At 37.9% G+C, this 144,179-nt stretch overlaps 1 protein-coding gene across 1 annotated transcript; it reads right to left on the reverse strand.

Moving 5' to 3' along the window:
- Positions 1-10,727: 10,727 nt before the first annotated feature.
- On the reverse strand, positions 10,728-105,037 carry lrrc4ca (leucine rich repeat containing 4C, genome duplicate a). Its single transcript, XM_038300077.1, has 3 exons — positions 103,560-105,037; positions 48,418-48,493; positions 10,728-16,738 (listed from the first exon to the last, which is right to left on the reverse strand). Exon 3 carries the CDS (start codon positions 16,685-16,687, stop codon positions 14,759-14,761), a length of 1,929 nt encoding a protein of 642 aa, XP_038156005.1. The 5' UTR covers positions 16,688-16,738; positions 48,418-48,493; positions 103,560-105,037; the 3' UTR covers positions 10,728-14,758.
- Between the last annotated feature and the right edge of the window lie 39,142 nt (positions 105,038-144,179).

Raw genomic sequence — 144,179 nt, forward strand, 5'->3', positions numbered from 1 at the left:
TCATGATTCCAGATATTATTCCAGGCAAAATCCCAAATCATTTTGTCTCTATTTTTTGTTTTTTTGTCTGTGTGTTCTGTTTTTTTCCCAATAAAGCTCTGGGAATCAATCTGCAAGAGCTAGATATTATAGCCCAATATAACTGTTTTGACAAGCAAACTATTATCATTGTTGCCATAAGGTTCCACTTGGTAATTGTAAATGAAACTTTATTAAAAGTTTTTTAGGGAATATAATCATGTGTAATGGGCACAGAGACAGAAAGGGATGTTGGAAAGGGAGAGGGGATAGTTTTATTGTTTTTTGTAACATAAAACTAGACTAAAACCTTTGTAAGTTTTAGTCGACTAAAACAATCACATAACGTAATGACTAAAATGTGACAAAGAATAATAATTGTTTTTGTCCTGAAGACTAAAGCCTAAGACTAAATCTAAGATGGCTGTCAAAAACAAAACTGAATGCAACGAGGAGATGCTCCTTCCCCCTGCTGTTCTACATAGGCCTGAACTCCCCCAGCCAAATCAACAAGAATGGCTATGGATACCAACTCAAAAACTGAGCCACTATCAGCCACCTCCTGTATATGGATTACATCATGTTGTTTGGGCTGGAGAAATGTAGCTGGATGGTAAAAATAAAAGGTTAAGTTAATCCACACAGAGGAGGTCACACTGCCAGAAAGGAGAATAGCAGGTATAAGATATAAGAGAGCTGCAAGTACCTTCAAATACCACAGGCAAATGGCAACCATAAAGAGGCCATAAGGAAAGCAGCAACAGCAAAATACCTGCAAAGAGTAGGGGAAGTTCTGAGAAGTCAGCTTAATGGTAATAACAGGGTCCAGGCATTTAACAGCTATGCCTTGCCAGTAATCAGATACCCTGCTGGGATAAGGAGTTGACCTTAGGAGGAAATTCAGGCAAATGATATTAAAACACAGCAGCTACTCACCATGCATGGTGGTTTACACTGCAAAACCAGTATCTACGATCTTTACACTTGTAAGCATTAGAGCCATCATTGATGAAGAAAAAAAACAAGCTCCAAGTATACATCAGGAAGACAGACGGCCTGAAGGGATGAAGCAATCAGTGAATGTCTCAGACAATGGAAGCTTCAAATTAAGGAACTAAAGGAACCATCATGGGAGGAAGAACCCTGTGGCGGCTGATTTTCTCAAAGGGGGGCTATAAATTCAAAATCGACAGATACCAAAACCCAGTCGAACGTGTACTAAGAAATCCCACCGGTATACTTATATGAATGCCAACAACAAAAAAACATTATAAAAACACTTTATAAAAACAAAACATAATTTCATGTACAAGTTTACCTTTTGTATGTTCGTCTTGCCCTTCTGAGGCTTTGTGAAAGAAAATCGATGTTTTGCATGGTCCAATATTATGTCCATCCATCCATTCATCCCTCCATCCATCCATTTTCCGTCACGCTTATCCCAAGTGGGGTAACGAGGGGTGCAGGTGCTGATCTCCAGCTGTCTACAGGCGAGAGGCAGGGTACACCCAGGATAGGTCGCCAGTCCAGCGCAGGCAATATTCTGTCACAAACCTAATAAAACTATGTACCACTTTAATAATGGAGAAGCTTTTAGACGGCTTTTATTTTTTTTAATATATATATAACTATTTATTTTCTGAGAATGTGTTTATTTAAGAGCAACAATGCTAATTAACAGAAATCTAGAAAAAGTACACTATATTATATTGTTTTTTAACACAGTGTTTTTAAGACACAGTGTACCGTCTCCATCTGTCTTTTGGACTGTTGATAAAATTTGATGTTCAGCTCAGCTCTTAACGGTTTCCCCTCCAGCTTCTCTTGGTAAGTTTGCTTCCCTCCCACTACCACAGCCTGTCAATCACTCACACAACAACTGTGACAAAAATTCTTTTAACCTCAGCATGCAGCTTTGGTGTGCCCAGAGCTCTCCTATACTACTGTGTTGTAGAGGAGCAACTGGTCATATATCATTTTTTATGAGAATCAGTGAGCAAACATTTTTTCGCTCTAGGGCGGAAAAACGTTTCTGATCCGATGAAAAATGAAATGAAACTTTAAGAATAAATATTTATCTTACACATCTAAAAATGTACATCAACATATTTCAAATTTATTTTTATAACTATAAATGTTACAATTTAATATTAATTTGTTTAATTTTATGTCTTGATCAAGGTCATTGGGCTGGTGGTGCGGCGCCCTAGCACCCTCCATTGGCTAGCCGCCACTGGACAAACCCCTGCATGGGATATTCCACCAACAGATTGCTGAAATGGATGATTTGAAAAAACTCCTAACAATGGTTAGAGAGGGCCAGGCTGAAGGACAGCATAGAAGCACTGATTCAATTTAGCTCAATTCAGTTTATTTATATAGTGCCTATTTGCAACACATGTAATCTCAAGGTAAATAACAGAGACGATTCAACCATTTCATACACTCAAAGTGATTCAAAGCACAGATACAGAAAGCAACTGTCAACCAGCTCCACAGGTGCCTCTTCAGCAAACACACAGCCACGTAGACGAGCTCCAAGCCAGCTCCCATGTCAGAGGATGTAAGAGAGCACATGCAGTTAGTAACAGTCAGAGAACCAGGACTACTCTGAAAAACAGGCCAAACTGCAACATCCACAAACAAAGGTGTTGATGGCAGCAGCACAGCCGGCACCCCTGTCCAGGATGGCGTCACAGCCAAACTGTAACAGACCAGGTGAGACTGTGCTGAGAAAAAAGAGAGAGCATGACGTGAGAGATTGAACTACCAAATTCAGCAGAATGGGAGAATACAGATATATGATATATTTTGTCCTCGAGCTGTCAAAGCCTGTAGCTGCATAGCTACAGAGAAAGGTCAGGATTACCTGAGCCACTCTAACTATAAGCCTTATCAAAACGTTAACTCAAAGTTTTTAGTCTACTCTTAAGAGTAGACAGGGTGTCTGCCTCTAAAAGATCTGGCTCTCATTCTACTTTTAGAAAGTTCTCTGTTAGAAACATAAGGAAGAATCTTTTCTCCGATATAAACTGGAGCTTGGCCATTAAAGGCTTTATATGTGATTAAACAATGATAATAGCAGCACAGGATCAGGCCTGGAGCAACAGATCAACAGATGCTCAAATAAAAAATACCAGCCCGCATCCCAGGCTCAGGCTTTGTAACTTGGCCCCAGAAACAATTCAATGTTTCACAACAAGGTGTAAGATACTGATAGAAAAGGAATAGGTATAACATCATAACTAAGCGACTGGTAAAGTATACAGACACATCTGAAGACCTCCTCGTCAAAATGGGAGCTACCTCCCAAAGTGATGGAGTGTGAGAAAGCTAAGATCCTGTCGGAATTCAAGATACAAGCATGCAGCCTGTTTATATAGAAATCTAGACAAGTCAGATGTAACAATATTACAGTAATGATGCTTACAAGCCCAAATAGATGAAAGATTATAGGTTTGTTTTAGTGTTCATGTACAACCCCAATGGTTATCTACAAATATGCTTGAGATGGTATTGCAGTGAAACAGACAAATCTGCTTGGAAAAGCACTTGAAACTTATCTTAAAAGATTCTCTGAGAAAAACATAATTTATGTCATTATTTTGACATTACAGTATATAATACAACTTGTATTCCTTACTGATTCAAAGTTGGAAAAACATTTAAGATTTCATAACTAAAGAATGTTTGTCTTTTTATGTAGTTCATGTAAACTTCTGATTCCAACTGCAAGTATTTCTGTAGTCAGTGCCACCTATTTGGTTTTAAGACTGTTTTTAACATATATTATGTAGTTGGTAATTTCTGATGAGCTTGTTGAGCTTCTTTCAGTCAATCTCTCTAAAACTGTTACCCCAGCAAATGATGGCAGAAGAGACCACACTCTCCACAAAAGACTGATAGATCTGCAGCATCTTGTTTAAAAAACTGAAGGACCTAAGCTTCCTTTAGAAGTACAGTCTTTTCTTTCCCTTCTCATTGATGACTTCAGGGTTGCATATCCTGTCCACTTTGTTTTCCTGGTGAACATCAAAATATTTATGCTCCACTACCTCCACTTCATCTAGGTTGCTAATACGACTCAATCTGTTTTTGTTTCTTCTGAAATCGACAATCATCTCCCTTTGTTTGTTTTTCACAAATAATTAATTGTTCCACACCATGTTACAAAGTGGTTCAATAGCTTTCTGTACTCACCTTGTTGTCCATTTCTGATGCACCCAACGACTGCAGAGTAATATGAGCATCATTATAGGAGCCAGAAGGTGTTAGAGAGCAAATATATACTGCAGTCCATGGAGTAAGATGTATTTTTATTACCAAACTCATATTTCTTTTGTGATGATTTTGCCTGATTCAATCATTTATCTCATATATACATTTGTTGTGATATTTTACCTGTGGATTATGAATATGTGATTAACTAGAACTGGAGTTGTAGTTAATTATTTAAAATATTCAAAATCAGGGGTAAAATTTAACTAACAACAATTTAATGTTGTTAGTTGGATAATTAGAACTATAATCTGCTTACTTACCAGGATCTTGGGCCTTTCACATCCGGGTGGTTTCTGGACCTGCTGTTAAAATCCAGTTATTCCCACCAATGTAGTCACTTAGGTTAGACTATCAGCAGAGCTATTAATTAGCAACCAAATAAATATTTATCCCTGTTTTTTCAAATGTCACCAAAAGGAAGATGAATCTGTCCCGTGTGATAAGCCATACAAATGACTGCAAGTTAAAACAAATAATGTCTTTATTCTAATAATCCAGGATTACAGAAATCTAGCACCTATGCAAACACTACCCGCTATTAGAAAATAAACATGAGGTAGAATAATTGACTAGTTTTGAAAGAAAAAAAAAAAAAGGAGTTCTAAGAGTCTGTTTAACTGGCTTCTGAAATTGTCCAAGGTAAGCCAAATGTTAATACATTCAAGAATGTTTGTTTGGAATAGCAGCAGATATAATGACAAAATTAGTGCAGTTTTAACATCATGAATACATTCAGCTTAAATAGCAGCAGAGCAACGCAACAACCTACGATCTGGTCGGATTCCAAGACTCCAATATGCGGCCTACAAATGCGTCCTTCTTTTTGTCCTTTGTTTGTAGGATGTTTGAATTGTCCGATGTATCCTCACTAACCTTTGATATCCCAGGATTCATTGTGAGACCGAGCAAGCCAGCTGCTGATTATAGGAAATGGTACTTGGCGCCGAACAGTGGTGAATGTTGGAAGTTCAGCTTAATATAATCCAGGTATGTGGCTAGTTCCGCCTCAAATTAATGAAAATAGTTGTTTTAATGGTTATTGTGTCAGATATGTGGCGGGTAATGTTTGATTTCTCTAAAGGTTTTTATCTGTTACTGTGTAAAAGGGTTTGGCTATCATTTAAGGACATATTCTTATATATCTGCAGTGTGGGGACTATAAATCTGATATTTTTATTTTTTAATTGCTATATTATGCATAATCTGCTTAAGTAAGTATTTTTTGTTGTTGAATATTGGAGATATATTTTTATATATAAATTGTTTAGATTTACTTATATCTTTCTACCCCTTTTATAGAATATACCAGAATAGTAAATATCTTTATTGGCCCACAATGGGGAAATTCTGGTGTTTGCAGCAGTAAAAAAAAAAAAGTATAGAAAAATGGTCTCACAAATGTGGACCTTGAAAACTGTATAAGAATAACATAAAAAGGAAGAGTTAAAAGAGAAACAATAAAATACTGTACGGTAAAGTGCTTTAACAATATAAAACTCTGAGTCTAGAGAATAAATAACCAATAATAAACGACACCTGCATCAGAGCAGGCAGGATGTAATCGAAAATGGTACTATGTTCAGTTCTCTCTGAGTAAAATAAGATATGTTTATGTTTCTTTTGTTGTTTTCAGCAGTAAAAAGCAAAAGACAGCATCAATATATTGACCAACCTATCCCGTGTAATGATTTGGTCTTCAGGTCCTCCCTTGGTGCAACAGGTCCCTGTCTGTCAGCAGCAGTTTGTTAGTACCAGGGCTTTAGTGTCACACACACTTCAATTAATATAGTGTCAATTTGCAACGAATAAAACTAATGAAAAAGAAAATTTATAAATAAGCAACAGTGTGAAAAAACAGGTCAGAAGCTGAAGAATGCAGCGGCCCAAGAAATCAAAGTCTGTTTTTCAAAAAGAGCAGAATAAGGATAAGTGATAAAGAGGAGAGACGGCAGAGGTATCCAATACGTGACTGGGTTTTCCAAAAAAGGTTTGTTACCCGAATAGTTCAAATTAACCATAGATTATTAAACTGTTCAGTAAAATAAGACAGACTGGTGATCTATAACTTTTGCTCACTAATTGCTGGATATCGGCAACAGCCCCACTGTGACCCTAACGGATAAGCAGATGGATGGAAGATATCAGCTTATATTTATCAGTAAAATAGCAATAACTACGTCTTTTAGGCCTTGTAATCATGAAAAATATAAGAACAACTTTAGAAATACAGCTTTTTAACACATTTATTGACATGGCAATTTTAATTTTAAATATCACAAAGATTTATAATTCTATTTTCTAAAATTCATCATGTAATAATTGAGCAATTTAAAACAATTCATTTTTATTTTTTTTCTGCTAAATTTAAGCAGTGTTGTGTTTTTTTTTATGTTGCTCTTTGTTGCCCCCTTGTGCCAGTCTCCTTTCCCCTACCTTCTAGTTGCTTCTATCCACACATGCTGCATTTATACGGAGCCCCTAAAGGGACATGGAGGGGGAAAAAATAACTTTTGCGAGATCCCACAATACTTTTGCGAGATTCCGCAATAGTTTTGCGAGATCTCGTAAAAGTATTGCAGGATCTCTGAAAAGTTTTTTTTCCTCCCTGTCCCTTTAGGGGCTCCGTACATTTAAGCTCCCTTGAAATGTATTTATTATAATTTTTTTGCACTAGTGGCTCACCTTCTCGACAGTAGGCTGACAGAGAAGGGGTAATGAGAAAAGTGGAGAGACATGCGGCAAAGGAACACAGGTCGGAATCAAACCCTGGTCGGGCGCGTCGAGGACTAACCTCTAACCCAGGGGTGGGCAATTCCAGTTCCTGGGGGCCGGTATCCTGCATCTTTTAGATGTGCCTTTGGTTCAACACACCTGAATCAAGTACTCAGATAATTGGGAGGACTCTGCAGGAACCGACTGCATACTGAGGAGGTAACTCAGCCATATGATTCAGGTGTGTTGGACCACGGATGGATCTAAAAGTTGCAGGATACCGGCCCCAAGGAACTGGAATTGCCCACCCCTGCTCTAACCTCTATAAGACGGACTCTAGTAAGAGATCCTTCCTGCATTCAGCCATAAACACATACATCAGTTTTGAAAAACCCCTAAAAGATGAATCAAAATTAAAATTTCTGTTTAGATTAAAAACATATATTGAACTGAATGTAATTTCCATAATTACTATTCCACCTGCAAAAGTTAAACAAAGATTCGACCTTCACAAACTGAACTGTCTATCTCAGTCTCAATGGGTAAACAAATTCAATTACTTTTTCACTTCTTCCTGGAACTTTCCTATCACTAAGAGTAAGAGTAAAACCTTTTAGCAATCTTCTAATGCTGCTTACCTCTCTACGTCAGTGTTCAACCAGCTCCATTCTTGAATTCCAGACATTGAACAAGACCCCTGTTGCATTTTTTTAATAAGCCACTCTAACTGTTCTTATGACAGAAAATTGATATTTGTTACCCTGCTCAGAGAAGATTGCTCTTACAATATTATGACCTGTTAATGCATCATCCTAGTGACATGTTAAAAAGATAAAATCTCTAAGATGCTTAAGGAACAAGGTGAAAAAGAGTGACTAAATAGAAATAACACACAGGATAGTAGGTGTTTGTTGAATATTTATATATAATCGCTGTTTGTAGGATGACAGTACTGTATAAGCTCTCAAATGAATTAAATAATTCAGACACTAGTGACTAATTTTTTAGGAAAAATAATTGCCTAAAATTGTTGTATTAAATCTTGCTGTGAAGAAGACCATTCAGTGGCTGCATAAGTAGCCATGAATGTGTGTAGCAGTGGTGCTGAAGTTAAAGACCCAGGAAAGGTAGAGGACCCAACACAGGTGGGGGTTTAAGTCCTGCACTCATTAACCTGTGTTGAACGTCTATATCTCTATATCAATATATATTTATTAAAATTTTAGTTGAGTTGTTAGAATTTCCATTCAGTCTACTCCTGCTGTTTGTTCTGACATAGCGCAAGGTTGATGTTGCCTATGATCACTAATACTATCATCTATCAATATGTCTTTTCAGATGCACTGCTACAATATTAACTCCCACATCTGCAAAACCTGGGCCACCTGTAGACACCACATTCTTGGGACTACAGTGGCTCAAAAACTACATTTCTGGGTTACTTCATGGTGCCTGGGCATACTCTACCTGCAATTTATCCTGTAGTTGTTTTACCACAGTCCCTTTCTGCACTTGGATCCTTCTGCATCTGCAGTCATTGTGGTTAGTTTTGATGAACTCCCCTCAAGAATAGTGTGGAATTTGTATTGTCATGAGGTATGTTCTGCAATGACATTTGCTTTGTACTGTAACTTCAAACCAACTGCAATGTCACAGTCCCCGATACACATATAAAGCCTTAAATGGCCAAGCTCCATCTGATATCAGAGATCTGATTGTTCCTTATGTTCCTAACAGAGCACCATATCAACTGACTAAACAACAATCAAATTTAAAAAATGTATATGAGGAAATGATAGGCTGTTTCTTCTTATTATATACATTTCTTTATTTCTGTTGTGGCCATTACCAAAAAGAGGCCTGTACAAATTCTCATTTATTTCGGTCAATCATAGGGAGGTTTCTTCACAAATACGAGTAATTTGTAAATTGAATATATACTGTATGAAATAGCATAATGTAGTCCTTAAACACCCCTCTGAATAAGTATCCTTGTCCTCACTTTTCCACCAAAACTAATGTATTAAAAGAGACAACCACTGGAATTTTAAGAGTTGTACTGACAGTAAAAACACATTCATTTAACTGAGCCTCAGGAGCAAAATAACTAAGAAAATTGATTTAATGGCAAATTAGTAAGGAGGAGGTGGAACACAGCTGTTTTCTGAACACAAAACCATTTTTGAAAACTGACTTGAGAGTAACACAAAATATTTAAAATTGTTTGAACAGGGTGTCATTATATTTAGCAGCAATAAATTAAGCCAAATCTATATAGGGGAAGGGAGGGATCTTTCAGTGTAAGATCTTATCATGAAAGATCCATGCTGTTTAACACATCCAATTGGAACACAAAGTAATTAAAATATGCTCTACATATGGATATAGGTAGTCTTTATTTAGGTCTAATTGTCTATCATAAGCTAAAAAAATGCACTACTACTTAGATTTTTATAAAATTATATAGAATTGTAGAAATATTATCTTGTAACACTAATACTGCAGTGCTATTTATTTTTTAACCACTTTTGCCTTAATTCTACACAGTATCCATCTGGAAACTGTCCTGTGGAGGAAATAACAAAAAGGAGGTAAATTCATTACAATTCCATGAGATGATTGGGTATAACTAGTGGAGTTCACTCTTTAATCAAACTCTTACCAAATAAAGTCAGAAGAAACAGGCAAACATCTTTCCCATCCACCAAGGTAGAATTCACATGCTTTTGCTCATTTTTCCAAAAAAGAATGTATTCCAACTTTAACTGGCACAAGCAGCTTTGTTTGGCTTCACCTTTCCACCTCTCGTTGACATGTTGATGTCATACACGTACATGCACCTGGTGGTTCCTGACCATATGTATTTTCGGTAATTTGTGAATTAAAAAATCTTGCGACAATTCATCTTGCTTGCAAGGTAACCTTTGCCTAGCTAAATGTAACAATTAGTAACTTTTTATTATTAACATTCCAAATATAATCAGTATCAGAAACATCTAGATCAAACAAAGATACAGTGAACTCCCTAATTGCATGTCTTTTGAAACCTACATACAAACCTACATACAAGGGGATCTTTAATTTTTTTGTTTATTCAAACCTCCAGCACTTTGATAAAATGGTAAAGATTAATAGGTTAGATTACATCCAATTTAATATGCTTTTTTAAGTCCAAAGTAAAAATGAGCTCAATCTGAAATAATTCCACATTTACTTAGTCTCATTACACAGTAACATTATTAGGATTTGTCTTAAAAGTAAATGATTAAGGCCAACCTCTCTGAGTAAATTTAATTTATAAAAATCATTGGTTTTCATTGGAACATAATGGATAGTATATAGTTTATTAACGTATCAATTTTTAAACTAGTATCGGGCTGCTCAGTCATACAGTGGGTAGCACTGCAGCCTTGAAGCAAGAAGGTTCTGGGTTTGATTCCCGGTATTTCTGCATGTTCTCCCTGTGCATGCATGGGTTCTCTCCGGGTACTCCTGTTTCCTCCCACAGTTCAAAAACATGACTGATATTCTCCTTAAGTGTGAGTGTCTCCATGAATGGCTGTTTGTCCTGTATGTCTCTGTGTTGCCCTGCAATGGAATGGCAACCTTTCCAGGCTGTACCCCGCCTCTTACGACCCCAGGTGGGATAAAGCGTGATGGAAAAAATGGATGGATGAAACTAATATATTTTAGTGCTTGAAAAAAGAATCATACAGTACAGAAAAAACAACAATAGTTTATTTTACCCATATTTTGTGTTTGAACTACAAACTCTGGTCTCTATAATCAATCTCCATATCTTTTAAAGGTCATGAAAGAATGCTTACATGAAAAACAATCTCTTATTCTGTTACAGCATATTTCTCTATATTCACTTTTTGAACAGGCTGTTGGCACAAGTAAAATCAAAATAATATTAATAATAATAAAAAAGCATTTTTTTATTTCAATTTTAAAAGTCATTTTATAGAAATCTACCACTAAAACAGCATTCCCTCTCATAATCAAAAAGAAAGTTGTTAAAAAAGCAATACTGACCAAAAATATTGAGAAATCTTACATACATGAGACAGCTTGACTAAGATGCAACAGGTTTACCATTTAAATTTTCTGACAGTTTTCCTCCAACTGAAAAAAAATATAAAAAATATATATATATAAAAGTCCCAAACATATAATTGTATTCCTAAACTCCACCTCTAAGAAGTAAAAAAAAAAAAACATTAAGTGAGACATTTGTCAGCTATGGCATACACGTGTACCAGAATCTACAAACATAAAGGGGTGATATAGCTGGTAAAAATTTGTAGAACTTTAGGTTTAACATTTTTTGGGGTAATATTAATGAAGCAATCATCATCACACAACTAATGTGCCCGGGATCCTCAATAACTTATTACCTCTCCCAAGGAGGTTATGTTTTTATAAGAGTTTGCGTGTGTTTGTCTGTCTCTCTGTCTGTCTCTGTTTACAGGATAACTTAAAAAGCTATAAACAGACTATAATGACATTTTTAACAGAGGTGCGACTTAAGCGGAGGAACAATCTATTAAATGTTGCTGATTTTCCAGATCATAATCTGAATACCGGATTTTTATAAAGGAATTTTAACATTGTGAGATAGTATTTTATAGAGGAAACAAGCAGCCCCCATGCCTAAACCAGAGGGTTTCAGCAGTGACTATTGGCAGCATTGGACTCCAAAAGTCATGATCCAGACATTTATATTTTAACTATTGGTGTAGGTCACGATATGGTAATCATAATAATTGAACTTTATTGATCTCACAGTGGAGAATTTACCTCTGTATTTAACCCATCCCCTCAGGGAGCAGTGGACTGCAATTGTGTGGCGCCCGGGGAGCAGTGTGGGGTTAAGGGTCTTGCTCAGGGACCCAGAGTGTAGGCTGTGGTGATTGAACCAGGTAATTGCACAAGCGCCCTGCTCTAACCACTAGGCCAACACTCCCCGAACATTAGGCAAAATTAGCTGCTTGGCTAAGGTCTGCGCTCTCTGAGTGTTTTTCTAGTCTGTTGTGGTTTTTAACAAATCAGAACTTGAATACAGTCTAAAAAAAACTATTTGTACCGCAGTGTGGGTCAACAAGTAAGAAAAATAGCCAGAGCATTTTAATAATAATATTAATAATTCAACTTTATTGATCTCACACTCGAGGAATTTACCTCTGCATTTCACCTATCCCCTTGGGGAGCAGTGGAGCAATTTTATAATTCAAAACTGTGGTGGATGAATGTTGAGCTGTGAGAGGATTACGAAATACAAGTATAGTAATTTCAGAATATTAAGATAAATAAAAGTTTTGAGAACATTTTATTTCTTATGCCATTAGTTCAGATGTTAGCTTTAGTTCAGCGTAAATTATTACCATTGTAACTCCCAGGCTGCACACTGTGCAGTTGGTAGAATTGTTGCTTTTCAAAAATAAGGTGGTGTGTGCATGGAGTTCAAGTGTTCACCCTGTGCATGCATGGATTCTTCCTAGTTTCTCTGGCTTCTTCCAACAGTTAAAAACAAAAAAGACTGTAAGGTTTAGTCTCTCTAAATTTGATATACATTTGAGTGCTTATGGTTTTTGTCCTGTGTGTCTGTGTACTGTCATTCGATAGACTGGGAACCTGTTCAGGATGTGTCACATATATCAGCCACTAAGTGCAGAACAATGGATGAAGGAAAGATTCTGCCTTATTGGTTATAAAGTATTTAACATTTTCAGTAAATATGGGACATAAGAAGCATTCTCTTAGATCTTTATGGTCTTCTTTTGTATTTTTGAGTCAAGCAAACCTCAGAGGAGATGTTTACGATTTGATAGAGCTTATGTAATATTTTTGTTCAACTTATACAGAGTAAGACCTTAAAATCCAAATCCCTTTAAAAATACAGATTTTAAGATGAATGTTACTTTTAATAGATTATCATGGTACAATAACATAAGACAGTAGAAATTACTTGAGGGGTCAATATTGCATTTCGTCACAACAATTGCTACTTCGTTCATCTGATTTATAGAGATCAGTACAGCTCAAAATGTTTTACATCCGAGGCTTTAGAATGGGGTTCCAACTTTAGGTTCAATGAAATGTTTTCTGAATGTTTAGATGTCCTACTCCTTTAATGTGATCAAAAGTGTGACAATGCCTTTAACCAAATATATCTTGTAGTTTAAAAAGAAGAACCCTGTTTACTTGCTAAAAGTAAACATAGGACCATCTGCCTAACGACAGCATTTATGAAGCTTGGCACCTTGTTCACAGCAGGGACTTTAAAATGGCTTCCTGGCTTTGAGTGCCTGCAGAACTGTGTCCATACAAAGCCCATGGGCACATCAATTAAAATGTAAATTCTGTTGTCACTAAGGGAAAGGAAGAGAGGCAGGTGGAACTCAAACATCTGGTTGATGCCTGATGCCACATATTCTGCATAAATGTAAAGCCTCTTGTCATATAAGCCTTGCATCACAGAGCCAAGTCTTTTGGCTTGCAGGAGCGGGATGTAAGCTAGGGCTACCAAGCATCTCAATGTGAAAATGTGGCGCATAAATGACAGGCAATGTGGTCAGATAGCTATATAAAGGGCTTTTTTTCTGCAGTTTGTTGCTCTGGTTCTGATAGCTCTCCTAGCAGTGCTCCAAAAGAAATAACAGATCTCAGTAAAATGACTCAAAACAAATAAAAAAAAAGAAGTCACCTTAATATGCACCAGTACATCACATTAAAAGATAAATGTGAGGTCAGAATACATCTGAGAGATTTCAAACAAGGGGAATTTTCCAGGATGTCTATTGTAAACACTCACACTATTCCCATCCTCTTAAATTACAGTAATGTGTCTAAAGTATTTATTAATGCTGATATGACTCCCAGAACCTCAGTAATTTTTTATGAAGTCAATAGTATATTATATTTCTAAATAGACATAGATTTGAGTCAAGGCAAGTTTGAGATTAGATGTATAATTGTATTTTGCTTACAGATTAGGGACAGAAAACATTTAGATCAATAAAATTTAATCTAAGAGAAAAATAAAATCATTAGTAATGAACTTCCTTTAAACAGCTTTCATAAGCAGAATCTAATTTCTTTTTTCCGGAATGTTTAGTCTCTTGATTACAGAGCAGAGAGTGCCTAATGTTTGTGACAGTTTTAATTAACCATTGAATTATGGTCAGATTCCATAACTTTCACTTTCCCTTTTTGGTGGGTTTTATATGATCATGTCTAAGATGGCCACAAATGATTCAATCATTTTATCCACTGATGGAAAAAAAACCTTAATTGTTCTAAATCGTTCTCATAGGTGTGGTGAATGGGGTTATTCACGTACAACTCTGTAATATCACTAAAATACCAGCTTAAAACAATGATTGTTAGTTTTTTCTCAACAGATGCCTTCTGACAGAGATAAACCATATCTGTAAACCAGTATTTTTTACATGACAGGAGGAAGAAAAAACATATTAATAGATGGAAAAGTTTCAGAATTCCTTTTTTTCTTGATTCAACCACAATATTTTTTCTTAAATAAATAATTTCTGTTTTGTAAAGACATTTTGAAACAGTAAACATATTCTAAATCCCAAAGTCAATAAAAGAAAATCACTGCCAAGTGATTTGCTAAACATTATTGTCTTCCTCCATGTTTAGTCCTCTAAACCAGTTGTAAGTAGTGTCCTGTCAGTACTGCCACTGTGTAATACCAACAGTTTTACAAGTCTGTCAAAAAGTGTTAGATTTGGGTCTCTTGTACATTGTCTTTTGAGGTGGCCCGGATTAACAAAGGTTCATGTGCTGAGCTGTGTATGGAATTCATAGTAGAAGCATGGTTGTAGGCAATCTTATAGGTATTGTAGTGGTTAAGTTGCTCATGCTCCAGAGACGGCAGAGTAAGGTGACCCTCCATTCCTGGGCCCCCTGTGACGCAGTCCTCATCCACATTGATGATCTCAATAGTGCGTGTGGGTGCATGATGATTCTGCTGGTGATGCTGCTTGCGCATCTTGTAGAAGATGATGAGCATGACTGCTGCCATAAGAGTGATTGCAACAAAGCAGCCAATGATGATTTTTGTTGTCTTCATAACCTCATCCAAACCGTTGAGCGAGCCTTCTGTCACAGGAATTGTGTTGGGCTTTTCCGTTGCACGTGTGGAGAGTGGGGTTCGAACTTTTGTGGTTGTTGAGGTGGTTGAATGAGTTTCCCATATACCTGCAGAGGGTGTGGGGCCCACTTTCTGTTGAACAGTGGTGGTAAAGCCTTCATTATGAGGTGTTTCTATTGTCTCTACTGTCACTGTGGTGAAGTAGCTAAAGCTGCTGTTCTCTGTAGAGGACACATTAAGTGTTGCTGAGGCTGTTGTGTTACCTGCAGAATTACTAACCATACATGTGTATGTCCCTGTGTCCTGCATGGTAACATTAGTAAAATTCAGTGTGCCATCATTTAGCACAGAGATTCTGACTTTGTATGCACCATGTGTCATTATTGAACCATTGGGTGTAATCCAGCTCACAGAGGTCAATGAGCTGGCTCTACATTTCAACTCTGCAGCACTTCCCTCTGTTACATTTAAGTCTGCGGGGGGCTCCACGATAACGGGAGCATAACAGTGAAAGTAATTCTGGTCCAGCTCACCAATGTATCGACCCTTATACTGAGTGGGTGAGCTGCAGCGAGCACAGCAGCTGGTGTTTGCTGGTACCATCTCCTTAAGCCACCAACTTAGCCAAAGGATATCACAGTTGCAATTCCATGGGTTGTGATGCAAGTGCACCCTCTCCAAGTGATGTAAAGGAGTGAAGAGATCATGGGGCAAAAGTGTAAGATTATTGTGGGCAAGGTTGAGCTCCACAAGTGACTGAAGGTCATCAAATGAGTTCCTTTCTATTGTCTGGATCTGAGCATGCATCATCCATAGCTTCTGCAAGTGGATAAGCCCTTTAAATGAACCAGGTCGGATAATAGATAGCTGGTTTCCAGACATTTCAAGTTCATCAAGCTTCACCAAGGGTGTGAGGTTGGGAATTTCCTTCAGATTGCACATTCCCAAATTTAAGTAGCGCAGATTGCTCAGTCCCTCAAAAGCCCCCTCTGATATGTATGAGAGCCGTTTGAGTTCGCCTAGGTCCAACCTTCGTAATGACGGAACTCTGTTAAAAGCATAGGATGGAATGCTTTCTATTGGGTTGTTTCTAAGCCAGAGCTCCTTCAGTTTGGACAGGTACTCAAATGCTCCATTTGGAATGGTGGTAAGTCTATTATCAAAAAGCTCCAAGGTATTGAGACTTGCCAGTCCATTGAAAGCCCCTAGCTCAATTTTACGAATGTGGTTTTTGCTCAGCTGCAAAATCTCCAAATGTCTTAGATGTTTGAAGCTATCCACCTTAATGACCTGAATGAGATTTTCTTGCAAGTTCAAATACCGTGTGTTGGTAGAGATTCCATCAGGAACTTCTCGCAAACTTCTGCGGGTGCAAATAACCTTGCTAAACTGGTTACTACAGGAGCAAACTGAAGGACAGGTTTGTGCACGCACCAGTCCTGCCACCACCAGCAGCTGGAGGGCTAAGAGCAGCACAAATAAAGGGTCGGACAAGGCCCGGTTCCACCTAGGACCTGGCATCATCTGCTGCTGAGAGGAGGTCATCTTGTTGAACATTCATAATTCACTGACTGGTCTTCCACTCTTTTTCAGGAGGATTCAGGCCAACTGTAAGGAAATGAAAAAAAAGACAAATCATTAATTAATTACAATATGATTGTTTTTTAGTATGTTGCATACCAAAGATGATTGGTCAGGTTTATTTGTATGTTTTAGATTGATCATGACAAATATATTTGCAAACAAAGAAATGGTTTTAATCTATGGGCTACTAAATTCTTGCAATGGAAAAGAAAAATAAACAAATTCATTTTAAAGTTATTTATCTGCAGGAAAAGGTAAAAGACTAGCAAAAAGCATAAAAAAATAAGGAAACAAAGACGGAAAAAAATACCATCGACAGCTTCAGCAACATAGATGCTTAGAAATGTTTCTTTTAAGACCCACACTTTTCTAAATATAACAAATGTCCATTGTAAATTATATTTTCATGCCCTTATAGATTGTGTCTATTTGCAATTTTTTCACATAAAATGTTTTAATTCAAACACTTTATCTTCACCAAGATTGGTAAATTAAAATATAGGCTTTATTTTTAATTTTAATCGTGTTCTTTAATTAATAAAATAAGAATAATGTCCAAAATAACTCTAATTTACCTTTGAAATCTTGAATCAAGTCTTACTTATCATATTTCTGGAAGGCTGTGGTTAACATCAAAAGCCTTAACCAGGTTTGATTACTATTAATCATGCAGAATTAAGAACCGATTGAGAAAGAAGTAGTACAGATTATATAGATTAAGAATTTACCAAAAGCAATATGCTGTCCCCTAATTTAAAGAGATTCACTTAAAAACAATAAAAAAAAAAAAGTGACTAAGTAAGGTCAGTGCAAAAATGGTTAAAATAATTTCCAAGGCTTTGGCAGAGCCGCCTCTTGGCATAGATGTTTCCTTTTGGCCCCAACCCCTAGGGGGAGCATTGCTGCAACATTAAACAAGTAAAAAAATATACAGTTAAAGAAAATAGAGTACATAATTCTTACTTTGACCCCAAGGCGCCACTGAACAGACAAGCGCTGCAATGCATCCTTTAGACCAGGGGTGTCAAACTGGTTCCAGAAAGGGCTGTGTGTCTGCAGGTTTTCTTTCCAACCAAGCAATAGCATCAGACTCCATTCATCTATTCAAGTCATCATGTTAAGATTGGACTCACTGGGACTTCCGGTGACGCCATGAAAGGAGAAGCAGCCTGATTGCCCTACTCCGAGGAAAATCCCTTAAAACTAGCTTATTTGACGATATAACATATAATTTATAACAATTCGACGAATTACAAAAATGACTACTCTCAGAAAAGAAGTTGATAAGAAAAGTAAAACGACCTCGCGGAAAGAAACCTGCCAACTTCCAGAAACTACTACGGTCGTGAGTGAACAGAAAGACAACATGGAGACCGTACTTGCAGAGCTAAAACAACTGAGAAGGGAACACACGGATGCTTCACACGATACTAAAACTACTCTGTCAAGGGTGGAATCATCATTGAAAGACGTGCTTGAACGAACGACGAAACTGGAGCAGCAAATTACTGACACCAACCAAAGAGTGAGCGACGCTGAGGACCAGCTGCTCCGCCATGACCGAGTGCTGCGCTACATGCTACAGAGAGAAGCTAATCTCTCAGCTAAATGTGAAGACCTCGAGTCAAGATCCAGGCGCAACAATCTACGCATCTACGGGATACCTGAAGGAGAAGAAAAGAACGACATGATTTCCTTCGTGACTGACTTGATGCGCACCTCACTCAAACTACCGCAGGACATGAATCTGAATATAGAGAGAGCCCACCGGTCGCTAAATGTGAAGCCCAAAGACTCCGCTCCCCCTCGGTCAATCATCGTCAGGTTTTCTAACTACAGAGTGAAAGAAAAAGTAATACAGACGGCATGGAGTAGACGTGATGTTACCCACCACGACCAAAGGATATACTTCGACCAAGATTACACGGCGAACGTACAGAAGAAACGCAAACAGGTCCGAGAAGTTATTAAGCAACTTAAAGACAAAAACGTGAAAGCAGTATCACCTTTCCCGGCTCAACTGAAAATCCACTTGGACTCTGGTGTGAAGACCTTTGCAACACTTGCAAGAGCAGCCCCAACACTGGAGAAGATGGGAATCCATGTCAAGATAGATGAGCGTGAGAGATACCGAGAGGAACTGCTGGGCGAATCCTGGACCACGGTGCCCAGAAAAGCAGGAGAAACTATGCTGAGCATAACGGACATGCGGGCGATTTTACAAGGTAATAATTAAACCAAGGATTTGGGAGTAATATATGGACAATTAAAAAATCGATCTCAAAATATCACATTTGGGTTAAAATGACTTGAAAGAAGGCTAGTTTAGTAAAATATGAAACAATTCTGTATACCAGGGAATTTCCTCACCACAGGAACGACTGCTATCACACGGCGTGTTCAGGCGAAGGGATTCTGTCACACCCCCTTCGTCGCCATGGAGACCAGTTTTAAGGTCGTATTGTTACTTAGTTCAGTGTTTGGAAGCCTGTTCACTTTAAAGTTCAAGTATGTTCTAATGTTTGTAAACTTTACCTTGACCAATTTAGCAAATGTGCAATCACATCGTGTAAAATACATATTTTACATTAATATTGATACTTACAGGATCAGTAATATAGAAAAGGTATTCATAATTAAAAGGTACATATGGAAAAACTAACAATCGTAACATATAATGTCCACGGATTAAATCACCCAATAAAGAGGAAAAAAATCTTTAATCAACTAAAAAAGATGCACTGCTCCATTGTCCTACTACAGGAAACACACCTAAACGAATTAGAACATAAAAAATTAAGACGGGACTGGGCAAATCAAGTATATAGTGCATCATATGGAAATAAGAGAGGAGTCACTATTTTATTTAACAAATCATTGGCCTTTTCCACAGAAAAAGTTATTCAGGATAAAATGGGGAGATATGTCTTTGTGCTTGGTCGGATATCTATTTTGAATCTTTACGCACCTAACGAATCCTTCTTTAAAAAAATAGCTAATATAATTGCAGAGAATGCTAAAGGCATAGTAATAATTGGAGGAGACTTTAACGCAGTACATGATGGCAAAATGGATAGGACACCAGTAGAGAGGGGGAGTCAGAGCAGAAAAACAAAAATACTTAATAATATGGTAACTGAACTGGGACTGGGGGATCCATGGAGATTTAAAAACCCGAGCAAAAAGGACTTTACTTTCTTTTCGAAAGTTCATAATAGCTATTCAAGGATAGACTTCTTTTGCATACCACAAAAATATTTTTATAAAGTAATTGACTGTAGTATTGAACCAATTACTCTGAGTGACCATGCTCCAGTTACCCTACAATTAAACTTAAGTAAGGACATTCCATTTAGATACTGGAGGTTAAATGTATCACTACTCACCAACACATCAGTGATTCAGGAACTGAGACAACATTTGCTTGAATATTTAGAGATAAACGATAATGGATCAGTAACACCACCTATGATGTGGAGTGGAGCCAAGGCAGTGTTAAGAGGAAAAATGATACAGATATCTTCTAGACTTAAGAAACAACGCATGGAAGAACAAACAAGACTTGAAAATAAAATAAAACAACTAGAAATTGAGCATAAGCATAGAGGAGGAGATGACACTCTAACAGAACTAAAAGAGACTAGAAAAAAGCTTGATGAAGTTCTTACATACAAAGCAGAGGGAGCACTGAGGTTCTCCAAACAAAGATTCTATGAGATGGGAAATAGAGCCAGTCGACTGTTATCTTTCCAGCTTCGAAAAACACAATCGGACAGAATAATACACAAAATAACAGATCCCTCACTTAAAACAACTCTATTTCGTCCGATAGAAATCGCCAACGCTTTTGCATCCTTTTATAAAAACTTATACCAGGAACCAAACCAAATCAATAACGAAGTAAAAAATCAAACTGCTATGTTTCTTGCTAAGTTAAGACTACCTACTCTGTCTGAGGAGGAGGCGGCTGAAATGATCTCAGATATAAGAGAAACAGAAGTACAGGAGGCAATTAACAATTTGAAAAATAATAAATCTCCAGGGACTGATGGACTCCCGGGGGAATTCTATAAGTGCTTCAAAAACATCTTATCGCCAACACTAACGAAAATTTTTAACTATGCACTTAAAAAGGGTGAAGTCTCGGACTCCTGGTCCGAGGCCATCATCTCAGTTATTCATAAGGAGGGGAAAGACGCAACAATTTGTGAGGGATACAGACCAATTAGCCTGTTATGCACAGATCTAAAACTACTAACCAGTATTCTGGGTAAAAGGATACAGAAATATATTAAAAAACTAATTCACCCAGACCAGACGGGTTTCATTCCAAATCGACAAAGTGTTAACAACATAAGGAGAACCCTGAATGTTATAACACAAGCCAAAGAAACCAACCAAGAATCCATGCTAATTAGTTTTGATGCACAAAAAGCATTTGATACAGTTAACTGGCAATTTTTATATAACACCTTGCTAACTATGGGCTTCCATCCACGTTTTGTGGAATGGATTAAAATAATATACACGAACCCTAAATCACGTGTTAGAGTTAATGGAGTTTGCTCTGACTTCTTTATGCTTGAAAGAGGGGTTCGCCAAGGAGATTGTCTTAGTCCCCTACTCTTTGCATTAAACATCGAACCTCTGGCAGCAGCAATTAGAATGAACAAGCATATTAAAGGTATTAGAGATAAAAATAATACGGAACACAAGATTTCACTTTTTGCCGACGATATTTTGACCTACATAAGTGATCCGGTGAAGTCTATTCCCTCACTTATGGAGACTATTGAAGATTATGGTAGACTTTCAGGTTACCAAATCAATCAATCCAAATCTGAAGTGATGGTGTTACACGGTCATTTACCCACAAAATTAACAGATAGATTCAAACCTAAAACATCAAAACAGGGATTCAGATACTTAGGAATTTTCATAACTCCTCAAACTTCACAACTTTTTAAAGCTAATTATGGAAAACTAATGGATGAGATCAAGACAGACCTTATGAGATGGAACATTCTACCCCTCTCACTAGTAGGGAGGATTGAAACCATTAGAATGAACATCCTTCCAAGACTCCTCTTCCTGTTTCAAACCTTACCTATAAAAGTACCCATGTCCATATTTAATATTCTGAATAAATGGCTTTCGAAATTTATCTGGCAAAATAAACGCCCCAGAATTAGATTGAAAACTCTTATGTGTCCTAAGGAACATGGAGGACTAAACGTACCAAACCTTAAAAAATACTACTGGGCCGCACAAATTAGATCAATAATAACATGGATACGCCAAGACGAAGATACAATTTGGTACAAGATGGAACAAGGCGACTCCCAAGATATACTTCTTGATACTGTCCCATTTGTTAACCAAAACACATGGACAAAGAATAAAATTAATAATGAATGGGTTAAGTTTACACTAGTAACATGGGCAAAGATCAAAAAGATACTAAATCTACCCAACTCCTTATGTAGAGTTATACGGCTCGACCATAACTCTGAATTTCTTCCTACATCTGGACTACATAACTGGGTTGAAAAAGGATTGATTCTAATAGATCAAATGTTTGAAAATGGAAACCTAATGTCCTTTCAACAACTTCAACAAAAATACAATCTCCCAACCCATGACCTTTTTAAATATTTGCAAATGAGACATTACCTGCAGAAACATAGGGAATGGGAAAACCTACAAATACCCCCCTCAAACATAGAGAATTTTTTTCTCTCTGTAATAAAAGGAAACATAACCACCAAATTCATATCCCATACCTACAAAATATTGCAAGAGGAAGGAATAACTGACACAAAAGATATTAAAGGGAAATGGGAGCTAGAAATGAATGTCATAATCAATGATGAAGACTGGGAGAAAATGTTCCGAGAGGGTCATAAAATATCAAATAGCCCAATGCTAAGAGAATTTGAATGGAAAATCAAAGTGAGATTTTTTAGGACTCCTCTTCTCACATCCAGATTTAACCGCACCTCGGACAAATGTTGGAGGGGTTGTGGACTAATTGGAGATTTCACCCATGTATTTTGGGACTGTCCAAAACTATTAACCTATTGGAAAGGAATACAAAGGGAAATTAATAAATGTCTGGGCATTACAATTCCTCTAGAGCCATCTTTAATAATACTGGGTATTTTCCAGAATAAAATCCAAGATCACAGTAAGATTTATATCTTAAGGATTTTACTTGTCCTCGCAAAGAAAATGATTACTGTCTCATGGCTGAAGCCTCAGCCCCCAACAGTTTCCCAGTGGAAGAATAGAGTGAGGGAGGTTTACCATATGGAACAAATTACGGCAAAACTTCAGATGAAAAGTGATATCTTCTTAGAAAAATGGTCCCTAATTCAAACATTCATTTCGAATTGCAATTGATGGAAACTATGATTAATAAATAGGAGATTCCTCCTCGAGTTCTTCACCCTGATTGTATAATTATTGTTTGCCTCTTTAAGAATCCAGACAAACAAAACATTTTATGAAACATAACATGTGAGTTTGTACATGTAACCTGTAAAATGTATTATCTGTAAGATGTATGTGATGTGACCTGCACTGGAAAATCTGAATAAAAAAGTTCAAAAAAAAAAAGATTGGACTCACTTGATGAGATGACTGGAGTCTGGTGTGCTATTGCTTGGTTGGAAAGAAAACCTGCAGCCACACAGCCCTTTCTGGAACCAGTTTGACACCCCTACTTTAGACCATACCCCCCTCACTTTCTGCCAAGCACCCTATTTACTAGGAATGTTTGAGGGTGGAGCGCCTCAGAGCGGTTGGGCACTGACCACGCTAGAATACCCTTACTACATGATATTAGTATACATGTAGGCTTTAAATAGAATAGTAAAGGGTGATTTGGTGATACAATCTGCATCAAGCTGAATTTAGAGAAGTGTTCAATGGTTGATGCTTCTGGGACGCTCCACGACACGCCAAGTGGAACCCCTCTGACTGACTACAGCGGTAGCAGAAAACCGAGATTCAGGGCACAGATGCTTCATGGCATGTATGCATTCAGTCAAACGTCTGGATTACCCTAGTCATTGTTCCTCTGTTGCTCTGTTTGCTTATTCACCATACCAGCTCTACTGCACTCTAATCAGTGCTTATTCTGCTCTGGTGTTTCCAGCCTTCTTAAGCAAACTAGTTGAAAGGGCCAGATTATAGAAAGTTAGTAGATGAATCTGGCATGTTGGCCAAACTATGTTTGTATTTTTATTCATATTTACAGCTGTGTAAAGTGCCAACTCTCAGCCAGTGTATATTAGACTTGTTAATCTCTGACACAGTTATTTAATTTTGGCCTGATTAGGCAAAAAAGCCAGGAAACCTTTGTCCTTCAGTTTTTACATGATTTAGGGGCCTACTTATGCCATACCCCAGCTCCACAGGTGTGCAGATGGTGTGGGAAAAGCAGCAGATGTTTTGTTTTGTTGTCCCATAGGTCTACCTGGAACATTTAGGACGACATATGGTTGCATTTCATAGCCCTCTTTGGACCCAATCTGCTCCCCTTTGGTTTGGATGAGGGGAAACCGGCCTGTTGTCTCTCTTCTCTCCATCCTGCCGGTGTGGGGCAAATCCTTCTGATTCGCGACGGCTAGACCTTGCTACTTGCAAAGATAAGACACCATCTGCTGTTATTGTTAAAGGGGTCATACAATGATTATATAGGGTATTTTGTGATGGTCCTTAAGGTCTCTGAATAGGGTGTGTAACATTGGTTGTGCTGAAAATGGCATATTTGCTTTTCTATGAGCCCTAATGCAAGCCTGGTTAAAAGCCCTATAATGAAACTTGTATGCTCATGAATATCTAGATGAGCTGTGCACTTTGTTTGTTTTCAATGAGCAAAGCTGCTGAGCAAAGACTCATCATAGCAACATGTACTCACTGACTGAAAGATCTAAATTGCTGATATGGTAGAGTGACCAGACGTCCTCCTTTTCCCGGACATGTCCTACTTGTAATACCTAAAAAAATGTCTGGGGGGTATTTCAAAATGTCTGGGATTTTGGTATTTTAGTATGTTCTGCTGTAAAATGAGTGTTATATTTTTGTTTTTTACTGGAGGATTCAACCTATTTCAGAGGATGCACAACTTTGAGTGGTATCTAGGCTACTTTCAGAGAGTAAACGGAAACTTATTGGCTTATTTTTTTGACTAATCCAATCATTGCGCTCTCTGACAACCAATCACCTGGAACGCTTGTTGAACAGAGGACTGCTTTGGACAGATATGCACAGGTTTCACAAGCAACCTCCTTCCCACACCCCACTCTCTGTTGTTGTCTGCGCAATCAAAGTAGTTCTAATCCACACATGGTGAATTAATTATTGTATTGCCTGCACGCTCTCACTTGCATTAAAAAAAACACCACCTTGCATTGTGTGAAATCCAGGATAATTTATCCGACTCAAGGACATCCGTGAACAACTATCTAAATTAAGAAGACACCCGAAACTTCCAGGAGACTTGGGATGTCTATTACCGGCCCCCAGCCCCCCTCCTCCGGCCCGGTCAGCGGCCCAGCAGTCAACAGTTCATACCCCCCCCCCCCCCCCCCTTTGGGCCAGTGGACCAGTGGACTGGCCTATATGTCAATTTTGGGGCGTGACTATAGTACAGGCCAGAACTAAATAAGGTAACATCCCCGAATTGACAATTCAGTGCTTCGTTTGAATTTGCCCGTTGTATGGTGGAAGTTTAGAGTTGTGAGATTTGCAGAGAAAGGAGGAGTCAATGGGGTTTGAACTTCTCTGTATGTCCATTTCACCGACTGAACTATCATTATTCATCTATCACAATGTAAACTCGGTTTTGCATTCTATGACGCCTTTAAAGTTGCTCGGATATACAGTACCCTAAATCCTCAGCATATATTCTTAAGGAATTTTGCGCTTCTCTTGGACTGGATTTTCTTTTTCTTTTCATAGCAGAGGTTTAGCTGCTGTTTACAGAGAGAACTATCTCTGTAAATGGGTTACATCTATATTTTCCTCTTCCAACTCCGAGGTGAACTAGTTTGAACTTTGGATGTTGTTTCACTTTTTGGTCTTAATGTCTCTAACCTGACTCCGAGGCTCTGTATTTTCAGACCATTTGACCATTGTGTTTGATATGTCACTCAAATGTAATTCAGTGTCATGCCGCTTTTAGGTTTTTAACTCCTCTGCCGCTTAGTTCCCAGATGCCTTTTCCACAATGATCTTTCCTAGTGACTCTAATGGCATTAATTTAAATATTGAGGCATTCTTATCTTACCTTAAGAGCAGTGGCGGCTGGTGAAAAATATTTTTGGTGGGGCTGATATAGCCTAGTGTATGTCTCCAACTAATCCGGAATAAGAATTCAAATAAACAATTGGACAATACATACAATTTAACAGTAATTATTTAATTTACTATATAATAACAGTAACAGTGATGATTTGGGTCACTGTGACGGGGTTCTTTGGCCTCCAAGAATCCAGGCTCAGTCGGGTTACCAGTGTTGGTGCTTTATTGTGCTCAAAAACTCAAAACAGGGTGCAAAAGAAACTAAACATATACAAGATACTCTGGGCCTCAGCCTCCCTCCAGTTACCAGCAATGTAACAAAGAAACAGAAAACAAAAATTGCCGCTTTTCTTCCCACAGCCCTCATGAAATAGTTAAAGCCCCTACCCTCAGGCTCTCTTATTTCTGATTTCTTCTCATTAATCAGTTTTGTCCATATATTACCTCCACAAACAATTGATGTACAAAAACAAATAATTTTTACAACTTAATTCTTTTACACAGATTCATTGACTTATTCAATTACACCAAACTGGGTTTGAACCCAGCAAAGACGCAGCCAGACTGAAGATGACAAGTCCCCGTAGCATAAACACGTACACACCCCCCCCCCCCCCCCCCCCCCCCCCCACACACACACACACGGCTAACCCCACTGAAATATTAAGTGTTCACTCTCAATACGCCAGCAGGTAACCAGGAACAGCTTGTGCGTTTTAAGTTCATGGAGCTACTGGGCTCAGCGCGAGTGTATTGGTCCTCACAAACACAGTATAACAGGAATGTGTGTGTGGCGCGCAAAGTTAGAGGTTGTTTTAAATGACAAGGTGGATTCGTCACAGTCACAATAACCATGACATGAAATGTTCATATCCTACAACAGGGATGTTCTTCTGGCAAACGGGTAGATAAATAAGGATCTCACCGAATTTGGTGGAAGCTGCATCTCGTTCGTTACATTCGCCATTGTCCCTCTAATTGTCTGCACCGGCACATGGGTGCAGAAGCCTGTTAAAGCGCAGTATTTTCAGCGCCCCAAGACCATAAAGTTCCGAGATGCTGATTGGCCATTAAATTCACCTAGCAATAGTACATGATTGACAGATTCTCTGCAAATGTGGGTCTGTCTGATCAGCGCCCCCAGAACAGAGACGGTAGGAGTCTGTCTGTGGAAATCCACAAATTAATGACAGTAGATAGGGAAATGTAGTTTATATAATTTGTTTTGCTTATAGGTACACAGTCTAGAGAGTAAAACTGACATTTATGAGTTAATTTCTAAAAATATATTTTACGTTTCTCTCTTCTTATCAGGGAGGGCGGTGCCCCTATGGGCCGGCCGCCACTGCTTAAGAGATTTAAATGAAGATCTGAGCCCTGCATAAATGTTGGCCTACATACTGCCAGTATTGATTACTGAAGAACTGAATGGAAATTGAAGGACAGGTTACAGGTGTGCTTTTAGATGTTGCTTATCAAATAATTGTAAAAACTGTGGAAGAAAAAGATTATTCAGATATTATAGTCTCTAATTGGAATAAAACCCTTAAATCTGTTCTTAATATTCAATCAGCTGGTCTGGCAAACTTAAATGGTCTGTATGAGAATATTTTAGCTTTTTTATTTCTAACAAGATAAAGCATTAGAGACCTCATCAGCCATCCTTCACTTGACCCTTCTCAAACCTTCTTCAACCATTTCAGTCAGCTCTGTTAAGGATTTCTCATGATATTTTCTTAGCCACTGATTCTGGTTAAGGTGTTATTTTAATGGTGTTGGATCTAACTGCTGCCTTTGATGATGGATTATGAAAACAACTCCCCAGAGAACTTAGTGGGAATTTATGTGTTAGTCTTGATTGGTTCAGGTCCTATTAAAATCAGAGTTTTTGTTAGTTTTTCCCGAATACTCAATGGTGTTTCTTACATGTGGAGTTCCCCAATACTCAATACTTGGCCTTCTTCTCCTTCTATGAACGTCCTCTTGATTCAGTCGTCCATAAATATGGTATTGCCTTTCATTTTGAAGCTGATGTAAAACTTAATTTTTTGTTTTCTTAAAAAAAAACTTTTTTCTCAAAGGTTTTTTTGGAATGTATTGATAAAATCAAAGCATGGATGTCATATATATATATATTTTTTTGCATTTCAACAAACACGACCGAGGCGTTATTTAAGCCCAGCACTGTTTTAAAAGACCATGCTAATCTGGTTCCTTTAACAGAGTTTCTGACTTTGACAGCCAACGTCCTGGTTGTGGACAATCATTTAAAACTTGATCTACATTAAAATCTTTAATCAAGACCAGATTTTATCTGAGGCAACTTGTCAAAGCAACAAATAATTTCTTTCATCCCGTCGTTTTTTTTTCTCCATCCATTATCTGACACGCTTGTCCCAAATCAGGTTGCGAGGGGTGCTGGTGCCTATCTCCAGCAGTCAATGGGCAAGAGGCGGGGTACACCCTGGACAGGTCGCCAGTCAATCGCAGGGCAACACAGAGACAAACAATGACATACAACCATTCATGCACACACTCACACCTAAGGAGAATCCTGAGAAGCCAGTTAACCTAACAGTCATGTTTTTGGACTGTGGGAGGAAGCCGGAGTACCCGGAGAGAACCCACGCATGCTCAGGGAGAACATGCAAACTCCATGCAGAATGACCCCTTCTTGCTGCAAGGCAGCAGTGCTACTCACTGCGCCACTGAGCAGCTTGTTTTTTTAATTTATTTTAATTCATACTTTTCATTATGACTAGATCAGATTATTGTAACGGTCTTAATATTAGGCGTCACCTGTATACAATTAATCAGTTTCAGCTGGTTAAAAACACTGCCGCTTCCCTTTAACTTATACAGGTAAACATGAACACTGTTTTGTTTCCTGATATTTGAGCAGCATTTTATGCCTGACTAAATATTTGGCTCTTGCGAACAGTACTAGTATGTACAGCAATAATTGTTGCTGCTTACATAAAGCCCTTGGTATTTCTCAAATACCTCAGCTTCTTTTTTTCCTGATGTTTCCATCATTTTGGATGGCCACATCATCACAACAACTGTCCTTTGTTGGTTATCAATCATAACAGTGTTGGTTGGCCATTTTGTCTGTTTGTACCTGTAAGCCCCACATGATGTAGATCGGTCATTCTCTATCACCTTGGGAGGTGGCTCCCATTTTGACCTTGGGGGTCCCCAGTTCGTATTTTTCACAGATTTTTCTGTAAACTATACCAGACACTTGGTAATAAAATGACAGCTGACTTTCAAGTTGGTTAGCCAATATATTGCTTTATCTTATGAATATGTTCATTTGTTTCTAAATCTATAACAGAAATCTCTCAACTTAAAAACTAACAAAATATTACTCAGATTCTTATCATTTCTTCAACTACAAAAAAGTACCTACATTTTGAAGAAAGAAGTTTTTTATTAAAACAGGTAGACAAAAGGAGAAGATTGTACACTTTAAATACTTTCCATGATAGTATTTTTTTTGGAAGGAAATAATAAGACTTTAGATTATATAAGAGAATATAGTTAATTTTGGTAGGTAACTTGCAGTTGGCTTGGGCTTTAACCCCTGGGTTCGTAGAGTATACAAGTTTAAAAATATATATCAATATGTAGATAGGTCAATAGAATCACTTATTGACAGCTTTAGTTTAAAGCAGAAATGTAGTTGCTAAAAAAATTTAAAATAACTTTTTTTATATATTTGAGCAACTAAACTCAGCCCAACTTATGTTTCTCTGTCTGCGTTTTCCTCATTGCCCTAATAGATAAAACCTGGAAAAGGAAGGAAAGCTGTAAATCAGCAAAATCCAAATAAGACCAACAAAAAACATGAAGCTGATTTACAAAGTCAAACAAAATGTCAGCATAACGACAATGAAAGCAGCAGACATGGATTCACATACTGCAGAAATTAAATAGGTTAAAAAACAGATAACAGGATGAGATTAGAAAAATAATGCGTCTTTAATTTTTTGAAAAAAAGATTATGAACTGCTCTGTGTATCTTTGTCTGCCAGAAAGAGCTTAAGATCGACCCAGATCAAAAAGGAATCAGATCAATTTGGTGCAAGGGTTTAAAAAATAAGAAACTGAAATATGCATGACATAAATATCTGGAGTTAACAAATATCTATTTTCTCTGTAATTATACCATCCATCTCTCACAACAAATGCTTTTCTATGCTGTCTTGTTACTGATTATTTCTAGCTGACCATATTAGTTGTGAGCTTTGAAACTCTTCTAGATCAGAGAATTTAAGCAAGCATGAATGGATGAATAAGGTATTTATGGGGTTATGATATGAGGTCTTGTATTACATAATAATAATTTTTTCAAGCATGATAACTGTTCATCACCCATTTTTAAAGCATGTTGCCTGCTGCTTAATTGCTGCTTAATTAGCCTTTCCTCTCTTTTCTTATACCTTTTATGTTTATTTTATGTCTCAAATTTCCTGTACTTTAGGAATTGTCTATTTCCTGTGTTATTTTTTTTATTATTTACAGGCATTCTGCAGTCTTTTTGTGATTCATGAAGTTCCAGAATTATTATTCTATTTTTGTATATTTTAATTCAACTGTACACCATGTTTATCAACTCTTCAGTTGACTTATGCTATTGGGAAAATCAACATGAAAGTCTTAACAAATGTAATATACCTTCTGATTTACATTAAAGAATGTCTCTGCATTCTACATCCTATGTTACATATTGGAACCTGGTCATCTGTAGATGTAGGTAACCTGAACATTTCTCCTCTTTTCCATACAGACTTCAATCATTATTCAGTCATCTATGACCTCAATCATCTTTGTCACCTTTATCAATTACTTTATATCTCAGGTTTCTTACCACATACACAGCCACTCATCCACTGTTCTTGTACACTCTATTTTTTAATAATTCAATTAATAGTACTTCAGCTTTAAGTCCATCTTTTTTTATGACCAACTCATGTTTTCAAAATTGTAGTAATGCTAAATAGTTGTGTAAATGGGCATAGACACTCTTTGATGTTGTTAAAGATCGCATGCCATCTTTGATTATTGAAATATATAAAAGATGATTTTTTTTTTTAAACTGCCCTGTTGTTTAGCTCTTCAGTATAGTAAACGCAATTATCAATATCACTGTAAAAATAATTTTCTAGGTCAATGACATCCTCCGTGTCCTGGCCTCCATATGCTATCCAATTAAAGTTTCTTAGCTATTGATATTTTTGATCCATCGTCTCAGCTACTGATGAAATGTGTGCACCTGTAACAGAGTATGTGCTGATTGTGTCATCCCACTTGTGAGTTGCCACTAATCTTATCCTTTGTCCCTGCACATTGCTAATGCTAATTTCTCTACGCCTCCTTTGGTGATCTGTTCGGCTTAAAGCTCTAGTGTGTAATTACAGAGATTCACTGACATAAATTTTATATATTATACAAAAGTATGCTATTCATGATCATTTATTAACTGAAAGTCTCAATCTTTATGTTTGCATTGCCTAGAAAATTATTATTTATAACTACAAACGAGCCAGTGTCACATTTATGGGGGCAGACATCTTTGTGCTTGGGCAGAGCCAAGCTGACAAACTAGTGACTGAAGAGATTGTCATTATGCTTCATCACTTGACAAGATAGTTGATGCGGACATTGCGAAAACCATTTGGTACCGTGACGGCCTCTGTGTTGTTTGAGGGTGAGAATCAGTGGGGGGAGCAGTTCATGTCGCTGCCGTCTGACAATTACATGTTGCTGAAAATTACACACTGTAGCTTTACTAAAAAACCTTGCAGTTTGCTGGACACGTTCTCTTGCTTTTTAAGGAACCTGGCTTTTTTTTTTATATCTTTTCCTATTTATTGTCCTTTTGTATGAAATTTATAAGAATTAACCCATTTTATAGCTAATGCAAATAAAAGCTGACCTTATATAACAAGAAATGTGTGGAAGAATTAGCTTGCTGGTGAAAATAAAGTGCTTTTGAAAAAAAAACACAGCCTCTTTTAATCACTTGTGTATTGTTGCAAAATAAATTGCATTGGGATAAAGATTACACTAAGAAGATATTGAATAGGATATTCAACAGAACTACTGGATTGAGCTATCAGCATGAGCCCGTGTATAAGCAGTGAGCTACCACAGGGGGACTTTTAAATGTGGAAATTAGAAATACCAATAACTACATTAAATGGTAGTGTAATGGCCTGTATTTACAATATATAGCCTGTTTCAAGTCAGTAGACTTGAACAAAGCGCTTTACAATAATTCAGTCATTCACCGATTCATGCACACACTAATGGTGGCAAGCCACATTGCAGCCACAGCTGCCCTTGGGCTTACTGACAGAACTGAGGCTGCCGTACACTGGGGCCACCGAGCCCTCTGAACATCATCAGTAGGCAATGCCTAAAACATAATGTGCTGGAGTTTTATCAGCGAACCAGCTTAGTAAATTTTTTTTGTTGTTGTTTCTTAACTCCATCCTCTATGTCATTGGACAACTTAAATTTAATTAGTAACAGAGCAACTAGGGTAGAGACACATTGATTAGAAACATGTATATTTAATTACATATAATATCTGCAAAGCTTGCATTATTCTATTAGCTATTTTTTTAGCTGGAGGGTTTGTGTGTTAGCCTATCTCAAGCAGTCATATGTAATAGTAAGTTGTTCATGTATTCTGTTTTCCAAGGCATAGATTCTGGCTTGGAACTCTAAAAGCTGAATGACTTATAACTCAAGGAGGTATACAATTAAAGGCCATAGCTGTAAAATTTTCATCAAAATAAATATATATTTTTTTAAACAACATTTTTACAGAATGTCTAGATTGGTGAGGTATAAATTAATTAATCTCACTCAAAAGAGTTTACTGTAAGTACTTTTTAGAATCATAAATATAAAAATAATTGCTTCTGGGTCCTCGTGTATAAATTGTTTGTGTGCACAAAAATGCTGCAGCACAATGTGTAACAAAGACCCAGGATGTATAAATATGAATGTCATTTGAAATCATCAGGCAATCCATGCAAACTTTCAACCTACAGTGAGAGTTATTGGCAGACATAAATATTTTATATTGCAACAAGCTTAACAGCATTTAATGTAACTAAATTAAAATTAAAAGTGAATCTATTCACTTCAACAGACCTAAAATCTGATTTAAACAGTCTTAGTTAGATGTGAACTGTAAATAATCCTCTGTGTATTTGTCTAAAAGTGTACAGGCGTGAAAAATCTATGTTTATCCTCAAGGGAATACTTTTATTTGAACTGAAATAAAGGTGTTAAATTAGCATATTAATCCCAAACAAGTCAGATAAAAGGCTGTATCAGGTGGCGATTTAATCTGACTGGTGTAGCCTATTTCAGTTTCTCATCAGAAAGCAAAATCAATATTTGATTGATTGATTTATAAATTTTGGAATCCTGGGAAAATGGCATGATGTCTTTCTAAGGAACAGAGCTATTTAGCCTAAAATTTATTTCTTGGTGGGTGCATCATTCTGAGTGCCTTTGTCTGAGTGTATATGTGTATCTTTTTTCCATTGTTCCATGGGTAAATGAGATAGGGCACACTTGAGTATGACATTTCCTAAATCAGTGCATCAATGCTAAGGGATTATGAAGTTTTAAACCAAAATTGAGTGACAGATCCTTTGTCTATCTCTATACAGAGCAAAGCAGGAAAAAAAGAAGATAGGATATTGTGAAGCATGAGACAGTTGAGACAGAGGAAGGTTAGCAAGTGTGGTGGAGAGAGCGCTGAAGAGAGAGGGAGATTAATGAGATATAAATCAAATCAGGTCACGTCTTGATAATGCCAGCAATCTTGCAACAGCTCCAAATATAAATCAGAATCTTTTCAGGACTGCAGTGTGGGAGGGAAACCCACCACATGCATTACAGACTCTCTCTTCCCTTTCTGCAGTCTTACTGCATAAACAGTAAATATAACAGAGTTGTATTATAAGGGTCACATGACCACTTTTTATATATATATATATATAGCCAGTGCTAATATTAGCCAGCATGGTTGATAGAATCGGCATCAGAGATTTGCACATATTCAACAGCTTTGAGACTATCCTTTCAGATTAAAACTTTGTGTTACTTTGCTGACCAAACTGTTTTGAAACAGTCCTTGAGGACTGGTATTCTACATGTTAGCTGTGTCCAGCACACTTGAATAAAATGTCTAATCTTGTCAAGATGCAGTCAAGGTCTAAGTCCCAAATGGTTTAACTGGTAAAGACTTTTCAGTTACAGTGGATGTGTGTGTCAGCGTTTGCCATAAGTTCTAAGGAAAAAGGTTGTAAAATGAGGCTGCATACTTTCTATCATAGGGAGCTTGAATGGCTTCTCACTAGTCACAACAAATTGTATATAAGTACCAAAAAAAAAAAAAAAAGACAGCACACTTGAAGTGGTGCAAAAGCCTATAAGGGAGAGGCATTTAGGCTTGACTGCTGTATTTTAAAAACCACACTTAAATGACCTATGACTATAAGTTAGAAAGCAAGTAAGAGTTTATTGATATAGCACCTTTCATAGACAAGGGAGAGGCTTTAAAGATAATATGCAAAAATACAATGAATATGCGTAAAATCCCAATCATAATAGTTGTGGCATTCATACTAGAATCATTTTGAAACATAACATCCTGTTAAATACTGCCACTGCTCAATACCATTGTTTATGTCAATAATTCACCTACGTTGATTTACCACCTAATGTTGGGATATGGAGAAGTACCACCTTTCTCCAGCAGAGTGCGCCGTGGGTCTCCTGGGCTGGAGACCTCCTGCACACCTGGATCTCGTCAGCCCATCAGGAGACCTGCTCTACTTAAGCAGCTGCCAGACCTTCCTTCAACGCCGCAGTGTTGACCAAGTTTGGTTAGCAACCTGAGCCTCTTTGATTACTAGAATCCTTGTCTCCCAAGAGAAACCCAATTCTAATCTGCCTCTGTCTTCTCACTCAAAGGAAACCTGTCTCTTGTCTGCAGCTCTGGATGAGCTTAGCCTGTTACCTGCCTGCCTGCCCTAGAGAGCCAAACCTGAAGATCTCACTTTGGAATCCATCTGCTGCTCTCAGGGAAAGAGGTGATCAGTTAAACCAAGGTCTGTCACTGGAAAGTCAGAAACTAGACGCTGCTGCTGCTGAGCACTCTGCTGAACCAACAGTCTCTGGACCCAACTGGTTCCCTCTCTCAAAGGAGAAAGCCTGAACCTCTTCAAGGTATTTCCAGAAACATCTGAAACTCAACTATTCACCTGTTTAACTGGCTAATCAAACTATCCGTCTCTGGAGACGCCAGAGAATCCTGCCCGGACCAGTTTCCTGAATCCAGTCCTTGTTAATATTGTGAAATCTTTCAATAAACTCTGAACTTTTTATCAGTCTCCAGTGGTGTTCTGCATGTGGGTTTAATCCCTAAACCAACGATGACACCTAATCCTTCACGGAAATCTTATGTAAGACCATAGGAAAAAAAAACCTCACGAAAAATTAGTAGAACATCCTGAACATTAGGTCAAAATTACGATGATTTATGCCATATACCTACATTCTGAAATTAAAGAATTTGTGAGGAATCAAAAACCATATTCTCATAGAAATAGACAACTTTCTAGATCTCCAAAACATGTAAAAAATATACCTAGATTAAGATGATTTAACATCTTTTAACTTAATTCTTTGTCATCACACCAGTAAAATATGTAACATTTCTGCTTTACTAGTGCAAATATAAAAAGGCACAATGAAATTATGTGTTCAGAGATAGTAAGAGTTAAACCTTGCCATGAAAAACACAATACTTAAGTCCTAGTATTATTTTACTTTTTTGTTTCATGCTGACAAAAATGACAGCTGCTTAAATAAAAATAAATCACCCTGACATACTTCCACTTCTATTCAAGACTACAAGATACATTGGATAAACCTAAAAAATGTTGTGATGCGGAGCTGCATGAGTGGTTTTTGTTTTTGACACTTTTAGCTCTGTTTGTAACTGTTGTAACTGATAATGGTCTCATCATTTTTGTCTGATGAGGAAAAATCTTCTGATTTAAAAATAAATTTTTCAAATAATTGCTAACTGTATTTGTCTGTCTGGTCAGTCTTTTATCGGTTTTAAACCCACAACTAGTTTAAGCTCCAGCAGCTTAAACTAAAGACACTTCTTCTCTAGTTATGAGTTTTTTTTTTTCAGAACAGTGTTTATCAAATGGTAAATAAAACAGATAGTACATTACACTACCCTACCCATCGCCCACCTTCCTTAAAACACCACCAATAAATGTATGCTGTAAATATTCTTCCAGAGCTAATTTTGCATGTTTGCATGAAAAAGTAGATTGCTCCCAGCCTTTTTAAAGTTTACTATGCCTGGTCACCATAAAACAAACTGTAACTACAACTTACTGCATGCCTTGCAGCTTTGATTTTGCTGAGGTTATATCTAAACAAAAACAACTACCATCTTTCTTAACCTGCTAAGGAAGAGGAAGCACCTCCCTTAAAGTTTGTGACGGGAAGAATGCTGGTCACCTCGTTGCACTGTGAATCACTGGTCAAAAGCCGAAGAAAGAAATTTACCTCTGTATTTAAACCCATCGCCTTGGGGAGCAGTGGGCTGTATCCTGAGCAGTGAGGGGTTAAGGGTCTTGCTCAGAGACCCAGAGTGGCAGTCTGTGGGAGTGGGGTTCAAACTCAGAATCTCAGGATTGCAAGCTCTATGCCGTAACCACTAGGCCGCAACTCCCTTTTTTACATTTTGATTATACTTAAAGTAAAAGTAACCAGATGACGGTGGTCCTATAGTCCCACCTTGGTAAAGAGCTCTACAACCTCTTTACCAGACTGTACGGCTGTGTATAATTCTTATCAGTCTGTCTGGCCAGGCTGGTAGGCAACCCCTTCATTCCTTTGTAGAAGAAGCTTGTAAGCTTGGAACCACAGCACTAAGTCTGATGAGTGCTCCACATTGCTATTCGGTTCACTTTTATTGATAAATAATTTGAGAAAGTTTTGTGGAAGTGAACTCGATTATAGTATAGGAATTGCTATGTCCAAGCAAAGCAACTAGACTGCCTGCTCAACCCTCTGTTGCAGAACCAAGCGAAGTAGATATGCTGGTGAAGATTCCCAGTCATCTAGGTCATAGTCATTCCAAAAAAAGTTGAAAAAACAAACCACTGGACTTTGTTTTCCAAGTTTGAAATTTTTTGAAAAAAGCGGAGTAGAGCTCAGGTCTCATCTAGCTGCTGAACTACAAATTAGAAAAGTGCAAGAAATGCTGCATGACTCCATGCTCGTTAGAGCCTTGGAAAAGCCATTCTGCTCTTTCCTCTTTTAGCTGCAAACCATGAGTATTAGCCCCTATTTGCTCCATTCCTGCTGCTTCAAGCACTGCATTCTAGTCCCCGCTGCAAACAGGCCAAAAGCTTGGCCACAACTAGAAAATACAAAGCCAGCGCTGTCCTCTTTTCCTCTGGAACCACCACCAAGGTTTGAAGAACACAACTCCACTGGTTGACCCCCACTGCTTCAGCGATAATACAAAATTGCATTCATATTTAGCAAGCTTGGGCAGTAGGTAGATTAACTTCGGTTTCATGTTTATTTTTTTATTTGCTCTAGAAAAAAAAAAATCTTTATCTCTAAAATAAATAATTTTCTAACTATTTTGTTCAATTCAAGTACAGTAATTCAGACACATCTTTTAAGCCACTTCTCAAATCTTGGTGTAAGTGGGTGCTATTTTTTAACTTGTAGTTTGGTTTGCTAATCCTCAGATCTTCAAACAGAGGCTTGGCTGTGCTGTCATACAGTATCATGTAAGACACCACACCAATTATGACTACAGCAAGCTTGAGGGCTCTGTACTATCACTACATGTTTGCTCAGTGTATCTCTGTGTAAACATACAGTCTACTGCTATTTAATGACGCATATGTCTCTGTTTTTGGATAAGGTCTCGTATTAGGGCCTTACTGAGTCAACATGATATCAGCTGGACAATGGTGGGTGGCCACAGTATGACAAGGCTATGATGTGATAACTTTAGGGCATGTATGCTTGTAATGCAGGTCTAAATCTACACTAAACACAGGAAAAGAAACTGACATCCACCATAAACAAAGTTTGATCTCTACAGTGATACGTTTACCCTATGAGTTGACTTTTTTCAACCTCTACTGACAGCAATGCCGATGAAATATCCACATTCCCATAAAAACTAAGATTATCAATTACACTGAACTGTAATAAATATTGCATTCTCTTTGATGCTATTTACTCTGATTTTATCTGTTCTTTTAGTAGAATGTTGATTTAATTGTGCCTAAAAATTAGCATCTAGTAGGAATGACTTTGATTTGCAAGACACCATATGGGCATGAAGTATTTAATTAAAAGTTATTAATAATTTTAATAAAAAAAAATAGGATAAAAATAATTTAATTATGTTGATGAATTTATTTAAAGTCACATTGATTTTTTTCCACCCTGGAATAGTCTTTTTAAGTCTTATTAATTAAATAAATTTTTTGCACTTTCAGCTTTTCACACCTACTGCAGTCGAATATAGAACTTTGCATGTGTGACAGGTTTAAATAGACTTGAGATAAAATTTTATGGTCAGAACCTTTATTGGAAGTTGTGATTCTACAGCAGGACCTTCTTTTTATTTGCTCAAATCCAGCCTGATACTGCAGGTGCAGTGATAGATGCACCTAAATGAGGTTGTTCATGGGCCCCTCTCCCTACTCGGGCCTTGATAGTTAGATCTTTTTTTTCCCTGCTACCATACATATACCTACACACATTTACACAATGTATCACACTATCCTTGTGGGGACTTTCTTTGACTTCCATTCATTTCCCACTCATTTCTATGGCTTTACCTTGACCCTCACCCAAAACATAACCATTACCAACACATACCTAAACCTAACCTAAACTCAATTCACACCTTAGTCCTAAATCTAACCCCCAACCCAAGAAGAGAACCTTTCTTCATGGAGACCAGTTGTTGGTACAAAGTAATATTTCCATAAAATGTAACATATTATTGGGAATTGTCCTCACCAGGCAAAAAAAAACATGGCCAAACACACACCTTGGTTTTAATGATTTATGGGAACATTTCATTGAATTACATTCATTTTATATAGCTTACCCAAGACCCATACCAACCAATACCAACGTACAGTGTACTTAATCCTTGTGTCAAGTGTATTCTTCAGATAATATATCTTCACAAAAGAAACTGAAAAAACAAGGGTGTTCTTATAATTGTTTGCATGACTAAATCAAAAATTAGGCAAAGATTTATGCAGCACCGTTAACATGTTTGCAAGTGTTTCTGAGTTGCAAAATCTAGACACTTTTGTTTTCGCCATATGAAGATTTTTCCAAGTTTTAAACATGACATTTGGCTCCTTTCACAGAGAGGCAGTACTAGCAGTGAGGACTAGAAGGTGTCAAGAGCTATTGATAAAATCCGTCTTCACCCTGTGAACATTTTAGAGAAGCTGTGGGCAGAAAATGGTTGCTAACTACTCTTCAAGGATGTCAGGGCAAGAGTCTGTCAGTAATGCTGCTGTCACTCTGGTGTCTATTTAAGGTCAAGGATGGCATGCATCACTTTTAACTCTTTCTGAGTCATGAAGAGGTCAAACGACAAATGAACTTGCACAGATAGAGGGAATGTGACCCTTTGAGAAACAACAGTGGAGTTAATAGAAAGAACAAGTGTGAAATGCATGAAAGTGATGAACAAAAATGTCTTTAAAGCATATTGAGTGTGGATTCTACAGAAGGCAGAGAAGATAATTATTCTTGAAAACTGCTAGTAAATTCCTTCAAACAGAAGACAATGTATGGACTCTGACTATAAGCTGCAGTATTTAAATATTGTCCATCTTTCTGTATGCAGGTACTATCTGTATGCTTTTGTCACTATGCTTTGAATTAAAAGTACATTGGTGATGTGATATTGTTTGTGATTTCATTTTGTTGCAATTAATTTATATAATATGATTCTACTTCTGAATGCTCAAATTTGTAATGATCATCAGTAAGGATATAAAAGGGAAATTCCCCTATGAATGTATTTATTGTGAGGTCCCTCCGAGTACTAAGTGGACTACATATAAAGTAGGAATTCTTATTTTGAGTAATCTTGATTTCTTACAGTCACAGTTTAAGCTCAACAACGCAGCTGCACATAAAGAGTTCTTACATAAAAAATACAAGAGCTAGACCATTTTTTTCTATAATCAATATTTTATGTAATCTCTTTTCCATGAAATCATAAATTGAATATTTAAACTTAACAAAGTCTGTTGTAACTTTGTACTTAGCCACTGTTGAACTAATTCCCCCCAGTGAACAGTCTTTTAGGAGTTTTGTCTCTTATCAGCAGTTTGTTCTCTGTACAGTCAGCTTTTTACGGATATCTGTTGATCTCACCAGACAAACGCGATGCCTATGTTTATGTATTAACTCCTTTTAACTGTCTTGCACTATACATTTTTAAAAGCTGAAAAGAATAATCAACAGTTGAATAAAGATCATAGATTTTAAAATACAACAATATGAAGGATTTTGGATTGAAAAAAGTGATGTACAAAATATAAAATGAGGACATACATATATATATATATATCAGTGATGGTGAGAAGTGTAAAATTTCTTAAAACAATCATTTAAGGTGAACCGTTTTTCTGCCATTTTAGTGAAATAAACTCAAGCAGACAGTGAAAGTGTTTGTGCAAATTGGGCAATGATGAACAAAATGAAAGGTGTTAGTCATTTTTATTCAAACATGATAGTTTTTCCATGTTTTTTGGTTTTAATCAGGTTGGAAGTTGTGTTCAACTAATCTTTTTACTAAACCGACCTAATTTTCCCAATCTATATTTTTACTCAGGCAAAACAATGCAAATAAGTCTCATCAGCCAAAATAATTAAGTTTAATCGCAACTTTCAAAAGTGAGAGACAGGTCTTGAACCATCAACCTCTAGCATATGAGTCAGTCCCTTACAGAGGACGCCACTCATGTAGATGGTCTGATCTGGGAGAAAATACTTCTTAACACTGACGTATTAACACTGGTTTTGTCTGGTGGTCTGCTCAGATTTTGATCATTACATTGTTTATTCAAACCAAATTAGCTTTAAGCAACTAGATTGGTTGGAAAAACAACCAATTTATTCTTAGAATCTATCCAAACTTTATCCAGCTGACAGCAACTCTCCTCCAATCTCCCACATCTTGACTGAACACTGAGGCTGTTTAGATGCCTGTCAAAATTCTTGCGCTTCCCGAACCACTTACAGAACCGGTCACGTGGTATCACGGTAGCGAGGCCTCGGACGTCATCAATTTTGGCCCCTCCTCTAAATGAATCACGCCTCGACACGCGCTCCGGGGAGACGCCCCCTCCATTACTCGACACACGCCACGAAGCCTCGGCTCATCTCATAACATCACTAATATATATATATATATATATATATATATATATATATATATTTATTAGGGGTGGAACGGTTCACAAAATCCACGGTTCGGTTCAATTCACGGTTTCGTGGTCACGGTTTTCGGTTCGGTTCGATTCGGTATATGTTGATTGTTACACCGAAATCCCATAAAAATTTATGAAATCCAAAAAATAATGGATTGTAATTATTTTAAATGATCCGTAATCGTAGGTCACTCTAAATGCAAAGTGGTCCCATACAGCAGACCTATAAAGTGCTGCTGGCGCGTCTTCCAAACCTTCTTCTTTCCCACTCGCCATTCCGACACAATAAGGCTCGGGCACATGACGTCACACGTTGCGCGGCAGCCATATTGAAAGCTGGTCAGCCCATTGTTTACACTTCGACTTCGCGCCTGTAAGGACTTGCTTTCTTCTGCTAGTAGTTTGCTTAGTTTTTTGCCGTTTCATTTTACCTCTGCTGTCGTTATGGTCACCCGTTGCTGTGTCGTAGGGTGTAGTAGCGCAAGCTGTGACTGGACGGGGAAAAAAAATCCCAAATGGATTGTCTTTTTACCGTTTTCCAACCTGGAGGCGTCTCAATGGAAAACAAATGTCCTCCATAACAAAGAGTCGCCGGCTAGCATGGGTCGCTGCTGTAAGACGGCCAAATATAACTTTCAACTCAATCCCAGTGTCCATGAGAGTGTGTTCCCGGCATTTTCATTCTGGTAAGTTACAGAACATACTTACCTTGGCTCTGATGACTGTGTTCTCATTCGGTTTGATTACTTCCATGTCGTGAACTTTTCCATCTGTCAGCTGTTTGTAAGCCTCTAGCGACTTGTAGCAGCGAAATTCTTCATGTGTGTAGGCACTGACGCCACACACTAGATAGGAAAATATGTCCTCCCTCGCAAACGGCGGTAGAAATTCTTCCCCAACGCACTAGTCCTTGCTTGCTACTTCGTAGGGATCAAGTCCGTTTATGAAGCCCATCTTTTGCAGATAACGGTCCCTGGCTTCCCTCTGCAGTGTGTCTCGGTATATTCCGCATCCTTTCTTCGCTTTTAACATCACTGTTTACTCGTCTTTGTGCTTTCTCTGTGCTGTTTTAGGTCTTTGTTTACCGTAGCAACTAGCTGCCAATATGGCGGCGTACCCAGAATGCAACGCGCTGTGCCCGAGCCTTATTCTCCACAACAACTGACTTTTTTCCCTGTTACACCTGGCTAAGCTGCTTCGCTTCTTCTTCTTCTTGTTTACTACTGGTGGTTGGCTTTGGTCGCAGTACCGCCACCTTCTGCTCTGGAGTGTAAACGCTTTGCCTATGAGAAAAAGGAGCAGCGCATGAACCGAATGAAACACACACGAACCGAACCGAGACAGTCGAACTGAACGGTTCGGACGGTTTTCATAAATCGTCCCATCCCTAATATATATATATATATATATATATATATATATATGTACTATTCATTACACTATGTACAGGTATTATTATTGTCATGTTTTTAGGAACAGAAAACAGATTTGATCCTTCTTTATTAGCTGATAAATCGAATATTTCAACTTAACAAAGTCTGTCATAACTTTGTACTTAGCCACTGTTGAACTAATGTATTTAATGTGTATATTATGTTTAACTGTTAAAGATTAATTTAAAAAGTATTTATCTTTAAATATATGCATATATTTATCAGCAAGTCCAAGAAAATGTAATCTGTCTTTAGTGAACCTTTTAAAAATGAGGATTTTGGTTATTACATCTTCATGTGGGCACAGTTTGGATATTTGGAAACTGAATTTGGATTGCATTCCTGATCATAATGGGTGCCCATTTTCTGCAGAGTTTGGACTTAAGCCGAGCTGAGTTGAATGCAATGTGAATTGGTGTTTGGGGATAGCGTGAGGAGCTTGGCCACCGAAGAGGATTACTGAGCAAAGTCGCTGCTCCTTCAAATCGAGAGGTCTAGGCTACAATAAGCTGGCTTGGGTATCTGTTTTTGATGCCTCCATCCAGAACCCCCCCCTTGGAAGGTGCCCCTGGCGTGTTCCATTGATAGGAGGCCGAGCGAACAATGTCTGTCGGCTACCCTTGTATTACCTAGGGCTACTCCCACAGGAGCTTGAGGAGAAGTGTTAAAAGAGGGGAGTCTAGGTTTCTTTGCCAAGACTTCAGCTACCCAGTTTAGGAGAAAATGATGGAAAAAAAATTTATTAATTTAAAGTGACGTGCCTTAAGCTTGTGCCCTATGTAAGAATTTTAAACCAGGTTTGCTTTATTTTTGTAGACACATTCTGTAGACGCCATTCTGTAGACTTGCGGTATTACAAATGTAGCCTCTGTTATTTTAAAGAGAAGTGGAAGCAGCGTAATAGCATTTCAAAATTCTCATAATATTTTATATTGCTGTCGTCTACTGTTAGGTTTTTTCTCCCTAAACGTTTACTGTCATTCCTGATGATTTGATGCCTTCAGTTGTTTGTAGTTGATCTGGTAAATGCTCTAGTTTTTAGATGCTTAGCAAGCAAAGCATCCCAGAAAAATCTGGTACTATTAACATTGTGTCTTTTCAAAATCTGTGAAGAATGAAAGTTGTCCAATGTGTCCCCAGCATAGAACTCTGTAGAGTCAGCAATTTTCCGTATACCCGTGGTCAAGAAGAACTGCAAAAGACTGCGAGAAAGACAAACAAACAACCTCTTCCACCCCTAAACCATGCTACCTCTGACATACTTAAACATTACCTGACCTTTGAAAATCACCCTTGCTCATCAAAACAATGCAAAAATAGAGGCACAGATTCTAAAACTAAAGGCGAAATTTATTTTCATCTAAACCACTTGCATATTGTCTTTCATTGTGTTTTACTCTGGTCAAACCTAAACTGAAATTGCTGATTGGTTAGAAACGGACTATAGCTTGCTAGAGTTTTTGAGCCAGATGCTAATATGTCTTGTGTGTTGTAAAATTATAAGATATTTTAATTTAATAAGGATTCAAACTCATATACATCATTAACTTTTATTTGTTTTCTGATTTAATCATTACAGTTTTTTTTACTAGAATAAGACCAAAATATCCTTTAAAACGAGTTATCTTTTGTCTGTTAGCCATGTGCCTTCTTGAGCTCTTATTATGGCCTCCATTCAGTCCGTAATCTTTAGATTACATGCTGCAAGTGATCTCATACACATTGATAGTAGTATTAACATAATTAATTTTACTTTTGTGAAGCTTTAAAGCTAAATAAGACACCCAAACATAAATAAGGATCAGCCCCTGTATAAAAAAAATAGACTAAAACCTTAACACCCTCCTAAATGTAAGTACTGTAATCCTCTCCTTTTTGCATACCCAAATAAAAAAAGCAAATGCCTAAGGAAATGTAAGCCCAATTACATGTGTGATACATTTTCTTCTCAAATATATATATATATATATATATATATATATATATATATATATATATATATATATATATATATATTAGGGCTGCAACAACGAATCGATAAAATCGATAAAAATCGACTTTTAAAAGCGTTGGCAACGAATTTAATCATCGATTAGTTGTGTCGCGCGATTAATGCGTCATCCGCCGCCGCCGTCAACCGGGGGAAGAAAAAAAAATATGGCGGAGCGAGTCAGCGCCGCAGTTGCAGTGTTGCCAACTCAGCGACTTTTCAGACCCCTCCAGCGACAATTTTTCAAAAAAGCGACTAGCGACAAATCTGGCGACTTTTTACGGTGTCACTGGCGGCTTTTGCCTGCCTTGGGGCGCCTCCCCCATCCCAACGCCTTTTTCCCTCTCCCACAGGAATCCCTCTCAGTCAGAGCCGCAGGATTTTAGTGAGGAGTTAACCCTCAGCGTCCAGACTGCAAATGAAGCGCGCATGCGCCGGGATTGACGGCGCAAATTGATCACAATAATTAAAATAGCCGGCGCTTTGTAAAGTGAAAAAAGTCGTAACATGCAACTTTTGTAAAAACAAATGAACATGGCACGGAAGCACCACTGTTATGACGCAGCACCTGAAAAGAAAACACGTTGGAGCCTTCAATGGCAGTGAAGAGAGCTGATCAGCAGGATGAGTAACCATGTTTGTTTCATTTTAAAGTGGGGAAACGTAACGTTAGTTTCTCAGGTAGCTCATCTGATGCTTTCCTTACCTTGTTAGTAGGTTACAGACAGTGATAAGGTTGGCTACTTATTTTACTTTTAATTTCATTTAAATTTGTTTAAGCAGCGTTTATATTTTCTTTATAAATAAATTAACTTGCAAATTATGAGGGCAAGGCTTTTAAAGTTTAAATCTTCTGGCAAAGATAAAGAAAAGAAGATCCTGCAATTTATGGAAGTAAAGCAGAACAAAATCCAGCAAGATCAGTAATATGTCAATTAATTATCTGCCACATTCCCATGTAAATATCTGTCTTTGGAGGATGTGTCATTTTTATTCCAAATACAATTTATAATTTGAATCACAGGGCTATTTTTATCTCTATGGTTCAGTATTTTCTCAAGCAGCAACTTTAACTGCTATACTTTCCTGTCTTAAAAGGCAGAACTCTTCTAGTCTAAAAAAACTCATTTGTTGAAATGGGGGGACCTATTGTTTGAACCCCTTAGGGGCTTTAAAAAACAAAAATGCCTGTCTCTTTTTGCGCTTTATGAAACAAAGTAGCCTATATTTTGTGGATGTACAGCTACATTTCTCATGTAAGTTTGCGTAGTTTTTACACAAACATTTATTTTTCATATTGCACCAGTACAGTTAATGAGCAACCTGTACTTGTGGGCTTGTTTGTTCTGTCTAAAATGTTTATTTTGGAATAAAGAGGTTAATATAAAAAAAATTTTTTGTCCGATTCATCGATTAATCGAAAAAATAATCGGCCGATTCATCGATTTTTAAAATAATCGTTAGTTGCAGCCCTAATATATATATATATATATATATATATATATATATATATATTAATAACAGTAACAACGACATGCTTGAAAATAGGAATTTTTCATTGTTTTACATTTATTCTGCATTATGCCAACAACAACTTCAGAATATATCAGACCTCTAGGTATAACAGTTCTAGAAATATGGGACTTTTAACTTCCGGAGTTATCAGCGTCTCCAAACCTCTCCAAATGTGCCAAATTATTTGAAATTTCGCTTATTGCTTTTACACAACAATTTCCGTGTTCTGAGTTGTTGGGCACATCCAGGTGAATGTACTTTTAATTTAATGTTAAATAATATAATTGATTATAATTCGACAAAAATACACTGAACTGATTTAAAAGATTGTTTAATGATTGGATATGGAGTCAAAGAAACCTCTTCAGGTTTTTAGATGTCCATCAAGGCAACAATGTCAGCATTAGCATCTTTTTAATATTCAATCACAAATATATTGGACTTTTTATATAAATGTATTGCATCAAAAAAGAAAAACTGAAAAGCTGAGCAACACTAAGTTGAATTGAAATTGGATTGATTTCCAAAATGTTGTAAAGTTTCACCAGGAGTTTTTACCTTTAAACATTAGATCTATCATTCCTTTGCTCTACTGATAAACACCCTGTCTGATCAGATGTTTATATTTCGGACACAACAAAAGAACAGACCGACAGACATGCTGTGATTTTAGAAAATATTTTCAAACAATTTTATCCATTATAAAATAAACTTTGCCAAAGCCAAATATATATTTGCCAAAGCCAAATATAGCACTAAAATAAGTCTATATTAGTTTGGCAATAAGAAAATGTTTGTTTCTTTCATGGTTTAGTACTTAGGAAGTAAACCTTGTTATTGAAATTATTATGTGCTGTGGTCACTTGGTATTAGTAAAAAAGCCCAAGAAATGGATGTTCTGTCAAAAGAACCTTTTCCATTTTGCAGTGCAAGAATTGTTCCAGGTTAGCAGAGGAGAGGAGCAGCTTCTCGGTGGCTGACTAAGAGCTGTGGTGCAGAATGGAGAGCCTCTACATGTCCTTCATCACCACAACTGTCAGATTGTTCAGCACTGTGTATACCGCAGTCTTTGCAAACATCTACAGTACTGTCGCTTTAGCACAATCCCCTCCGACCTCTGACAATACTGTGAATATCTATAATCTATTTACTTGTACTGGCATGTAAATGGGTTGTGTTTTTCTTTTTATATTATTGTTTTTAATTGGATCTTTTAGTTTCGATTATTTATTATACATTTCTACACAATCTGCACTTTACTTGCATTTCAGTAAGAATTGTAGTTAATTTCTCTGCTGTGAGAATGGAGTCTATCTTATTTTACCTTAGTGTCTCATAGCCAGAATGATTTTCTACACTGCACTATCAAGTAACTTTAAAATTGTTTAAAAAAGTTTCCAATTTATACAGATTAAACTACTAATATTAATAATTTTCAATCATGGCCAAGGTAAGACATTTTACCCCCGATATGCATATTTTTTTATTGTTACAATTGTACTTTTGACCTAACAGAAAATGTGTGCTCTTGTTTTGTGAAGTGTTCAGTGCTACAGTACAATAAAGAGCATCTTAAGAAAATAATAGAAGTAGCTTAGAAAAACTACCCTATGAATAAATCAAATTTTTAAGAAACATATTAAGGCTGTTTAGTTCAATAATGCTCTTTTTTTATTTGCTATATTTTCTTCAAAAACACAGGGGTTGGACCACATCTGTAGCACAAAAGACAGGAAAACAAAAATGTTTTTCTGCATTTTTTTAACATCCTTTTTAATTGACATTACTTTGTTGCTCTTTTTTTCCTGGTAGATTAAACCTCTATACTGTAAATGCTGTTTTTACCTAGGCTTAAAATGTAGGGGCTCACACTCCTATGTAGAGTTTGTTCCGTACCTGCCATCTCAATTATAGGTCCAAAAAGCTCTGGTCATTTTCATGTTAGCCTCCACCTCAACATACTTCCCTGTCCCTGTAAATACAAAAGACACAATACAAGAGAAAGGGTATAAGCATGGCATTCTTTACAAGGCAAATTACACTTAAAAAGTTTAGCTCTCTTCAGCCATGGCTAGAAATACACCACTCTTCCTTTCTATTTTCACCACAGATTTTTGCAATAAAATGTCTTGGAGCAACCAGATGGTTTGAATATAACAATACAATATAGTATGCACCCATATGGCTGAAAAAGTTTCTTAGATAGGAGTAATCAAATTAATTAGACATGAATAGCCCAGCATTAAAATACATAGAAAAAACAAGATGCATATTCTGGGTTTACAGGTACACAGTCAAAGTGAATTTAATTTGTTACAGAGATAATTGTGGACAAAAGCAAATGGAGTTAAGTTTCCATCTTTTATGTCAACCATTATTTTTTTGTGTAGAAACTAGATGTGCAAATGAGTGGGTGTTTGACTAACTGTGTACTTTTGTTGTGTTGGAATCAAAATAGATCGAATAAACTTTAACAAAAAAAAAAAAACAGTTCAGCATGCTCAAGAGCTATGTATTTGGAGGTGGGTAAATATTCTTCACTACTGACACACTATCTGTGTATTATAGCATTTAATTCATTTCTGCTTCTGTCAGGCCATTTTTATGTAATGAAATACAATTAAAATGCTCACATAATAGAAAAAAAAATCATAAAAATCCTTAATTAGTTAGATCAAAATATAAAGGCCTCAGGATCAAATGCATAGTTATTAGCACTGATGAAGCTATGTTTTCAAACAGCTATATATTTCCTTGTGATGTCAAAGTCCAACGCACATACAATTAAGTGTTATTTGAGCAAATTTACACATTTGGTCAGTATCACTGCAGTTGCTTTATAGATTTTAAAAGTATTTAAATTATTTGCTGGGCCGCTGACTGGACCGGACCAGGCATTCAAACTGTGCCATCAGACATAAGACGGAGCGACCGAACCCGACCCGGTGACGGTATGCTTCCCCCCGCCTGCCTTACCGTGCTTCCCCCTGCCAGGGCAGGTGGGGGGAAACACGGTAAGGCAAAAATATAAAAAGGTTTGAAATAGATTAAAAATGAGTGTGCCCCATCTTGCTTAAGTAGTAGAACTATTTGACATAGATTTGGAGTCAGTGGGTCACATGACCTGGAAGTTATTAAGTAATATCAATTATGTTTGTCATAAATTTTTTTTTAAAATAACATAGAAAGGCTCAAAATGGAATAACAATGAGTGTGCCTCATCAGGCTAAAGTAGTAAAACAATTTCACAAAAAATTTGAGTTGGTGGGTCACATGACATAGAAGCTATTGAAAAAATATCAAATTTTTTTATTATACAAAAACTTTAAAAATGATCAAAGGCTTAAAATTTAATGAAAATGAGTGTGCCTCATCAGGCTAATGTAGTAAAACAATTTCATAAAGAATTTGAGTTAGTGGGTCACATGACCTGGACGCTATTGAAGAAAAGTCCCAACTTTTGTATTTAAAAATGTCTTAAAAATATATCTAACAATATATATTATATATTATATATATCTATAATAATATCTTAAAAATGTAAGATTTTCGGTTCTGCTGTAGTTGACCAAAATCCCAGACGATTTCGAAAATTCCCCCCAGACATTTTTTTAGGCATGAAAAGTAGGACATGTCTGGGAAAAAGAGGATGTCTCGTCACCCTATTTATGCCCAAATTTGAAGCATGGCCTGTGCCAGGGGCGTCTCTAGGTTTAAGACACAAGGGTGGCTCAGCCCCTAGAAGATAATGCGCGCGCATAGCGCGCGCCGAATTTTTTCAGTGCACCTGCTAAGGCGTTGTCTAAGACAAGGGTGTAACTTTGTGTTGAAAGTTGGTGGGGACGGCTCATAAGGAAAGGGAGCTACCTGCGCGACGCCTTTTTTTTTTTGTTGGAAAGGATAAAGCCAAAAAAATGCGAATAACATTTATCAATTTAATGCTTACAGTTGAAAACATAACTGTTACAATATTCACTTATATATTTTGTGCAAAAAATATCACATAAATCTAAACAGACAGTACAAATCAAATAAATATATCAATTTTGTAGAACATTTATTGACAGGCAATTTTGGGTCACTTTTTAAAATTAATTTACTTTTAAACCAGGACTCGGACAAGATCTTATGGGACCTTAAGCAGAATATGATTAAGCAACTCCGTCTTTCTGTCAAGAACATCCACTAGCAGGGTATCCAGGGGGGGATTTACCATTAGGCAATACTAGGCAGTTGCCCAGGGCCCCAAGTTCTGGGGGCCCCATAAAACTCTGTTTCCATGTATGGTTAATACAACTAATCCTTATTTGTGCACATTAATTATGTTTTTGATAAAAATCCTTTGGCTAAAATGCCATCAGAACGCTGATAAATAGAGAGAAAAAAGGGACAAGAAGAGAGGGACAAAACCTAGAACAGATAATGGATGTCTATTCTATTAACATTTCTCTATCTGTAGAATGGGTCTGTTTTATGGGTTTTCTTCTCAGGGGGCCCCCTGCCTGTCTTTGCCTAGGGCCCCAAATTTCCTAAATCCGCCCCAGAGGGTATCAATACTGATTTGATAGAATCTGGGAGAGCGGACCATGTTCAACCATCCATTTTCTTTAACCTTATCCCTCAGTGGGATCAGGAGGTGCTGGTGCATATCTCCAGCCACGTTCTGGGTGAGAGGTGGGATCACCCTGGACAGGTCACCAGTCTGTCGCAGTATGTTCAACCAGCTTAAAAGTAATCGGTAATCAGATTTATTATTTGCACTTTTACTAAGTGAACTTTCTAACTCCCTTAAATCTGAAATTCCAATGCCAAAATTGTTTAAATCTTTTATCTTTGGACCCCCTGCAGAGTGACGTCACACCTGCAAGATCCTATCCTTACCTTCCTGCTAGATTGCAAAAAGCAGCTTGCTCATGAGTTGTCAACTTAACACGCTAAATCTTAAATGTACGTGTACATATAAAAGAAAAAGGGGCGCAGTGCTTGCAACTGAATGGCAACACTATCAAAGTCAGGAAAAAGTTTTAAGTAAAGCCGGGATTAAAACAGTAGCTACAAGAAGCTTCAAATAAAAGGTGTTCTTTATGTTCAACCTAAACACCAACTCCGATAGACCATCAGTAGAGCAGGTGTTTAAATTAATCAATCACTGCTGCGAAAGCTTATAGCAGTGAAAGCTAATATACCACAGCCATCACTTAATAAACGCAAAATAAACAACCCTCTAAAAACGGAAAACTGTAATGGACTGAAAGTCCTGTTTTTTATGTGGGAAATTATTTGCGTGTGTTTTAGTATAATTCTGATATATTGGCGCTGTTGTCTGTTTCTATGGCAACGATACTGATTGTAGTGTAGCTTAGAGACCTGCATGGGTCGAGTTTTACCAACCAGCACCCGCCCGAACCCGTTAGGATGACTACCGAACCCGACCCGTCACCCGCGGATATCTTCAATTCAAATGTTATGGGGAGAGGGCGGAGGGGGGTGATGGGGAGAAAGCGAGAGGCAACAGATTCTTTTTTCTGAGTTTTTTTGTCGGGGTTTGTGGACGGTGAGCAGCGGGGAGAACTTTTTTTATTTTCTTTCTGAGGAGCGGCATGAATGGGGTTTTAATCAGATATACACAGCACCGAAAGCAAAATACGTGTACAAAATATTGGTGGGGACATGTCCACACCAGTCCTTAAGGAAGTTACGCCTATGATTGTTCAGATTAACTTGTCTTCTTTATGGCTTTTATTCGGTGCTTTACTGCATTTGTTTTGGGAAAATATGAGGAAAAAATAAATACAGAAAAAAAATATATATTTTTTAAAATCGCAAAATAATTATAGGGTGGCTAATGCCAAAGAAAGGGTGGCTGAAGCCACCCTTAAATAGGTCTAACGACGCTTATGGCCTGTGCTATGTTATTCCATGCCACAACGCAACAATCACGAACTAGCAGTGGGTCTAGATACGGCCGAGGCAGTGAGGAAGTGGAAAATCGAAAGGGGCAAGTTTGTGCAATGATGGAAGGACATGAGGGTGAAAAAGATCCAGGTGGTAAAAGGGTCCCAGCATTCTCGCACACCTTGCTCTTCTAGCTGGTGTATCTTCACGAGTCGTTTTCCACAATGGCGGTCATCCAAAAGAAAAAAAAAAGCCAGTAAGGTACCAAACAGGAAATACGCATAGTGTAGAGCGGATGTAGATTTCACCAATCAGAGTCCTTTTGCCTGCGGCACAGTCTGCGGTCACCTACAATTTCAGAGAGGTGCACCAGAGTGTCCGTGAAAGGGGCGGGGGCATATCTGCTTTAACTGCGACACACAGACAATGCAGACAACCGGCTTTCTGAGCATAAACCAGCATTACTGTTATAGTGCAGCCTTAAATAATTAGAAGATCTGTTAATAGAACAATAAAATAGAGATCTTTTAAAAACAGCACGTGTTGCAGTGCAATAAATTCAGAAAAAAAACTACAATTTTTTACTGTCCAGATTGAACATTCCTAAAAAGATTAATTATAATTACTAAGTAGGTAATGTGTACTGAATTTTTAGGTATAATCATTACATTTCTGTTATTATCACAACATAAATAATGCAGCCCCTTATACCCTTCCATGTACATAGACATTTCTCTTAACACAGTCAGACACACACAGAGTAAAACATCCCCCAGCTCTTCTTTCCTTACTTCAAAGTGAAACATCATTATATTTTTCCATTTGGTTCCCAGGTGAGTCTTTAAGAATGTGTCTGTCAGATGAATGCAAACCTTAAAGTGTATATTACAAAAAAAGCTTTCAGTTTAGTGTGATGGTTCTTCCTTAGAGTTAGTTGTTTGATCAGATCTGAAGAGCAAACTGGTAGCTATGCATTTGCCCGAGATTTAGATCAAATTAAAACAAGTCTAACAGTGAGTTGGGAAAAAATATAAACTTACATAATTGCTCCACTCATACAGTTTTGTTTTACTAACATTGTATACTTAACGTGACTCCAAAGGTGTTGTCTTCTCCATATAAATCCAACATCATTCATCCACATAAAACAATTAATCCAGTGGCAGGTCAGTTATATTCTAAACCTCTCTGTTTTTGAGAAATAAAGGTCATTCCTGCAACAAATCTTGACTTATGTCAGTGTCTTTTGCTCTGGAACCTAGCATATTTTGCCCAGCAGGTCACACTACATCACCTCTGGAGCTGACCAGAAAAGCATGTCAGACTGAATCAAATGGGTGAACAGCCACTCTTTCAATTAGGATCTCTGGTGGAGCTGGGCAGTGCAGACTGCAGTGTGTTGTGAACAGGCTCCCAAAGGGGCAGTAAGTGCTGAAATCAGCTTAGTTGTGCCTGCCATTTGTCATTATCTAATGGTAAATCTATGTGTTTTCTGTGAAAGCCTCTCACCAAATCACTGGGGGCTGGAGAGAATTTAGACAGACAGACCAACAGACAGATAGCATCATTGCCCTAAACAAAGTGATTCCTTTGCACAGTGCCAATGGAAAGAGGGATTCAAAGCCAACATGATTCCAAAAGATAAAATAAATTAGTTGACTTAAAAAGTAGGCATTAAAATGGTGTAAAATTATGTGAAACAAGGGAGGCAGTTTTGCCATTTTCTAGATTACGATACGGATTTTGATTTAATTAAAATGCAGCTAAGTATGCACATTATGATGATATTAAATTACACATTTTTCAGCTTGTTTAGTGGACAACATCAGAGCTTTGCAGGATTTTCATATTGCCAGCATTTTAATGAGTGAGTGTGTCTGTGTGTGTATGGGGGAGGTGGGGTAATAACTTGTGGAGACAATATATGGACAGTTTCCTAGGCTACAGCATGGGGACTTACAGGTCCCTGTAAGTATGGGGTCCTTGTCAGGGCCAGATTCCTGACTGGGCACGTACTGGTAGTGGTTAGAATAATGGTCTGGGTAAGGCCTTAAAATTTAATTGGAAATGAATGGGAGACAATGCAATTTCCTATAGAGAAAGCAAAACACAGTAGTGTATGTGCGTGCGGTGTGTGTGTGCTTTCGTACTCCATAAATGCTGTCAAAGAAAAAGAGTAGACTTGCCTACATATACACAAACACCAAAGGTAATAAAATAGATGCAACCACTGTCAGATTCTGGTTTCTTTTTAGGAAAGACCTGCAGTGAGCTTTTTAAAGGCCTTTCAGTGACATGGATCAATGTTGCTTTTCAGAATGACACAAATATTTCAACAGTGCATTGCAAAAAAATGAATTTGCCAAGAACATTGTCGAGACTTGTACATTACAGCCACAACCTTCAGTGGCTTTATTGGGTGAATTTTATATAATATACCACATCAGTATAACAAAACCTGATATACTCATGTAATAAATCTCATTGAAGTCAATCCCTTCAATACAAAAGCAAGAAGAAAATATTGCCACAAATCCTTGAGTATATTTATGGCTTTAACAGAGTAATTATTTTCATTTAATTTCTGTCAACAGTCACTTGTTTTCTGCAAAAAAAAAAAAAAAAAAAAAAAAAAAAAAAAAAATATATATATATATATATATATATATATATATATATATATATATATATATATATATATATATATATATATATATATATATATACACGTCTTCCGTTGTGAAATTCCTGTTACTTTGTATATATATATTTGTAAGTGAATTTGCATGATGGCATTTTACCTTTCACTTTGCTGCTAGTACACCTTTGTTTTGCAATTGTGGGATAGCAATGGATATTTCAATTCTATTCTGTTAAATGTTTCATTTAAGAGAATGCACTCCTACTTCTGGTTCTATGTGGTCATTTTCCTGCTGAAAGGTCAACCTCCTTCTCAGGCTCCTCATCAGTAATGTCTTTTACCGCTTATAAATTTTTTTCCTTCAGAATGTACATGTCTATCCTTCCATGCAGCTTCCCATCAACCCTGATTGACATAAAGCTTTTAAACCTGCATATAATTTCTGCCATCCATTTGTTCTTAACATATTAAATAGATTTCCTAATTAAATGTTTTACATGTCTTTGTTAGAGCTCCAGTCCAAAGTCGTCTTGTTCCAGAAGAGATGAAGCAGAAGGGGGAAAAAAAAATCAAACCAGAGCGGAATTAGTGCAATCAGGGGAGATATGGAATTAATATGTCTGATTAAGTGCCTGGATGAATTAGCATTTGGTCCAAAGAGAATTCTAGCTGCAGGAAGAGATGCAATAAGTTCTGGAAGCAATAAAGGCTGACAGATTGGTCTAAAGAGTAACAAAAATAAAACAAAATAGGGTACATTTCCAAAGTATTATTATTTAGCTTTTGGTATCCAGTGTCGCTTTCTGTTTCCGGCCAATGTTGGATTATACCTTTGTTCTAATACATAAAATCTTGCTCAGTTATGACTTAGATAGGTAGCAATAAATCAATGATGTAAACAAAAAGACCTTTCAGGATTAGCATGGCCATTTTAAAGGAAAGTGTGGTTTATAATACACCATTACACCTCAGCAGAACCAAAGACTGACCATTTCCATGCTATGTACAAAACACCACAAAAGTGGAGCCTAAGCCCAGATGAACAGATGTGAAGAGTAAAAAAAGCATATTTAGACCAAATATTGGACCTGAAAAGTGTAAACCAGTGTTTGCAAGCTTCTGAATTATTTCACACCCTGTAAATAACAGGGAAATCTGGGAGAAAAAAGAAACAATCTCTCTTAAAACAAAGTAAGCACAGGATAAAGGTAAAAAGGCGGGCAAAGACAAAATGAAAAGTATAAAGCTCTGAGATTAAAACCGTGGAGAGAGAGAAAGTCAAATACAAATTAAGAAGAAAAGGAAAGGCAGGGCAGAGAAACCTTTTAGCAAATGAATGTGATATGTGAGCAAAGGGACAGGAAGAGAAAAGAGCAGGAGAGGGAATTTTATATTGTCATTATTCATTTCATTTCCTGGTGTGATGAACGTTATAGTGAGTCACCAAAAGCATCTTTTTCAAAAAACACATGGGTGCAGTAGCTGATGTAGCACACTTACAAATTAGATAAGTTTCCTGCCCCTCCTTTACTAAAATTCTATTAGATTTTTCACACAAAAAAAAACAATAAAAAAAAAACAGCACAGTATACATTTTCTCCCATTTGGTGTCAGAGTGTGACTTTTTTATAGGTTTTCTTTTGAACCCTATTAGGCTGTTGTTGTTTTTTAAAGTAATTTAGTTATATTTTGCTTTATGTCAATATTGAATAACATTCTTCCGGGTGATGTTAAAGGTCTCTTACTTTCAAATTATCAGATAAGTGTATTTAAGTTGGTTTCAAAACATATTTGGATAGAAGAAAAGCTTCCTTTCCCCATCATTTTCTGTCTTAATGTTTTAATTTTTGGAAATATCTTCTTTAGTCTGTAAATTCCCAGTAGCAAAGATAGAACAACTCTTTGATCTACTGACAAAAGTGTGTTTTGTAAAATATATATATTTGTAAGTGTATGATATTTTTATGTTGAATAAAATGTATGATTATGATAAAAAAATTCCAAAATAATTAGATTGATTTCAATGCAGAATAGGCAGTTTTCCGGGGTTTGTAGCATTCCTTTGATTTCTTAAAAGATAGATAAGATATAAACAATTAAAACAAAATAAAGGCAACCCAATACAATCTCTCTATTCTCCTATTCTGCAGAATCTGTTAGTTCAATCTCTAACGTTCTGCTCTCTCTGCTTTTCCTCAGAGTAGCTTTGCCTCGTCTGTTCCTGTTTGGCTGTTACGCCATCCTGGAAAGAAACATCAGCTGTGCTGCTTCCATCAACACCCTTGTTTATAGATGCTGGAGATCGGCCTGTTTTCCAGTGTGGTCCTATTTCTCTGACCGTGACTGAGTGGATGTGCTCTCTTCGTCCTCTGGCATGGGAGCTAGCTCGGAGCTCGTCTGCCTGGCTGTGTGTTTCCTGGATGGGGCCGCCTTTTACAGCTGCTTTTTGTGTCTCTGCTTCTGTCTCCTTGAACCCCAGTCTGCCTCGGCAGATGGCCGCTCACACTGTGCCTGGTTCTGCTTGAGGTTTCTTCCTGTTAAAAGGGAGTTTTTCCTCTCCACTGTCGCTACAAGCATGCTTAGTGTGAGGGATTGTATTTGAGTCAATGAGTCAATGCAATCAACTGGTTTTCCTTAGATAGAAAACTTTGTATCAGTTTGACTATATGATCTGGTTGAACTGTAAAGTGCCTTGAGATGACATGTGTTGTGAATTTGGCGCTATATAAATAAACTGAACTGAATTGAATTGAATAAAATAAGGGACTAAACAACACAGACGTCTGTCAGACGTTTCTGCTATCAAGCTGCAGCAAAAAGTAATATGGTGCTGTTCGAAGAGGAGAGATCTCTCCTTCATGAACATATGGAGAAGGACAAAAGGATAGTCTACCTCGAGAACAAAGTTTCTGACCTGGAACAATATACAAGCATGAATGACATTATCATCACAAAGCGACAGACGAAAACACGGTCACACACTCACATCATTAATAGAAAGCACAAACTGGCTCTGCCTATTCAAGAAAGGAGACATATATAAGCATCAGACGAAGAGAAAGGCTGGCACTGCCAGAAAGGCCAGAATCCCAAAGAAGTAAGGAACATATCCTGCAATGTGGACGGCAAACTGCTAAATATTGTGTATATATACTAGTATGTACTTCACTCCATGGATGTCCTTGTATTCAGAAGGCAGACCAAGGATTCATTTGTGGCTTCGGATGCAGGATTTTTTACCTGCAAATGAATGGTTGTTGGATCGAAGCCCAGCTTTTCCGACTTGCCTCGCCTATGATTGTGGTCAGAGGGCCTGGTGGTGCCTTTGTATGGCAGCATCATTTCTGTAAATAGCTTGCCACCATCAGTGTGTGTGTGTGAATGGGTAGATGACTGAAAGTAGTGTAAAGTGCTTTGGTCAAGTCTCTTGACTTGAAAAAGCGCTATGTAAGTACAGGCCATTTACCAAAGCTGCAAAGGACGACAAACAAAAGTACAAGAGAATAAGAAATCCAATTTGGAACTCAATACTCCAGTAGAAACACACAGATAAAGCTTATGTAACATTCCTAAACATTCTCAAAGCCACATATGATAAACACTGCCCCATCAGAAAACATATACCATAAAGGTAAATATATATTATGGATACAAAAGGATTTCAGAAGAAAATGACATGCTATGTAGGGACTTCCTAAAATATAAAATAGTAGAGACAGAAAATAGTTATTAAAGATTTAAGAATAAATTAACCAATATTTTTAGGACATCTAAAAAGGAATATTAACCTAAACTATTAGTAAAGAATAAAAGAAAAATTGAAAACATGGAATCTATCTTATTCAAAATGTATTTAGTGCATGTTGCCCCAAAACCCTGCAAAAAAACCCTGATCCAAAGGTAACAAAGAGCTGCAGTGACATACTCCCAAAAAAAAAAAATATCAAAATTTCATGTTTCTAACATCAGTGTAAGAAAGGACATATCACAATTGTTGGTAACACATGTCAAAATAAAATGTCCACTAACTGTGATGATACTGATATTAAAAACAGCCAAAAGAGATATTAAAGCAGTCCCTAAGCCACTGACTTAGATTTTAGACTTAGACATGTATAGTAATTTTGTATACACAGAGTGTATAAAAAAACGGAATTTCTTTTTGTACAGCTCTCATGACACTTGCATTATACTAAAGTGCAGCAGTGATCAAATGTAAACATTGTGGGATAAAAAAAACAAAACATGGTGCACAAAAACGCATTAATATGGTCAGTTTGATGCAGAGTCTGTGACATGATTTAGAGTTTTTTCAACATTCAGCTGTCTGATGGCAGTGGGGAAGAAGCTTTTTCAGAATCTGCTGGGCCTGCATTGAATGCTGCGAAACCTCTTCCCAGATCGCAGCATGGAGAACAGTCCATGGTGGGGTGTGAAAAGTCATTGATAATGTTACGGGCACGGGACATGCAGCGCTGGGATGAAATGACAAAATGAAACTTCTAAGAGGCTCTCTCTTGGGAAAAAAGTCTTCTTGCACAGTTTTCAACAAAAAATTTTTTTTAAGTCTCGAGATTCACTGCTTGGCAGCCAAGACCACAATATTCTGCCAGGGCTGCATGCTGTACATAAGTAAAAAGTGTATCAAAGTAGAAATAAACCATGTTGTACTAATTCCCTTGACACTGGCTATTATTGCTGGAAGTGTCAGACCTGAAAGGGAGAGTAAGATATTCAAAATCAGCGTAATTTTGGATGCATTGCAACTGTGACATCATGAGTCAAAGATCTGAGTTCTCACTGATAATTTGAACCTTACATGGGTATTATTTTAACCTATTAACCTTGTTTTGATCACCTAAAGATCCTTGTAATGACCATCTGATTAAATATTACATATTTTAACTTTATACTGTTTATAAAAGAATCCTATACATGCCTCAAATTAAAACACAAATTGCAGCATACCATGAATGCGTGGATTGATTACACCTACAATGCTGCTGATTGTAAATATCTTGACGGATCAAAAAGGAAAGCTGTGAAACACTTAACGAAACATAGCAGATGCTGCTCTGCTGCACTTACATGCTGCTACGCATCTGGTGTATTTTACACCTTGACTAGAGAAAGTAATTAACCAGTTATCCTTCATTAGTTACAAAGACAGTTCAATCAGACAATTCAGTGGTTAAAACGTTTTCTATCTAGGGAAAGCCAGCTGACTGCATCAAATCATTGCCTTTGCATGACACACTTCACCTAGATGAGCATGTGGTGACAGTAGACATTCACTTGCACTTTGTGTGATTCCTTCACACAGAGAGAACGCATGCAATGACATTTGAGAGGAAATCTCCCATTTAACAGGAATAAACCTGCAGAACCAGGGTCAGTATCAGGGGCCTTCAGATGAGGGCGACAAAGGATTCAAGGAGGGAGAAGCAGAAATACAGGAAGAGCATGGAAATACTGATCCTTACATACTGTCTATGTTAGAAAAGGTAATGGTAAAACCCTGTTAACAAAAGGTCAAACTTACTTATAATAGGCATGAATTCAATTCATCTTAGCTATGATCAACATTTAGGGATAAATCTTAACAAATCAGAATATCCTGAAAAGTTAAAATATGTTTTGGTAACTAATTTAATTAATTGAATCTCATATATTGATATATTACATATATATATTTTTATTATTAATTTTTGTAATTTTGATAATTATGGTTTAATTGTGGTTGAGATGATGAATGCACAAAATTTGGTCTGAGAGCATTCTAGTTATTCACTCGTTTCATAACATTACTCTCGACTTCACTTACAGGACCTGCAAATGGTTTCCATCTTAATGGTCACTTTTAACAAGCATATTGATATAAATTTAGTGAATGGAAAAAATGTTCCTAAATGGTATTTTAGAGAAAGGGAGGTTTTGTCAAGAGGAAGATAATACAGAAGTCCTAACAAGATAGAGGACCTGAAGACTGATATCAAAGCAATATTACACTTCAGCATTGCAAACGGCTAATCATGTCATTATCACGGCACATTATTTCAGTAATTCATAATTAGGCCCAACCAAGTATGCAGTCCTTAAAAAATTACCTTGCATCTTAATTTGAGATGTTTTGTTGTTACTTATTTATTAACTTTTTTTTTTATTCTCGATTTAGATTACCCATAATCATCAAGAGAAACAAAGGCTTGAAATATGTAATTAACTTAGTTTTAATTTCTAAAATGGGCGACAAAACATATTGAACTATTAACAGTATCCCAATTGTATTGTTAGATGGATGTGCAGTGGTCACAGTGGTTATTGTAAGCCAACTCATAATGTGGTGGATATAAGGCCTCTTAAAAGCCGCCTTCATTTACGGTAATTTAGAGCTCACGCGCCTGTGAAGAGCCCTTTTCTAAATCCATTCCAATATCTCAACTCTAATACCTCTCCATATAAGGTGACTCATCTGCAGCTCTTAGAAACACCTTTGGAGTGTAGTCCTCCACTTATCTCACTGAACACAAGAGATTGCTTGAGATACAACTCATTAATGCATGCATGTCTATTCAGAAGACCTTTTTTGATGTAGTATGTGATGAGTAAAGGAGCATATAGAAAATAAATCATTTTCTTACAGACTGCTTCATGATCTTGTCAAGTTTTCCAACCGAAATTAAATGAAAATGTGCAGCAATTGGGAACACAATTACAATTGTTTTATGAAAAACGGCACTCAAGGGAGTCAACGCATATTTTCTATTCACTAACTGATAATATATGTATATGCTTGATCTTTCTATTTGTACCCCAAACAAACAAAAAAAAATCCTTTTTATGGGTTGTTTCAAGTTGCTACTAATTAAAATTGGAAGATTGTTGGAGATCCATCCATCCATCCATTTTATGTCACGTTTATTCCAAGCGGGGTCGCTAGGGATGCTGGAGCCTATCTCCAGCTGTCTACGGGCGAGTGGCGGGGTACACCCCGTACAGGTCGCCAGTCCATCGCAGTGTTGCTGATCCCTTTAAGATATTTGTTTCATGCAATTTTTTATTTGTGTTGTACTTACCTCCTTTTTTCTACAAGTACTTCATGTAATGTTTGTGTGGGGCATTGGAAAGAAAAATCATGTGGTAAATTTAAAGTTAAGTGAGTAGCAAAACAATAGTTTAAGAGCATTTCTGTTTTGAGAGAATTTATTTATATCCAGGTTTCTGAAAATTCATGAGTATGTGCTTCACTTTAATATGCAAAACCATGCACAGTATTTTTATATTCAGCTTTATGCAGCCTTCCCTTTGGGTTCAGAGCAAGACAGATTCTAAGCTGATTTATATTATGATGACAGCGCTAAGCACAGCACTGATTACAGGTATTAGAGGTTGAAGTTGATAATGGACTTAAGAATCGGAATGCTGACATGATATCAGGAGGAAGACATAACTCAAAGACCAGATTAAAATGTCTAATATTAATGTGCTAAAAGGAATCAGCAGATGGGATGGAAGAAAAGTGTACATTAAAGTAAGTGTAAACCTGTGTTCTTCACAAAGCCGGGTTATGTTACCTTTGTTTTGACTCATGTTTTCATTTGATTGATACATTGATTTCTTTTACAAACCAAAAAATTGACATGATGAAATGTCTAAGAGGCACTCTCTTAGGAAAAAGTACAGTTTTCTACGATGTTTTTTTTTTTTTTAAGTCTAGAGTTTCACTGTTTGGCAGCCAAGACTACAATATTCTGCCAAGGCTACTTGCTGTACATAAGTAAAAAGTGTATCAAAGTAGAGGTAAACCATGTTGTACTAATCCCTTTGACACTGGCTATTATTTCTGGAGGAAGTTTCAGACCTAAAAGGAAGAGTAAGATTTTAGAAATCAGTGTGCCCATCATGAAGGTCAATCTGTCATGACTCTATAGTTTTTGGTTCTGTTTATGTTTTGTTTTGTAGTTTTCAGTTATGCTTTGATTCATGTCTTTCAGTGTTTTCTAATGGTTTAATTTCCATTTTGTATTATTCTAGTTGTTTTTTTTTAGTTCTTATGTATTTTCTGTTTACCCTCTGTTGCCCTCTTGTGTCAGTCTCCTTCTCCTAGATCCCTTCTTGATTTCTCTGTCTACACCTGCTCCCAATCTGCTGATTAGCCTGGTCTTGGTTCAGTCTCCCATTTATACACCTCCTGTTCAGTCCCTGTTTGCTAGTTCCTCGTCGTTTCTTGGCTCTCTGTGTGTTTTTTTCCCCTGATGTTACTCTGTATTTTGGTATTTCTGTATTTTGTAATATTTGGATTGTTGCTTCAGTTGCCAACTTTTGATTATTAAATCTGCTCGAAACCACCTTCCGCTTCAGTCTCTGCATTTGGGTCCTTTTCAAACCTCCACTCAACCTGACACACTCAGCGAAATGAGAAAGGACAACAGTACAAATATTTTTATGCTATCTCCAAGGGCATTCAAGTTGTCATAGTTCTAGCTTTGAAGGATTTTACCTACACTAATATCCATGTAAAACAAAGTTGCAGAAAAAAATGGAATAAAAGAAACACTTTTTAAAGCCACCATCAACATTTTGGTACAATTTTGGCTAGCTTTTAATTTGAACTGATTTGTTCTTAAACATTTATTTCTATTGTCTAACTTGGCTTTAGGCATAGTAAATCATATTCAACAGGGTTAAAGTAACTGCCACACCATTTTTAAAGTCTTTTGATCTAGGCTACTCAAACCCCCATTTTGATCATTATATTGATCAATGTGCCACCATAAAACAGAAATGTGTCAAATTTCAAATAACCTAGCTACTACTGAAGTAGTTGAAAATTATGAAGGTAATCCTCCTGCTTCAATATCAATGTCTTTCTATAAGGTAAGCTACCGTCACCATTATTGAGCATGGAAATATAGACTCCAGGGCAAAACTTAAGTACAGGTCATTTATATGGAATCCTTACTTGGACCCCTTTAAGCACCCCGTTGTTGCCAGATAGTATGTCAGTCTGTGCCATTGCTTAAAAATCTTTCAAAGAGAGGTAATTGTGTTGTCTTGTGCCCTACTGAAAATGTTTTACCAAGCTTAAAAGTGTTGACATTGTTCAGAAGCCTCTGTTGGAATCAGTACCATGTAAGTCTATGGTAAAATAAAATTTAATTCAATGTAATCATTAATCCTACAAGTAATTCTAGTAGGGTAATGATCACTGCTGGTGGTTACTGTAATAAATTGTGTTCAGCAGTAACGGATTAATATAATGCATTACAAATTAAAATTTCGTAATATTATTAGAGTTATCAAGGTGGGTCACGAAGCGGCTTTAAGAGAGTGGAGAAGAAGGCTATTTTGAAGTAGACGGTCTTAACACAACAGAAGAAAAAGATAGTTTTAAAAGCAACAGAGGTAAATTACTATGTTATGGAGCATGCGCTGCCTCTTTCTACAACTGAGCCTTCACAATCTATTACTTTTAAGCTCTTAAAAAAAAATAAATAAAATTTTCACAAAGTGACAGGGTAAAACAATCTCTACTGATGTAGTTCTGTAAAAAAAAAAAAACAGGTTTCCACAGATAGTTAATTTAACCCATTGAAACCCAAATTTATATATCAGCACCTACAATAAAAAAAATTAAGTAGTTGCCAAACAAAAGTGTCATGCTGTGTTAAGGTTTTTCTTGTTTGATGATTTTATATCATATTTTTGTGATTCATCTATTCATGACAAAATCCTGCACACCTTCAATGTTCCATGCCTTGTCCCTTTTTCCTAAAGAAACTTATAACTTTCTATCAAAGATATCTTGTAAGATGGAATATATTACATTTTGGAAGTAACTTTCTCAACTCGGGTTATGATATAATTTAGTCTTGGAGATTATTAGGCTGTCCCTGAACATCTTGACCTATTTTTCTTTTTAATTGAGAGTGACAGTGTGGGTCAGATAGTAGAAACCCTGACACTGTTAGGTATCCTACAGAGAAATGATACCAAAAACATATCTAACACTGTGTTTGATTCAAACTTCCTGTCTAAATAAAGCTAAAGGCTTGTTAATCATGTATGTGGTTCTTGGTCAGTTCAACACTGGTCAAACCGTTTACTGGAATTAATTGACTGGGGTTGATTGTGCTGAATGATATACCTCTGAGTAAACATACAACACTTATGCTAGCACATCAGATGTTTCCGCCACCATTGAGAAAAGATGGTAGGCCAATTCAGAATATTTGGAATAAGCCAGAAACTTTACTTAAAGGTCTTATATTATAAATTGAACATTTTTGTCAAAAGACTTGAGACTGTGTGAATATGTACTGTCATCTTAGAAGATACTATGGCAAGTCCAATGCAGAGGGCAGGCATAAACTGTATGGCCTTTTGCCCTTTTTGGGCCATTCTCCAGTCATGCGAGTGGTTTTTGGATTGGGCCTGCATTGAGTAGTATACGGGAGGTAACAAGGGGCAATTAACCTCTCACGACCACCTCCAGATAAGGAATCGCAAGGTCAGGACAAAATCCAACATGTTTAAAATTCAGTTGGTACATTTGCTCTATGTTCACTGATCTAAGCATGTAGCACATGGGTCTTGCAACAGGATAAGTATTCAACATACACAGCTAAAAGCACCCAAAAATGACTTACAGAAAATCATTAGACTATTCTGAAGGGGTCTTCTTTGAGCAGCCCGATCCGGCAGGGGATAATTTCAGTCCAGATAGACGTTTCTACTTGGCCTCACCTTGACCCTATTGTGGCTCTACATTTCTTGTACCTTATCCAAAATAGTTAGGTCATTCTGAGCTATTTTCTGTATTTGTGCTGCTATGCGGGTCACATAGGAATCATCTTTCCACTTTATGCTTCATTCTATCTCTATTCTCCCACCCTGCAGTATTGGTCAAAATCCAGTCATAACTTTATGTTCTCTCTGCTTTTTCTCATCATAAAATCTTAATCTGGTCTGTTACTGTTCGGCTGGGACTCCACCTTGGATTGAAAAATCAGCTGCTGTCATCAGCATGTCTGTTTATAGATATTGGAGCTTTGCTTGTATTTCAGTGTAGCCCTGTTTATTTTAGTGTGAATGGGTTTGGAGCTCATCTACCCGGCTGTGTCTCACTTCTTTCTTGGAAGGGGCCGCCTGTGGAGCTAGTTCACAGCTACCTTTTGTATCTCTACTCCTTTTTGTATGTCTGCTTCTGTATGCTTAAACACCAGTCAGTCTCGGCAGATGGCTGCTATCACTGAGCCTGGTTCTAGATGTTATTTTTTCTGTTAAAAGTGAGTTTTCCTTTCCACTCTCGCTACATGCAGGCTCTGTGTGAGGGATTGCTGAAGAGTCAGCAACAAAATGCAAGTGAAGGTCGTCGCTGCAGGATTTTCCAGGAGGAGTCTGTCCTGCAAGTCAATGAATGGAAGTAATCAACTGGATTTCCTAACCAATCTGGCAGTATTGTTTCTGTGAACTGCCCTGGGATGATATGTGTTGGGAATTAATACATATATAAACATAAACACAATTAAATTGATGGTATTATTTTGGGTGTTTCCCCAATTGTCCAAAACAAGAAACCCCCCAAACATGTGACAGAAGCAGGATACCAGCCTCATTTGTTTGTTTTCTTTTTGTTTTTTTAAGGTGGGAGAGATCGTTTTGTAACTTAAACCAGATTTAGGAAAAGCAACATGGGGCATGGTTGGGATTTTTTTTTTTTAGAAAAAGGAAGAAAAAAACATGTTCAGTTTTTGAGTAATGAAACCCTAACAAACATAAAGGCTTACATTTATGAATAGTTAAACATGCTAAGAAAGCATTCTTGTTTTACTGAAATAGAAGGCTGTGTGAAACCGTTATTTATTTTTCATTCAGGGTGGAAAATTCAAGATATGTTGAAGGAGCCCCAGTGGAATAACTGACTGGAGTCGTTACCTCCTGGGGCAACAGTTGCTCTCTTCTCGTTCTTTCTACCACTACTGCTTGTTTTCCATCTCTCACCTTTCTGATCTCCACAAGATAGCTGCCGCTGTCTCCCTGAGAGAAGGAGCAATAACACAAGAACTGTTCATTCTCAATACCATCTTTTCCTTTCTCCCAGTCAAACTCAATTCATTCCACACCTTTGTGGTCTACATCATTTTGGTATGCTTTGTTCAGCTTTAAATGCAGGGAAGCAAACTGATTTCCTACTGGTTTCTCTTGGGCTTAACTGTTTCTACATGGGAAGCAGCTTTTTTATCCCAACCTTCCTCATTAACTGCATTCCCCATTGCACCCTTGAGTCATTAAAAAAGTCATTTCTTTACCTTGTCCCCTTTGGTGCTTTCCTTTTATAATTCTGTTCCATTCCACACCTTTGTTCGGATGAACTTAAGGTGTGAATGTCTTGGCTGACACATATTCTCCATCCGGACCAGAGTGAATTATTGGATGCCAGAGAAGTGGGGCTGAGTGGGCTTCATAAAGCTGGCTCTGCATGCTCTTTTTTAGGCATTAAGGTGTTATCATAAGAGCCAACAAAAGACTTCCTTACTATTCCTTGTTCCTTCTAATGACCTAAGGTATTGTATGAATTATGTTATCAAGGTCATTGGGGAGGTCCATGGCTATAAAAAATCAAAATGAGAGAGTTGTGGGAGGTATGCAGGAGCTCTTTTAGACCAGCTTCAGTCTCTTTTATTATCAATGGGACGCTACAGAAATCTTACACGCCAACAGCATAAGACCCCAGGTGTTAGCAATTTAATCATTACTTTTCTAACCACAAAAAAACAAAAACAAAAATAACCACAGATAAAAGCAATGTTAGTAACAACTTCATCTAAATACGTGCCATCATATTTTTATTGAGGGGTAGAGAAAGAGTGTGTGGTATGGAGACTTATTAGCAAGTGGCTTGTAAAGAGGTGGAAAATGTATTATACCTCAAAAAGAACCAGGCGAAGAATGGGCTACTCTCCCTCACAACAGTGATAAGAAATTGACTTTGCTTTTACTTCCCTTTAAAGCCACAAACAATACTTTAAGTAAAATTGAATTTGCATTGCTTGTTCAATATCCTTCCCTATTTCAAATTTTCTTGTTCATTCCTCCTTTTGTCTTTCCCCTTAACCTTTATTTTACTCTGCGTTCCATCCCCCACCTAGTTAAGTTCATTGGCTGAAGAGGAGGAATGCTGAGGAGGCAGGATGGAGGAGAATCCAGCATCAATTAGACTCTAAACTGCACTTAATTTATTTATTTTTCTGCCCCATGCCAAATTAAATTAAGCTATAAAAATGCAGATGGAAAAGCAGTGAACTTTAATTATTGAGGCAGAACTTCTGCTTGGGTCATTGCTGAGTATTCTTCAGATCACAGTGCTCTTATAATGCAAATGGATTAGGTCCATTATTTCTGATCTTTTGGTAGAGTAATATACCTCTGTTTTATATTGAAGACCTCTGTGGGTATGTCTCTGTGTATTTAATTGTTCAGTCTGAACATTAAGGTTAACACTGTACTTCTCAAAGTCTGAATATTATTATGCTTTTACAATCTAGACCTACATATGTCCTTGCTACAGCAAGAAAAACTGGCCAATTTCCATCATCTTAGCTCTGTTATAGAATCATCCTCTGGCTTGACCGGACCCCTGACATTGTTCTAATAGAGATGGTGGCCCTTATATACGTCTGTCTAAAGCAAAACATGTTTCTCCTAATAAAAAATACTTAAAAACCTGTCTAATGACAATAGCAATGCACTATTCACCTAAGGCTGGCTGTAAATACACATTAAAAGAATAGAAAATGGAGTCATTAGGATAATAACTACAGTTTTAAAAGGTATAGTCTCATTAAATGACTCTTAAAATTTATGCATCAGTTGCTTACTCTGCTATTTTTGTCTTTGATGCATTTTTTTTTTTAGTTTTGTAGTTCAAAATGCTATTCTTTGCATATTTACCAAAACAACACCATTTAACAAGATGTGCAGCACTATGAATGTGCATCACTAAGGAAAAGAAACTGGCTTAACCCAAAAACTGGTATCAAATAATGTAATATTTCTTTAAAAACCTTTAAAAACTCATAAGCAAGAAAAACCAATAAAGGCTTTGAATCAAGAAAATGTATATGTTGAATAGCAGAAAAAAAGATTGTTAATTTCCTGTTTTATTGTATTTCCTTTTGATGCATTACTTGCAATACGAGATCTGTTAACCATTTTTGCCTTGGATTTGATCAGTTTTGTTTTGATATATTAAAATATTAAGCATTGAGCATTGAAAACATTGTCTGGAGGCCTTTAATGATCTAGATATTTATTCCAGATATTCTGATAAAAGTAATTTGTTTTCTGAAGGTTATCGAGGACATCAAGCAAAAATTATTGAAAAGGAATTAAGAATGAGTAAGATCAGAAGATTAAATGGATATTTGGTTTTAGAAGTGGGCAGATGAGCCTATAGAAAAATGTTTATTTAAATTCTTATTTGTATATTTATGTTCATTATACAACTACAACATTCAGCTATTCCCAGATGAGATTTGAATACCAGTTTTCACAACTGCACTTAAACAAGTGTTATATTGGGAATTGATCGAAATAATTGAAGCTGACCCCTTTGTAAAAGTGTATTCAGATTTGTTTTCTTAAAAATAGAAGTACAGTATTGCACTATCAACAGATTGAAATCAAGTAAAACTGTGTTGCAATAAACAGTTAAAAAATAAACACTTTCATTTAAAGTACTTTCCTTAACGTTTTTTTTCTTTTTTACTTTAAAATAGGTTACAATCCTTCAAACAATTTTTAAGTCCATATCAAAATACTGTGGTCAAAGGAAACATAAGACCATAAAAAAAGCCATGCAGTAGCAGAATTTAGGGGCCACTAAAAATGCACTGATTTCAAGACTGAATCTAGTGAGTCAGAAAGAGAGCTAGTCTCGAAACAGTCATAAAAACAAAAAAAGCTTAAACTAGAGTTTAAAATGGACTGGAAGTCAGTGTAAGAAAGCCAAAACAAAAATTTATTCCCATCTAGAGGACAGGCTGCTGTGCCTTGTGTAGCGTCCAAACCTCTCCAATTAGAACATAATAAAAGCTTGAATTACTGCCACAAAGTAACTGGTATGACGCTTAATGAAGAATCCCTTCTATATAAAGATTGTGTAGACTACTGAGCAATTCTATTTCTGAAATCCAACTGTAAAGTAAAATAAAATAAATTTAGTATAAAATGTGATGGTCCATTCTTATTCCAAGGTTATAGACTGAGGGATGTAACTAAGCAAATATTTATATCTAAACCTTTAGATCATAAATTGTTGCGAAGAAAAAAACTACAGGGTGACTTTATACACATATAAACATGGGTGTGTCCCCTACATGGTAACTACAGCCTCAGTATAACTCTGAACATATAAATCACTAATTAACTAAGGACTTATATTTTCAAAGTGTTATTAGTGCACAAAAGACCCGCATTTCAAATGTTTGGCAATGAAATACAAACATATAAAGATTACTATAAAAATCTAAGCAGTTCCTAATTAATTCCAAAATCTAACTAAAACATAAATCTATGCCTTTCTCTCCTGATTTTTTTTTTTTAGATTTCAGCAGCCTTGATTTCCAAATATTGATCTGAAAATCATATGTAAACACCAAAAATGAAGAAAACCCCAAAACTTCACAATGAAGATTAGCACTTATACAACGTTCACACTAAAAGTTGCAGAATTTTTGGCTTGGTTCTCCTGCACCTGATTGCTTGACATTTTACCTGTTTTACAAACAATCCTCACAGACAATTCTGCAAAATTAGTTTGCGTCAATTAGGAGGAGTGTCTATTAGATTTTACCAGGAGTTATGATGCTGTATGTTATTTGGGAAGCCTGAACAACGGCACTGGCACCAGTGTCCTTGGGTTCACCAGGCTTGCTCTCAGTTCAGCCAGTGCAACCAGCTGATCCAGAAGGTGCAGCTTGATGGTGATGCCTCCAGCAGTACCTCCAATTGTCCAGGTAGTTGGAGATTTTAAACAAAAACCCTTTGCTGCCACTGCGCACCTTCCCCTTACTTCACAACCAGATCAAGTCCCTTACTGGTTAAAACAACATATATTGACAGAAAAGTTCATATACTTCACTCTTTTTGCCCAATTCATGCAATTCACATCACTCAAAATGCATACTTCATATTGCTCGAATAGCGTCTTTTGCATTGGCAACTGTTATTTAATGCTGAAAGTGCTTTTACATAAGGATAACAGTCTCTTTTCTCCATTCACCCTGTTAACATTTATTGTAAAGCATCATTACAGTTAGAAAGGTGAGGCAACAGATAGCACAGTGTCTGTCTGGAACACACAGGATGCACAATTAAAAAAGCATACTGTGGAAATTACTTTGTTTTGCTCAAAACCTTTTGAGAATAGTAGAAGTAGTTTCTTTTTTTTTAAAACAAGATATACAGAAATCAACAGGCAATCAGAAAAGAGCAAATATGAACCAATTGAACAAACGTATTTGTATATTTGTGGTAAGAATTGCAAGATGTGCTCATTATCCCTGACAGCTTCTTTTTCTTTATTTGAAAACTGTTATGAATATCTTTTTAAAACTAAATTTTAAAATGGACTGGAAGCCAGTGCAAAAAGGCCAAAATGATAATTTCTTATTGGCTTCTATGCCTTGTGGGGCTTCCGAGCCGCTCCAATTAGAAAACAATAATTACAGTTACTAACAGTTGATGGTATGATGCATGCTGGAAATTCATATCTATCTGCTTTTATTTTGAAACAGTTAGGGATTTCATTTAATAAAATGCAGTTTATTTAAATAGTGCCAATTCACAACACATGTCATCTCAAGGCACTTTATGGTTAAGGTTTCTATGTAAGGAAAACCAGTTGATTGCATCGACTTATTGACTTGAAGGCAATCCCTCACACTAAGCATGCTTGTAGCGACAGTAGAGAGGAAGAGAGGATTGTGGGAGTTTAAAATACCAATAGGTGAAAATTAAATCCTAGTGCTTTGAACACCCCCAGAAACACCTATTAAAATTACAGCTTTAAGATTTAGATTCATGTATTTTGGGGTAGCAAAAAAAAAAAAAGCTTGTGACCCTCAAGTTAAATTAACAGTAAAGCATCAATTAAGGAAACACTGGAGTCCTACAAGTTAAATATTACTGAGGCTCTTTCTTACCTTTTTTGATTATTTTAGTTTGCAAAGCATATAACAATAAATGTCTCATGAGTAGATTTTTTTAGGTAAGTATTTGCTGCATCATTGGATGTGTATCTTATTATTATAGTATATGCTGGGTTTACCAAGCATGTGCAGTTTTGCATACTCTAAAATCTATTATCTATTTATCTAATATCAGAATACTTTCATACTTTATATAGCCTTTTTATTATAATCCATAGTTTTGCATTTGTCAGAATCATTATAATTTTCTTTTCCTCTGCTCATTCCAGGAGGGACGATCATCATTAAACCAGAAAGAATATTTTTAAACAAGTCACCATCCCACCTTGAAACCCAAAAGTAAACCAAAGTTTACCCAAACACTTCTGGTATCTATTGTGTATCCGACTTGTATTTCAATGCTGTATGAAGACATGTGGCTTTAAGCATACTATATAATTCCTGCATCTCCTTATTATGCCTCTAAAAATGTCACATTATTGGAGTAATCTTAATATGAAATAGACTGAAATGCTAAACTACTATACTACACTAATACTTTGCCTGCACCAATAAAAAAAGCCTTTATTCAAACCTATTTTAATATTCTGGCGCTGTGTCCTTAATTATTTCGGTTATAAATATTTGACCACTTGGTGGCTCTTGCAGACTGTGTACAGAGCACTGAAACTTCAGTATTCAATTTTAAAAAGTCAGCTTGTCTGTACAGAGAAAAGATTCCAAATTTAATTCTATTTGTTAAAATTATTTGACAACTTAAGGTTTGGTTTGACAAGAAATCCCTCTGTTGAACTTAATCTATTTATGTACAATCTGAATATAAATTTAGTAGTTCTTCATCTATTGTAAAAAATAAAAAATGTCCACAAGTTACTCATATTAAACAAATGTAAAATTAAAAATCTCATATACTGTCAACTGAGTTGTTTTTGAACGGCACACTAAATTCGTATGAATAAAAGCTTTTAAATTCAGTTTTAAAAAGTAGGTAAATTGTAAATAAAGCTTGTCATTTTAAATGTTATTATTGATTACATGTTATGAGTAAAATTAAAAAGCCATTATAAAGGTATTTTTCTGTAAAAATGTACAAAATGTTTATAAAAAGTGTCTAATTATGCAACAGCCATCTCAGTCATCATCTGTCAATTTTGTAAACACAATGCTGGACACAAAAGAAAACAATAATAACTTCCAACTGATTAGTAATCTCAATGTTTGTTTTCAATTATAAACAACAGGTCAATCAAGCCTCACTTTCCTAAATGTAAACAATAAAGCTATTGTTAGATTAACTTATATGGAATCTGAACTTACTTCTGGCAGCTTTTTTCTGCTTTTGATTTGTAAATGATTGCAGTAATTTGGAGTTTTATCTTTGCATTTTCTGGTTCTCTTATAGTATATAATGCATAATATAAGGAAAGGCACAACTAAAACACAGATAAAACCAGTGGAATAATTTTTTGACAGACTGCTCTCAGGATGTCCACTGTTAATGTCATTCATACAAGCAATATAACCAAGAGAATGTAAAACATATCCAATTCTCTTAAAATAGCTGTTAATAGTTTCTATAAGATGCAATTCTTTGGTTATTTAAGGATAGAAATAAGTACTTTCCATTCCACGATTATATAATTTATGATGACCTGGATTAAGATCTGCCTACACATGTGAAAATGTGCTGAAGGTGCAGATTTTGCTACCGGTACAGATCGGGTAGAGACAGTTACTAGCTGCAACTAGGAAGCAAACAGTAGTGTCTCTAGAGACAGGGTTTCCTGAAAAGATGCCGGTCACAAGCAGTTTACGCTTTTCAGGTTGGTTTTAGTCTCAAAGTGACAAAGGTTGATATGATCACAGAGAAACAAGTCCACCCGAGAATAGGAGTAGGCACTGATTCTTGTGATGTACTTGGGGCCTGGTATTGAATCTCTATGCATATTGCATCCATAACGTACGTTTAGAGTAACGTGCATTTTAAATGAAAATGCTTGTATGACTACATGTGTGCACCTAAAAAATTATTCAGATTATAAAGAGCATGTTTTGAGCTAGAAATGCTTTTTTTCCCCTGCTGTGTGCCAAATGAATTAACTCCTTAACTTTTACAACATTTAGGCCTCAGAAATATACTCTTGTATGTTACTTTTATTATAATACCAGAACAAATGCAATAAACTGTATCCTTTCTGAGATCTATTCAAATAATTCTGTGCTTGTCATTTTAAACAGGATCTCAATAGGAGCCATTTTAAGAGGTTAAAAAAGGTTAATTAAATTCCAAAACATTCACAAAAGAGACACATTTGATAAGTGACATTGTACAGAATGTAGTTTCTGAGTCATTCATTTAAAAAAAGAGTAATATGTTAGCCTCTGCTTTAAAGTTCAGCATGCAGGCCAAGGGTGGGATTAAGTGTGTATTTAAGGATGTTGTCCCATACATTTTAAGACATAATCTACTGATAACTTTAAAGTTATTTAAGTCAGAATTTCAAATAAGGTAACTCGGATAACCTTGTTAAAGTGGTCTTATCAGAATAACCTGCATTTATCCATTTGGGAGTTCAACAGCGACTGTTGTGCTCCAATTTTTTGCCAGCTTGGACAAAAATAATTAGGAATGGGAAAATCTGTCTCCTATAAAATGCCAAAGGATCAGTTCATGCCTGTTCTACTTATGACTGCCTTCAATTTGAAGCAGATGTCAGAGGACATGTATTGAAACTATCGATGAGAATTTATTACAATTAAGATACAAAACAAAATGTAAATGAATGCTCTGTGCAGAATAAAAAGTTATAACAAATCTATATCCTGTGTAGTACTTAAGAACACAGTCAAAATATATGAAAGTATGCCCTTTTAAATATACACTATAGATACAACTTTTTCATATTTCTGAAAAATGTCAATATTGCAGCTCTAATATTCTTATTGCTTATTTAATGGTGAGGAATGATATAAAATGTGTCACAGTGATATTTCTCAAGCAGATGTCAAAACTTAACAAATGTGGGTATGAGAACAACTTACCCATATCTTATAAACTAAAAATGTATTTGTTTAAAGTTACATAAACTTTAAACAAATGTCTGTAAAGGTTTCTTCTCAAACAGAAGGGTCCAGCAGTAAGTACAGCAGCACACCAAAGCAGAAAAACCTGCACCTGCTTAATTACCGACCTGCACAGAGCCGTGATATATTAGAGAAAAAAATAGACATATATAGATACATAGAAATAGAAAAGATAGAGAGATAGACAGATGATAGATAGATAGATAGATAGATAGATAGATAGATAGATAGATAGATAGATAGATAGATAGATAGATAGATAGATAGATAGATAGATAGATAGATAGATAGATAGATAGATAGATAGATAGATAGATAGATAGATAGATAGATAGATAGATAAATTCCAACAGAGGTGACAGATACTGAAAAGTGAAACAGGCCTACAAAAATCAGTCTTTGTCAATGAATTCCTTGATGACAAAATCTCGGGCAGTCTGTAGACATTTAGATCACTTAAGAAAATATAAAACTATAAGTAAAATCCATAGAAAGAAATGTGGTGTAATGCTAAGTAATGTCTGCCATATAGCAAAATCATGCACTTGTTGTATTTCCTGATGACTTTCAATAACAATGATTATATAAAAAAAGAAATTCAACGGTTTTGGTGTCCTTTCAAAGCTTATGTGGCCAGATGGATCTACTTTAAATAAGCCAGTTAGAAATACAGATCTACATAGAGAAAAAAAAAGGAACAATCGGAACTTTGCACATTTGTCCTGAACCAAAGAACTATATCAGCGCATCCTCGTGCATCTCATTCAGCCAGCAGATTTTTGGCAGATATGGTCACTGAGTTTTACAGATGATATGTATTTAACTTGGCACCACTATAAACACCCAGATCAAAACAAAATTTCAAGACAGCTGATGCCACAGGGCTCTGACTGGCAAAAGCTCCACCTAGAACTGTAAAAAGAATCAGGTGGTGGGCAGTGTGATAAAAGCAAGCGTTACATTCCTGCAAGGCGACTAAGCAAACACAACAGTATCCACTATAAAAATGTCTATGTGGGTAATTATCCAGCTGAGTACATAAAAAAAACTGTAGGTGTGTCTGATGTACAATATCATGAGATATAGTTGACGGACGGATTTTGTAGCTTGTTAATTATTGATTTGTTGGTTATAAACTGTATGAAATTTAATAAAAATTTTAGTGTTAACTTTCTTTATATAATTTTATATAATATCATGGTCTATATGTTAAAGTATCAAACATCAAGGCAGTGACAAACTATGTATCCTTGCCTACAGATGTTATAAAACAGTACTTATACAGTAGTTGGTAATGTTCTGATAACAGTCAAATATAAAGCACAAATTGAATGTAAAACAATCATCAATCATTTGTGATTTACATGTACATCAAGTAAAATACTTTTGGGAATTCTGCTGCATTACTGTAGCTATTTTCTTTCATTAAAACGATGATGATGTCAAACATAAAAGCCTGTTGCTTGTAATTAGCCTAGTATTAATTAATTTTGTAACAGTTGTGATATTTAACGAGAGCATGCTAATCAGCAAAATGGCAACATTCTGTCCATATTATGTCCTTTTCAAACAAGACTTAAAATGATAAATTATACTGCGTGTGTTCTCTGTATTGTTTAGATCAGGGGTCACCAACCTTTTTATGAATAGGGGCTACTTCATGGGTACTGAATTACAGGATGGGCTACTAATATTGACCTATGAACTGGAGGAGTCAGCATTCACCTAAACTTCATAGATAATAAACATATTTCTATTGTTTCTTTACATTTCTAATTTGCTCTAGATATTGTCATTTTGAAATCCCTGTAAATGCTTATGTTTTAAATCATTGACATGATGAAACACTCTATAAATGATAAAACATAACAGCAGCAGCAAAAAATAACATTCAAACTTAGTCCACTGGTAAGTTGTTCTGTTTTCATAAGATGCTGAGGTGACCCATGTGGTCCTTGAGGGCCCCTTGGTGCCCGCGGGCATCACGTTGGTGACCCCTGGTTTAGATGATCTGGGATACATATTATTAATCTGCCAACATATCTGGAAACTGGTGCTGGATTGTAAACCCTGGTAGTGGCAGATTGCCCATAAGACATGCATGGCTCGGCCAAAGTAAAAGCAGTAACAGCAGTATTATTTCGAGGCAACAACCAATTCAAGCTCACAAAGCAAGCACACCATGTTGCCTGTTTATATTTTTGGTATTTTAAATTTCACCAAGAAACTAAAGAAAAAAAAAACGAATCCCACCCAGATTATGTAAAAAATGAAAGAATGCAAATAAAGATTCATGTCATTTTCAAGCTTCCTGCTTGCTGATATTTGTATACCGTGGACCCACCTGTGGAAAATCGAGCATATATACAGGAGCTGGAGAAAAGTTCTTAGTTAAAAACATATTTCTCATGCTGTAAAAAAAAAACAAAAAAATAGCTTAATGCGCATTCAGGAGAAAAGATGAGGAAAAAATGCATTATCAGTGTCCTTATAGTAATTAAATCAAAACTCAATAAGAACTTCAGAGTTTAGTGTTTCAGTTTTATCATTTTAAGGTCATAATAAAAAAAACAATATTTTGTTCTTTGTGTGCTTTTTTATTAACCTGCACTCTGGAAGACATGCCTTAAACACAGGTTAGAATTATTTCACAGCATCTATTGTAAGTAAAAATGTAACTTATTTAATATTAGTAATGAGCAGATTAAAATTTTGTCTCCTCTTTCGCAGTAATGATGAACTTATAGAGGAGAATCAAAAAGCGAATAGAATAGAAAACTGTGATTCTCCAAGGTAATTTCTGCATATTAATAAACATACTGAAGGAGATGGAATTTTGAAGATGGTCGCGTTGTGAAAGCATGGTCAAGGGAATTGGTTGGAATAAACCCACGTGCTCCCTGCTGAAACAATCCGTCTAATGATGAACTTTACACTGAGGTGTATTTTTCCAAATCCTTTCTGCAATTGAATAATGTTTGATAGATCTTTAAGACCATGAGGTAATCTACTTCACATGCGGTAATATTACAATATTTTAAAAGCATCTACATTAAGAGGACTTAAAAGGTAGAAGAATTTGAAATATTTTATTATTAGCTTGCAAAATGCCCCAATGCTTAAGGGGTTAAATCTAAGCAATCAGAAATCTCAGTTTTATTAGCCTTAAGTGAAGTTCTGAAAAGACTACTGAAAGGTTGCACCTGCCACTGCATAGAGAATGTACAAAATTCGGTTTCTGCTTATTTGAAAATGTTTCTTATACAAACTTTCTAAAATAAAACCACTGCAAATATAATGTGAAAAAAATATATATTTCTGCTTTCTAGATGGAATGTTCCTACAAATTTGGCCTCCCTAAACCTTCAATGCTGACAAATTGCTGGCGGACAAATTACAGGGCTTCAGCTGGAGGCGAACAAAAGCCCAACTGAGGGCCATGCTCAGCTGGCAGACATTTAACTTTAGCTAGAGACCCTGCAAGTGTGTGTGTGTGTGTGTGAGTGCAAAGAGGAAAGGGTGACACAGAGAGACACCATGTTAGCAGTCACATCACATCCCAGTTTGCAGCCACATTGATTAAGAGAGTGACAACGCTAGCTAATCTGGACATGAGACAGATAAAATTATTAGTGGCAACCTCAATTTTATGCGAGGTTATCAGAAGATAAAAATAAAAAAGAACGTTTTTCATGCCTTCATTGTGTCCCCGCAACTCCCTTTTAGCTAAAGTTATTTCTTTTATGTTCTGCTTATGTATGCACTGGTGAATAATACATGCTTTATGCACATGGTCAATTATTTTGATGTAGAATCAATTATAATGTGTGTTTGAGTGCACATTTCTATTTGTAATATGGGAATAGCATATCAGTATATTGAATCCACATTGTTTACTTTGCATACATGTACTGTAGGCATTCAAGGATGTATTGTTCTGAGATTTTTCAAGGCTGGACTGCTGTAAAGCCAGAGCTACTGTGAAACTGCAAGAGCTGGAAAAATATATCACAGCTGTCCAAATCTCCCATGTGCAAACAGACATATATAACAAAAAAAAAAAATAAATTGCAGCCAGATCTATAAGCAGGAAATAATTCTGGAGAGGTGAGGCAATGCTGTATAGTAAGATCAAGATTAGAAAAGCCTCATGTGGGGCCAAAGTGAAAGGACAAGCAAACATAGGCATACAAGAAAGAAAAGGTCAAGTGATTTGGTTCAGTGGGGTTGAGACAAAGCCCAGATACTGCATTAACCGTATCACATAGACTTGGGTGTACAGTCCGCTTACTGTAAGATATGGATTTATCCCTTAAGGATATGTAATCATTGAAAGTGCTTGTACAAGAACCTTGCTCCACACAGCTGTGTGGCACTTTTTTGCATCACTATGGAGCTGTCGTCCTCTAGGAATGATTAACCCAGAAGAGCTTTATATAGAAAGAAAGGAAGCCATAGATGGGAGACAGAGATGAGGAGGAAGGAAATAGTGAGAGAAGGATCTAGGGATGGAGGGCATTACTGAATTCCATGGAGGGTTTACTCTTTACCTCTGCATATCAAACTGTGTTCAACATCGTTTAGCAGTGTGTCTGCTAATTAATCATGGACTATAATCAGTTAGAGGCAATGGAAAATTATGTGTTTGTGTGTCAAGGGATGTGGGTACATTGTCTGTGGTTCAGAAATAGTTACACAGGGAAAATGAAAGGCACACACAATGTGTAATTTACAGCTTGCCTGCTACAGTTTTCATGCAACTTCCTCTATAAGCTAGTATATTGATGCTCTTTTTTGCTGTGGAAAACACAAGAGGGTATTTTAATTGATTTACTCTTTATTACCTATTTGTCCTTTTCACATTGTGTAAGTAAATTTCAGCTTATGACTAAACTCTGGCTTGATATATCTGCTATGAGTTTTCTATTGTCAGAAATCAAACAGAAACTTAAATTATTTGATGCTGATTAAGTTCTTAGTTATAATGTTTGTATGATTATTTTCACTGATACTGATCCAATCTTGTAGATGAATTGACCACAGTGCTATAGGAAGTCTTGTCAGTAGCTATTCTGACTAGTTTTGACACAGTGGCAGCAGGGGTGGGCTTGGTTATCATCTGACACAGAACGCCAGCCAAGCCTGCTAGCTCACATACAACCACCAGCGCTAATCTCCTGCTATGTGCTAACAATAGCACTGATGTTCTGGCTTTTTTGTGGAGCTTTGCTTGCTCTGAGGCTGCCTTTTTGCAGTATCCCAGTGGCCGACAGCCTTTAGCGTTCCCATTACAAATGGAATGGTACAACTGAAATCAGCCAGTCTATTGTTGGTTCCCTGGAATAGCTGTGATTGAAGGCACAAATTGCCAGAGCAATACAGAAGGGGTAGGGAGACATTTGGGGTTTGACTAAGCATGCTGAGAAAACAATAAGTTTGAGGGAATTCAAACTCAGAATTCAAGCCAAGAATTTGTTTTTACAGTGGCACATACTGTAGATAGAATAGCTATGTTTATGTGCAGCAAGTTTAATTTTACAAGTCATACATAAAATAAATTAATAAAAGCTTACTACTTAATGGTGTTGTAGGAGCCTAAATGCAGTTTATTTGAGTTAGAATATTTATTTTCTATTTTATTTAAAAATACGCAAATTCATAAGTAAGATAAATATTGTTTTTGATTTAATGATTCTAAGGGATTTAAAAGGATTAAAAAATGCTATTTTATATGTTCAGTTAATTGATATTGTGAGAAAGATATTACTTTTATTGTGACATTTAAAAACCCACGAAGGGGAGTGGTTTATCTTCATGCCAAGTGAGGAATGCAGTGGGAATCAGATGGAGATTGGAGCGCAATAGTTTTTTGACCTCACCCTTCCCAGGCTCCGTTGGACTTTAAAAGGACTTAATTTCATGGATGTATTTTATGTTTTCTGTAATGTTGCGTTAAGTTTTCAAGTAAACCGTTGAAGTCAAGAAGTGGACTCGTGGATTTATTTTTTTGGATACAAGGGAGTCTGATGAGCGTCAAACTAAAGCTTCAATAAGGACAGTAAGAACCTACATTTTAGTCAAAAAACTTGGTCTACAAGGATTACTGGAACCCCTGCACGGATCTGTGGACTTTTTCTCTCAGAAGGAAACCGACAACTGTAAGTAAAAAACTGCTACGGATTGGCCGTGTGTCAGTTGAGACTGAAAGACGAGTGGAATTCATTAGAAAGCTACGTGCGCGAAGGTTCGCTGATTAATGTGGATGAGAAAGATTTAAGCTGACATGCAAGAGACACAAAAGAAACGAGTTGTAAAGATGACAGAAAAGGGCATGGAAGATAATAAAAACAGGATATTGAATGCACGTAGGGGCAAGCTGGCCCAGCTTGGAAGCATGATTAACCAACTTGAGGAATTAATGGCGGATGACGCGAATGCCGACCTGGTTAAAAATAAGCTGCGTGTCGATTTTGGTGGTTTACTGACCGAATTCACTGACACAAACTTTAGTTTACAGCTTTACATGAGTGAGGAAGAATTTTTGGAAAATCAAACGAACTATTTTGAACCAAAACAAGCCTCAATGAATGATTTCTTCTGGAAATGCGAAAATTGGATGAAAGAAGTTATGAAACGAACTGAGCAGGCAAAGAAACAAGAGAGTGATGCTAGGCAAACTGATAACAGATCAGTGCGCACCAAAAGGTCTAGTTCACGACATTCAAGCACACAGTCATCTTCCTCCAAAATGAAAATGCAAGCTGAGCTGGAGCGTGTATCACTGAAAGTTAAGGCTGATGCTTTAATGGAAAAATTGGCCATTGAACAGGAGGAAGCAGAGCTTGAGGCAGAGCGAAAGAGAAAGGAAGCTGCCATTAAAGCTAAGAAAGAAATGCATGAAATTCAAACAAAGTTAGCTGAATCAGATGCGAAATTGCAAATTTTACAAAAATATGAGGAGGAGCAGGATGATGTGAGCTTTGGTGGATCTGAAGCGTCAGATGACAAAATGTCAATGAAAAGTGCTGCACAGCTGCCACGACCCACCATGCCCATGTCAAATTATTCCAGACGTGAATCATTTAATCAGAACTTGCCTGTTAGACCCAAAGAAAATATAACAGATGCAAAAAAGAAAGAAAATGACACAGTTGTGCTGGAAAGTTTGTGCCAAGCCATAACCCAACAGGCTAATGTGACCGAATACTTAGTGAAGAATCACAAAGCATCTTTACTTCCTGATCTCACAATTAAAACATTCAAAGGAGATCCATTGGAGTATAAATCATTTATCAGATCCATTGAACATGGTATTGAAAGCAGAACTGAGGATGAACGTGACCGCTTGCAGTTTTTACTGCAGTACACAAGTGGGCAACCACATGAGTTGGTGAAAAGCTGCATTCACATGCCACCTTCTTCAGGATATGTCAAAGCAAAGCAAATGTTACAGGACTACTTCGGTGATGACTACAAGATTGCAGAGGCATACTTAAAGGAAGCCATGGACTGGCAAACAATCAAACCAGAAGATGGCGCTGCACTACAGTCATTCGCATTGTTCCTGATTGGCTGCTCCAACACAATGGCAGATATTAGCTACATGGAAGACTTGGACAATGCAGCATGCATTAAAGCATTAGCTAGCAAGCTTCCCTACAAGGAAGGAATCCTGGAGAAAATATGCTTGTGACTTGCAAGAAAAAACTAAGAAAAGAGTTAAATTCAAAGATTTTGTTGAATTTGTGAACAAACAGGCCAAGTAGTTAATACACCCTCTGTATGGGAACATAAAAGACAACACCATCAACAACATGAAGGATCCCATTCGACTGAAATCAAAAATACAAGACAAGGACATGGTTAAATCTAAGAAAGTTTTCACAACATCCGTTGCTTCGTCAGCAGAAAACAAAGAGAAGAAAGAGAACGATAGCTCAACACCTAATAAAACAAAATCAGTGGATGTCAATGGGAAACCATGTCTTTACTGCAGCGGAGAACACCACAGTTTCTCAGTCTGCAAAGGATTCAAGAAGAAGCCTCATAAGGAAAAGATTGAGTTTTTGAAAAGTAAAGGGCTGTGCTTCGCATGCTTGAAACATGGCCATATGAGTAGCAGCTGTAAAGAGAAGGCTCAATGTCAAGATTGTGCTCGTCCACATCCCACTCTGCTGCACATCACTTTTAAAGAGTCAAAAGATGAAACAAAGAAAGACAAAGAAAGTACAGATGAGCAAGCTGTTGCAAACGCTCATGTTCAAGCATCTGAAATATGTAGTGTCACTGGGGCCGGTAAAGAAGATTGTTTCCTGTCCATAGTTCCGGTACAAGTCAAGGCACAGAAAGGAACAAAGATAGTGACCACATACGCATTTCTGGACCCAGGCAGCTCCGCTACCTTTGCAACTGAGTCACTAATAAATGAGCTGAACCTGAATGGACGACGCACCAGCATATCCTTGCGAACAATGGGGAATGAGTCTGTGGTGAACACACGTATAGTGACAGGACTGGAAATCAGTAACCTGGAAGGTGACCAGTTTATTGAACTTTCAGAGGTGTTTTCCCAGAAGGCCATTCCTGTGACGAAGGGTAATATCCCACGCCAAGAGGATGTCAGCAGGTGGCCTCACCTAAAGGAGGTGAAGCTTCCAGCCGTTAATGCAGAAGTAGGACTGTTAATCGGAGCTAACATCCCCAAGGCCATGGAACCGCTTCAGGTGGTGAACAGCATTGATGAAGGACCTTATGCTGTGAGGACAGCGTTAGGCTGGACTGTCAATGGTCCTCTCAAAGGCGGCAACGATGGACTGAGAATAAGGTCAGCAGTTACAGCTAACCGAATCTCAGTAGCCAGGCTAGAAGAGCTTTGGCATCAACAATTTAAGCTGGACTTTCCTGATGCAGGGTTGAGTGAAGTCCTTGAAATGTCAAAAGATGACCATCAGTTTATGAACATGGTGTCTCAGTCTGCACAATTGAAAGATGGTCACTACAGTATTTGCCTTCCACTAAAAAACAAATTGCTATGCATGCCAAATAACAGATCAGTAGCGGAACAACGTGCACTGAACTTAAGAAAAGATTCACAAAAGACTCAGACTACTGTGCAGAGTATGTAGCATTTATGGAAGACATTATCAAGAAAGGCTACGCTGTTCAAATCAACAGAGCTGATTGCGCACCGACTGAAGGAAGAACATGGTATCTGCCCCATCATGGAGTCAGACACCCAGTCAAGCGCAAGCTGCGTGTTGTCTTCGATTGCGCAGCGAGCTTTGGAGGAATGTCGCTGAACCAGCAGCTTCTGCAGGGACCAGACCTGACAAGTTCGCTCGTTGGGGTCCTCACACGGTTCAGGCAAGAAAGTGTCGCCATCATGGCAGACGTGGAAGCCATGTTTTACCAAGTGGCAGTGCAAGACGAAGATACAAATTTACTTAGATTTCTCTGGTGGCCGGAAGGAAATCATCAGAAAGAGCTAGCTGAATTCAAGATGAAGGTGCATATCTTTGGTGCGACCTCATCACCAAGTGTTGCAACCTACGCCATGCAGAAGTGTGCAGCTGATTTTGAGGATGAATTTGGGCAGGAAGCCGCTACCACAGTGAAGAAAAATTTCTATGTGGATGACTGCCTCAAGTCAGTAGCTGATGAGGACACAGCAGTCACTCTGTGCTCCAACCTACGAGGCTTGCTGGCAAGAGGTGGTTTTCGGCTAACAAAATGGGCAAGCAATAGCAGGAAGTTGCTCAACTCAATTCCTGAAAGTGAGCGAGCGCAAGGATTTCAAGATCTCGATTTGAACATGGACAGTTTGCCAATGGAGCGAGCGCTAGGAATCCAGTGGTGTGCTGAGACGGATCAGTTCAAGATAAAGATCAACCTCAAAGAGCGTCCACACACCAGGCGAGGCCTGCTCTCCTTTCTGAGCTCCATCTTTGACCCTCTGGGGTTCATTGCTCCAGTAGTACTGCCCACCAAAAGAATTCTGCAAGATCTATGTCGTCGACGGTTCAGCTGGGATGACAGCCTACCAGCTGAAGTGATCAAGGAATGGATGAAATGGAGGTCGGACTTGCAACAGCTAGAGGTGTTTAGCGTTGACAGGTGTGTAAAGTCAGAGGCATTTGGTGCACCAGTCTTCGCGCAGCTACACCACTTTGCTGACGCAAGTGAAGACGCTTACGGAACAACAAGCTACCTTGTTCTACGCTCCTCAGCTGGAGAGACTCAATCATCTCTGATGATGGCGAAGGCACGGGTAGCACCCTTGAAATCCCCAACCATACCAAGGATGGAGTTAACTGCAGCCTCAGTTGCAGTCAAGATGGACAGGCTGCTGAAGAAAGAGCTTGAATTGAAACTCCACGACTCAATATACTGGACAGATAGCACAGTTGTGCTCAAATACTTGAACAGTGAAAGCTCCAGATTCAAAACTTTCGTGGCCAATAGGGTGTCAGCCATCCTACAGCACTCTCAAGCTTCGCAGTGGACATACGTCAATACCAGCTTGAATCCGGCGGATCATGTGTCCCGAGGCCTGACGGTGGAAGCATTCTTGAAATGTGAAAGCTGGCTTTCTGGACCTCAATTCCTGTGCTGTGAGGAAGACCAGTGGCCAAAGAATCCGGATCCTGGAATGATCAACGTGGATGACCCAGAGGTCAAAAAGGTTCAATCTCATGCCATGCAAGTACAAAACCTCAAAGACCCCCTGGACCAGCTGATGTTGTACTACTCATCCTGGGCGAAGCTGAAGCGCGCTGTAGCCTGGTACATGAAATTGAAAGATCTGCTGAAAGAACTGAATGCAAATAAAAGCAGGGAACCAAGTTTTTCAAGCAAGGAAAGAATGGATAGATTCAAGAAAGATTACAAAGCACCAAAACTTACCTGTGAAGACTTGATGAAAGCAGAGACAGAAATTGTGAAATACGCACAAAAGAAAGGATTCCCAGAAGATCTGGAAATGCTAAAAGAACAACAAAGAGTGAAGAAAATTAGTTCGCTTCGTAAGCTGAACCCAGTTCTACAAGACGGACTCATAAGAGTAGGAGGTAGGCTAAGCCGTGCTGCACTGCCAGACGACTGCAAGCAGCAGGTTATCTTGCCGAAGGACTCGCATGTCACAGGGCTCCTTATTAGACACATTCATGATGTAACAGCACATGCAGGAAGGAATCACATGCTGTCTCAGTTGCAGCAAAGATTCTGGATCCCTGGGGCAAATGGAGCCATCAGGAGGCTGTTGTCCAAGTGTGTAACCTGCAAGAAGCTGCATGGAACAGCTGGAAGCCAACTCATGGCAGATTTACCCACATGCAGAGTCCTGCCTGATGAGCCTCCATTCACACGGGTTGGTGTCGACTACTTTGGCCCATTCCTGGTGAAAAGAGGAAGAGGACATGTAAAAAGATACGGTGTCATCTTTACTTGTCTCGCAGTTCGTGCGGTGCACTTGGAAGTTGCATCCTCGCTTGACACTGATGCATGTCTGAATGCAATTAGGAGATTCCTAGCAAGAAGAGGACAAGTAAGAGAGATGTATTCAGACAACGGCACAAACTTCAGAGCAGCTGAAAGCGTGATGAGGAAAATGATTCGTGAGTGGAACACAAGCAAGATTGAAAAACACCTACAACAGAAAGGTGTGCAGTGGCACTTCAACCCTCCGACAGGTTCCCACCACGGAGGAACCTGGGAGCGGCTCATCCGCTCTGTGAGAAAGATTCTGAATACCACAGTGAAAGAGCAGATGATGGATGAGGAAAGCCTCCACACCTTGTTGTGCGAAGCGGAGGCCATCATAAACAGTAGGCCCATAACCAAGGCGTCTTCTGACATCAATGATTTAGAGGCCTTGACCCCTAATCACCTTCTGCTACTGAAAGTCAAGCCCAAGCTGCCTCCTGGAGTGTTCAGCAAGGATGATCAGTACACAAACCGAAGATGGAGACAGGTCCAGTACCTCACGGACATATTCTGGAAGCGATGGTGCAGGGAGTACCTCATGCAACTACAAGAGCGATGGTTAGCCCAAAAGAGAAACTTCAGTGTCGGCGACGTGGTGCTGGTTATCGACGACACATCGCCCAGAAACTCCTGGCCACTTGGAAGGATCACAGAGGCTCTTCCAGACAGGAAAGGTTTCGTTCGACAGGTGAAGGTCAAGACCCGGACCAACGAGCTGTTGCGACCAGTAACCAAGCTGGTCCTGCTGCAAGAGTCAGAAACTGATTGATGGACTTTCATATATCCTTTTCATTGCTGAATATGTGATAAAGTTATGCACTCTGGTTTAGTTGTTGTTTAGCTTAAGAATTAAAAGTAAAGTAATTTACATAATTGTAGTGTTAGGCTCCTTGTGATTTAAGTTTTGAGTAATTATTTCAGGGCATTGATAACAATTAGGGGCCGGAAATGTAGGAGCCTAAATGCAGTTTATTTGAGTTAGAATATTTATTTTCTATTTTATTTAAAAATACGCAAATTCATAAGTAAGATAAATATTGTTTTTGATTTAATGATTCTAAGGGATTTAAAAGGATTAAAAAATGCTATTTTATATGTTCAGTTAATTGATATTGTGAGAAAGATATTACTTTTATTGTGACATTTAAAAACCCACAAAGGGGAGTGGTTTATCTTCATGCCAGGTGAGGAATGCAGTGGGAATCAGATGGAGATTGGAGCGCAATAGTTTTTTGACCTCACCCTTCCCAGGCTCCGTTGGACTTTAAAAGGACTTAATTTCATGGATGTATTTTATGTTTTCTGTAATGTTGCGTTAAGTTTTCAAGTAAACCGTTGAAGTCAAGAAGTGGACTCGTGGATTTATTTTTTTGGATACAAGGGAGTCTGATGAGCGTCAAACTAAAGCTTCAATAAGGACAGTAAGAACCTACAGGTGTTAACAGATAAGAATTTTGGTCCATAAATAATGTCTCAAACATCTAAAGTAATGTGAAATGAAAAAGCTAGAGAACTTAAAATATATAACTAAAATTAATAACTGTAAAAGCATTTTTTAAATTCCTTAGTTACAGTGGCTGTAAAACCATAGAAAGTGAAACCACTGTGTTATATGAAACATAATGTTTAACTAAATTGAATGTGTGACAAATGAGCATTATGCTTTGTATTTGTCTTAACAACTTATCAAAAATAGCTAAAATGTAGCAAATGGTTTGTTTACCCATAGGAACACAAGGAATATGATATCATTATAGGTCAATGTAAATATATAAAATGTGATAAGTTCTGATAAAAAAGGTGAATTATTATTTGTGGGGAATTTATAAAAAAAATTCAAATGCGGTAAATGAGGGAACGAGTCCTTATAATCTCTCATTTGAGGATCACAAAAAGGAGTATTAGTTCCTTCTTCAGTTCTACTGGAAGTGGTAGCTATGCTGGCTTGTTTAGGCTGATGGCAGCAATTCTAGTCAATATTCTGGTTAAAAAACACTTTACTGGTTCAATGTTCTATTTAAAGCCTAAAAGTTCAATATTATAGCAGGATCATGCAATCCTGAAGTGATTTGAGTGCAATTGGGCAGAGCCAGACTTTGATATATCCTTTTTGCTCAACACTTTTCAGTCCACCTACACCTTGTCCAGTCCATAACTGATAAAATTGAAGTGCCCAATACATGTTTATTCTTTCATTATATATGATTTTCTATTATAATTGTTATCCATCTTTTAAAAAAATTGATTATTGGGTAATAATTTCATTTCTGCTTTGTTTCATATAATTTAATTTTGTTAATATCAGTTAATAAGGAATTAAATCTAATATTTGCTGAAATTTGGTAAAAAGAAATTGTGGCCCTTATTTTAAGATAACTTATTTTATTGTTTTATAGTTCTGCTGCTCCACGTTTTCATCTTCAACATGAAAAATAAAAATTAATAGTGAAGTGAAGTTTGAATTATGGTCCATGTTGTAATTTCTTTAGTAATATTTGTCTTGCCTTTGATGTTGCAAAATTATTACTAAACTCGCAGAACAGATACATTTCTTGTCTTCTTTTTTTCTAAGGTGTCAAACCACTACATCTCCCTTAAGTGAGCAATTTCTTTTATTTTTTTAGGGGGGGGGGGGGGGTGGGTGAATCCTCTCATTGCCATGTGTAATAAAAACTTGGTACACTTTTGCTTTTTTGAAGTTAACAGAGCCTTCCACACGCTCCCTTTCAATAACTTATCTACTGAGAACAATTAGCATTTTTGACATTTATGGTCAGCTTCCAATGCTCACAGTGTAATTTATGTGACATATACTACTCATTTACAGATTGATAGTTGCCATTCATAATTGCTTGTAATTAATTCCTCATCGCTGCACCAAAGTTTCTGTGCTACATCTTTTGCCAGAGATTCAGCGAAAGCACTTTCGCTCTTCATCTAATTCAAGTTGATCTTTGCAAGACTGAATGCAAAACACCCCCTGTTTTTATCCCTGATGTCAGTCTGGACAAGGAAATAAAGCTTCAAAGTTTCATTAATTAAAAGTGAAAACCCTCACACAAAACCGCAACAATTCCACGTTTGGGTAGTGCAGTGGGCTGTGAAGTTTGTGGATGACTTTTTCAAATGTTAAGTTCCCTTTAAAAACAGGGTATGACACTCATTTTTAATCATAAAAATGTTCTGTAATCTGTTTTCACTTGTTCTTTTTTCTTCATTCTTTACACCTCAAAACAAAACTAACCTAACAAGGGTAAACAACAAAGTAACCAACCACTCAGGATTAAATAATTTTGGATGGTCAACTGAATAAGAGTTGGGTCTCTAAGGAATGACAAACAAAGAAAATAAATGGTAGATGACCTGTACTTATGTAGTGCTTTTTTAAAAGTCAGGTCATTCCAAAGTGCTTTACTACAATCTCAGTCATTCATGATGGTAAAGTACATCGTATCCACATCTGCCCTAAGGCTCGCTTACAGAAATGAAGCACCACTAGGGCATCTGAACACCATCAGTAGGTAATGTGGATGAAGTGTCTTGCCCAAGGATACAACGATATATAAGGCAGAAGCTGGGGAGCATCTGGTAGCAGGGCACACTGCTGCATCCGATCCCACTGTAACCCACAATGGATCAGTAAGAAAAGTAATTATTTTTCTTGTTAAAATTATGATAGGAAGGTAAAGTCCCACTTGTTTAATCAAGAGACAAAGGACCCTTTTATTGTGTCCGCGGTGCCCTAAAAAAGCTGCACATGTCCCTGAGGACATGTTAGCCAGTTCCCATGTGCTTGTGAAACATCATAAGCCTTAGCACTGTTCCAATTCACAAAAAAACACCAAAAATAGACAAAATGCCCGGATATTGTCCTCCTCCCTCCCTCCTTAATTAGCATGCATCAGAACTTAAGTGTGCATCCTCCAGACTGGCAGATCTTCCAGCATGCACCGCAGCAGCAGCAGCCTCCAGTGGAGCGCTCACAGAGCTCAGACTATTGTTAAAAGTTCACTTTTCTGTTGCCATTTTTCTACAAAAGTCAATTTAAAGATAATTTGAGGCGAGAACATTATACTTTTAAACTTCACTATATGGTCCATTTACTGGGTAATTTAGAGGGTAATAAAAAAAAAAGTTCAGATGTTGAGAGGACCATGGTAACCAGCCTAGCTCCGAGGCTAACCCCAACCAGGGCTAACGTTAGTCTGTGTGCAGCAGCCCTCTCTCAGTGTAGCCATGTGCAGCTCCGGCTCTGATGCCATTTTTTTTTTTCTTGTTGTTGTATATGGCAAAGCATTTGTTACATATGTATTTATTTGACTGTTAATCATTATTCTCCCACTAGGTGAAAAAAGTAATAATTTATTATTATCTAAAGACCATTAATAATCAGAGGTGAAATGATGCAGCTTAAGACGAGCTTTGAATGTGGTATGGTTGGATAATGTCTCCCACCACATGCATGAAGGTGATGCTGAACTGGAAAGCTCCTTCTGTGACCGACTGCTGCGCCCTAAATTCACCTGGGAGCGTTATCACAGATCCTTCCTCCCAGCTTCCACCCACCACTGTTCCCAACAACCTCAATAAGTTGTTAGATTTATGCTGATTTTTGCAGTCTCTGTTTTAGTCAGTTAAATAACATGCTGCTGTCATTTTGCACATGTCTGATTATGCTGCTATTTTCAGATATACATTACTGTAAAAAATGTCTGCAGCTTTATATTGGTTATTTATTCTGCAGGTGCACAATTTTATATTGTTAAAACACTTAAGACTATTTTGTTTGTTTATTATTTTAACTCTTCACTATTATTATTTTTGTACACTTTTCTAAGGTCCACATTTGTGTTACCACTTTTGCTGTAATCTTTTTGCTGCTGTAATACCAGAATCTTCCCATTTTGAGACAATAAAGAGATTTTTTTTTTTATTATTTTCCTTTTGTGATGAATACTTTCTGTACCAGTTGACACAGATTTCTTCTGCGCACTACTGTTCTCTGGAGTCCATACTTAGAGTGTTACTGTCAAAAACGGACTTGGTGAGAACAAAAGTCCATACTCACATTCTTGTGTTTTAGAAACAGCTGTTGTTCTCCTAAAAAAAGTTGGTTTATTCCGAATCTGCTTAAGGAGCAGATAATTTAACATTTCCCACCTGGTTCCATTGCTTACATGCGTCTTTATTAATATAATTCTACACAAAGTGTGTGAATCAAGGCATCAATGCAGATTTGACTTGCAATGTGAAAACAGGGAGAATTCCATGCAGAAAGTGGGTTATAAGGGCTGCAAAGCGCTTTCCAGTGACACAAAAGGATAAATAGATCAGGGGCTCTGCAATGAGATCAGTATTTGTTCTGAATACCCTCAAAAGCTGACACATCAACTCTGTCATTCTCATAAAAACAGCTACACAATCATAAACCTGTGTTACACACAGCTCCAGAGAAAAAGCAATCCACAAACCCCATGAATATTACAATGAGCTGGATCTGGGTCATTAATATGACACAGTTGTTACTCTGGAGCCCAATTAGCAGTCAACATAGAGCCTGGAACATTCCTGTTACTATACATAATCACTATATCACTGCAACAGACTTTAAAGCAGGATGGGATCAAACAGTCTCACATAAGGACTATCAAGGACATCTCCCAGATACAAAGTCGTCAGGGAGGTCACAGCAGCTGTCTAAAAAGATATATTCAGAAAAACATTTGCACTCAATATTGCATTAAATGTGCACTCTTAATAAACAAAATATAATGGGTTGTTACAGAATTGTTCAGTTATAGAAATTTAAACTTTAAATACAGCTTGGTAGCACAAGCTGCAAAAGAAAAAACAGCAACTAATGAGTTTCTATACAAATACTGCAGGTATTGTATTGTACCTGTTAGGAATCCAGTTTGTGTGGGTTGTGCTTTTGTTTGTTTTCCCTTCCCTGCTTCTCGTTGGCCTCCTCACACACCTGCGGATGGTTGCCTCATTACCGGAGGACTCTTAAGCTGCTGACTGCCACTACCTCGATGCCAGAGTGTTTGCCAGTTTTAGGTACTCTAGCCAAGCTGAGTTTTGCTGAGTCTAACTTAATCTTGCTGTTTTTGTCTTTGCCTCTCGGCAGGAAGTCATCCTGCAAACTGGATGTTTTGGACCTTCTCCCCCCTGAAAGGATTCTCTGAGCATCAAGCTGAGCTGAGGATTCAAACTGGTGGTTTGGATCTACTTTTCCCCAAGCAGGGGATTCATCTCCACAAGAAACTGTTCAAGTACCGCAGGAAATCTAATTGGCAGTCAGCTCCTCCGTTCCTCAAGGAAACACCTCAACCTGGTTAAACCCTGTCCGCCCTCCAACAAACATGTCAATTACTAGAACAACCCAAACCGACTGGATTCAACAAAGGACATCTTTTTCTGGAAACGTGAGTCTTGTTGCCTTCATTCGCTTCAGCAAATCAAAGACAAAAATTTCCCACTGAGCCTGAACTAACCGCAGAATCTTCCCCTTCACTTTTCAGTCCCGGTTCGCCAGTGTTCAGAGCAGCACTGGACTCCTCTCTACCAACTCACAATAAAACCTGCTAAACTTTTCCCTGATCTCTCTGTTTGGTTTTCTGCATGTCGGTCAGATCTTTAGATAAAATCATGACATCACCCTAATCAAGTAATCATTAAAGATAGAAAATCCTAGCTGACTTTCCTCTTGTAAACAGTAGCAAAATGCATTAACAATGAAACGAGGAGGTAAATCATCATCTTTATCACTCTGAATGGGTCAGTGAGCATTTTCTTTTTTAATCCCAGCAATATTTTGTTCAGTTGAAAATGCAAATGTGAGAAATGCCTCATATTTAGGAATCTATCTAGAATTTTGTAATTGTGTAAATTGTTATTTAACTTAAGAAAAATTTGTCGGTTGAGAACAGCAGCTGTTGAAACTTCTGCTTCTCGGCAAAAACAGACTGGACTGGGATTCTGCGTGGACTTTTTATTTTTTTTAATGAGTATCTTTTGTCTAACTTAAAATATATATTTAATTAATTCAAATAAGGGCTATAGGAAACAAATAAAAAAAATTAAAGGATAAGTAAGGTGTATACTCATGTGAAACCGGACCAGCTTGAAATCTTACTCTGATTAAAGGATTGATGGAAGCAAAACTTGACGATTGTATTAGGACTTAATGCAACAGAACAGCGGATGCAGTACTTCTACGGTTTGCTGTGTTACATTTAATGGGTTAGACTCTGCTTTTTCCCTGCATTTAATTATTTCCTGACTTCATATTAGGCTTTTCAGCATCTCTAAATTGCAACCGTAGTAGCTGGTTGTTTATCCTGTGGGTTTCTTTGTTGTCCTGTAATGAACTGGCCACCCAGCCTGCCCCACACTGACCAACAGACGGAAATACTAGCCCCTTTCTGACTGACTTCTGATCCTTCAAATGCACACACTTGAAAGAAAAAACAAAACAAAAAAAACAACAAAAAATTTGATTTATAGGCAAAAAAGTCATGCCTTTCCCAGACGTGCTTCTTTAAAAAAAAAATAAAAAATTAAACAAAACATATGTATTCACAGAAATTCAGTCAGATGTTAATAATTTATGAGGGGGAAAAAAATCAATTTGATACAAAGGAAGCCTGAATTTAATTAACTGATATATCACCAGATAGATTAGGATAGTTTCTGCATGCATTTTACATAATGCAGTCCTTCCAGTTTCCATTAGTACTTATATGCAAATGATTCTAATTTGGTTAGTTTACTAACGAAAGTCAAATGAAATATGACAAGGCCCAGATTCTTTTTTTTCCTTTAGTGATAGATGGACTGGTGCCAAATGCTGAAAAGTCTGGCACCGGCTGTGGGGGGCTACTCATTTAGCTATGCGCAGGAGTGCACACACACAAGCTTTCAACAGGAATGATTAGCTACCTCTCCACAGCTTTCCCCTGCTACTTAGATTCATCACCTTAGTTTAGTGTTTTCATCAGTGAAAAATATTGCAGTCTGACAGAAAGATTAAAGCTTATCATTGATCACAAACACTTTCAGGGATGTGTTAAGTTTCATTTGCACATTAATGTATATATGATCTCTTCTGACCTCTTTTCTGTTGCTTTGGTAAAAGTCTAACTTTCATGTATTTTTGTGGGCTGTATGCTGAGGTGAACTGCAGTTTTTTTTTTTTCTCTCAGTACTGTATACTGAGAGGATGCAGCTAAACATTTGATGTTTTTGCATCTACCAATAATAATTTCTTGTGAATAGTTCTCATTTGGAAAATCAATACATATTTATTTTTGGGAATATAACATTTCATTTTGTGTCATATTTTTATTTTCGCACATGCGGTTCAGAGAGCACACTGACAGTTGCTGTCATAAGGTTCTGACCTTGGCAGGGAAACAGAGCAGTTCTTCTGCAGACAATGTCAGAGCAACTTGGATTTAGCCAAGCGTAATAGATCTATTCTGTCGAAAATATCCTAGTAGGGCATGGTACCTACATGCAGGTCCAATGATGAGTGAAGGATTAAGATCAGAGACAAACAATCGATTTAGTGGAGCAAAGAGTAAAAAAAACAAACAAACAACAAAAAAGACAACGATAGGTACACATGCTTTTAAAATGAGACATGCCACACTGAAATAAGTTTAACTATTGCAAAAAAGTGCTAATGGATACCAAAGGCTATTATTATTTATACCAAAGACCTTTGCTCACCCAGCCCAACACTCTATTGTAAGTATGTGACTGCTAGGTGCAGATTGAACATGCTGTGTAGTATTGTGGATCTTTGACTGATGACCAGACTTCTGCTGTGAAGCTGAGTTGCACAGCCATCTGATGGCCAGTGCAATCGCCCTTAGGAGTTAAAAAGCAAATCTGGGAGACAGACGGCAGAGCTCGACCCACATGTCCATAGAGCAGACAGTGTTTCTGCATCCCTGGATCTGCACTACACAGCAGTGAGAGAAGGTACACATATGATCTCTCTAATGTATGCATGCATGTTAGTGTTACACTATGATTTTTGAAAATTATATGCTTGGGCTCCTAAAACATCTAATTAAAGGACATTTTTGTGTATCAGTTATAAGCAAATATGTTATGGTCACAATAATTTCTGTAATGATTATAATCGTGTGGAACCATTTACCTTCACGCACCTTAGTTTAATAACAATAATTACACTATGTCATATGTGTTCTTTTTTATCCATCACAACATGGCAAGACCTAATTTAATCCCAGCGCCTTGAAAAATGCTTTGTATCATTTTCTTCCAACTTTATTATTAAGATAATATGATTGTATTGGACCATCATTCTTAATTGAAATTAAATACAATTCAAAATGTAACCTTAACGTGCCACAGAGGTTCAGATACATGTAATCATTTGTGGTGCACCACCATGGTGAAATAAAAGCCATCACACTTATAGAATATGTTTTAAAAATATATAAGTATAGGTTTTATATAGCCTACATTTATACATACAAACAGCCTATATTACCAAAATTGCACAAATGACATGAAGCATTAAAATGTACTATAGTTCCAGCTCCTTCCTGCCCATAAAGAGGCTACAGATGTCAAATCATCTTAGGAAAACCAAAGACAACAGGGAGGAGTAGAAGATGCAAAAGAAAGGGACCCAAGGAAGGTGTTTTTTTTTTTTTTTTTTGAGCTTTTACGGCATCAGTGGCTCATTTCTTTTCTACAGTAGGTTGACAGGAAACAGGGTATGAGAGGGGGAGAGACATGCGGCAAAGGACTACAGGTCAAATTCGAACCCGGGTTGGCCGCATCAAGAATGAAGGCCACCAATGCGCCACCTTCACGCCCAGGAAGGTTATATTGAGTTTACATTTAGTTTAATCCTATGTAAACAATCCTAATGTTAACATATGTTGCATTTACACGTCATAAACAGTTAATCAATAGAACTTTCAGGTCAATGAGTAATGTTTCAGATACATTTTAAACAGCAAAACATAGCTTAATGTAAAGTAATTTTTCTTTTGAGACTCATTTCCAGATGAGTATATAATAACAGATTTTCAGAAGAGGAGCAAGAGACTCAAGGAAGATATTGAGGTAATGTCAGACAAAAATGCTGATGTTGTAACACAGTTCCCGCAAGTTCTGAGGAATATAGAAATGATACTGATCTGTACTGTGACAAGTGTAATATTATATATTCACTATGTGACATTTGTTATATTAGATAAGCATACAAGGTGAAGCAGTGGAGGTGTGACAAGGAGACAAAAGTGTAGAGACAAAGCAGGAGGGTGCATCTTCTTGTTCAGGGGAGCATGTTAAGGCATATGAGAGCAGCCAGGAAGAAGACAGGAAAGTAGAAGGTGGAATTACAGTAAGCACAAATGGTTATGTTAGTTTTCCTGTCTTCTCTTTTATTCAAAATGCTTCTACCCATAAATCAACAGAGGAGTGTAATATCATTTTAATGGTTAACATTTTTCTTAGTTTAAATCCATTATTTTCCTAAACAGAAAGTGTTTAAGACATTCCTGTAATTCATACTCATAGTATACTCCATTGTCCTCAGAGGAATGGAATGCACAACAATCTGCTCCCATATTATTGAATATTTTCTTAAAAGCCAAGTGAATAGAACAAGCAATATCAAAGAACAAGCAATATCAAAAAGAATAATAATCCTGCTTTCTGTAGTAGAGAAAGAGAGTGACATAACATCTTTGAAAACAAATCCTAAAACATACTCAGCAAATATAAACAAAGCTCTGCTGTTCAATAGGCAGAAATCCATTGCCTCTCACGGGTCATCTATTACAACTATATAGTCCTATAATGACCAGAGACAAAATGCAGTAAATATTCTTCCACAAACACAATTCCATCGATATCTTAAACACTACTTTTAGTTAACTTAACTTAAGCAGTAGAATGACCAAGTAAAGATTAATGGATGTGATTTAAAGTATTTAAAGTGGGCTGCTGAATTATACATTTTTTTGGCATTGAAGGCTTTGTGTCCATCCTCTATCCCTATTTTAGCTAAGGGCTCACATGCTGCCTAGGGATGCACTAACTATGGCTCTGTTGCTATGCGACAGCAAAAAAAAACCTGTTTTGAGGGAGTCTTTCCAGTTTAGATAGTTTTAACTTTCAATGTTTGTAGCACAGACCACAACACAGCCATGGCTTTCAGACAATTCCTTTGTCAACAGAATTGGACTAAAAAGCTTCAGTGAAAAGTCCTTCTCTGCCATTTTCCTTATCTTCTATCTTCATTCCACTGCAGTATATGTGTATCCACGGATCCATTATGCACATTGCATAAAAACTAAAATGAGCCAGTGAGAGGCAGTTCTCTACCCTTTACCACCTCATTTAACCTTTTAATTTAGCACCATGCATTAATATGTTAGCCATGGCCAGTATCAGTTTAAATAAAGGCTGCCCACTTGGCCTAAAGGCAGGACGAATGACTCCTCCAAACACATGCGCTGTTGTTAATGTGCATATGTGTGTATCCCGGAGAGAAAAGTGTAGAAAGAGATGAATGGAAATTGTGTGTGTATTGGTTCTGCATTTAAGAAATATGTTATTATCACAACCAGTAGATCAAATCCAATGCAGCTGCTGTCACTCTTTTTGATAGCATGTCACATCCTAGTGAGGTAGAGAAAAAGAGAGGAAGAACCGCAGAAAGGGGTACAAATATCTAAGTTGAAAATACACCATTGCTGATGGAAGGTGGGTTTATGTAAAGCGAGTGGTGAGTAATGATGCATCCTGAATTCAGGTCAGTGCTCTTAGCTGATTCTGACGAGGGAAGTCAGCTAACAGGGAGATAGTGATGGATTTGGAAAAATGCCTTTCAAGATCTGAGTCAGTAAAATATTTTGAGCTGTGTATTCAAAATAAGACACATTTGAAAAAATGGCTCATAATGTTGCCCCACTAAACACTTTATTTTATTTAATGTACTCTGATCCCATGATAAGTGGCATGAGCAATGCTCCCTTGACCTTGAAAGACAGAAAGGCGTTTTTATGATGTCTTCCAGAATCTTCCTTGAGATGGATGGCTGAGCTGAACCACCAATTGATTAACCGATTGACTGGTGGAATGTGCCGTGGCCGTTCTCCAGCAAAGCTGTTCTTTTCCTTACAGAATATTCAGATAGACATGCTGGAGAGGATGTCTAACGATTAGGTCCACTGAGGGTTACAACCCGTGTCCGTCTGTTTATAGTCAAACTAGTGCAAAATGGGGAACTGAAAAAAAAAAAAGAATACTTGTTTTGTTCAATTTGTTTTACAAATAAAAATTAATGTTCATCCCTTTTTACTGTAATACCCCTTATTAAATTTTTAGGAAAACTGCATGTCTTCAAAGGTCACTTGATAAATATATAGATATTTTTTTTCTATTTAATCTCAGTATAAATAAAACAGTTTTGTGAAAGCCTTGTGGAACACAAATTAACAAGCCACATCATAATGCCCAGGGAACATACAAAACATGTAAGGGATATTTTTGTGGTATAATTAAATCAGGCTTAGGTCATAAAGCAACATAAAATTATTTGAACATCCTACTTAGTGATTTCAGATTCATTCATTCATCATCCTGACAAGCATGCAGAATTGATTCAATAAAACCAGACTTTTAATGTTAATTTAGGCTCATATGTGGAGGTAAACTAGTACAACTCATTATAGTGAATGTGCAGTCTACATATAGAAATGCAGTAGTGTATAATTCTTTTCTTCAGTAAGAACAGAAAATCTGATCAAAGTGGGTGGGAAGATGAAAGAAGCTAAACACAGGACAATCCTGTGAGAAAATATTTTAGACAGCAAGATATTTAAAACTGTTGTGGAGGATTACTTTCCACAGCACAACTATAGGCATAGAGCTAAATGGAACAAGGGTTTACATCAGCACATAGTCATGTGTTTGAATGTCTCAGTCAGTTTCCCGACCCAAATCCAAATGAGGATATCTATCTATCTATCTATCTATCTATCTATCTATCTATCTATCTATCTATCTATCTATCTATCTATCTATCTATCTATCTATCTATCTATCTATATATATATATCTATATATCTATATATAGATATATAGATATCTATATATATATATATATGCTCAAAATTATTTAGAACCCTAATTCCAACAAGGAGGCTGAATGCAAATGCATGACAAAAGTTGAAAACTTGAATGATTGTTCTTCCACTTAACATATAGTCAGGATTTTGTGTTAGTAATTACTTAGGAAATCAAATTAAGATGCAAAGAAGTTTACAATCTGGGGTTTCAAATACCCATGTAAAAAGGTCAAATTTGATAAGGACAAACCCTTAAAACAAGTGATTCAGTTTTGTAAAACTTGTTTGTAAGATTGATTTTCTAAAACTAGGTTGGACGTTAAAACTTTGTTATTGCACACAACAGAATAATTATCTCAGCTTTCAGCCTGTGTTTACATTAGTATTAGCTATTCTAAAAGCCTGTTCTATAGATTGCTGTAAAGATTAAAACAAAAAAAAATAACCTACTGTGACAAACTCTCTACAGATTAAAATAAAGTATATTTTGCAGGTCTAAATTCTACAATAAGTATCCAGGTCAAAAATAAGGGGGTAGCTTAATTATTTCCACAATTTCTCTTATCATTATTTATTAATTAAAAATAATTCCAGCTCTATCATTAGGTGTACTTCAAATCTGACTCTTAATACCTGTATCTTCATAAAGGTGGCCTCTATTAAAAAAGGCAAGAGACAGAGATAAGAGATCACTTAAACAGTTATCTTTTTCCCAAGGAGTGAAACCCCCTGAGAGGTTTTATTCCCAGAAAAGATTTTTAAAAAGTAGCGGTAGCTTCATTATTGATACAAGTCCCCAGCAGTCAAAGGAATGAATGTTAATAGTTTTCTTAGCTGGCTTTTACTGTGATTAATCTGATTTCAGAAAAGTACATTTTATTGTGTAGCAGATAGTTCTGGTCTTTTTCTGAAGTGAAGTCTGAGTTGAGGAGAGGTAGAACAAGATGACAAATGCATTTTGAGATTGGAATTTTGGTTGAGCTTGTTTCTTTGCAAGAGCATCTTTTTGCATTTGTGCCTTTTTTCCGGCTGAAAGGTTAATTAATATTCTGACTGCCCAGAATGAATTTCAATAGATAATTCCAACAGCAATGGCAAAAGAAACAGGACATTCAACACATTTCTTGGGTGACTACATTATTAGCTAAAGGCTTGGTTTGTGCAAGCAGGAAGTCCCTCTTGGTCTCTTTGCTGCTCGTATTCTTGCACTATTCCCCACGGTTTAGATGGAGTAATAAAGACACAGGGGATACAACTGTTGGTTATGTGAAATAAACAGACTAACTTGAACTTATTCAAAAGATACTCACTTTCTTGTGCTTTGGTTATAATTTTATACAGCCATATACTTATACATCTGTCTGACTTTTTTAACCCACAACAGCAACCATTTCTGAGAAAATTTGGCCACGGGGAAAAAGGTTTAAGGTTATTAAACAGGGAAGAGCAGTAGTCTGCCTTCTTTTTAACATGAATCATTTAGCAACAGTTATCAATAAATAAGCAAAATCCTGGGAATATGTGGGGGGATTTATCATAATAAAGCATTTGACAGGGCAAAAACACAAAATCAGCTGTCTAATTTTGTCTGCTTAAGGTAATGTCACTCTATCATATGGATTTTTTATTCCCAGTGACGTGAATAATGTTTGTCATGTCATAGGTGAGAAAAGACAATCTATTCTGACTAGTGTGGCACTCATTTTAATGTAAGACTTTATGCATAAAGGATTCAATGCTCAAAACACTCATTGTGCATGGTAAGACTGCACAATATTTTGCAAATAAATTGTCACTGGAATATCAGTGCCAATATCAGTGTTACTATCACAAAGATCTGTTTAAAATGCAACAATTATTGGCTAAAATTTTATAAAAGTTATTTGATGTTTTAATGTTAATATTTAGTCATATCAAAAGAGTCTTAAAAACACCAGCACATGACATCAGATACAAATAAGACTGTGTCCAAAATTTCACAGGTGTAGAAAGCACATATGAATGAGAATACGGAAGGAGACAGGTATATAATCGAAATTAATTAAACATAATTTAATTTTACCAGTATTATTATCATTGGAGAGATTTCTAATATCCTGCAGCTGTATCTTATAGTGTTACAGACTGGCTTATATGCATACATTTTTTTATGCATCAGAGTGGAATGCGGAAGATTTTGTTGAGTTAGAATAATTATTTATTTGCATCAAGATCATTTCTATTTCAGGGCCTTAGTCGCCTTTTCTTTTTTTTTTTAGAAATCTGTCACTCACCTCTGGACCTGATCTAAAATGATTTAAAAATCACATGTTTCAGTCAGAAATGACCTGTTGTGTCACACTTTTTTAAGGTCACAAACTAAAAATCTGTCAGGAAAAAAACTGTGTGTTAAGATAAATTTGATCTGAAGATGTCGAGTTTATAGGTAGCCTACATAGAAACATAAAATTACAGATTGATTGCGGGAGTTAAGAAAGGAGGATCATGGTTTATTTTCAGACCAAAATTATTAGAAATATACATAACAGGAGTTCCTAAAAAGTTCCTATTTCTTTTTGGTGAACCGTGCAAAGATATTCAATGCCTAGTACCAGTCTTTGTTAACCCTTCTCAGAGGTGGAGGATCCCGAGTCCTAGTAAATTGAATGGGTATCCGTTTTAAACAATCAATCCACTTTACAATAAAAGGAGACAAATGTTAAAAGCACATTTTGTAATCTAAACTATCTCACCCATTTTGATAGTCATCAAACCTTCAAACAGACATTCACAACCAGGCAACTGTTGCTTTTTAACATATACTGCAGAGGAGTTCAGAACAGATTTTAGCAACCGGTGTACTACAGCACCTCTATCTTGCTCCATCTGGGGAGAACCAGATTGGAGGCGGCGTTTTTTCTTTCTTTCTTGTATTTCAGCACCACGTAGATGGACAGCTCACACTGAGCCTACCTCAGAGACGCTGAACAAGAGCTTTTTGTGTAAAACGCACCAAGTAAAGGGGAAAAGACAGACAACAATGGATACTTTTGTCATGATAATACAGGAAACCAAGAGTGAGCAGGAATTGTCAGTTCCGTGTAGGCCGAATTTCTCCAAGGTTACTGTAGACTAAGCAAATCCGTGCTAAATATGGCATTTCAGTTGCTAAATATGGGTTAGACGCAAACAGGTATGGGCTGCAATGGTACCAGCAGAGGGAGGTAGGTGTCTCATTTGCCTTTAACAAAACTTAACTAGCGTTTTTTTTTTATTAATGCTTCAATCAACCATGCGTCACCTTACTCATAATACAAACTCTTCATCTATTTATAAAACATTAGTCGCGCCTGCACTTAAAGGTCATGCGGTGAAGGTAAAACAGATATGTTCAAATCTACGCATCTTTCTGCTATCTGGGCAAGACAGCCCGCGATTAAACTCCTTTGAGAAAGAATGCAGCATCACTTAGAGGGTAGAACCTTGAGTATGATGTTCCCTATCACTGCAGCCCTAAATACATGAAAAGACGTTGATTGAACAGACTCAGGATTTACCTTTATATGTTTAAAATGTAAAAGAAATAGGTCATTTGTTTTAATCCACAGAAATACTTACTTTTTTTTAAGGAAGAGGTCTGGAGGATCTCGCTTTAGTCGGTTAACAGTCCCTCTTTCTCTCTCTCTCTCACTCCCCCAAAAAAGAACTGCATAGAAACATTCCGCAATTCTCAGACGCGTTTACAAAAATCCACGGTGTCTCCTTTTGACAGAGACATTGTGTTCCTACTTTCAAAAATAATAGGTATTCAATCCACACATTTGTCCGGACGGCGTGCTGCTTAAGTCTTTCAGTGATGATACACCACAAAGCAAATGGATATTTCCTCCTCTTCCAAGACGCATATCACAACCGAGGCACCTGACAAGTGCAATTGTTGAAATTGCTTTCCCTGACGAGAAAGCGACCTGCTCAGACGCCCTACCCCCAAAAAAAGAAAACCAAGAAGAAAAAAAAGTCACAAGAATCAGAAGGCTTGTGATATTTTGTCTTCTCAAAAACTGACCTGTCCAAAACCAACAGCTTGTATTGGTCAATGTGCATGCACATCAGAGCTCCATCCTGGTTTTAAAGAGGTGGGGTTGCCTTGCTAAGGTTGAAAATGCAACTTTTTAGTAAAGTCCCTATAGGAACATTTATTAGTAATCTAGACTAATTGAATTCCCAGCGCAGATTTCTTTAAATGGGTGCTTATCTCTGTCTCCTCCTCCAAGCAGTCCAGCTGTAATAATATGTGGTTATATAGATGAAGTAAGGAAGTTGGGTGCATATAAAGCGGCAATTTTCCTCTTCAAGTTGCTCTTCATATGTAAAATGAAACACTAACAAGAAATTAATCAAATGAAATTCCTCGGGGGGGACTTCATTTGGAGCCCTATCAGGAGCGTGTGTCTGTAAGAGGTGGAGGGAAAAAAAGAAAAGAAAAAAGTCAATTCCTGCACGTTTTCTGCTTCCAGTCTGGATGGAGTCACAGTTCACTGAAATCATTCATGCCTCCCCATCTCCCCCGTCGCTCAGTTCAGTTTTCCTGCATGAAGCCTCGTTCTGATGTGACAGAAGATATTTATTTGCAGGCTTTCACTTCCATAAGACGCCGATTGTCCAGCTATTTTTCCCTTCTAAGGACTGCGTAGTTTTTAATGCTCCTTCAGTGCGGTTCCATTACGCGCTGGCACGCTGCATCCATCGGTCCATTTCAACTGCCTTTAACGTTCAGCATTTTGTATATTCACAAAAAGAAAAAGAAAAAAACACATAAAACGGTAAATAGATAAGGGGCATCATGTAAGGTTACCTCCCACTAACAAGTAGTCCCCTCAACTCCAGCTGGGTGTGCTCTGCGACTGACTGCAGGTGGCTCACCCGCAAGACTGAGGTAGCGATGCCAAGGAAAATTATCCACCTTTTTTGAGTGTCTTCATGCAGCTCTGAACCAAACAACTGAAAATCCGCACCTCTGGACAGCCTTCACTTCTCTCTCGGCGCTTACTAATTCACCTGTAACCCTTTGTCTCATATGCTAATGTCTAAGGAGAAAAAAAAATTATATATTGTGCGTGCGAGCATGTGGGAATAAAAGTCATTTGGAAAGCGACACAGACAGTTAAATAGAAAGAGAGAGTAGACAGAAAGAGTTTCCTCCCATGTGGGTCTCAGAAATAGGACATGACTGCCACCTACCGACACCTTCTCTCCTGAGTGATCGTGCCATAGCCCTTCTCGGGTTGATAGTCTCAAAAGACCGCTCTCCCACTACACTCTTTAGGCTTTGTTTACATACACGTTTGTGTTTGTATTCTATAAACACTTTCAGGCACAACAGGAAAACCAAGCTTGAATTATATTATGCATTCAAACATGCAGATAGATGTAAAGTGCAGGCTCAACTATAGAGAGAAGAGTGACAACCCAGAAAATATGAATATGAGTTATAATCTCTCTCATGCTTCAGTACTTTAGAGCCTATTCATAAATGCTGGGGGAATGCTATGAGTTATAAAAAAGGTCCATGCAGTGCAGATTTTTAGCACGGTGGGTGACACCAGAGAGTTCAGGTCTTCAGAAAGATTATTGCTTGTGAAGCATTTATCTCAGCCTGCCTGCTGCTCTGCAAATATTATGCTAAACTCAGTTATATTTGGCAACATGTATAGAGAGGTTAAGAACGTGAAGGAATTTTCACCATGTAGGCAAAGGCTAGTATTTGGACTAAATGCATTCAAATAGAACATATGATGGTTAGATGTGAGAAAAGATTTGAATGCCTGGGATCTGTCCATCTAGCTGTCAACATCTGATCTCATTTCCCTCAGTGCTGAAGGCATTGCATCATTCATCTGTCTTCATAACTGTCAAACTGCCTGTCTGTGTTTCAGGCATATGATAGTAAAGCAAACCATCCTCTCTTTCCTCTGATTTTTTTTTTTTTTTTTTTTTTGGGGGGGGGGGGGGGGGGGGGGTCTCGTAGTCGCAGTCTAGAGACACAAAAAAACATTCAGCTTTATATTCTATTTTACATCAGAATATTTAAATGATATTACTGCTGAATTTTTACAAAAACCTTTATTCCTATGCAAATAAGGTGCTAATCCACCGCTAGTTACAATTACTGTGGTACCATAAGCTTTCCCACTATTTCATTTTACTTATAAAATTTTCTTTTAAAGCCCATTACTTTTTAGATCCCGAATGAATAAACAGTTTTTAAAATGTACTTATTATTCTAAAATATCAATCGAAGATGACAAAGGTATTTGCATATTTAACACACTGTAAAATCTATTCTGTATACAAAATTATTTTAGGTGAGCAGAATTTTCATTGAGATGTTGTATATACTAATCTTCCATTAGTAGTCTCCGCTGATGAGGAGAAAATATCCTTGATGATTTAATATTTTTAAGTTGAGCCATGATGAAAAAGTTAAGTATTTGAAAGTGGTGGGAGCTTGCTCAGACCAACAGATTCAAAGCTCAGTTGGTATGGCCAGTACTGCAACACCAATACTGCATTTACAATTGGTGATGCCTGTTTAAAATTTGATTACAATATTTTCTGATGTGCTGGTCACATCAATCATCTTATTATTATTCAGTTTAAGACCACCAGTATCCTCAAATTTTAATAATGTAATAAAACATTCTATGCTAAATTTTGCACTATGGTTTACTTTAACTGTAAAACAAAATATAACTTCTAACACATTTTGTGAGTCCTTTGAGAATTAAAAGGCCAGATGTTTTAGGTTAGCTGGGCTAAACAAGCTTTGTTTTCACTACTGAGGAAAAACATATTTGTTTTCCTTTCCTATATAACTGATCCTATCTGAGGTGTTCATGGACATCATGTAAAGGTATTGTCGTAAAAACAATACCTTTGCTTGAAGAACTTCCATTTTTCATTTTTGACTTTTGTGGATGACTTAAATCTTTTGGCATATTAGAGCACCGGACACCAGTGCAGTTCGCATCCAAGTGTCAAGGGTGTTGAAATGAAAGTCTGATCCTGTCAGTCCAAGGCAATGATTCTTAACCAAGAAAGGCCATACTGCTCCTTCATAGATAGGGGTTAATCTCTGCCTAAAGCAAATATGTTCAAGTATCTTGACTTTGACCGATGCTTGAACAAAGCAGGAGATGGATGGATGATGGATAGATGGATTTGGCCTCTGTCTACAGTAATCTGACTACTGTTTCCTTCTGTCGGTATGAAGAAAGAGCTGAGCCAAAAGTATAGCTGTTAACCAATTTGGTTGGTTTACATTCTGTCCTTAAGCGATGCACATATGGCTGCTGACTGAAAGAACAAGATTCTGGCTACAAGCAACAGAAATGAGTTTTCTCTGTAGGACATGAAAAAAATATGTTTATCAAAACTGTTTACACTTGTGTTACGTTATTATGATACAATTTAAACTATATACTTTTATTAGAATTTTGAGAGTTAAAAACTGATGGACACTGGCAAAACAATTATGTATAATAAAGTAGTCTGAAAACATAAAGACTTGTGTTATAAGCTACTAGAAAGGTATGGCAACTGCCCAGCAATAAAAGTTATTATTGGAAAGAAATTCTACTCACACTGAAATAAAAGGTATTCATGAAATACATAAGGGATGTAGATAACTTTCCATCAGAGGTTTAAGCTAAGGGACTGCTCCCAGGCAGGTAAAGGAGACAACTGGGGTGGTCTCTGATTAGGGGAGAAATCTAACACTGAAGAGTTTTCTGGCATGACACACTAGGTGCAATCCTCGGAGTGGACCAAGAACTTGCACAAAGCAATACATCTCTACTCAGGAAAAATGCAGGAACAAATGCAATTAAGGCATGGCAGTAAGTAAGGAGCTACTTTTAGGAAGAACCAACTCATTTAGCATAAGGATTTCTGATATCCCAAGCCACCACTAGTATACATACAGCTGCATGCAATCCTTTGTGTGACAGGACATATACTGTAGGTACAGCCCACCTGACAGTGGAAAAATAAATACATTACTTCATGTATTTTTGTAGAATGTACATGTCTTCATATTTTTTGTTTTTTTTTTGTAGTTCTTTTCTGGAAGGTTGTAGTCCCAGTGTGACCAGTGTAATGTGCGTGTACATGCTTCAGGCTGAAGAGTTTCTAGTTTCAGCACATCAGTGTGGGGCTCCTGTCCCATTTTGGACTTACTTTTAACACAAGGAGAGGTGAAGGGATAGGAACAAGGATTAGGAGATGTGAGACACAATTTTAGATATTTGGACTGAGACAATGTAATAGGAAAACTGATGTGGTAGCCTTGGTCAAATTGCTAGAATGTCTTTACATCAACATTCGGAAAACAAATGCTTGTATGCATTCCTGAAAATGCAAGGAATTGAAAATGCTTTGAACATTGACCATGCTAGTTTTATAAGCATTTTTGTTTTTTTACAAAAGGAAATGTGATGTTTTTAATACAAGATTTCCGTGTGGATAATGATGCTGTAATACAATCTTAAATCAGTATCTTGCCAAGGTGCCTTGATTTTGCTTTGTTTTTTCTTTTAGAAAATACAAACACATTTTTATTATACCCAGTGACATTAACTAATAGGGAATTGTCTGATTTAATGTTAAGTAGTTAGAATATAGGAGGGTATTTGTAATCTTTGAGAATAATTTTGTGACTCACTTATAGAATTATTTATAGGAGGAATATCAGGGGGAAAAAATGGAATCAATATTTACAAAGAATGCTGAATACCAAAACAGGGGTGGGTTTATGACTAAGGGGTCTGTGGCCTCTTGAAAAAATGAGGAGTAGTTACAAAGGGCAAGAGATAATCAAGATAATGATTTACAAGCACAGCTTGAAGAATGAGATCGATTAAGGTTCTGAGAGTTGAAGGTGAGAGTTGGGGTGGTAACAGGTTCCAAGTGATAGCTTGAGGATGGAAGGACAACTTAAAAGATCTGTCATGATCTGGCCTGATTACTCCACCTTAATTGTTTATTTCTTTCACCTGCCGTAATCATCATTTATTCCTCTCACCTGTTTCCTTTGCTTTATATTCTGTTCAGCCGGAGCATTTGGGGCCACATCATTATTTGTTTTCTGTTAGTCTGCCTGTTCGCTTTTTTTTGTTTTGTTCCACGGTTCATGTCCTGGATCATGGTGGCCAGTGGAAAAAGGGTTTTGTGTCTGTCTCATCTCCTAATCATCCACTGTTGCCTCCCCTCCTGAGTCTTCAGGGTTTTTGGCTCTATACGCAGGGAGGATCAGTTTTTAACGCCATAACCCTGGCTCCAAGGAAGAGACCAGTTTAAAGGTCCTGCTCAAGTTCTGGTTCCATGTCCTGTCTCTGCTACCTTCTACCACTGAGCTTGCCCGTCTGCACCTGATTCTCTCTGCTCCTGTGCGTGTCCGCTTGGTCATGATTCCAGACGCTTTAGTACTCTGAACCTGCCTGGGAGCTCCTGGATGTCTGGAAGTATGGGTCCTGTCATCTGTCTGTTCCTGCCTGATCTGTATCCCTGAGCAGGATCGGCTCCCTGCAAGTCCTCCGGAACTACAGCACTGGGGACACTCGGGGTGACGCGCGCCAAATCAGTATTCAGACCATCAGCTGGATCACACCCCTTTTCTAGGGAGATGGACTGAACTGCAAAACCAGGTAAGTGACTCACTTAGATCATCATCTTTTGTCAGATGATCTGTGTCACTTACCTGGATTTTCTCCAAAGAGTGTCTGTGATTAGGCGGTGCCACGCCCCCCTCCTGTAGTTGCTGTGAGCGACAGATCCTCAGCTCCTCCATCTTAGTTCCATTTGTTTGTTTTTATTTATTAAACTTTTTGAACTTTCCTTCTGACTGTCTAACCTTGAATGTTGGGTCCATCTGTCCCGTTTTATGACAGGATCTGAGTTCAAGGAGTGATGCCAATGGAGAATTTGAGTTTTACATGAAGAATAGACAGAGTTTTGGAGAATGACAGGCAAATAATCGCTGGGAAAGTTGGAGACAAAGTGTGTACGACCAAGTACATTTTGGAGAATGCTCTCAGGGAGATTATTGTAGGTAGCATAGAGTTTGTTTGCAGAGTGAGCTAAAAAGAAATTAATTGGTCACAGGAATAACCTTGGTGCAAATAAACTCATGGAATACAAGCAATAGATAATGGCTTGATTCAACCAACAAAGCTGAACATCAGGTAAGGAGTATGCATCCTTCTCCTAATATCCAGAACAGAGTAATACAAATATTATCACAGTGGCTGGTGTTGATGACCAAATGTTCTTTAAATTAATGGCAACATATTTTAGAAAATTATTTACAAACTTTCCAGTGAAGATGTTGACTTTAGAGTCTTATCTTGCCCAGAAAGAATAAGCCAATCCGACATCAGAGTTTCTATGAAGCAGCTCTTTTCTGATTTTTATGAATGGGTGACAGTATAAACTATTTCATTCTGTGCTTAAGCACAGAAAAATGAAAAAAATTATTAAATTATGAAATAATTATACTTGTTCTTGTTGTCTTCCCCTTCACCCCGGACCGGGTCACTGAGGCAGCAGTCTCAGCAAAGACTAACAGACTTCCCTATTCGCAGACCCCTCCTCCAGCCCTACTGGGGGAAGCCCAAGACACTCCCAGGCCAGATGAGAAACATAGTCTTTCCAGCATGTCCTGGGTTGTCTCCTCTGCCTCCTCTCACTTGGACATGCCTGAAACACCTCCCAAGGGATGGAGTCCAGGGGGTATCCCAAAAAGATGTCAGAGTCACCTCAGTTGACTCTTGATATGGAGACAAAGCGGCTCTACTCTGAACCTCTCCCAAATGACCGAGCTCCACACCCCATCTCTAAGAGAGTCCCATTACACCCTGCAAAGAAAGCTAATTTCAGCCACATGTATTCATTTTCATTCTTTCAGTAAAGATCCAGATGTCATAACCATTTGTGAGGGTAAGAACATAGACTTACCAGTAAATCAAGAGCTTTGCCTTTTCTTTTTATCTTGTTGGGTTTTTTTGGTCCTTTTTAGCCAATAGAGCTCTGGGAATTGATGTCTCAGAGCTAGATGGTAGCCAAACAGCTTTGCTTTCACAAGCAGACCAGTATGACTGTTGCCATAAAATTCTGCTTGATTCTTGTATATTACACTTTACTGAACATAATTTGGGGAGTAAAAACCATAAACAACGGACATGGAAAGGGAAGTGAGAAAGAAGGAGGGGATAGGAACTAAGGGGAGAGAGAGATAAAGAGAGAGGGAAGAGTGCATGGAAGGACAAAATAAAAAAAAAACCCAGCGAAAACAGAGAACACAGAATATTATGCAGTAACTCCTAGAAGTTTTCTTCCATACCTATATGAGATGAGAGGATCAGAAAACTGAGAGCATAACAACAAAAAGAAGTCAATAGACAAACAAAGTAAACTTAAGAAAATAAAAAGCTTCAAGAGCAGCAGTTGTTCTTTTGATGTCCATGTGGGTCAAAGTCAGAACCTATGGTGATTGCAAAACATTATTTAGGGTGGTATATACAGTATATGTAGCTGCAGCTTAGTATTTGGCAATAGTGTCTATCCATGAACACCTGGAACCAAATGCATGAGGATGCTCATGTATAAAGAATTCCCAAAGCTTCTTCAGAAGGAAAGTATATGTAATAGCAGACATGGGTGGCCCCAGACTAGCCCTACAAGGTTCAGGATAGAAAAAGAGGTGGTGCAAGCCCCATTATCTAGAGGCAACCCAGATTACTGGGACACAAGGAGTGCAGATATAGAGATGACCACACCCAACAGAGAAGGGCAGACGAGAGCACCCAGTCCATGATCCCCAGTTCATGAGGGGCCCAACCCTGGATGCCATAGTGCCAGCAGCCCACCCCAGCAGCCACCAGGAATGAGACAGTGCCCACTGAGGTGCCTAACCCCTCACCTAGAGAAATGAAAGTTCGCTGGAGACGCAGGAACCAGTCCCTGGTGGTGAGTATAAAAAGAGGCAGGGGAGGAGGCAGGCCCTGTTCATACTTGAGCCTATGAAGTTCAGTGGGTCGGCCCAACCTGACATCCATCCATCCATCCATTTTCTGTCACGCTTATCCCAAGCGGGGTTGTGAAGGGTGCTGGTGCCTATCTCCAGCTGTGTATTCATCCAGTCACACTGGATGAATGGGATCCCACTCTTACACCCATACGGACATACTGTATACGTTCAATTCAATTTAATTCAGTTTATGATAGTATTAATTCCAAAAGAGAAATTAGAAATAATTTTTATATAAGTGTCTTCATAGAATTTTTGTACACGGGAGTGGCTGAAGCAGGAATGAGCTCCACATTGGTCATTATTATTAGCAGATCTTGAACAATGATGTTGTATATTAGTCTTATGAAAAGAGATGTTCAGGATTCTCCATAATTTTGATGGTTTATAAGGAATTGTTGTTAGCAAAAGCATCTTGTTAGACATAATATGTATTAATAATGTAAAGATTTGTTAAGGGTCAATAATTTTAGGTTTTTAAGTTCAATGTATGTGAACAATTGTCCTATATTTTTCTTACTCACGCTACATGTCATGATCTCAGTGCTAGCCTGATTACTCATTTCATTCACCTGCCTAGTTCCGCCCAGTTCTGATCCACCTGCTTCAACCTCTATTTAACAAGCCTTCAACCAGTCATCAGTGCCAGATTATTTGAGCGTTTGGTGAGAGATCTCTGGCGTACCCAAGTGTTTATTATTGCCTGATCCTTTCTCGTTCTGCCTTTGGACCTCTGAGACTGCCTGTCCCCAATTCTGATCTGTTTGCCTTACCTGTCATCAGACTCCTGCTGGATCTCTGCCTGTCTGTGCCCTGAACCTGGAACCCGGCTTTGGCTTCACAAACTGGATTATCCTGCCTGCCTTAGTCTGCTGGATTCTGATCTCATGCCTGTTTTCCGACCTCCAGAACATCAGCGTCTGGGTCTCTCTTTGGCAGCTTCCACTGCATCTTGTCCGTAGCTGACTGCCTGGAACCAACCTCATCCTCTGGGCATGGGCTGAACTCTAAGAAAAGGTTAGTGACTCACACATTAATAATAATCCTCTACCAGAGTGACGTGGTCACTAACCTGTGTTCTCTTCCTGCAGAGGTTCCTACCTTAGACACCCACTCTGTTCACTGCAGATCCATTTCAAATAAACATTTTGAGAAATCTAACGCCCCCCCCTAAGGCTTGTTCTACCATAATGAAAATAGTGTTTGAACAATTAATGCCTCATTCCCCAGTCTGTCTTATCCTGCGTTGCCTATAAGTTAAATTATTTCTGAGTTCACAAACAAGAGATCCATCTTTAGTTCAAATTGTTTTATCCCGACCAAAAATTTTTTTCTAAATGTTTTAAAGTGAATGCGGCAGCATAAAAGACTCCCAAGTATACCTCAGTTGTTGCAAAACGTTTCCATGAAATAATATTCAGAACTCAATACAAATGCAGTTCACAACTTTCAGGTTTTCTTTTGTAAAGAAAATATATTTGCTATGTATTTTTTTTCTTTCCCCATAACAATTATGAACTTTTTAGTACTGTCCTATTACACTTGATTCTAATAAATTAAAAGGAGGATTGAGGCAACAACACAAGAACATTAATTAATGCTCTCTTAAGTGGGAGGAACAATCAAAAAGAGTATCTTTAGGGTCAACATATTTTTGTCTTTTAATTATATATTTCTTTATTTTACAGATGTAAGCATTACTCTTGAGCACAACTGAAAAACCACAGGAAAGACCGCTCTGTCCTTGTAGAGTGATTGAAAAACGTTAGGGTGGCATTGTTAAAACTATGACCTTGTTCCCTGAAAGGCCAGACTCATATAAGACTCCTGGGGGCTAGTTATTCCTGGAGCAGGAAAGGCAAGTAAAAAGCCCTTAGAGTAGTGCTTCAGTATACATTGCACTTTTAAATGTTCTTGTAAAAGGACATCTACTTGACAATGTGAATTAGAGATTTGGGACAAGTGTGTGTTTCTGTTCTCAATCTTTTTTTCCTTTTTTTCCCACATTTAAATACAAAAGACAGTGAAAGGGGCCAAACATTAAGTAGCATTTAGTAACACACTAACACACACACATCTGTTATTTATTCTATGACCAATGCATTCTTGCATTCTATATATTACGTGTGAATGGATGGAGATGTTTTTTCAAAGTATTCAGTATGGTAGAGACAGAGTCACAAAAGACATGTTAAAGCTCAGGATCACCAAACAGGAAATACACAAACATTATTTAGGGTTAATGAGTATGCATGCTTTTTTTTTAGGTTTCTTTAAAGACTGCAGGGTCTGACCATTAGTGTAAAATAATTAAAGCATTAACTATGCAAATAACTTTCCATTCTGCTGAATCACAAGCTAAGATTGTTTTAAAATTGTATCAAGACTGCTTGAAGGTCAGCGATAGTTATTTATGTCAGGTCATTGCTGATGTCTTTCCTTTTTGGTATTGTGCTAGTACATGCCCATTTTACTTCCATAAAAACAAACTTTGAAGAAATTCTATTTGAACTTTAAAGTTGATTATTTGTAGGGTTCATAATGTAGAGTGTGAAAATTCTAATGTGACACCCACGGCTGTCCCACTTCAAAAGGAGGCTCTGAATACATTAGTAAAGTGTGTTTTTTATTTTAAGATCCACTATTCATTATTCATGATGTTTTGGGAGGGTATGAGACTTCACAACTGATATCCTGCAGAGTTCAGTGGCATTAAAACAATGTGGTGAGGAGAGTGGGAGGTAAGATGTAGAGGTGAGTCCACACAGGGCCTACTCATTTCATTACTTTATTTCTCCAATTTCTTTTCTTTAGCTCAATTTTTTTTCTCTTTGACGATACATAAAATGATCTATAGCTCTTATAATGATGGGAAATGTTTTCAACATACATGAGGGTCATTTCTGCTCTGAGCGTGGTTTGACAGGACTTATTATTGTCTTTCTGCACATGTGGGTTACTTCTGGGACCCTCACTTCTTCAGACAGTAATATGTACAGCAACACATAAAAAACATGATCTGACAAAAAAATCAGAATTGAGCATTAAGACGTTCAGGGTAAATGTAGCTAATGAGACACATACACATATGGGGGGCATTTCATTGATTTGCATTAATTTTATTTGGCCTAATCCAGACCCTTACCCTAACACTAACTATTAGCAACACATACCAAACCCTTACCCAAACTGAATTTACACTTTAGTCCTAAATGTAACCCCAATTCAAAGAACAGAACTTTACCATATAGGGACCGCTCCCCTCCCAACACACACACACACACACACCCACACACACACATACACACACCTGCAAATATAAAAAAATGGTGCGTGTGGGAATCATCATGCATGTATACCAACAGTTTATGATGTAATGTAAAATCATGTCTGCTAGCAAATTTTGAATCTTTGTGTAACTTCAGGCCATTTCCTCTATTGAATTTTGTTTTAAAGCACTTCTGGGGATCTCTATCTACTGTGAAAACAATAAGTTTATCCAATCCAACTAAAAATATTTGGCCAAAAAGTCATCTGAAAGTATTCTACTGTCAGAATTCTGGTTTTGTTATGTGTTTTCTTTTGAGTATTCAGTTTTGTTTTGCCCCTTGTTTTCTAGTTTTAGTGGTTTCATTCTTATTTTGTGGTGTTTTCTGCTTATTTTCAGTTCTCAGGTTTTTATTTCTTGCCCTCTGCTGCCCTCTTGTGTTCTCCTTTTTCCCTAGCTCTTTTCCTGATTCTTTCCTGTTCACACCTGCTCCCAATCTGCTCATTAGTCCTCCCTTTGTTTCTGTCTTCCTTAAATACTCTCTCCCTGGTTTCCGGTTCATTTAGACTTTGTTTTCGTCTTTGGAATTTTGGATTTCCTGCCTCTGTGTTCACTTAACCTTTCATTAAACCCACAAAAAAATCACCTCTGCCTCCTTGCCTCTGCTTTTGGATCAACATACCACTATCAAATCCTGACATCTACAAAAAAAAATGTTTTACTCTGAGTATTTTCATGGATTGAATATCTTCCAATCAAGGGACCAGAAAAGAGTGATAATCCTGTTTTTTAAGACATTTTGTTGTTAATGTGTCTTAGCATAAATGTGTCTGAATAAAACCTATACTGTAGTATATTTAAATTCTAAGGTTTCCCCTGCAACAGAAAAGAACAGTAATTATGTTGGACTTTATGAACATTAAGTCTAAATAAATATCCTGTGATTGAGCTCAATCTAATACTGAATAAACTATGCTGTCTGCTGGTTAATGTAACTTGGACCATTTTGAATGATACACAGCATATACCACATTATCCTCTATTCTGAGCAGCTCAGCAACCACACTTCAGTGTATTGAAAGCAGTGATCAGTATTCTGCAGATCTTTCACAACCCCCATATTCCTGCTAGAATTTTTGATTAATGTGCAACCATTAAAGGCTTACTTTGCGACTTGGAAAATCTTGACTGACAATCAGGGGATAAAGCTCTAAGCATGACATAAACCTTGTAATCCTGTATCATAGAAGATTTAGACTTGGTGCAACCTCAGTTTCATCTTGTTTATCTCCTTGGCTATGTCTGTGCCGATGCAAAACAAGCAGTGCTCCAGACAATGGCGTACCTTCTTGCATTTGAGGCAAAGAACAGATTTGCAGCATCTGGATGTGAAAGCCAATCCTCTCTGTCTCTAATCCTCTAGGTCGCTGTGTTTCTGCTCAGGCACATGGGGAAACATGTGGGTATATCATTAATATGCTTCCTGCCATAGGGCAAACAAGTAGGATGTAGAAAAAGAGCAATATTTCCACCTGATTAAAAAGAAAATTACTTGTACTTTTTAACATGTATTGATAAGCAATAATCTATATAATATAATATATTATATATATAATATATATATATAATCTATCATTAGGTTTGTAGCATTTATAACTGAAGTTAAAATTTTTTTAAAGATATTGCTATCAAGTATCAGACTATAGGATGTACTCTCTCCTGTATGTGTACATGGGTCCTATAAGAATCTTTTTTAGGCCACCAATGCATCTTAGCTCACAATTTTATGTATACCGTAAATTCTCTAATATAGGCCCGGGCCTTTATTTCACTCAAGTGCATCGCGGTCCAGGCCTTTATTGGATAGAGGCCAGAATTAGAGACAGGCCTCTATTGCTATTTGAGCAAAACAGACTACCAGTGGAATGAATAAAAATGAGATTTTGTGTCTATTTGAACCTATAAAACACTAGGTTCATTTATTGAAAAAGTACAGTTACCATGTCTCGCTTGGTTTGAAGTAAAAAAAAAAAAAAAATCCTCCAATTCTGTTTAATTCTCCTCCTCAGTTTTTCTCCTCCTCTTCATCTCTCCCTTTAATCTCCTCATCACTCGCGCTCCTCCTGTTCTGCTGCGTGTCTGTTCTCTTCCTCGCGCAGACGGGCAGCAGTCAGGGCCTGTCGTCCAGCCGCGCAGGGCTGTGGTACTTGTATGTTACTTACTACCACAAGTATAATGTTGAGGTATGCCCAGAAAAAACGTTTACAGCCCCGGCCTGTATTAGAGACCGGCCATTATTTACCTCCTCTGACAGCGAGACCGGCCATTATTAGAGACCCGGCCGCTATTGGAATACATGCCAATATTAGAGAATTTACGGTATATTCATAAATTGAGCAAACCATATTGTTCTTGACTGTGTCTCCAATTGGTTTGAGTTCAAATTAAATTACATATCTAGAAATGACGGATCCCGCTTTTTAGATTCTCTGGGAATTGTCCTGAATTTGACCTTAATTTAAAATTAACAATAGGCCGTTTTGTATTTCATGCTTTCATATGGGTCCCATATGTAAGTGTTGGCTAGGATTTTACCTATTTCCTGGCAATTCACTACATTTTTGTGGTATAATTTCTACATTGCGGTCGAAATGGAACCTAGGTGTATTTTCAATCTCAAAGACACGGCCAAGGCTTACCTACCAATCCAGAGTGCCATGTCATCCGGATCCACCTCTACCAATCTTCTTCTACTCTCCAAGCCTTCTTATCAGCCAAGAGCATCCAAGACATTCCTTCATAGGGGGTGTTATCACAATCAAGTGCCGCCTCCCACCAGCTGTAACCCGCCTAACCCCCTTCACAAACTTTATTTTTACCCAACTCAATTTAACTCCCTTACTCCTTCATCTTTTAGTCCACCACCAATGTACACAGGCTCTGAGAGGGAAGGATCTCCACCCTCATAAATCTAACCAGTCTATAGTCAACACAATGCTCATCTTTATGTGTTCTGATGGGGTCTGAACACCACAAATAGTCATATTAATTCATCTAAATAAACCCTTTACTTGCCTACTTGTAAGTTAAATTTAATCAGATTTATATTATAAAATTTCAACCGTCCACAAATGAAAGAACCCTTTTACCTCTCTCATTGCCTTCTTCCACCTCCTAGCTAATGTGTGTTTAGAATGGTCTGTCTGAAAAGCAGGACCTTTTGACGCCACAAAGGGAAATGACCATTGTCCCAGTTGATGATATTGCTAATAATCCGCCTCCTGTCTTCCATCTTGCATGTGCCACCTTTCTGCTCACAATCAACGACCATTCAAACAGAGATGGCTAAGCTAAGAGCCAAGCATTGCAGGTGCTCTGGTAATGGCTGCATCAATGAGCAGAAAAGTATTTTTGCTGCCTTCACCTGAGCCCCGGAAGACTGAGTGAAGGGATCTTATTTTTCATGGAAATCTGCCTGCAAAACTTCCAAAAGTTTTGCATGTGTGTGCTGAGCACTTGAAAGAGGAGTGCTTTCACAACATGGCCACGTACAAAACAGACATCGCCTCAGACTTTAAATTGAAGAGTTGATTGATATCAACGGTGCATTACAAAGTTAAGAGCTGGAAGTGACCATGTCAGGCATTTTACACATGTTCATAATCTTTATGACGGGATTTTAATGCCCAGCCACGGAGCCATGGAGCATGAACAGGGGTTGATCAAGGCTGAGTGCAAATCAGCAGGGATGGAATTAGTTCCTCCAAGATCAAAGACAGATTGAAGGAGAGTTCCTGCCTCAAATGGAGATGTTTAAGTATCTTGGGTTCCTGTTCAAGGCTGAGGAGAGAATGCAGTGGGAGATGGATAGACCGATTGGTGAGGCTGCTGCTGCTACATAGCAAACTCTGCAGCAGTCTGTTGTGGTGAAGAGAGAGCTTAGTCAAAAGGAAAAGCTCTCAATTTACTGGTTTGTTTACATACCCTCACCTATAGTCATGAAATCTGGATGGTGACTGAAAGATTGAGATCTCAGATGCAAATGCTGAAATGAGTTTTTCTCTGCAGGGTGGCTAGGTGGAACCCAGGACACACTGGAGAGAATATGTCTCTGGGCTTGCTCCTAAGCAAGCCTAGAGACATAGAGACTCTTCTTTTCTTCTTCTTCTGGAAATCTCTGCAGAGACTTGTCCCCCTGCAACCCAGTCGCAGGCTCTGTTCGAATTCCTGGGCTGCATCCTCCAAGGACGCGGTCTACCTAGACTGGATCCTTCGAAGTCCGTGAAAATAAGGAGACTGGAAGTGTTTTGGCTGTAAATTTGAACAGGTCTACCCTTTGGCGGGTTTTACCGCTGTATGCTCTGTTGCTTAGCAACCGTGAATGTTGACACACAAAGCAGGAAAAGAATGAAAACCGAAGTTTTCAAAACTGTTTGTTTATTTCATTATTTTTTATGGTAAAGTAAACAAAGACTACACTCACAAGAATCCAGAATGGAATAAAGGTGCAAACCACCGGGAGCATAAAAAAAATAAAAGCAGATGTAATGATAGAAACCTTAGTCAGTTAAATAACATGCTGCTGACATTTTGAACATCTCTGATTCTGCTGCTGTTTTCAAATATCCATTACTGTAAAAATGTCCATAGCTGCATACTGGTTATTAATTCTCCAGTTTTATATTGTTAAAACACTTTACAGAATTGTATTGTTTATATTTTAACTCTTCCCTATTATGTTATTCTTATAAATTTTAATAATCTTTCTACTGCTGTAAAATTGCCCATTGTGGGACAATAAAGGGATTTTCTATTCTATAAAAGGGGTAGAAATATATAAGTACATCTAAACAATGTATGTATAAAAAAATATATCTGCAAATTATCTAATATTCAACAACAAAAAATACTTAACTAAGCATATAGTGCAAAACAGCAATAAAAAATTAAACTTCTATCAGATTTATAGTCCCCACACTGCAGATATATTAGAATCTGTCCTTAAATTACAGCCAAAGCCATTTACACAGTAACAGATAAAAACCTTTAGATAAATCAAAGATTACCGCCACATATCTGATTCAGTAACCATTAAAACAACTACAACTTTTCATTAATTTCAGACGGAACTATTCACAGACTTGTATTATATGAAACTGAACTTCCAATTTTCACCACTGATCGGCGCTGAGTAACCTTTCCTCTTATCACGGAGTAAATCACGGCTTGCTTGGTCTCGCAATGAATCCTGGGTAAACCAAAGATACCGAGGATACATCGGACCCGTCCTTCAATTGAGGCAAAAAGAAGGACGCATTTTAAGGTCGCATAACGAGGACTCTTGGAATCCGACCAGACCTCGGCGCCACGCTATGACGTAATCGTCCTTTGAATCTGGCCTTCTAAGGACGCGTCCCCGGATTTCGAACAGAGCAGCAGATAAGTTGCAGATGAGGAGTATAATACCTAATTACCACTTCTTTTAAATTCACAATCCTAAAGTGTTAGCAATTCTTTCTGTACTCAATTTTTTGTTCCTTGCTGATGTATTAAATGCAGGGTCATTTGCAGATGATCAGGCTGACTCTTACCCAAAATCTTAGGTGTATGGTGTAAAAAGGAATGATTATAATACAGCCCTCTTTTTTGTCTTGTTTTGCCACACACCCAGTCAGCCTCAAAATCATTCCCTCAAAGTGAATTAATAGTGCTAAGACAGTTTTAAAAACATCTTGTCACCAGGGGCGGATCTAGAAAAATATTTATGGGGTGGCGAGAGGGGGGCAGGAATTTTTGAGGGGTGGCAACATATGGCATTTGTTTACACTGAATTTAATCACAGTTATCACAGTTTGGTGAGAATAGTATGTACAGTACTAGTGTTTTATGTGAAACCCTTCATATTAGAAATACATCGTACAATGTGATCTCACTTAATAGGAGATAGAAGAATGATAACACTACTTCTAGAGGGACATTATCACAGGAAAGGTATTAAGGTAAGACACAGGTGCTGAGTCGCAGATGTGTGAGATTGACTGTCAGAGAGGCAGCTTTGCAGCATTTGCACAAGAAGAAACTATAGAAAGAAAAAGTTTCTCATCAGAGATCTATGGACTGAGCTGGACTAAAGTGAGCAGAACTACACAGTAGAAATAAATGGGTCAAGGCACCCGAACAAGGTACCGGACAATGTTTACTCTGAACACACATTTACCCCATTTGTTCCTCAGTAACTTGACATACAGCAGTTAAGGCAACATGAAAGGGACATTTCATGCATGTAAATATGCTGTAGATAGAGCTGCATATGGAGGACCAACTCTGCCATATTTAAAAATAAATACAGAAATAAATAAATAAATGCTCAATAAATGAATAAGCATACAATTAATTGCCACCAAAAATACAATCAACAAATAAATGTGAGTAGAAATTATATTATAATGGCAGGCAGAAATGTAAAGAGGGCAGGCAGAAAGAAATAGCGGCGAAGAAATAACTAGGGTAAAAAAATACAAAGGAAGAATAAAACAGACAAAAATATTATAACATGCACATAAATAAATACTTAAAAATATAAGTAATTAAAAAATAAAGTTGAAGATAATAAATGACAAAAAAATAAATAAGGTAAATATTACAAAGGCAAATAATTAAAGAAGCTAATTAAAATAGTTATATACATTTATGACTCGCTGTATAATTTAATTTCTACTTACATTTATTTGTTGTTTGTATTTTTGGTGGCAATTAATTTTATGCTTATTTATTTATTGAGCATTTATTTATTTCTGTATTTATTTTTAAATATGGCAGAGTTGGTCCTCCATACTGCTGTATCAACAAATCAACAATAAGACAGGTTTTGTATGTTACATCAAAATCTCCACAAATCTGAAAAGAAGCAACATAAAAATAAATTTTGCTTCCAGTCTGAAAAAGTACAAACAATTTTGTGAGTAGGTTCATACAGGTCATTTCTGGATAATTTCATACTATATATACAAAATAGAAACAACAACACTGCTTAATATTAAGCAGGATTTACACCAGTATCACATTTTTAACTTTACTTTTAACACTTTTGGTTTTATTAAAGGAAATATCAGATTTTCTCAGGTGCCAAAACAAAATGTAAAGGCTCACCAGAGAGCATAACATAAAGTTAACATGACTATAACAGCTGAATGCAGTGATTTCCATGTTGCTCAGCAAAACGCTTCACAACTTTATTTAGATCCAATCCCTTTGTGCGTTTTGATTTGAGTTCAACCAAACTTGATAGTCTCTTTTCTGTCATAGTTGACCGCAAATATGTCTTTATGAGTCTGAGACATCAGGCCTAACTAACATCATAGTTAGAGAAATAACGTTCTGCAACCTGATTTTTATCATCTCAAAATCAGCATTGCAGCTATGCTAGCAACATTGTGCTTTCATTATGATTTAATTTCTCGATAGATAGTTAAACAGTTTTTACCTGTTTCATCCTGTGTCACCTATCTCCCCTGGCTCCCTCGCTTTGCCCTATTCGGTTTTCAAAACTAATCAGTCTCAGTCGCTCTCGCGTCATCTCGTGCTGCATTCACTGCAGCCCGACATTGGAAATTAGCGGTCGTAATTCTCAAATTATCTATAATTTATAAGCCTCGCCACCCCTACCGCCAACTGGGGTGGCAGCTGGGGTGGCAAGGCTGTCATTTAGGGTGGCATTTGCCACCCTATGCCACCCCAGTAGATCCGCCTATGCTTGTCACCATTGTTGTTTGTTATTGTAAAACAAATTGACATAACATGGAGGTTGCAATGTTTGTAGCTTGTCACAGCTTACGTCTTTCTTCATTTTGTCAGCTAAGGGCTTCTACATGTACAAAAATAAAGCATGTAATATTAAACATATGTTAATTAGAAAATATTGCTGACTAAAAGGTGACATTAGAACTTAAAACCCTCAATCATTTCCATAACTGCTTGACTCTTGCCTGTACGTACCTATTTCTGTCTTACAGAATGTAAAAGATTTACCAAGGGCTGTCAAAAATATTGAATAATTAAACGTAATAAAGACTCATAACTGAGTTTTGTTTGCCAGAAGCAAGGTATCACCTTGAAAGATTGGAAAAAGCTAAACAGCACAGGCATACCTCATTTTTGCCTTAATAATGTCTCTAAAGAAAGAAAAAGGTCGTTTTGAGGTCTATTAAGCAGAAAGCACAAAGAATAAATAAGTGGCTCAATATGGCTTCCAAAGACCTGTTTGTCATAATATCTTGATAAACAAGTTAAGACTATTTAACGATATTAGTATAATGAGGGCTAGAATACGGAGAAAGATGTCACGCAGTGTGAAAAACCATAAGCGTTTAATGGTTATTTTCTGCAAAGTACAACCCCTCTGCCCTTGTTTAAGTTATAAAATTAAGAAGATTTTTCACAGTTTAACCTTGTTGGCTATTTTCATGATTATTTTCTAATTGATACCCCACACCTAATTTTAGCAATAGATTAGAAAAAAGAATCAGAAATCTAGCTGTATAAAAATGTCCATGTCTTTAAAAAGATTTATATATATATATATATATATATATATATATATATATATATATATATATATATATATATATATATATATATATATATATATATATATATATATATATATATATATATATATATATATATACATTTGTATTCTTCACTGTTCTTAAAAGTTTTGATTTAAAATAGGTTATATTAATATATCTCATAAAAAGTGACACATATTACAAGAAATTATTTTTGTTAATTATATCAGTTAACATACAGCTGAAGAACTTTTAGAAATCACTTTCTTGGAAAGTTTAACTATTTCATAAGACCAGGGAAAAAAAATCTAAAAACGAAATTGATTAGCATCTGAAAAATACAAATGTGACGCCTACTGTACAATATTCATTATACAATAAAATCCGTTTTTTTTTTTTAATAAAGGGAGGACCAATGTGCTACATCGGGTCAGGTCTTTTTACTAAAAAAATAATTCACCACTGACTAAAACTTAAGAAACATGGACCAAGAGACATAAATCACCAAATTATCATAAGATATGGACCTGTAAAACTCTAACTGACTTGAATTAATTAACCAAATAAACTAGCAAAAAAGATTTTATGGTAAATTGGTGGTTTTTAACTTTATCAAAAAAGAGAAAATGCACTAAAGAGACGATTAAAACAGATATGAACAAAAAGATCTGGCAAAGTGTTTACCAAACCTCACATGACTGATGAGCTGTTTTTCCTGATGGCACCTTGCCTGCAATGCAAGCAAAAGAATTGCACTTCTCTCTATGATTTCAAATAACATGTTTATGAGCTACTTTCCTAATTACAGCACCAATCTTGCGCCATTATTGAACTGTGATTCTCGCTAGCCTGCTACCTCTACTTCCCGTTTATTATAGCCAACCATAACATCATACAGCACAGATTATGTACAAAGCCAATAAACAATCACTACCACTCAATATCAAATATCTTTTCAGTCATAGAAATGGACACCATGATTTACAAGGGGCCATGAAATTTAGAATTCCCTCTGTGAAAACCACTTGGAACAGTTTTTGTGTGTCTGCATGTGGAGTTAAACTGTGGAACTGCCTGGAGGATGAACAAAAGCAGTCTCCAATCATACATATCCTTAAATCATTATACAAAAATGTTTTACTTCTTGTGGAATGGAGGATGATGAATATCTATTTCTCATCCATTATGGTTATTATGGTTGTCATTTTTGTCAGAATTCTTAATAAAAATAATGATAATAATAAGAATATTACTGATATAAACTATTGTGTTGATAATGAATATTGTTTTAAACTAATGGTGGTAGTGGTTTTACTATTATTACTACAAATAATTGTCTAATCACTATCAGTTGTTGCTATTATTGTTATGGATATTCTTTATAGCATTGTATAATAGAAGGTAATTCTTTAGTTTTGTACAGCAAAGGTATGGGATTAAATAGGCACTGCGTTTGAACAGACTTTTCTTTTGCAATTGCATCCATTTTTCTTTTTGTTTTTGCATTTTTTTGTACAAAAAAAACATATGACATCATGTTTTGCATCACCCTTAATTTGCTCTATTGCATAGAAGCATGTCTAATTTCCTTTTTTTTCAACATTTTAAAAGTCTGTTGAAAACTTGCATCAGCCTTTGGTGGAAATGCCTTCAGCTCTTCACTCATTCACACACTGTAGGCTCTTACTTTTCAAAATAAATGTCAATTTTACTTATAAAGTTTCTAGATGTACATTTCTCCAAGTTTTCCATTGTAAATCTGCAAGCATGGAAAAAAAGTGCAGAATTTATAAATATCAAGAAACCTGATTTCTCTCCAATTCTAAAACCATAGGCCTCTGTTGACAAAGAAAATCTTTACTCCATGATGATATTAACATATTGTCTTCAATGGAGAAAGAGAAGGAGTTAAGCTGAGTTGTAGGGTATGAATAGATCTAAATACAGGATAATATTAACAATAAAAAAGTTGGATTAAAGAGGACTTGAGGATGGAGTGGACTTTCAAGCAAAACATTAAACCTGTTGTTCGAGAAACAATTACATTTACGAATTACGAACAGTGCACTATTGTGTGCTGTAAGTGCCCAGTCAATTACTTGACCTAAAATGAATTAATCTACTGTATGATATGACTTAACAAAAATGTATGCTGTCAGATAAAATGTATGCTCTCTATCCAGAGAGGCTAACCTTGAAAAATTTGACAGAGAAAGGCCGCCAGGACTTGACAGAAAGACTGTCTTCACACAAAGAAATGCTCTTCATTTGAATATACAGCACATCTGCAAAGAGTTAATCAGAAAAATAAACCGGGGGAAAAATCTAATAGGAGGCATTTCCTGTAAATATTTTAAGGTATTTCTTCTAATTAGAAAAAGCAAGTCATACCTTTTACAACCAGTTTATCATGCAAATCCAATGAAAAATGAGGGGTAACAAATAAGCAAGACAGGAAATCCCAAAAGGAAACCTTGAAAGGATTTATCTTGTTCTTTATGGCCTGTGTTTCGCTTATGCAAATGTTGGCTCTGTATTTAATCCAAGCTCACTCAGGCCCAGTTTGGATAACATTGTAAAAAATCCCACTGACACCAGTGATAAACCTTCTAAGAAATCTATGCCAGGAATTTAAGAGTTGCTCTTAGACCTGTTACTGGCTGAGGTGCAGATTAGCAACTGCCCTTGCTGAAGTTAGATTTGATGAAAATAACTTAGACATTCCATAATAAGAGACATCAGATGCTTAGAGATATACTGTAACAAATAAAAACCCAAATTTACAAAAGCTTAAAATCATGTTGAAAAGAAATATTCAGCTATAAGGAAAGAAACCTACCTCAAGGGGAGCCCATGTGTCTCATTTGGTAGTGACACCCACCAGGTTATTCCGAGGGATCCCAGGTTTTCCCATGACACACAGGGTATAATTCCTGCAGGGAGCTCTGAGTCTTCTCCTGGGTTTTTCCCCTGAGGGTTACAGCCAGAAAATCTCGAAAGGGAGACACTCATCTGTTGAGTTGCCCAAACATCTTCAACTGTCTGCTTTTGATAGTATGAGACACTGGCTCTACTTTGAGCTCCCCTTAAAGAGATATTTAAGGATGAGTTTGGTCACCTTAAAAGCATTTGAATGAAGCTGATTTTATTCTGAATGTATTTCCTTTGTTCTAAAAATCTGTTCTGTACTGTGCAACTAAATTTTGGGGACATGTGCTAGAGTGGAGAGAACGGGGACCTGGTGCAACACATGGAGCGTCTGGCTGCCTCATTAGTGTGAAATTCAGTACAACCACAGCTTGGGCATTATTATCACCTATTCTAAATCAATAGCCATGTGATGTGGACAATTAGAAAGGTTCACCATTCTAAAGGTTGGTTTCTCTAACAATCAAGTTGGCAACAACAAAACGAAGTAAATTATTATGCCACATTTCTTTCTATTAAACAAATACTTTGAATTGACAAATGTATGTCAACTTGTAAAAAGGACTAGCCATCAAGCTGGACTTTCTGAGTTAAATTTAAAACATATTCTACATTACTGACTTTTATTCCATTTACAAAATGAGAATATATTATTGTCTTCAGGACGTTTTTCTAGACTTTTATCACACATATCCTCTGCACCATATAAACCTATGTTGCAATGTACAGTAGGTCACACTAAATGAGGTATCCTAATAAACCTGAGTAACCAGTGATGCTTTTTTTAAACTTATATCAACTATAAAAATAAAAATAAAAAAACTATAAAATCTTTACAATATTGCATGTGTGAGTGCAACAATAGTACAATATATTTGCTTACTGTTATGATTATACCCTTTTGGACTTGTTTTTGAGTTTCTTTTTGAGTTTGCAGTTATTTATGTCATTCTGTTTTTTTGGCCATTGGTTTCTTTTCCATTTTGTGTAATATTTAAGCTGTGTGGTATTTTTTGAGTTACTCTCTGTTGCCCCCTTGTGCCAGTCTCCTATCTCCTAGCTCCCTTCTAGTTACTTCTATCCTCACCTCCTCCATATCAGTTGATTAGCGTATTCTTTGTTCTGTTCCCCATTTATACACCTCCTTTGCAGTACTTAATTGTTGTTTTCTTGTCGTAACTTGGCTCCTCCCATGTGTTTTCACCTGTTTTTTGGTGTTCTGTATTTTGTCCTTGGTTTTGTTTTCTGTTACCTTTTTTGATTTCAATAAACCTACAAGAAGTCCTCTTTGCCTCTCTCATCTCTGAATTTGGGTCCCCAACCAATCTCCATCTGACCTTGACACCTATTACAATTAAAAGCTGTTGTAGTCAAGTCCTCCTGTACCCTACAGTGAACATGTGTTGAAACACAACACAAAGTATGGCCATAAAAAGAATCATCTATAACTTTGCATGCTACCAGTGATATAAAATATGCATAATTTTTAGACTTAAGAAAAATGAGATGTACTACAACTCCCAAGGAGATATAAAAAAAATAATGCTAATATTATCTAAATATTAAAATATTCATATCCAAACATAACTTTTTTAAATACACAGATAATCTGCATGCTTCACTTTTACAGAACATACATTTATATCAGGTATCTTTAGTAATGTGTGAATAAAATGTAACTTAGCTCTACTGGTGTATGTATGCATTCAAATAAATTTTCCTACAGAAAAAGGTAACTTGTCTTGTGTATTTTCAGAGGTAGGTAGAGAACACAACTTTAAATTATGGTCCATCTGATTATATAATATATTTTTACTAAATTTTGACTCTTGAGTAATTTCTTAAACAGCTACTATTTACTTTTGAGTGTAAATACATTGAAATAAACTTTTCCCTCATTATTTATACAAGATCAGAATAAATATTTGGTTCAGTTTATTTATAGAGGCACTTTAAAGAGACCATTCAACCAAATCATGAAATCAGATTTGTTCAACGTTTTTTATCTAAGGAAATCCAGATAATTGCATCCACTCATTATCTTCATAGTAATCCCTATGACAGAGCATTCAAGTAATGACAGTGGAGAGGAAAGGCTCCCTAATTGCAATAGTCAAGCCTTCAAGTAACAAATGCATGCACTAGTTTCAAAGCATCATCCCTGGATAAGATATTTATCATTTTTGTAATATTCTGGAGATGAAAGAAGGACATTCTAGAAATCTCTTTGATAACACAGTGTTGTTTTTTTTTACTTTATTGTCTAGGATCAATTTAATCCTTTGCGGATGAAGTGACTGACTAACTGAGTTCTTTTTTCGAGACTCTGGTCCAATGATAATAAGTTCTGTTTTGTCTGCATTCAGAATCGTTAAGAGTCTTCCAGATTTTTATGTCTTTAAGACATGCCTGTAGTCTGTTTTTAGGGTTAGTTTCATTATTATTTACCAGCAGAAATAGCTGTCTATCATCAGCATAACAGTGGAAATTACTTCCATGCTGTATAATAATTCTACCAATTGGCCGCATATATATAGTAAAGAGAATTGGCCCAAGTCCCAACACCATAGTCATAAATCTGTCAGACAAATAAGATTTAAAACAGCCCAATATAGTCCCCTAAATCCACAAGAATATTTAAGCCTTTCTAAAAGAACACTGTGATCAACTGTATCAAATGCAGGACTGAAAATTAACAGGACAAGTACCGCCGGGCCATCACCCTCCTGAGGACACTGGCTTATGCATCATTTCATGGGCATTATGCTGCCATGCCTTATGTATAAGTTAGGCTGTCGTTGGACATAAGCTCTGGACCCATTATGAATATGCAATGTATATGCCCAAAATTGAAAACAATACATAGAAAGTCCAGCGTATTCCTGTGTTTTAGAAGATTATGAGACGTCTAAATCAGCAAGGTGTGACAGGGCCCTAATGAAGCTTAGGTCCTTCAGCAACAAGATGAGACATACTCTATAAGTCTGTTTTGTAGATGTGATTACTCAAAAAAGCACAACATGCAAATGAAGAAGACTGGTTCTATTCTAAAAACTCCTCCAGAACCCCTAGAGACTATTTCACAAAGAAGAATTCTTCATAAAGTGAATAAAGCTCTGGACAGTTGTGAGCATCCTCTTCAGTAGATTTTTAAACAACAACAAATTGTGTTCAGTCTGAGGCTCTTCAGATCCAGTGCAAGACAGACCAATACATACAGATACAGATGATCCTTCCTGCCTACAGCTATCAACACCTACAATGACTCAAGGAAAAAAGAAAAAAGGAAAAACAATGTCCCTATGAGTTACTGGAATATTTAATTTCCCTTTGGGATTAATAAAGAATTTTTTAATATAACTTTTAACAGAGCTATGGTTCTTTGTGATTTTGGCAACTGTATTAAAATAGAAATCAATAGTTATTCCTATTTTTGAAGATAAATATGCTGCTCTTGTTTTATGAAGAATCATTTTATATAGCAGTAGTAGACTGCTGTAGACTGTTTTTCCAAATTAGATAGGCATGTATACGAGAGCAACTCTGTCTTTCCAGTTTCCTAGCATTCTGAACCAAAGTACGCAGCTCTGTTTTAAACAAAGGAACCAGCCTCCTATTGTTAAATTTCTTCATTTTTAAAGGGGCTGCATTTTATAGAGCAGCAAAGAGCTAGTTACCCCATCGACAAAAACATTAATTTGTGAAGGGAATACAATTAAATAGTTGCCCTCATGAGTATTGTTCTATAATGTATGGGAGCAGCTTCTTATAGTCCATAACCCCAGTAATAATTCTGATTCCTAATTAACCTACGAGTCCATATTGTTAAAAAAACGATTAAGTGAGCAAGTAAAGAAGTTATTCGACATATAAATATATACACATTCACACATGCCTACATAGAAACTCATTAACACAATTATTACCCATAGTCCTCATGACCAAAACCACTGAAGGCATACATTTAGCTAAAGTGACTAAGAGCTATACGTTTTTTTTGTTTTCCAAGCTCTTTATTGTGATTTTGTATTATTTAAGTTATTTTTTCTCCAGGTCTTCAATGAAAGGGAGCACCATTGTTTCCCAATGCTTGGCTACTTGTGTCATGATCTGGCCTGATTGCTCCACTTTAGTTTCAGTTTGTTTATGTTTTTATTTTAATAAATGTTTTGAACTTTCCTACTGACTGTCTCACCTTGAATACTGGGTCCATCTATCCCGTTTTATGACAACTTGGTAGAGTTTTTTGAAATGATTCAGATCAATCCCGAAAGCTAGCCTGCCTCGGAGCAGGTTTTGCTGTTCAAAGTACGTTACCATAGTAACTAACCTCGCTAAGCTGGGCATACACTGTATGGTATTTTCAATCATTGCACAGGATTTAAAAGTTCACAGATTACGATGTATGTTCCTACACTGTATAGCCCAATGCTCCAATGCGATCTAATTGCTCACACTGTACGCTGGTCGGACACATCAATCTGGGAGAAGAAAAAGAACTCCCTTGTTTGCACATGCGCAGTGCTTAAGGTTCTGGTAAATCAGCTCATAGATGCTTGTAGCTCTTCTTTAACAGCAGGATTTGCCCATGGACAGCTAGCCGACAGAATTTCAAACATGTTTCATTTTCTCCTGACCTTACGATTCCTGATTGGGAGGTGGTCATGAGAGGCTGATCCGCCCTTATTACCCCCTGTATACTAAACGACGCAGGACGCACAATGAGGCTGAAACTCGGCCGCATCCCAAAAAATCCTTGCACGACTGGAAAATTGGCCCAAAAAGGGCAAAAATTCGTACAGTGTATGCCCAGATTTAGAATGAATCCAGCTTCCTGGCACCAGAAAGTGAGGGTTGAGGTTATTAAATTGTCTGCCTTAGGTCTCATTTATACAGTTTATTCTTCAGCTAATCAAACATTTGGAGGTTTGTGACTTTTAGGTGACCATGTTGATGTCTTTTAAAAGGATTGATCCAGCATCTGTGGCTGAAAACAGATTTATTCTGTTACAATGTAAAGTCATCAAGTGTGATAGTCACACCTCTTATTAGGTACAGTAGATATAGTAACTGTATTCAGGTGTAAGCCAGATTTGCAGATTTGGAAGGTGATGTTGTGATTTCATATTATTTGTGCAATCAGCTATCCAACATAATATAGAGATGATTCAGGGATTGTTTACATGGAAAAAAGTGAAAATCAAGATACAAATGTGAGGCATTTGCTCATCAAAAAGGCAGGATAAATAAATGGATTCATACATTTGACACAGATTTTATGCATACTGCTTATGTCAAAACTGCATCACAGTTCCTGCCATTCCGCACAGCCGGTTTCATTTCCTCTTGTGATTTATGATGGCCAAAGGCAGTTCAGAGCCAGCTTGTATCTGCGGGTTTATGGCAGAAATATTTTGTGTGAGAGGGTATTAAATCTTTAGAAAGTTACCAATATCTACATCCATTGACAGTGGATTTTATATTGCCTATCATTTTGTGACAGAGTTTTTTTGTTTTGTTTTTTGCTTTAATACCACAGTTTAATTACAAATCTTTGAAGCATGGACATTTTCCAAATGGAACTGTTGCACAGGCAGTATGCTTACATGGTGAGATTAATTATTTTAAAAATGTTTCAGCAATCAGTCTCTAAGTTGTCACTGAAGCCTGAAGTGAGCCAAATCTGAATTTTTTGCCCATTTGTGACCTGCTTCTAATCTTTTCATAAAAGTTTCAGCAACAAAGATTTTCAAATGCAATCAAGCCCACTTGGCCATTTGGTCCTAAATCCGATACATATGTAATATTTTTTTTGTCTTAATGGCTAGGTCGCTCTCATCACTAAAGCTCCCTATTCTACATCTTCGATAGTTAAATTATCTTACATTTGATTGTTCAGATGAAATATTCAGAGGTTTGCCTTTAAAAAGAAACCAAGCTGTTGTTCTACTCATGTATGATTTTTAGGTGTTTGAAGGGTTAATACTAAGAGGATAGGATAACTAAAAACAACGTATAGTGATGTTTAATTGTTTCAGAGTATTGACAACACGGCACAGATACCTTGAACCACAGAAAAACACCCATGTTCAGAGTGCAGCCAGGCAGCAGGTCACTAAAGAATGAATCTATTATTTTGTAATCCATAAATGAACCTTCTATCCTGTCTTTTTTAACTGATCAATGACAGCATCTTTAAAAAGGACTTCTGCCTTCATGCCCTTTACACATCAATCAACAAATCCACCATCAGTGAAGATTTATTGAATTAAAGCCTTTTAGGATTTATGGTAAATTAAGCAGGCAAAATACCCTGTATTTTTATCTACTTTTGAAAATAACTTTTCTCCAATAAAAGTGAATTATGATCTAGTCCAGTATATTCTTAAGAGTTTGTTTCTGACTATGCTAATAATACATTCAGTGACAAGACATGCAATATAACTATGACACATCTGCCTAACAGTGCATTGGCTCCATATCAGCTGCCATTAAAGCCCTTCTCTGTCAAGTCATAGACTACTTTAGATCCTTAAAGGTGGGTGGTGGCATCTAATACTTTATTGTTAGCAGTAGTTAATTTAATGCTGTGACGTATTAAGATTGGGTAATCAAAGATCTGACTTGGGTTGAGAGTCCAGCAGATGTGTACGATCTGCTGGACTCTCATCCAACTGCAAGGTCAGTAAAGCTCCCTATTCTACGTCTTGCACCACATCAGCAGGAAGAAAACAACCATGCTGGACACTGATTTGTTTGGAAGTGTTTCTTTTTGATTTTCTTGAAAAGGTTGTGCTGTTAATGCACCGGTTCTGGTTGGAAAAGAATTCAAAGATCTCTAGATACGGTCCAGCACTTCTGTAAACAAAGCCACCCGTCCCGGGGTATATATTCTCCTGGGCAGGGTGGATGGTTCTTTCATCTTAAGCTCTTTTCCTCCAACAGAGGCCTGGGAGCTTGATTGTTCTTTGCAATATCTTAACTGTCTCTAGAACTGCACATTTGAACTGAGACCACTGAATTTTTTCACAGTATCTGTTAGAGCCACTTTTTAAGTGTAGGGGTTACTGCCCTGAGTGCACCAACTGAGTGCCAAATGAGAATATGCACAGGCAGGTTATTATATGAAACTGGAAGTAACTAACCCTTTTCCAATCTGTACACACTATAAGCATAATTTTAACAAGTTTTTTGAAATAAAAGATTCATATTGTGATTATCTTTAACCTAATACTGTAATTTTGACAAATATAATATAAATACTATGACAAATATTTTTATTTTGTATTTCACAACTAAAGAATGTGGATGATGCCACATATTACCTGCCTGTGGAAATGTATGTTCCATTAGTTGAATTGCATAAATAGATGCATGGATAACATCCTCTCCCTTGAAAGCACGGATAATGTAGCTTCCTATTACCTTTATTTTGAGTAAATCTGTCTTATATGTAGATATGTTCATATTATTTAAAAAGAGCAGACTTTACAATATTTATTGTGCTATTCTGGTCGGCACCTGTGCGCATTTCCCCCTGTTATGCATTTTAAAAACTTTTGCTTCAACATTAAACTGTTTTATTCCAATTTTAGTGTTATCCTTTCATTAAATCCAATTCAGTTTATTTATATAGCGCCAAATTCACAACACATGTCATCCCAAGGCACTTTACAGTTCAACCAGATCATACTGTCAAATTGAGACAAAGTTTTCTATCTAAGGAAAACCAGTTGATTGCATTGACTCATTGACTCAAATACAATCTCTCACACCAAGTATGCTTGTAGCGACAGTGGAGAGGAAAAACTCCCTTTTAACAGGAAGAAACCTCCAGCAGAACCAGGCTCTGTGTGAGCGGCCATCTGCCGAGGCCGACTGGGGTTCAAGGAGACAGAAGCAGAGACACAAAAAGCAGCTGTAAAAGGCGGCCCCGTCCAGGAAATACACAGCCAGGCAGACGAACTCCGAGCCAGCTCCCATGCCAGAGGACGAAGAGAGCACATCCACTCAGTCACGGTCAGAGAAACAGGACTACACTGGAAAACAGGCCGGTCTCCAACATCTATAAACAAGGGTGTTGATGGAAGCAGCACAGCTGTTGTTTCTTTCCAGGATGGCGTCACAGCCAAACAGGAACAGATGAGGCAAAGCTACTGTGAGGAAAAGCAGAGAGAGCAGAACGTTAGAGATTGAACTAACATATTCTGCAGAATAGGAGAACAGAGAGAGAATGAAGCAGAATGATGAAATGGGGGTCCCTATGTCCTCCAGAAGTCTAAGCCTATAGCAGCATAACTATAGAGATAGCTCAGGATAACCTGAGCCACCCTAACTATAAGCTTTATCAAAAAGGAAAGTTTTAAGCCTAGCCTTAAAAGTAGACAGGGTGTCTGCCTCACGGACTAAAACTGGTAGTTGGTTCCACAGGAGAGGAGCCTGATAACTAAAAGATCTGCCTCCCATTCTATTTTTTGAAATTCTAGGAACCACTAGTAAACCTGCAGATTGAGAGCAAAGTGCTCTGTTAGGAACATAAGTGTGAGAAAGGGGCTTCGCCACCCCCAGCTCATGTCAGGACTGACCCTCACCAATAAAGGTTAAAGAAGACGGAAACTAGGCAACTGAAAATATCGTGAAGACGGGTGCGTATTTATTTACAGTGCGGAAGTGAGCATACAAAAATATGAGAAACAAAACACTGAATAAACGCAAAAGAAAACCGGCCTCAATCAGGCAACACAAAATATAAACTATAACCAAGACTTTAAATACAAACTTCCTTGCACTTACTTTTCCCTTAAACACAGCCTCGCAGCAAACATGTGTTCAGCTCACCCTCTCTCACTAGAATGAAAAAGCCCTGCCCTTTTAAAAGGCTTACAATCTCCAACTTCCATCTAATTGGCTCAGAAATCAACCAATAGGAAAATAATGTTACAAAAAGTATTAAAAACACACTTTTAAATCCCCATACAAAATATCATAATATTCCCAAACCAACAATATAAATACTAGAAATGACACAGACAATATTTACACTCATACATGTTTGCAATCCAACAATACAATAATATTTTCCCCAAAACATTCAACTTCCAGGTGCCAAAAGCTCTCTCCACTGCCAGATCAGTGTATAAGAACTTTGGTTCCGAGAGGCTCTGGTTTCCTCCCGGACCTGATTGTTGACGCACCAGAATGTGAGTAGAGCGGAATGTTTGAATGTAACGTGGGGGTTATTGCAATGTGTGTGGATTACGGTGTCGAGACAACGGGTACCGCGCTGCTCGCTAAGATGGTGAGTAACTGAATGTTCGGACCGAATGTACATACTATTTTGCGTGTGTGTCATCTCGCGCTAGCCGCGGTAAAGAGGAAACTTGTAATGAACAAATGTTTGGCAGGCTACAGGTGCTACGTGCGCATGCGCATGTGTGTGTGTGTGAATGAGAGTGTCTGTGAGTGTCGGCGAGTTCTGTGAGTGTAGGCGAGTGTAGGTAGTGGCGTTTCTGTGAAAAATGTAGTTATGATGTAATTACCATCCCTGGTCATTTTTCACATTTCCTCCCCCTTCGGTTGGCTCGCCATCCTGGCGAGACAGGAAGTCTGCTACCGGGTTTTCTGACCCCGCCCTGTATTTCACCGTGAACCTGAAGGGTTGCAAAGAGAGAAACCAACGTGTAATACGTGCATTAGAGTCTTTCATTCTCCCCAGCCATTGCAACGCTCTGTGGTCAGTCTCTAGCAAAAAGTCTCTGCCCAACAGGTAATACTTGAATGTCTCTAGTGCCCATTTCACGGCAAGGCACTCAAGCTCCACCACTGAGTACCTTGTTTCCCGGGGGAAAAGCTTCCGGCTAATGTAAGCCACCGGCCTCTGTTGCTCTGCCTCCCCCTGGAGAAGGACTGCCCCCAGCCCAACCCCAGAGGCATCCGTCTGCACAGTAAAAGTCTGCTCAAAGTCTGGACTCTGCAGCACAGGCTCACAAATCAGAGCCCCTTTCAAATCCTGGAAGGCCTGCTCCTGCACCTCCCCCCACTCCACTTTCGCCGACCCCGACTTGCGAGTCAGGTCAGTGAGGGGTGCAGCCCGGGCGGCAAAGTTCGGAATGAACCTCCGATACCACCCGGCAAGGCCCAGGAAAGAGCGGACGTCCTTCTTGGTCCGTGGTCGCGGGCAGTCTCGGACCGCCTCGACCTTGTCCTTCTGCGGCTTGATCACCCCATTGCCAATGATATGGCCCAGGTAACGAACCTCCTGCTGGGCCAGGGAACATTTCTTAGGGTGGACGGTCAAGCCAGCCTCGCTGATGCGCCGGAACACCTGGGCCAGGTGTTGGAGGTGCTCCCCCCAGGTGGCGCTCCATACCACGACGTCGTCAAGGTAAGCTGCGGCGAAGCCCCTCATGCCCTCCAGGACATGGTCCATGAGTCTTTGGAAGGTCGCCGGTGCCCCCTGCAGGCCAAAGGGCATGGTTGTGAACTGGTACAGGCTTTGAGGGGTGCGAAAGGCAGTGTATTGCTTTGCCCCCTCGGCCATCGGCACCTGCCAATAACCCTTGCAGAGGTCAAGGGTCGTGATGTACGACGCCCTCCCAAGCCCCTCGATCAAGTCGTCCAGTCTGGGCATTGGGTAGGCGTCGAATGTAGACTGAGAGTTCAATTGTCTAAAATCAATACAAAAGCGGATGCTGCCATCCTTCTTTGGGACCAGCACCACCGGACTGCTCCAACTGCTGCTGGACCGCTCAATGACCCCCAGCTGCTTCATGACATCCAGCTCCTCCTGCAGAGCGGGTAGCAACCGCTCTGGGATGCGGTACATCCTCTGCCGCACTGGATTAGTGTCTTTAAGCTGGAGGTCATGCTCCACCAAGGACGTGCGCCCAGGCTGCTCGGAAAACAGGCCAGGCGGGATGATGGCCTGCAACTCCTCTGCTTGCTGCACTGTCAGGTGGGAGACATCCGGGTCAGTTGGTGCAGCAGCTGCAGGGAAGAACTGCTCCTGCGGCTCCACATCACCCTCCACGTCCTGCACCAGGAGCTGCAGGCTGGGCATCCCCCGCTCATGCCACTTCTTTAGCAGGTTAATGTGGAAGACCTGCTTGCCCTTTCGTCGTCCCGGCATCTCCACCTCGTAGGTCACCGGCCCCAGCTGACGTGCCACGGTGTAGGGACCTTGCCAGCGGGCCAGCAACTTGTTCTCCGTAGTTGGCAACAGCAAGAGAACCTGCTGCCCTGGTGCGAAGCTCCTCTGCCTCGCCCTCTGGTCGTACCAGCGTGCCTGGGTCTGCTGGGCCTTGGTCATGTTCTCCTCCACCAAGCTGGCCATCCTCCCCATCTTCTCCTGGATCCTCAGGACATAGGAGAGCACGCTGTCTGGCTCCTGGAGTTTTGGGGTCACCCAGGTATCACGGAGTAGATCCAGTGGGCCCCGGACCTGGCGCCCATACAGCAACTCAAATGGGGAGAAACCAGTGGAAGCCTGTGGTACCTCCCTATAGGCGAAAAGGAGGTATGGCAACCACTGGTCCCAGTCTTTGCCGTTCTCTGCTACAAACTTTCGTAGCATTGACTTCAGGGTTTGGTTGTATCGTTCCACCAGCCCATCAGTCTGGGGGTGGTAGGGAGTGGTCCGTATCCCCTTAATCCCCAGCAAACTATACACTTGTCTAAGTGTCTTGGATAGGAATGCGGTGCCTTGGTCTGTCAGTATTTCATGTGGTATGCCTACACGAGATATCAGTTGTAACAGTGCTCTTGCAACTGACCCTGCCGTTATCTTTCGAAGGGGGAATGCTTCCGGGTAACGTGTGGCATAATCACACATGACTAGAATGAACCTGTGTCCTGACCTGGTTCTTTCCAAGGGTCCTACAATGTCCATCCCTATCCTCTGAAATGGAACGCCTATGATGGGAAGTGGTTGCAGAGGAGAGGGTCTAGCGTTGTGTTTGCTAGTGAGTTGGCAGGTTGAACATGTGCGACAGTATTTCTGAACATCAGTATAGAGCCCTGGCCAGTGAAAGCGTTGTGCAATTCTCTCTAGGGTCTTAACAGTACCCAAATGCCCCGCCCAGGGTATATCATGACCGAGACCAAGCACTTTCTCTCTCAGGCATTCCGGCACAACTACCTGCTCTACACTGCCATCTTCAGGTTGGTGGTAGAGTAGGCCATCTCTCACAAAATAATATTCACCAGTTAGCCCCTTAGCCACACCAGTTTGCACACCATCAATTTCTGTCACCTTAGCAAATGCATCCTTCAAAGAGTCATCATTCTTCTGCAGATCACTAAGATTATGGGGAGGCTACCACACATCTTCATCAACAGGTTTCGGCAACTGGCTGACAACCTTATCTGCTGTGCCTTGCAGCTTAGCACGTCTTCGCTGCCTACGTGTCTTGGGTGTTTTCGTGGCAACAGGGGGGTCAATGTCACACTGGCTATAGGGCAACATCTCACACACTTCTCTCTGTGCTTCTTCCTGAGCATCCTCCTCAGCAAACTGCTTAGCCATGGCCCTTGTTACGACCATGCTAACAGGCACTGATGACAACACCAGATCAGGCAAAATAAGGACGTCCTGACCTAGCACTACAGGATACCGTAATCCTTGTACAATGCCTGCCCTCAGCAAAAAGGCTTGCCCCTGAACCTCCAGACAAATATCTACCACAGGGTACACATGCTCGTCTCCATTCACACAACACACCCTAAGCTGCTCTGCCACCAATACAGCTGACTTATCAATCAGGTGTGGCTGGACTAGGGTGTGTGTACTGCCAGTGTCAAGTAGCGCAAATGTGGGCTTGTCATTCACTGTTACTGGAATTGTCTGTACTTTGGATACAGCATCATCTGCTCTCGGGACATTACAAAAACTGGACCCCTGAGGCTTCCTGTTCGGGCAGTCTCTGGCAATGTGGTTAGGTTTACCACAGCTATGGCATGTAAAAGGCGGCCTATGTGTGGTAGTTGTGGGTGTTGGTTGTCTAGGCGGTGGTGTGTAGGGGCGTGTAGGAGGCCTAGGTGATGGGGTATAAGGGGAAGTGTAGGTGTGGTGCTGTGGCCTAACCTGACCTAACCCCCTAGGACCAACTCCCCCACCAGGAACCCCAGACTTACCATTGCTGGCTGGTCGGCTGTAGTTCTGGCCCCGGAACACCTTCGGACCCGGTCGAGCTGCCAGGAACGCTTCCACAAGTTCAGCTGCCTGCTGGCCAGTGGCTGGGTTGTGCTCCTTAACCCAGACCTGGATTTCAGGAGCTAGGGTGCGCAGGTACTGCTCCAGGACGAGGATTTCTCCAATCTGCTCCACAGTCTTTCCTGCCGGTCTCACCCACTTCTTGTACAGGTCCATCAGTCGGTTGTACAGCTCCCGAGGGGTCTCCTCTGCTCGCACATCTGGCTCCCGGAAACGCTGCCGGTACGTCTCGCCGTTGATTTCATACTTGGTGAGGATTGCTGCCCTCACTTTGTCATAGTCCAAGGTGTCATTCATGTCCATCGCAACATAGGCTGCATGGGCCCGTCCCGTCAGGTACGGCACCAAGTAGATGGCCCAGTCTGCCCTCGGCCACCTGTAGGCCATGGCCAGTCTTTCAAATGTTGTCAGATATTGTTCAATATCGTCTCCTTCTTCCAGTTTTGGCACTGCTGCCCTCGTCCAGGACACAGGAGTCAGTGTGGCTGGACCCATTGCAGAGGGTGGTGCTGCTTGCTGTGCTGGTGCAGGAGCTGCTGGCGCTGGAGCTGCTGCTGCTGGTGGTGGTGCGGCGGCTGGTGCGGGAGCTTCTACTGCTGGCGCCACTGTTGCCCCTGCTGCTGGTGTTGCTGCAGGTACCTGGAAACCTGGCGGTGGCCCCACTGGGTTGTGTTGAAGTCTCAGCTGTAGCAGAGCCCCATCGCCGTCATCATCTGGCTGCTGATGCTGCCCCTCACTTGCCTTTCGTCGGTCTCTCTCCAGCTCGTCGTGCACATTGTTGAGCTGAATCTGTACGCTGCGCCATCTCAGTTCTTGCTTTTGTGCCTCACTTCTCTGGGCCAGCATCGACTTCTGTAGCAGGCTGTACAGCGCTGTCATGTCCAGGGTCTGCGGCGCACCATCTGCTCCGCCCATGGCTCCGCCCACGGCTCCTCCGGTCCTCTCACCAGCATCATGCTCCTCCACCTCTTCGGCTGTCAACTCCTCCACAGGGTCTTGGGGTAGACGCCGATACGCCATACTTCGTTTGGGCTGAACCCGTCTGCCTGTTGTCGTCGTCTTCTTCCCAGACTTCTTAGGCGCCACTATCCCACTTCTGACACCACTTGTGAGAAAGGGGCTTCGCCACCCCCAGCTCATGTCAGGACTGACCCTCACCAATAAAGGTTAAAGAAGACGGAAACTAGGCAACTGAAAATATCGTGAAGACGGGTGCGTATTTATTTACAGTGCGGAAGTGAGCATACAAAAATATGAGAAACAAAAAACTGAATAAACGCAAAAGAAAACCGGCCTCAATCAGGCAACACAAAATATAAACTATAACCAAGACTTTAAATACAAACTTCCTTGCACTTACTTTTCCCTTAAACACAGCCTCGCAGCAAACATGTGTTCAGCTCACCCTCTCTCACTAGAATGAAAAAGCCCTGCCCTTTTAAAAGGCTTACAATCTCCAACTTCCATCTAATTGGCTCAGAAATCAACCAATAGGAAAATAATGTTACAAAAAGTATTAAAAACACACTTTTAAATCCCCATACAAAATATCATAATATTCCCAAACCAACAATATAAATACTAGAAATGACACAGACAATATTTACACTCATACATGTTTGCAATCCAACAATACAATAATATTTTCCCCAAAACATTCAACTTCCAGGTGCCAAAAGCTCTCTCCACTGCCAGATCAGTGTATAAGAACTTTGGTTCCGAGAGGCTCTGGTTTCCTCCCGGACCTGATTGTTGACGCACCAGAATGTGAGTAGAGCGGAATGTTTGAATGTAACGTGGGGGTTATTGCAATGTGTGTGGATTACGGTGTCGAGACAACGGGTACCGCGCTGCTCGCTAAGATGGTGAGTAACTGAATGTTCGGACCGAATGTACATACTATTTTGCGTGTGTGTCATCTCGCGCTAGCCGCGGTAAAGAGGAAACTTGTAATGAACAAATGTTTGGCAGGCTACAGGTGCTACGTGCGCATGCGCATGTGTGTGTGTGTGAATGAGAGTGTCTGTGAGTGTCGGCGAGTTCTGTGAGTGTAGGCGAGTGTAGGTAGTGGCGTTTCTGTGAAAAATGTAGTTATGATGTAATTACCATCCCTGGTCATTTTTCACAATAAGGAACAATCAGATCTCTGATATAAGATGGAGCTTGGCCATTTAAGGCTTTATATGTGAGAAGGAGGATTTTAAATTCTATTCTGGATTTAACAGGAAGCCAATGAAGAGAAGCCAGGATAGGAGAGATATGATCTCTCTTTTTAATTTTCATCAGAACTCAGAATTACATCAGAATTACAATAGTCCAGCCTTGAAGTAAAAAATGCATGGACTAGTTTCTCAGCATCACCCCTGGACAAGATGTTTCTAATTTTTGCAATGTTCCTCAGATGAAAGAAGGAAATTCTAGAAACCTCTTTGATATGGGATTTAAATGACAGGTCCTGATCAAAAATAACACCAAGATGTTTTACTTTATCTGAAATCAGTTTAATCCCATCCAAATGAAGTGACTGGCTAATCAGCTTCTTTTTCAGAGACTCTGGTCCAAAGACTATAACTTCTGTTTTGTCTGCATTCAGAAGCAGAAAGTTAAGAGTCATCCAGGTTTTTATGTCTTCAAGACATAAAAATACTTTTTTATCATCAGCATAACAGTGAAAATTAATCCCATGCTGTCTAATAACTCTACCAATTGGGAGCATGTATAAAGTAAAGAGAATTGGTCCTAGCACTGATCCCTGTGGTACTCCACAGGTAACCTTTGAGCATGTTGAAGATCTATCATTAACATGAACAAACTGAATTCGATCAGATAGATACGATTTAAACCAGTCTATTGCTGTTCCTTTAATTCCAACAAAATATTCAAGTCTTTCTAAAAGAATATTATGGTCAACTGTATCAAATGCAGCACTGAGATCCAACAGGACGAGCACAGATACAAGTCCATTATCTGAGAATATCATTAGTGACTTTCACCAGAGCTGTTTCAGTGCTATGATGAGCTCTAAAGCCAGACTGAAACTCTTCAAAAAGTTAATTATGGTGTAAGTGATCGCAAACTTGTTTGGCAACTACTTTCTCAAGAATTTTCGATAAGAAAGGAAGATTGGATATAGGTCTATAATTAACCAAGTCATCTGGATCAAGAGACGGTTTCTTAAGCAGTGTTGGGATCTGGAGATTCTCCACCTTCTCCAGCAGAGTGCGCTGTGGATCTCCTGGGCTGGAGCCCTCCAGCACAGCTGACGTTCATCAGCCCATCAGGAGACCTGCCTATATAATCAGCAGCCAGACCTTCCTTCAATGCTGCAGTGTTGACCAAGTTTGGTTAGCGAACCTGAGCCTCTGAACTACTAGAATCTTTGTCTCTAAGAGAAACCCAATTCTAAACTGCCTCTGTCTTCTCGCTCATAGGAAACCTGTCTCTCCTCTGAAGCTCTGGATGAGCTTAACCTGTTACCTGCCTGCCTGCCCTAGAGAGCCAAACCTGAAGATCTCACTCTGGAATCCACCTGCTACTCTTAAGGAAAGAGCTAATCCCTCAAACCAAGGTCTGTCACTAGAAAGTTAGAAGCTAGACGCTGCTGCTGCTGAGCACTCTGCTGAACCAACAGTCTCTGGACCCAACCGGTTCCCTCACTCAGAAAAGAAAGCCTGGACCTCTTCAAGGTATTTTCAGAAACATCTGAAAACTCAACAACTAATCTGGTAACCTGGCTAATCAAACTATCCGTCTCTGCAGACGCCTGAGAATCCTGCCCGGACCGGTTTCCAGAATCCAGTTCATGTTATCTCTGTGCAAACCTTTAATAAACTCTGTTGAACTTTTTATCAGTCTCCAAGTGGTGTTCTGCATGTGGGTTTGATTTCTAAACCAACCATGACAGAACACTGCGGCCAAACACAAAGCCCAGCAGATCACCTCCGGAGGAGGCTTGAGGAGCAGGACGCTCAAATCCTTGGACATGCCCACACCATCCGTGAGTTACACAACAAACTTGAATATCAGAACCAAGTCTTGCAGAATTACGCTGGCTACATGGGAAATGCTAATGCTACGCCTGCAGTCTGTTCTGTTCCAGAACCACTTCCGCCTCTAAGGTCACCGTCCGTGACGTCATTTCCTGAGTTCCGTCCGAGTCCTCCTGAAAGATTTTCAGGTA

The sequence above is a fragment of the Cyprinodon tularosa genome, unplaced genomic scaffold (assembly GCF_016077235.1).
Source record: "Cyprinodon tularosa strain WSP-4 unplaced genomic scaffold, ASM1607723v1 ctg44, whole genome shotgun sequence".
NCBI classification, from domain to species: domain Eukaryota; kingdom Metazoa; phylum Chordata; class Actinopteri; order Cyprinodontiformes; family Cyprinodontidae; genus Cyprinodon; species Cyprinodon tularosa.

Bases quoted from the DNA above. Each gene is read 5' to 3' on its own strand.
- lrrc4ca (XM_038300077.1), bottom strand. From the start codon at position 16,687: ATGTTCAACAAGATGACCTCCTCTCAGCAGCAGATGATGCCAGGTCCT.